A 144,179-nucleotide genomic window follows, 5' to 3' on the forward strand; every position below is an offset into this window, starting at 1 on the left:
AGAACTAATATAAGTAATATATTGGCAAAACATCTTTTGCTCATCAATAGATTCAAATTTTTTTAACGATGACAACTACTCTGTCATGGTATGACACATTTATTGCCATCAAAATAGCCATCAATTTCTAAAATTTTGTATCCATATGTTTTTGTTAATACAATAATACACTTTATTTCCTCAATATTCCTTACAGACACTTTTTATGCCGTAGTATTCTAACTTGGAGCAGCGTCCCAAGTTTGGAGCGTATTTGGAATTTCTCAAAAATTTGAAGTTGGGTGGAAATGAATTTGTCCAAATTAGGCACAAGTACAATAACTGAGATGAGTTTCAAACTAATGCCCAAGTTATTTCCATACTTAAAAACCGCATGTTTTTCCGAACTTTTCAAAATCATAAAAATGACAAATAAAGCTGATAAATCAAAGTTCAACTTACATAGCCTCTGTAACACCATTCATTTCTTACTGATGAAATACCAACAGGTGTACCAGCCCTCAAAACTAAATTCGGCAAAATGTTCCAAGTTAGGGTACTGTCCCAAGTATGGGCACTTGACTGTACTCTACACTAACTAGAGTGAAAGCTGATATTGTAACCAAGTTGAATTATTTGCAACTAACTAGGATTATTAATAATGGTATTAAAAATACATTTAGTTACTTATATTACGTAATGAGTGAACATAATTATTAAAAAATTTATCAATTTGATTTTGAAGCATTTAAGTTTTTAACGGAATTGCAGGCGATTTTGACAGCGTTTTTGTCAGCAGAAGTTCGCTGACGATATTTTAAATTATCGTTTGTCAGACTAGACCTGTATTTATCTGCTTTTGTTTTCAGTCAACCAGGCCCGGACTGGCCAGGTCGGCTAGTCGGCGATCGCCGAGGGCCCCCAAGCTAGGAAGGGCCCTCAAATGAAGCGAAAAAAAATTTGTAGCAAAAAATGATTTTACAATTCTTTGATTTCCTTGTAACTATTTCAATCTGTTTCCTTATACGTTTTGCCAGGATCAGGGCCTGATTACTGAATGTACCAACTAGGCTGTGGTCTAGGGCCCTTGCTTTTTAGGGGCCCTCCAATGGCTAAAGTTATTTTAGCTAATGCCTAAAAGTAAGATTTAACTGCATAGTGGCTCCAAAAAATATTTGCTTAGAACCTTCCTATATCTTAATCAGGCCCTGTCTGGGATGCTTTTGATCTCTAGTTTTATACAAATAGCACACTGGACCTAATTAAAGCCAGGTAGGGCCCCGGGGCAAACATTATTTTTAGGTTAGGGGCCCGTTGGGCTTTAAATTCTCTGAATTTGTCCCGTAAACAGGGCCGGATTAACAAATAGGCAAAACTTAGGAATCGCCTAAGGGTCCCCCAACAGAAATGTTCAGCCTCCCTGCAAAAAATCATCTGGGCCCCTAACCGCCCACTGAACTGCCCTCTCCCCCCCCCCCCCCGCTCAAAAGAAAAAAAAATTAAAAGAGTGGTTGTTGTTTGTGTTTGTATGCTTCAATATTTCTAGGTTCAAGTTTTGGGGAGCCCTGTATTCAAACTCTATACATTGGCTAAAACAATTTTAGCCGCAAACTAAAGTAGTTTCAGCCATTTGAGGGCCCCTAAATATCCAGGGTCCTAGGCTACGGCCTAGTTGGCCTATTCAGTAATCAGATCCTGGAGGTGTTTAGGTGTTCGATTTATTTTTAAAAAGATTCTTTGGTTTCTCGGGCCATGGGCCCCCTAAGAGGTGTGCCCTCCCCCCTCCTCGCATTACAGAGTCTGCGAGTAAGCAGATCTCCAGAGTAATCCTAAAGTTGAAAAAAGTTATCTTTTGCAAATTCCAACAAATAAAATTTAACCAACAACTTTTCTTTCCTTCCTTCTTTCTCCAAGTGTACTACCGAGGCCTCCGGGGGTGTTGGCGGTACTACACGTGAGTTCTGTCTTTGTCAATTTGGTTCCACGCATGGTTAAGTTACTCCGGTGACAGGAGTAAATTAGGACCCCTTGGAGAGTTATGTCAGCTTTTGTGATCCAGGCCGCTAAAGGTGCGTTTCTCCCACGTTTCTGCAAGTTCTTGTAGAATCAAAAAGATGAGATAAGACAAGAACTTAGAATTTGGGTATGGATGATGACCGTGTGAAAAAAACTCAAACAAAAGAGAAATGCAGGTGTAATAAAAATAGGAGTAAATAAAAACTTCATGACTCGTTCAAGACTCAATGGGTTCATGTTGATTGCTTTAATGCCCCATCTCCTTTTGCTTTTAAACCAGTAAATAAATGGGAAAATTGAATGCATATGGAAATCTTTCCGATAGGGTTCGACTGGATATTGGCTATAAAACTATTCCACGTGGGGGTTTGTCTTCTGCAATCTGCATTATAGTAAGATAATTGAAGGTTTGTATTTTACTTGCGTGCAAGCCAACTATAATTTTTATTATGGAAATTAAACGATAGATACATTGGGACAAAATAGTGACAAGATGAAGCAAAAAAGGTATGATAATTTTCTACTATTAAGGCATTGCTTTAAGCTTAAAATAGCGTGTGATAAAAAAAATCTCAGTCCCTTCCAACAGTGGCTCACCCACGGAGAGGATAAGAGGCTCCCTCTTGGTGACTAAGCTACCCCCTCCCCCCCATTAGGCCTAAAAATGGAGAATTTTACATCTGATTTTCAAAAATTGTTTTGAATTTATATTTTTAATAATCAAATCAGTTTTCCCGTGCGGGAAAAACAATAGTATTTCCCAGGACGGTAAATACCGGTTGTGGGAAAAATCTTTCCAACCCTGGCCCTGCATCACAATCCTTCTCCACATAGTCTCCGCTTACAAGGTAAATAAAATTATTAAAAAAAAATAATAATAAAGAAAAAAAAAACGTTCAATTCAGAAATAATGATAAATAAAATAATGCACCTTTAATAGATTTTGTAAAAATGGTATGAAATTTCCTTCTGCTAAAGGGTAAGTCAAGTAAAACTTCAAACACATGTTTTTTATACATAAATTTAACTTTAGTTTTATTATTTAACATGTCCAAAAAGAAAAAGCAATTTTTGAAACAATAGCTTTCTCACATTTTCGCAGAAAACGGCCCCAGGAACCTCCGTACCAGGAGGCTGGGGCCCCTTTCTAGCACCTAGCCGACCACCCCAGAAGGAGCCAGTCCGGGCCTGCAGTCAACCAAATACAGCTTAACGAAAGTGTACTGAATTAATACAACTTAAAATCAAAACACAAGCTGTTAAGTTTAAAACCAAACCAATTTTGAAGTGTTTCAGACGTCATATCTTTATTTTAGCCTTCAAACTATACCTATTCTTCTATTAATGTATTTCGTTAACTATTAGTCTTCTTTTCAATGTTTTTACTATTTTTTTCTTAAGTAGAAAAAACTCGAGTTTAAAATTTGGTTTAATATATATTTTCATTGAAAATTCACATTTTAAGAACTGTCTATAATATCAATTTCGTAAAGGTTTCGTGCGAAATTTGGCAACTGCAGGTCTGACTGATTTTGTAGTTACGTTGGTTTTATCGTTTAAAGAGATTTTCCGTACAAACTACAAAATATACGATTTTTACTTCCTTTTACAAAAAAGGAAGTATTGTATTCGCGAAAAAATTTTCACTCAAAAATCGCCCTTAATTTCCATTTTGCTCACCCCCAAATGAATGTTGAGTTTTTTTTTTCGATTCGACCACATGCGGAAAAGTGCCTAAGAATGTATAGACACGCGAAATATCCATTTTGACCATCACCGAGGTAATTACAACGACTTTTCTCGTGACGTCTGTATGTATGTGCGTATGTGTGTATGTGCGTATGTGCGTATGTATCTCGCATAACTCAAAAATGGTATGTCCTAGAAAGTTGAAATTAGGTACATAGACTCGTAGTGGGGTCTAGTTGTGCACCTCCTATTTTGGTTGCATTCGGGTGTTTCTAAAGGGGTCTTTTGCACCTTTTTGGGGGGAAAATCATTGTTAATTTCGATGCAAACTCAAGTGGTGTTATAATTTGGCGGTCACTTGGCGATATATCGCCAGTCTTTTGGTTGCCAAGTTTTGTCGCCAACTTGGCGAAAAATTTGGCGATTTTTTTTTTTTTTTTTTAAATCTGCTTTCAATGTGGCCATTGCTAGTGATATTTAAAGAGTTAGAGAGAGAATCCCATTAAAATTGCAATAATAGGGAAATAGCATTAAATTGGTGTAAAAGGAAGTCATGTGATGCACACATCAGCTCGTTTAGGATTACAATAGAAATAAAGCATGAAAAAGCATTCAATTTCCAAAAAAAAAAAAAAAAAGAAAGAAAGAAAACGCTATCTTATAAGTCAATATATTAATTTAATTAAAGAAGTACGCAACTTTTTTTCTTTTTCTTTTTTTGCTTAAACAGACGAGATAAATGTAAAAAAATGAAGAATGTAAAAGCATTATTTCATCATACTTTTACATTCTATCGGATTTTTCTAGGTTTTTTTTTTATAAAAAATATCTTCCTCTTTACTAGTACACTTTTAAAATAGATGTATCTTTTAAACATTTGTATATAATTTTATTTCAAATGAATTTAAGTACGTATTAATATTATTTTACACATATGAAAAGACCAATATGAATTAAGTTTTGAATCAGAAAAATTCAATTGAGTGCTAAAGATTTTCCTTGAACGAGTGTTAAGAGTACTTTGAATCAAGATCGATTCATCAATATAAATCTTTGTTTCATGAAGAAAAATATTTATGATTCATCTTGAAGTGTAATTTCAGTTTTAGTTTCTCATTTAAGTTTTGGCAAATGTTTAGATAATATATATATATATATATATATATATATATATATATATATATATATATATATATATAATTATTTGTGAGCACAAAATCAAAAAATAAAAATATATATACAATGTTATTTGCACGAACTTGGGGGGGGGGGATGTAGTCAGATGTTTCGGATTGCTAAGAACTTTTTCTTCAAAAATGTTCAACCATGAGGATGTCCAATAATTTCTCCTGTCAGATACTTTAAAATACATAAGCAAACTTCTTTATGCATTGAAGAGTTTCCTGGTAACCCAGAAACATGTATCTGTAGTTTTTTGATTGTACTTAGTATTCAGAAAACAATGTCAGAACTTTGTGTATTTCCAAGATGGAATTTTTAATCTCCAAGATAACTTCTTCTGAAGAATAAGCGCTGTTGCGTGCTGAGAGTTGAAATCATTCAGAAGAAATAAAATGGAGGGAGTGAAGACTTTCATTCGTGAAACCAAGAGCCCAAGTCACGTGAAATATTTTAAAGCAAAGCATGGGGAAGAAATCGGGTTTCTTTCTCTCGTTTCACGCAAAACGTGCCAACCATTCCTCGTTGTTCACGTGACTTGTGGGACTTTGGGTCAACTTTTGCTAAGCCAATGATTGAACTTGCTCCCTCCATTTTAACTTCTGCTCTAAGGTTGAAATGGAATAAGTTTGAGGTTGATTTCTAAATGGATTTTTTTTTTTTAATTCAGAGGCGGAATTACAGTGGGTGGCCAAATTATTAATGACACTACTCAAATTCTCGTATTTTCCAGCTTAGGCTCACTTTTTGAAGAAGTTAATCACGAACCGCATTTTTTAAATGTTCCAAGATGCTTCTGGTATCATTATTACTGCTTTTTAGGAGTGGCAACATTACCAGTTTACTTCATTTTACAAATAGGGCCGTGGTAGCCTGATCGGTAGGGCATTGGACTCGGGGCCGGAGGGGCTCGGGTTCGATCCCCGCTGGTCGAAGACCCACCGTCGTCATTAAAGGGGACTGGGCGACGTTAAATATGCTCGTGGTCTCAATGTCCTCCAAGTGAAACGATACCTCTGGGGGTGCTAGTACCAGGTAGCTATTAGCTCTTGGACTAGTTATAAATTCTCATTAACTGTTCGATCCGGTGATGGTGCTGCCATCTATCGGTATATAAAATAATGGAGGCAAGGCACTTAGTATGCAGTCCTCGACATAAATACAGTTGTAGTCAGTTGTGACTCTTGAATAGAATAGAATTTTACAAATATGTGAGGTTATTCCTGTTTTCGTCTCTAATGCGAGAAAACTGTTGCTCTTGCCGTGAGGTTATATTAAGTATTCGAGTTTTTTTTTTTTCTTTCTGAAAGTTTCGGTGCCTGCTATAGTTAAGACGTAGGTAACACTTATTAATAAAGCAATATTACTGTAGTTTGCGATTAAATTTCCATATTTGATTTATATTATTGTTTGATATTGTCAAAACGTTTTTTTTTTAAGAATGGGCAAGACTTCAGAGACCTCCCCCCAGAAAATGTACAGAAATAAAATCATTACTACTCTCCTCCTTACATTTCTCGAGACCTATCAAAAATTTAACAGGTGTTTCTAATTCAGTAATAGTTTTACGTATCGAAAACTTAAAATTGAACAAGTCATTAAAAGCAGATCCCGTCGGCAAATGGGGCAGGAAAGGCATCATTACTCCTTGTACTGATCGTAGAATCAAGGATATGTGTCTGGTCAATAAAAACAATGGTACACTGTAAAAAAAAAATCCGTAAAATTTACGGTTTTTTACCGGCAGTTGGGTTGGTTGTGCAAAACCGTAAAAGTTTCGGAGAATACCCGTCAACATAACGGTCTTTTACCATACAAGGACAAAATTACGGTTTTAAACCGTTCATAGCTGAAGCGTAGAACGGGGAAAAACCGTTTATCAACGAAACGGGTGTCAACGAAACAGTCAAATTTACGGGAAAAACCAGTTGAAATTACGGGTATTTTTTACAGTGTAATAGAAGAATAGCGAGAAAATATGTTTATTGTGATATTTACGTTCTTATGAATGATTAATTCATTACTTTTAAGAGTTGCCAGAATTATTCAGAAATTTTAACACTCCAATCCTTTACGAAATAAAATATTACTTTTATAGGATTGATCTGAAGCCAGTTTTTAAATCGCTGACAAGTATCGGATTTTCAACAACCTTTTCACTAGAAATAGAAGTTATTTTCAATGTTACTCTATGAATAAATGGCCAATAAAAGAATTTTCTCTAAATATAAGTTACTAGCAGTAGTAAATAAACAGTGACTCTTTTGAGGCGAGTTTTGATTTTTCGATTTTTCATCGATTTTAGTTTCTTGGGAAAGCAAGTATCGAATGTTCGTCTGCTTTTTATTTATTCGTTTTTCATTAATGTTGAAGCATTTATGTGCCAGGATGTTTACGCCGACTCAGATGCAAGTATTTTTTAATGTATAATGTACGTGTACTTTTTATAATGATTAAGGAATTAATATGAATTTGAAAAATTCATATTAATTCCTTAATAATGCCCTAATATCCCTTAACTGCATGCACATTAGATATTGAACGAATTCAAAATCACGATCAAGCTGTTTTATTTTCATGCAAAATTAATATCACTATTATTTAGGTTATGAAGTAATGATTTTCTGATTATGCACATGAAAGACAATCAAGTGAATAAATTTAAAAACCTTTTTTTTTTTAATTATTTTATTTAATGAAGGATAGTCAATGCCACAATACTCTAGAAAACGTAGCAAAATGATGAATAGGATTACACCTTCATTCGGTGATGCGACGGTTTGTTACGTGACAATAAAACAGAAAACTATTTGATATGAGGGGGTGGACACAGCACTGATCTATCTTCATCAGGTATCTGTTTTAAAGCCCCGTTTACGTGATGTACTTGCAATACGATTGCGCTGCGTTATCGGCATTCCAAATCGCTGCGCGCGCAAAAAAAAAGCGCATTTCAGCGCTTGAGCACTCTGGAGTTTGATAGGTATTTCACCAACTTCGTAACAACTCTAACGCAGTGCAACATCGCATCGTATCATAAGTGAATCGTATGAGTAGGCGTATGGGCAGGCCTAAGTCTCGCGAATGAATCCATAGAATAGGAATTTTAACCCCAATCATTTTTTCCACAAATTCTAGCGATTACAGTGAAGTAGTATATATTCAAACGGAGTGTCACATTTAGTGATAGTTTCCCTTCTTTAGTAGTAACAAAAGTTACATTAATTGACTCATAAGGACGAAATTCTCAAGATATGATCATAACCCGATGGACTTCAGGTGGAACTAAGGGCTTTTTATTAGCTACCGCCTAATGGAAAAATACGAAATTCTGAACAAACATAAGTAGATTCAAGAAATCGCTAATAAGTAATAAATAGTACGAAGTGAAGAATACCGTTTATTAGAGTAGTATGAGTAAAGGAAATGAGTTCGTTAAAATAAGGAATCCTATTGCTTAAGAAAATATGCAGTCGACAAAAATGCAACACCAAGAAGGAGTGGTCAGAAAGAGATTAAATTTGGGAAAAAGACAGGGACAGCAAGGAATAATAAATGATCTTAATTTCAAAATGTTAGGCAGAATACGGAGCGAGAACGGCGTCGGTTCAGTAGGATGTAGGACCACCTCGGACAGCGATACACGAAGAAACACGTCTAGGCATAGAGTCAATAAGGGTGCGGATGGTGTCCAGAGGGATGGCTCTCCATTCCCTTTCAACCATTTGCCACAGTTCGTCTTCTGAACGAGGTAGGGACAGAGTCTGCAAACGGCGTCCAATCACATCCCACACATGTGCGATTGGTGACAGGTCAGGAGAGTATGGTGGCCAGGGAAGCATCTGTGTGCCTTGGAGAGCATGTTGGCAGATGCGAGCGCTGTGTGGTCGGGCGTTATCCTGCTGAAAAATTGCATTAGGTAGCCCTTGAAGGTAAGGAATTGCCACCGGCCGCAGCACATTATCCAAGTATCGTTGGGCCGTCATAGTCCCCTGAATACGAACTAGAGGTGATATGGAATTGTACGAAATTGCGCCCCAAACCATTATGCCACGCTGTCGTGCGGTAAGACGTTCCACAGTTATTGCCGGATTAGATCTGTCTCCACGTCGACGCCACACACATATACGGCGAATATCACTCGATAAACAGAAGCGGGATTCAACTGAGAACACGACATTTCGCCATTCTGTCATCCACGTCGCTCTAGTCCGGCACCATACTAAACGTTGCTGTCTATGTTGTGGGGTCAATGGCAGTCTTCTTAGCGGACGCCGTAATTGCAGACCACGTGCGACCAAACGACGTGAAATGGTTCTGGTTCACACGGGAACATTCAGGGTATCTTGCACCTGCTGCAGAATCGAGGAACAAGTGACTGCTACAGCTTGTCGGTGGATGCGTCGATCCACGCGTTCTGACGTCACTCTGGCTGCCCTTGCACCCCTCAATCTTGCCACATTTCGTTGTTCCAGTCATCTTCGGCACAGCACGGACCAACCTCACCTTCTCAGTCCGATCACCATACCCCTCGTAAAATCATCTATCTGCTGGACTTGCCTTCGTTGACGTCGGCCTGGCATTCTCTCGTGTTACACGTATCCTCCAAGACAAAAACAAAATTTCTTCGATAATTCTCCAGTCAGAAATAAAGATACGAATATTGCCCATTCTGCAAGTTCCTTCTCTTATATCTTACTTCACGGGCGTCGGAGAGCTGCGCATTTCACATCATTTACATAACTCAGTGATGTACGTCTACTCTAAAATTTGCATAAATTTCTGAACACTCCTTCTTTGGTGTTGCATTTTCCATGTCGAGCAGTGTATTTCAATTTCATTCAATGCATTTTAAATTTTGCCAGTTTCGCATATATATATATATATATATATATATATATATATATATATATATATATAGGTTTCTGTACTTTTCTTCTTCACCTTAATATACAATACTTCAGGGTAACATGATACAATGATACAAAAGTTCACTGTTTTCAACGGATCATTTATATTTTAATAGTACTGCTGCATATCATGACATAAAACTATGGAAAAATTCCTTAACATTATAGAGGGCTGCACGTATCTGAGACAACACACTAAGAGATCATTTTGTTTATAGTTTTATGTTAGATAGCGCTACGAGCGTGTGACTTCAGCTATTATCCATCCCCCTCCCCTTAAACCTACTTTTTGTCATATCTAAAACTTTTCTAGAGCCAGTAGGAGTCGACCCATCAGCTGTTTGTATCTGAGAGATACGAGCGGCAAGTTTCTTTTGCATTTGAATTTCAATTTATTTTATTACTATTGGTTTGAATTTTATACGATTTTTAGCGTAACTGGGGCTAGAAATACATTTAAACGGTGCTCCACTATAAAAAAATCCTTCTTATGAAAACATAGAAAATTGAACGAAACAAGTATTTAAACAATTGACGGTGCGAGAAGCAAAGGGATGCTAGTGACAAAATTAAAAATTTGGAGATAACCAGTACAAATGGTAGGTGAACCTCTCATCTGTCTTGGGACAAGATATAAACTGGTGGCAAAAAAAAAAAAAAAAAAAAAATGCATCACTCGCGCCGCAAAAGAGAGGAATATCATCCCGACTGCATTCAACGCACAGTCAAGTATCCCGTATCCCAGATGATTTGAGGACGTATTTCTGATCAAGGAGTTGGTGGGCTTCACTTTGTGCAAGGAACAGTAAACGCTCAGGTGTATATTGGCATTTTGGAGGAGAAATTGCTTCCAACTTTCCGGGATCATTTCTACTTCAGTTCCAAACGTCATTTTACAGGATGATTCTGCTCCGTGCCATAGGGCAAAACTGGTAAGTAACAATTTAAAAACCTTTATCCTGCCATTAGACTTAAATTGACTTGAGGGTTTTTTTTTTTTTTTTTCGCTAAACTCACACGCAGGTTCAAAAATAGAAAAAATGAGTATGGGGTCAGCAGTTTGCTTTGGCCCTCGAACTTGGCTTTTTGAAACAGCCTCGATCTACGTAAACAATTATCGGATTCCTGCTGTTAAATGTTTATTTCATAAGTTTTGCAGAATTTCACATACATTCATCGTTAATCGGTCGACCAAAACTTCTCACAATCCTATTGTTGTGAAAATGCGAGGGTAATGCTATTTTTTTACCAGCACTGTAGTACTATTAACTCTGGTAGGTTCATGCTGTACAGCATGATTTAAAAAAAAAAAAAAAATCCACGAAAGCCTACGTAGAACCTTATCTTTAAAAGCGTTTTATTCAAAACTTGAAAATGTCCCCTTACATCCCTTTGCTTCTCACTGCCTCAATTGTGCATATCTCTTAAATACACTACTTCTATTCTAACACTAAGCTCAACTAATCATAAAAATTATCCTACATCATAGTCCAAAATGACAAAAGCAAAAGACTCATGCAGTTCGGCAACAAGATGTGCCAAAAATATTTATTTATGGAGTAGTGTATCAGAGAGATACGAGTGACCTTTCACAGGTCGCAGCTTTTTCGACACAGGTAGAAAGGCCGCGCCTGTTGGAAGGTTAAGTATTCACCACAGTCAATAGTCGCTTCCAAACGTACACTGTTAAAAAATGAAGAAACTTTTCAGGTAAATATTACAGCAAAATATTTATTTATGGAGTAGTGTATCAGAGAGATACGAGTGACCTTTCCCAGGTCGCAGCTTTTGCGACACAGGTAGAAATGCCGCGCCTGTTGGAAGGTTAAGTATTCACCACAGTCAAGAGTCGCTTCCAAACGTACACTGTTAAAAAATGAAGAAACTTTTCAGGTAAATATTACTGCAAAATATTTATTTATGGAGTAGTGTATCAGAGAGATACGAGTGACCTTTCACAGGTCGCAGCTTTTGCGACACAGGTAGAAAGGTCGCGCCTGTTGGAAGGTTAAGCTGGTTACTGGCAAAATGCAGTGTTTCCAGAGCAGAAAAATATTACCGTAAATTGTACTAGAAGAAATAAGCGATTGTAGCGCCAATTAATACACAACGTGACTTATGTGGTGGGATCATGTCTCCGTGCTCAGCTCACTCACCTGCAGCGATCCATTTGGTATAGAGAATAGCAAAGCGGCCACGAATCTCGACAGCGCGAAACCCAACAGCATCTCCTTCCTTTTTACACTGTAAAAAAAAACTGTAAATTTTGAAGAAGTTATCCGTATTTTTTACAGAAAAAAACTGTTCGTAATAAAATACAGGATTTCTCTGTTTTTTTTTTTTTTTGAATCTGTAACCGGTTATACTTTGTTTTTCTTCGAATCTTCGAAATTTCGCCCGCGTGTTTGGATTTTGGTTCTCGTGCTCGAGTTTTTGATCTTATATTTATTTAAAGCGAGTAAGTCTTAAATCGTTTGCAACTTCCATTTCATTGCATCCTAATCAATATTTTATTATTATGTTTTTTTGTCATCTGTTACTGAGGCATATTCGGAAATTTACCTTTGTATACATGTATTTCGTAGTAGTATAGTAAATATTGAAATGGATTTATGAAAGTATAGTTTCATTTTTTAATCTTCATAAAATAATAAATCAGCTTGAATAAATAATAAAAATACGGAAGATTTCTGTAAAATAAACGGAAGAAAACTGGCGTCCTGGCTGACAGTTTTTTTCCTTAAATTTTACGGATTTTTTTTTACAGTGTACTCATCACAACGTTCTCTTTTTTTTCTACCGTAAAGTATTGCTGTAAAATAGAATTACGGTAAAAAGTACTGGCAACATAGATATCAGTACTTTTTACCGTAATATTTCAGGAAAATTTTTAACAGGGTAAACTTTGGAGTTATTGGATTATACATTTACCCGTGTATAGTGTTGTCAAAATTTATTTTGTAAAATAAACAGCAGAAAAATAATATAAATTTTGCAACAAAATACAGCATTATTCTGTCTGTATTTTCCCCTTTGAAGTCAAGTAAACTAAAAAATGTAAAGTGGTGCAGAGCTACCTTCATTGTTCAAAGATAGCCAAATGTGTCTATTATTTATCCTTTTCCTTTGTAACCTTCTTTTGCTTTTAAAATCATTTTGTTCTTTAAAATGTACGATACGATATTATCGTTCTCTATTTTTAAATAGCTGCAGACTTCAAATTCAAATTTTTAAAAACGGAATCCATGATCAAAGTAACGCGTCGAGAACAAAAAAAAAAGGCACGTCTGTGCCCGACCGGATATTAACAGCTTTCATTCCTTTCTCATATTGGTTCTCTTCGTAAATTAAACAGACTCCTTTTTGAAAGTAGCCAACTTATTAGTGAAAGTTGCGCTGCATTTCTAGACGTTATTTCACCCATCATTGTAGAAAATGACACAGGAAATGAATGTCTTAAGAATATGTTTATTATTTACGAATGGCACCTTTCTTTTTCATACAAAGAAAGAATACTTAACTCATTTGAGAAATCTAGTCTTGTTTAAATGAAAGTTTTTTTTCCCCGATCATCTTTGCAAACAGAGCCGGTCACAAAGACCCAAAAACTAGGAGGTTCGAAGGACCTATACTCCGTTCACGAAAAAAACTGACTAGATATAAACAACGATATGCGGCATCTGGCGACGTTAATCACGTGTTTGGCTTACACATGAACAAATGGGAGCCAAGCAAACGGCGTATGCGAATAGTATTGGTTCACTTTTTTGTTACTCCAGAGGAAAATCCCAAAAGTGTCATGGTGGCAAACGTTCTGGAAACCTATTTTTTAACTTTCGGATTATATTTTAAGTGAACGCAGTATAGTTTCAAAAAAAGTTTTTAAAAAATACTTTTAAAAAATGATGCTAGGGGTTATCTCGCAATTGCGGAAGATTCGCCATCGTACTTACTTGCCAAGGCAACATTTCTTTTGCCATTTTATCGCAACGTACGGTAAAAATGAGTTATAAATCTTTCTAAGCTAGTTGATTGATCAGTAAAGTTTAAATTAAGAAGTGTTTATTTTACTTAAAAGTTATTATTTAATCCCTCTGTTTTCTTATACGGCAACTCACAAGATAGTAAATCTAAATCAGTGTGTAATTTTCTTGAGAAAGTAAACAATAGTGTTTCTGATCTACAGTTAGGTCCCTGGGGTCATGGGTTAGCGTGGTAGAATCTGCTCAACCAGTCGACAAATTAACGTGCAATCCGGAAAAACAGAAAAATTGTGCATCGATTCGACTGCCTGTCGTGTGTTTTTTATTATGCCACTACACGAGATGTTTTTCAGAAAGTCGACAAACCTTTGTACTAAATGCTGGGTTTTCATGCTTATAGTAGTCAAAAGAATAAACAAGATGGCTAAATTAGAATTTTGGTTTTTCCGTAATAACTACAATTATTTATTATAAATCTCGTTTTTAAGTTGGGCAAAAGACTAGTAATGGGCAGCCAACCCTTCTCACAACGTCATATCAAAGATGATCTTCAACTGCGCATTTAGGACCTAAATAGCGAAAATTTCTGAGGGGAGGGGGGGGGGGGTCCTAAACACTAGTTCGCTCCCAAATACCATAGAAGAGAGCAAACAGTTTCGATTATAGGACCTCAATTCTAAACATTTGTGCTGGAGCGTCCTCGAACCCCCCTCCCCCTGTTCCATTTTGAAGATGATCTAAAATTTCGAACCTTTTCCGGGTGAGAATCCCCAAACCCCATTCAGTCACCCAGCATTAGAGGTCATACAAATGCATAGAGTTTTCATTTCGATTTTTTTTAGGGGAAAGATCTCTATAACGCCCCACCATCACATCGTATCAGGTAGTCTAAAACTTTCAGGACAGCCCTCCCGACTCCCACCGTTCCTCTAGCATCATTAGTAGCATTGTTGAAAATTTCGTTTCAAATACTAATTTCTACATTGGATGGGGGGGGGAGAGAGTTTCTGAACTCATCCCTTTCTCTAACATCATCAAAGATAACATACTATTACGTATGTAGGACTTCAGTTACGAAAACTTTCTGGGGCGAGTTATAAATGCCATTACTTCCCACGAAGAAGCTTTAGATGGCCTAAAATTGTATTTCTAACGCTTCAATTTGAAAAAAATGTCGGGGGAGCATCCCCCCTCCCTCCTCTTTTGAATACCATTAAAAGAAAAAAAGAAAGAAAAAAATGAAAAATTAATTTGTATTTTGACATCTTGAATTCAAATTATGTTTTTCGCAATCACGAGTGTGTGTGTGTGTGTGTAAGCGTGTGTGTGTGTGTGTGTAAGCGTGTGTGTGTGGGGAGGGTATGTGTGTTTGTGTGTAGGGGGTATGTGTGTTTGTGTGTAGGGGGTATGTGTATGTGTGTGTAGGCATGTGTGTTTGTGTCTGTGTGCTGGCATAAGTGTGTGGGTAGATGTGTGTGGGAGGGTATGTGTATGTGTGTGTAGGCATATGTGTTTGTGTCTGTGTCCAGGCATGAATGTGTCGGTAGTTGTGTGTATGTGTGTGTAGGCTTCTGTATGTATGCGTGTGTGTTTGTGTTTGTGTGTGTGTGTGTGTAAGCGTGTGTGTTTGTGTGTAGGGGGTATGTGTATGTGTGTGTAGGCATGTGTGTTTGCGTCTGTGTGCTGGCATAAGTGTGTGGGTAGATGTGTGTGGGGGGTTTGTGTATGTGTTTAGGCATATGTGTTTGTGTCTGTGTGCAGGCATGAATGTGTCGATAGTTGTGTGTATATGTGTGTGTGTAGGCTTCTGTATGTATGCGTGTGTGTTTGTGTGTGTGTATGTGTGCGTGTGTAGTTGTGTATGTATGGGCGTGTGTGTAGGACATGGATGCAACCTGGAGACGGCTTTCGCTATAGGAGCAGCATCGTGAGGAGCCGGTCGACGGTGATGGTGCGGAGGGTGGCGGTGGGAAAATAAAATGATAGCACGCCAAAAACAGTCAAATGAAAGCAATAAGCAATCGTGATTGCTTAAAAACGTCCCTCATTTTGTCAAACAGGGGAAGGGGGGGGGGAGCGCGAAACCTTCAACTGTCACTAGACGTAACTAAACCTCTGGTAATAGCTTGGGGGAGAGGGATACGATTTCGTTAGAGTTCGGATATGTGAGGTGGGGGGTAATCTCTTAAGTTTGGCCTAATGCGTAAATAGACGTTAATCCTGCCCTGTCTACAAATGATTTATTGTTTTAATTTCACCTAAAAAATGGATCCGTTCGTTCACCTAAAAAATGAACGACCGTTCTTTTGAACGATGAGCAGTTTGGAATATTGTATTGATGCACTTGTGATAAAATTGCTTTTTTTTTTTTTTTTTTTTTGAAAAATTACATTCATATTTAAATTTAGAACTCTTAAACTCAAATTTCCTTTTTCTCAGTGCAGTATAATATATTTATTTCGAACCTTTTTACTTTCTGCTTTATTCCAATGGTGCATAGGAAATTTTTAGATAAAACTAATTTCAATTTTGTTACCGTATGTTTAATTAATAGGGTCTGGTGGGGTGAAGTGGTCATAAAATACAGCTTTTTCAACTTGGATAAATAATAAATCCAGGAATTTCTTTTAAAATTTCAAATTTTTTGTCGTTATTTTACATTACATTAATAAAGAACACGCTGCACTGAATTTTCGGAAGAAAAATAAATGATTAAAATAGCTTAATGTCATTTTCTTTTTCACAAGTGTTAATGACCTGGGATGGGGTAAAGTGGTCACCTTTACTAATAATAAAGCTCAAAGTCTCTCTGTCTGGATATCTGGATGTCTGTGCCAATCACAGCGCCGAAATCGTTCAGTCGATTTTCATGAAATTTGATACAAAATTAGTTTGTAGCATGGGGGTGTGCACCTCGAAGCGATTTTTCGAAAATTTGATTTTTTTCTTGTGATATTGTAATTTTAAGTACATTTTATCGAGTAAATTATTACAGCGTGGAAGAGTAAATTACGAAATTATCATAACGTGGAACATGGGCGAGCAAATGAACATATCAAATTGGCGAGAAATCATATCATCCATTGTTTGTCTATATACAGGTGAACCAAATGACCTTTTAATTTTTCTACTACGGGCAAAGCCGTGCGAGTACCACTAGTAGTAAAATAAATTGATCTAAAACCATCATAAATAACCGTAATTTTTTTAACTCTCAACACGCTTATTTTTTATGAAGATATTAACTTTATTTAAAGAAATTTTTGATGGTCAACCATGGTCAAAAATTAGTTCACAAATAATTTTAATCATATTTCCCTCCAAGATTTCATCAATATCATCAGGAAAGTTGTGATAATTTGCAATTTTTTATTTTTTTAGGAATATAATAAAGATGGCGTCAGAATAATGTCTCGACTACGTAAATTACATAATAAGAAAATATTACACTTACACTCAAATAGAGTTCTAAAAAAATATTACTTAATTAAAAAACAAGGAAAACAAATGATCAAACTTAATCTTTTTATTCAATGAAAAGAAATACTTCTATTTAGAAGTTTCCACTATTTACTGATATTTCACAAATGATTTTTTTTGAAGAGGGGAAGGAGGGTGGCGTGAATTATTCTACTAGAATAAATTGCAAGCTGTGGTTTCATAAAAATTTTGATGATTCTTTTTTTTTTCAAATATTCTGGGATTACAATCTTGCTTTAATTCAATCGATGTACTATATCAAATTTAAACTCAATTTTATTTAATTCAGTTTGCCTTACAAACAGTAAATGGTTAGTAAACTTAATATTTAACTGATATCTGACTTATAACTGAAGATTAAATGATTTTAAAAGAAGGATATATGTTAAGCTTAACCAATGACCACTTTACCCCATCTTCCTTAAGTTGTTCTAAAATATTATATAGAATGAATCCAGTTTAACTGTTTATGCAGACGTGTTCTAGAGACATCCCGGACTGCCCACCCAATCTGCTAAAGATTTTAATAAACAAAATTTTAATAAATAAAAAAACAGAAGTTAAAAGAGGTGTTCAGATTTCAAAATGTTTCATCTTCGCACGAAGCGAATTTTTTCACGAAATAAAATACTGCTAGTTTCAAAATTTCGAATTCAGAATATAGTTCTTAATAGTTAAAATCTAAAATAAAAAAATACCCTCGTTCTCTCATTTATTTCGACATTCTTTTTTACAAAACACCTAGCGCAATGATTTTTACCATAACCATACACCCAAATAAACATCAAAACCTTTCACATCGAAACACGTTGTAAAAAAATTGTACGCAAAAAAATAATGAATGTGTATTTTTTTTTTTTTTTATTTGGCCCTCACTGTCAATTCTCGGTAACTGTTTCATTTTAGCATTAATAGCTAAAAATAGTGTAACTGTATACTCCCCTGGATAGCCTATTTTCTACTTTTTATACAAATACGTTCGACGTTCTTTTTTTTTAAATAACCTGGCACAATGTTTTTTAAAAATAATCATACACCTAAAGAAGCATCAAAACATATTCTATCATAAAACATTGTAAAAATATTTATTAACAGACAAAGAATTATTTATTTTCACATGATATAATAACTATGTAACCCTCTACTGGCGAAATTAAAAGCGACTAATTTAGCATTAAAATTGCTAAAAGATGTCCTTGACCGCGAATTACCAACGTAATAAAAGCAAGCAGCGCCGTGTCCAAGGGGAGGGTTTTAGGGGTTAAACCCCTCCCTTGGGGAAAAAATATGCAAAATAAAGAAAATGTATATTTGACTTAAATTTACTTTAATGAGAAAGTTTGCGTTCAGCGTTTTCATTTTATTTTAATTTTCTCTCTGAAGTTTTTTGCGATTTACAACTGCTAAAGCCTTACAAACTGATGTAATATTTCGGAAAAAGTATGGCGGACGAACCGCTGAATGATCTACTAATGCAAAGAAAGAATATTGCTTATTGTAAGGAGCTTATGATGAATTTGGCATATGTTACATCTATGAAGATGCATTAGTGATTGTGCTTGGCTATGTAATTTGCATCTGCAAAGAGCTCTTTCTTGTTTAGTTTATTAAGCATTATTTCAGAACATAACAACCTGATATACATTCTACATTTATAAAAGAATTTGTGAAGAGTTTTTAATGCTCATTGCAATATACTACATAGTAAACAGATTTAATTAAAAAGAAGCAAGCAAAGTTTGATAAAAGCGAATCTGTGAAACGAAGGAATACTTTGGTAACTTGTACAGCTAGAGGTATCCTTCAAGAAGACAGCAGTCCTTACATGTGAATAGACGCCATACTGGGATCGGCAATTTGTCGTAAAACTAAAAACTGTAAGGGGGCTGAATTCTCCCCCCCCCTACTGGTAAGATTAAAACCCCTCCCTTTACGAAAATCTGGACACGGGTCTGAAAGCAAGCTAATGCTGTTGAGCAAAATTCAAATAATATTGCATCAATTCTCTTTGCCCTGCTACACAGTGTGCTTGTGCCAGTCGTTTTAGTATTTCCCCTCTTAAGTATATATTTTAAAATTTTATCGCTATCTAAATTTAAGTTTGTTTAATGCAATGTTTATTGTGCGTACGCATCACGGTCTATGTTTAAATTTTGGTGAAAAGAACGCGTATTATGTGTGAATTTGTCATTTTTCTGGCGTCACTCCGCATATTTTTCTCTGGTGCCTATAAAACTAAAAAAAAAAAGCATCATTTGGCCTTCATCTTTGCAAATACAAAAATAACGACGACTAGTGATAGAATGAAAGTTAAACTAAACACAAAATTTTTCTTTTGGAACGCAAAAAAATTCACTTATCGTATATTCACGCTTTTCCATCACCTGAATGAAGTTTTTTTTAATCCATTTTTCATAGGCATATTTTTTTTACTTTTAGATGATTTCAGCAACTGTTTCTTCGAAGAATATTACTGATTTAATGAAACATTTCAAATGTACGCGAGTATATCGTGCAGAGCCGGGCAACAGTTTTAAATGAACGAAGTCGTTCAAATGAACGAGTTGAATGAACGAATCGAAAGAATGAACGATCCTCTGATGAACGGATCATTGAAACAAACGACATTGCCCATTCCTAGGTTTTAGTATGACCATAACTAAGCCAGTAGAGCCAAAACTGATCAAACCAGTGCATTCCAATTTGTTCTACTGTGTATATATATAGATCATAATTGAAAATTAATGAAAACATTACAGCTATAAAAAGGTAATTTCTAACTTCTAACATCGTTTGATTTTTTTTTTAATAAACTGGTACTGCAACATTTGTATCAAAATTTTATAAAAACTTGTAGCATGTCCATTGCTCTTTTTGTTCATTTACCCAATGGCTTTTTTTTTTTGAGCAATCACATTGCTTATTGTTCTCACTTGACCCCCTGTTTTGAATTCCTATGATTTTATTTTCCCCCGCCTCCCTTTGCAGCACCACCGTCGACCGGCCTCACGATACTGCTCATCTTGCGAAAACCGTCTCCAGGTTGCGTCCATATCCTACACACACACACACACACACGCATACATACACACACCTACACACACACACACCTACACGTATACACACACTCATACCCATCACAGACACAAACACACGCGCCTACATACACACACACTCGCGATTGTGAAAAACATAATTTGAATTCCAAATGTCAAAATTCAAATTAATTTTCAATTTTTTTTGTTTTGTTTTGAGAAAGTCAAAAATTGTCACGTTTTTGTAGTAATTCTGTTATACTTGAAGGGTTAAAGCGATTAAACACATTGCTAGTTATTTTATCGCGATTTTATTAAATTATCGAAAGTATCGTTTTCAACGATCAGATAAAAAAAATGGACGCAACATACACATTATAAAAGATTATACATTATATTTTTAATAACATTATTAATGATTTGGATCAAACCTAACCTTTGACAAAGTTTTTTGCAACATAAGCCCATTAGCATATTGAGGAAAACAAGCAAAACACTGCTAAAAATAAAATACAAATTCTCAATGCCAAAACGCAAGCTCAATTAATGAATAGGGATTGTTTAAAGACTTCTTGAAATTTGTTAAAAAAAAGCGATTAACCTAGAAAAATGGCTTGACTTACACAAAAGTAAAGTGTTTTAGAAATAAGTTTCATATATATATATATATATATATATATATATATATATATATATATAGGATAAAATTATGAAAGAAGTTTAAATATTATTGATAAAAACGAAGTTATCCTTAATGTTACCGTACTGCAAACGACAAAAAATTGCTGATAATATATACAGACGAATATTTGAAATCATCTCGGTTTTTTTTTTCAGCGCAGCTCACGTAACTCAAAAGTTTGATATACAGCTTTCAAAAGTGAAACTCTGCAGTATGAATGATATAAACGAAAGATAACAAAAAAAAAGCAATCACATCAAAATAAAAATTCTCAGTTTATGAAACGTGGACCAGAATTCGAATGATAGGCAAAAAAAAAAAAAAAAAAAAAAAAAACGTATGAATTCTGAGCACACAAGCTAAATGATAAAGTCAAGTAATGTACAAAATATAACTACACGCATAAATAGCTATAAAATACGTAATAAATAAAAAGCTTACCTTATTATCTTTGGTTTTCTGTAGGCAGCCATGTTGTCATTCACGTAGCTACAAATCCCGCAGCTGTAAAGATGAAAATCACAAAAATCCCTCTTCCATCCTTTGGGAAAATTTACATGCTTACCGATATTAATTATAACTGTTATCTATTTTTATTACACCATATGAAAGGGATTTTGAAATCACTGAATGAGATACGAAATACAATTCAGGTGCAAAATAAAGCAATGTTAAAACGTCGGCAACAAAAAAAATCCCTACAAAGGGAAGAAAACATTTTTCTTTCTCAAGTTAAACTTAGTCAAAAGTGCCCATGGAACAATGTCCTAACTTTCAGCATTTTGATGAATTTTGCTTTGAAAGATTAAACGCCATCTGTACTCTACCAGTAAGAAGGAATGATGATGTGGGATAAAGGAATTCTTATATTTTGAGGTACGTAATTAAACTTTAATGCTTTAACTTTATGGGTAAATTTAATTATTTTGAAAAATGTCGACAAGATATATTTTTGAGCATGGAAATAAATTGAGCAGCATTAGTTTGAACATTCGTCATACTTGTTGTCGGTTCTGAAATTGTGCTTGATGTTTGCACGGGATTTCCACTTAACTAAGTCAGTTTACTTATTTGTACAGACATTTGAGAAATTGCAATTACGCCCCTAACTAGAGACACTGTTTCAAGTCTGGGAACAAAGACATAAAAAGTGCTATTGAGAAATACAATCAACTATCGATAACTCGAAATCCCAGGGAACCGGCTAAAACGTTTGAGCTATTGTTAGTTCGAGCTATGGGAAGTTTAAACAACAGTCTCTAGGGTTTGGGACCTGATAAAAACTTCGAGATAAAGAAATATTCGAGTTATAAACTTCGAGTTATCGATATTCGACTGTATTACGTAAATAAATTGTATAATTGGTACTGAGAAAAAAAAACAAAGTTATTTTTATAAAAAAACTAATGACTTCTTAGGGCCGAAATTTACGCCGCCCTAAGCTATATCAGGTGTAGGGCCCCTTTCGTTGTCGGGACAACTTTTGTGTCGGTGGTGAATTAGGTCATTTTGGGAGGGTTTTTTTCCCACTATGTTTGTCTTTTCCTCTAATACATAAAGCCATGCTTTATTTATTTATTTATTTATTTTTACGTTTTTTAATGCTTCCTGCTGTCTTTTTTGGATTGAACTTAGAGGGGAAGGGTATCAAGAGAGTGACGCGTGGCTCTCCTTTAAGTGGGGTACAAAATATCCTCAATTTTCTCCCCTGGAGCAAATTTTCATAGATAGATATAAAATTCTGCATTTTGATACTTTTTTTTTCAAACTCCGATAATGCACAGTAAAAATTGCTTTTGGTTCGACAAATCAATAACTGCAGTCTACAAAGAGAGAGAGAGAGAGGGAGAAAGGAGAAAAGACAATTCATTGTCACTTGCTCAAGTCGGCTTTTGATCAACCCACCGACAAATACAAAAATGAATTCGATATGAAATGCTCAATAATAAAAAATGCTTGAATAGAAATGGTGTGCAGAGTTAGAAAATATATAACAAGAAAGTAATATTGTGCCTGTTAGGACAATTCATAATTCATACACCTGATAAGACAAGGCCGTAGCCAGGATTTTTTTCGGGGGGAGGGGTCATAAATTTCGACAAAAAGACGAAAAAGTCACCTGTTGCTATGATTTTTGAAGCATATTGCACATTGGTAAACATATGATAATGGGGGGGGGGGAGGCAAAACAGAATTTTTTTTTAAAAATTAGAAGAAGACAGGGGAAAAGGCAAGCGGTATTATTATTATTATTATTATTATTATTATTTTTTTTTTTGAAATTTTTCTTTTAAACATTAATTTTACTGAATTACAAATAGTTAAAGTTACTTTATCAAAATGTTTTCTCGGATAATTTAAATTTATTATTACAATATCATTTAGTCAAAATTCGGTAATGTAAAAGTTTTGTTGGTTCAGTAAAAGATGTGTGGTGGTGGGGGGGGGGGGGGTCGTAAATGTTGCAATCGCGAATGATAACAATGAGATAAGAACTTCTAATGGACTCTCAAGTTGAAACTGCAATATGTACCACCAATCACTTTGCATGATCTCTGATAGTCAGGAGCGCCAAATGATGGTTTGTAAGGGCGGTTGCAGATCTAGGAGTATTTTTAATATTTTGAAATACATGCAAACTGACATTGGGTTCGGTGTCTCATTTTAGGCGCAATTTCAAAAGACATTTTTTTAAAGACGCAATTTCAGGCTATATTTGGTAGTAACAAGGTTTGACTTGCAGACGCTCCCCCCAGAATTTTTTGATGTCATTAAAACGCATTTGGGACCGTCCCCGCAACTTTTTGTTGTTGAAGTTTTAAAAACACAATTTTGGGACACATGTTGGCATGTTAGGAGAGGAGGTGGTTGCTCTAACTCGGAAATTTTTTGAAGTTATAAGGCCTACGCTTGATGAAGCTGAGAGGAAAAGAGAAAGTATGGGGGTTCTCAATTTTTTGACAATAACACTTTATAAACGCCATCACAAATTGTCTTTTGGGTGATGTTACGGGAAGAAGATGGACATTTAGGAGCTTGGCCTTCTTAAAACATATTCTAAATTTCTCTTTGGCTATGTTAGACAAAGGAACCAGGTTAACCAGGTAAAAATTGTCTGCAATTTAAGTTCAAGAAATATCATTTTAAACTATGTTTGGTACGACGGCATAAGGGGCGTTTCAGCGGCTACGGTCCTCCCGTAAATTTTCGAAATCAAAATTCTAAAAATGCAACTTTTAGTTCCTTTTAGTGATATTAATGATGATAGCAGGCATTGAGGACTCTTACCCGAAAAATTTCCAAAATTAAAGTGCTAAAAAAGCAATTTTGGACTATCTTTGGTCTTGTCATAGGGGTTAAAACCATCTTTTGGATCAGCGAAGTGGAAATGTTTTTATCGCAACACTTCAACCTGCTGCCCGTAGTCAGAAGTTATTGCCGCGGTATGATCTGACTCTCAAAGCCATTATGAGGTAGAAAAATGAATGGGTGATGCATGAAATTGAAGGCCCTTTTTAACCGACTTCAAAAAAGGAGGTTATGATTTCGTATTGCGGTTTTTGTATGTGTTTTCGAATTATTCCAACACTACTGGACCGATTTGAAATTTTTTTTTGTTTGGAAGGGTATACTTCCCAGATGGTCCCATTGTAATTTGGTCTAGATCTGATTTCGCATATAGTTAAATTAGTGTTTAATTCAGGATTCAGTGGGTTGTCAGTTACGTTATTTAGTTGTTTATAGGAGGCCCCGACTTCAAAAGGTTATTAAAAATTAAGAGATCGTATATAATTAGTTAGGTATTTAAAGTAATTCATCGTATAGTAATTTAAATCAGTGTTTATTTTATAATTCGGTGTTTAGTTTAGTTGATTTTTGTACTGGAATCGTAAAATAAATTTCATTTCTATGTTTGGGTACGAAATAGAATGTAAGTGTAATCAGTTACTTTTTACTTTTTAGCTCTTGGGTATTTTTTGAAGGCGGTTTTTTTTATTTAAAAGTAATTTATTTTATATCGCATCTGTCTTAAATACAGGGGCTTCTCCTCAAGAAAGGTTAAGGATTTGCAGTCTTGAAAATGTATTTTTCACGATCTTTGGTAATGTTAGAGAGGAAAAAGAGGTTTGAGGATGTTTCTCCGTCCATTTTTTGGACCTGCAATTGTTATAAATTAAATAAACAGCTTTGTTTTAAAAAGTAAAATAAGAAACCATAACGCCAAAAAGCAAAATTTTGACGTTCTTATTTTGCAATTGTTATGTCTCTAATTATATTAATAAAAGGGTGGTTCGGGAGCTTGCCAATGATTTTTTTTTGTAGCACTAAAAATGTAGTTTTAGACGTTTTTTGGTGATGTTAAGGAGAGGAGAGATTTAAAGACCCAACCACGGAAAAGTTCTTAATTTAGTCTTAAAAATGCATTTTAGACAATTTTTGGTAGGGAGAAGGGGGGAGGCATTTCCCCAGTCCGGTTTTAAAATTGAATCTTTTAAAATGCAATTGTTGATTATCACCAATAATACTGTGGAGGGGGGAGGGCTGGTTCAGGACTCTCCTTCGAAATTATACTTGCAAAAACGTAGTTTTAGATAATCCTTGGTAATGTTAACGGAAGACAAAGATTCGGGGCCAATCCCTAGAAATTTTTTGAAATTGAAATCTTCAGAATGCGGTTGTAAGACCATCTATCGTGACATTCAGGGGACCGGTAATTCTTCCCAATTGAAGCTCCAAAACCGTATTTTTGGTTGACGTTTAATAATATCAGTGGGAGGAAATTTCGGAACCTTTCCTCTGGAAAGTTTTCGAAATTCAAGCCCTGAAAACTAAATTTAAGACAGTCTTTAATATTGGTAAGAGGGGGGGGGGGGTTGGCGGAGATATATTCCTACAACAAATTTTGGATGTGAGCTTTTTAAACGCAGGCTTTAGAAGATCTTCGGTAATACTAGTGGGAGGAGAAGTTTGAGGGCCCTCCTTCTGTAATTTTCGAAGTGCTCAAACGGAATTTTTTTCAAAATTAAAGCCCCAAAAACGGAAGTTTGGAAGATCTTGGTGATATTGGGGGAAGGGGGCCTCTTGAACTTTTCCCGAATTGAAGTCCGAAAAACGAAATTTTAGATGGCTTTTTCACAGCATGTAAAATTTCGAGGGAGGGTTCCTTTCGTTTTCTAGACTACTTGTAATTGTAAAAAAAAAAAAAAAAAAATTGTTGTAATGAGAAATCTAAAGTTTATTTTTTCTTTTAAATTTCAAATAGCTGTTTCTTACAATGATTTCTAACTTTGAAGAAACAGCTATTTTAAGTTACAATACTGTAAAACTGTGCAATCTAGTACTAAATTTTAGAGACTGGAAACTGTGAATGAGAGGCCTCAAATAATTTTTATTGTTCTAGAATTACCAAAATTGACCAAGTGATTCAGCCCCTAGAACGCCACATAGGAACAGACATACACACATAGACTGTTAACACATTAACCTCCTTTGCGTCGCGCACGCGCAGTCGTGTAAAAAGGAATATAGGTAAGAATGTAAGTTTTCCAAAAGACGGAATAGGGATAATTGTTCATTTTATCAACTACTGCTGCGGTATTTGTAGCGATGAGAACAACTACATGACAGCCTAAGGAGAACTAAAGACTGTAAGGTAAAGTCTGTATTTATTTAATTTGTAGTTATTTCTGAGTGTATTCTCTGTTTGGGATTCCCTAACGTTGTACTTTAAAATGCAGATATTTTACGTCTCCGGTATGGTATGTGACACAACTCAAGAAAAAAAAAACAGCATTGGAGAAAATGGTTTTAGGCAGTACAGTAAAACCTGTAAAGTTGACCACTCTTGTAAGTTGACCGCCTTTTTCAGGCTCGGAGTTAGCCTTTATCGTATTGTAAGTTGACCACCTGTCTATGTTGACTGCCTTTTTCAGGAACGGAGTTAGCCTTTATCCTATAAATCAACCTCTGTAAGTTGACCACCTGTTTAAGTTGACCAATAAAGTAGTGCACCGCAAGTGGTCAACTTACACAGGTTTCACTGTAATAGTTTTAAGCGATTTAGTTTCAAATATTACAATACGTGCAAAAAAATAAGGTTAAAATTTGATTTTTTCTGGTTAGTTTGTGATGTCTAAGTTAATGATGCTTACTTAAAGTTTGAAAGAATTCTTCTAAATTATGATATTTTAATGATGTGTCACTATTGATTCTATCGTGTTTATACCAGTACGCACCCGATCTGCGTAAGCTAACGTTGTGCAAATTTCGTGGCAAGAAAGAGCAATAAATTTCGATTTTAAATCAATAGCTAATAGGTTTTCCCCAAGTTTCGAATCGTCACTTTGATTGGCGTTGAGTGATATGGCTTGACTGTATCATTTAGCTTGTGGGCTCAGAAGTTGTACGCTTCTTTGCCTGTCATTCGGTTTCTGGTACGCATTCTATAGCTTGAGAATTCTTACTGTATATGAAAAAGGTTTTTGAGCAATCACGATTACTTATTCTTCTCATTTGACTGTTTTTGAGGTCCTATCATTTTATTTTCCCACCAGGACCCACTACAGCACCACCGTCGACCGGCCTCACGATGCTGCTCCTCTGCTGCGAAAACCTTCTCCAGATTGTGTCCATATCCTACACGCATACATACACACACGCATTCCTACACGCACACACTCACACACATACCCACACACTCACACACATACCCACACATTCACACACATACCCACACACTCACACACATACCCACACACTCACACATACACATATATACACACACACATGCCTGCACACAAGCAAAAAAACACGTGATTTCGAAAAACATAATTTGAATTCAAGATGTCAAAATTCAAATAATTTTTTTTTTTTTTTTTGCCTTTGGTAAAATTTTACTTTTGAAAAAAAATTGAAAGAAAGTTTTACATCTGTCGAGTCTTTCCATGCTGAAAAAAAAAACTGACTTCAACGATCCCTTTGAAAATATTGATAGTATGTTGTCTTGAGCTAAGATAATATTAATGACAAATTTGTTTATCAATAATACTTGAATTTCTTTTATAATTTATCCTATGTAATCATGGAACTTATATTTCTAAAACATATTTATTTTTCGTAAATCAAGCCATTTTCCCCCAAGTCAATCGCTTTATTTTTTAAAACACAATTTCAAGACATCTTTGAACATTTCACACTCATTCATTGAGCTTGCGTTGTGATAGTGAAAATTCATGTATGAAAAATTTCAGATTTGGTTGGTTCTTGAGTAAAAATCCATTGCCGACTCCCAATGAAGGCTAATAGCAATTTGGAAAGCAAATCTAGATCAAGTAATCTAGATGTGTATCAAATTTTGTTGGAGCGGTTCGTGAAATTCGTAGATACGGAACTGTAGTGATATAGGAATTTCATTAGAGCCAGAGCAGCTTTGATGATGAAGGCTTCTCCCAACTAGATCAACAGGTTTTTATGTAAATGAAGTATTGAATTAATTTAATCATATGGTGATGTGTCTTTCCAGGATAAGGAATATTCAAAACTAAAATAGACCTTGATCTTTATTTATATACAGGATCAAGAAATTGTCCTTTTCTTATGCATTAAATACTTTAAAAAATAAAGCAATACCTAGCACAACTTCACAGTGCTTTTGTCCACTATCTCTTTCCTCCATAAACTCTTGCATTGAAAGAAGTTCCTTGTAAGCCCGAAACATGTGTCTGCAGTTCTCGAATTTGCGAGATTTAACTTTGTAATGTTTTGCTTTTTATTTTGTTAAATCTTTTGTCATATCTAACTTAATCCAATAGCATGTAAAGTTATATTAAAAAATAACTTATCTCTTTAATAATCAACCTTACACAACATTGCTCTTAAGTTTTTCTCCATTTTATCGAACTATAAAGTAGTGGTGAATGTTTCTTTAACTGAGTATTGATTATAGTCATTTTACTGCAATATGTATTAACTTCTATTCTGCAGTGGGAAGGTAAGAGGTAGTAACTGCAAATTTTCATTTTTTGTGATCTTTTGTACGTTAGCTTTATTGTACAAGCTTACTTATTTGGTTTCCGCTGACAAAAGCCCCTTAAGAAAAAAAAGAAACTGTCAAATCCCAACATTTGCCAACTGTTAGTATTGAATACAAAACGAGTTTCTTCAAATATCTCGAAAACTCATTTCGACCATTTACCGGCCCATGGCAGTATGAGGGTGACGCAATTTACTTTTTCCCCTTTTTTTTTGGGGGGGGGGGGGGTGTTTTCAAGTTGGGAGAAACGTTCCGAATTTCTTATTCTGGACGGGAAGGGGGGGGGCGCTCCCAATTGATTTGGTTAACTGAAGTTCTGCTGTAGTAATTTTAATGTTAAATATTAAAAATCGTGTAAAAATTCTATGCCAAATATTAGAACGAAACTGGAATGCTACTTGTAGTGTTCAACCATTTTAAAAAATCTTAAGAGAAGCAGAAATATATGAAATACACCGCCAGCTCTGTCATTCCAGCCGAGGACTGCAGTTTCGTGCTTATTAGCACTCATCAGCCCGGCGTAGGAAATGGCTGAGCTGGAGGTGGAAAAACTCTTAAGAAAGCTTAGAGTGCCAAACAAACTGGTAGCTAATACAGAATTAGCACACACCAAACGAGTGATCGAAGCAATGGTTCGGTTCAACTCGAAGATTGAAGGCAAGGTATGGTATTTTTTAGTAAGTTACCGCCCTATAGCCAGGGCTATATTTCATGTATTTCTGCCTTAGCCCTGGCATTTTGGATATTAGCAAATCAGCTGTTTTACTTAAAAACAAGCCATATTTAGTAAGTTACCGCCCTATAGCCAGGGCTAAGGCAGACATACATGAAATACACCGCCAGTTCAGTCATTCCAGCCGAGAACTGCAGTTTCGTGCTTATTAGCACTCAACACAAACTTACTAAAAATACTATGCCTTGCATTCAATCTTCGAGTTGAACCGAATCATTGCTTCGATAACTCGTTTGGTGTGTGCTAATTCTGTCTTAGCTACCAGTCTGTTTGGAGCTCTTGGCTTCCTTAAGAGGTTTTCCACCTCCAGCTCAGTAACTTCTTATGCCGGCCCATTGAGTGCTAATAAGCACGAAACTGCAGTCCTCGGATGGAATGAAAGAGCTGGCGGTGTATTTCATGTACACAACTTTGTATTTTTCGGATCAAAATGAACACTTACGTTTACCCTGTATTTTTAAATAATAATGGAATACAAATTTCCTTAGGTTAAGGTAGAAGGATTTTTGTCGTTAAAACTTTGGAACGTAAATCTTTGACGATTCTATAAATCTGAATTAACCGAAAAGAAACGAATCTTATCCCCTTTGTTAATACAATCGGGGATCGTAAGAGATGAAAATAGTAAGAATGAGGTTTTTCCAATTCAGGATAATTCTTTTTCTTTCAACTGAATTTATTAGGTATGTCATCCAAATTAACAGTCTCACTACAATCAGGGAAAAGAAAAGATTAATTTTCTATTCTTAATCGATTTTTGTTCTAAATCAATTATTTTCTAATCCGCATAAGCTATAATACAGAAGGGAGAAAAGTGCATCATTGCACGGGTGGTCTGTTTATCACTCCTTGGTCGATATATTTTACACTTGATTAATGATAACTGATCCAAAATAATTGATCCGAGAAAATATTTTTCACTGCGCTCTGATATTTTACGTAAACTTTCTTGCAGAATGCATTTAATCAAAAAAATAAATAAAAAGGAAAAGGAAAAGCAGATTGATAAAATATAGTTTCTAAAACTGATAAAAGAAACAATTTTTAAAACTTGTTGAAAATGCTTATTGCATTAAATATAACTCAGAAATTATTAGTTTTTAGAATTTTTTCTAGTACTTCTGAACTTTAGCCTTAAAATTGCATTGATAGACCAATTATAATAACCTTTTAATAGGTATACAGCGTGTGCCTGTTTAGCATGCAACATGCAAGATCCCTATTTTCGCAACCGCTAGTGCTAGATGCGTACTTCAAATTGCAGAAACGGTGCAATTATTACGGAAAATTATTTATATGGTCCCCAAGTCAGCTACAATGCATTTCAGGAAATAATCTCTATTGAAAAATAATACCAACAAAAAGAATTTTGACACATATCGCGGCAAAAACTCAAGGAGATATTAGAATTCCAAGTAAGTAGGAACAGTACAGAAGATGGGATTTGGACATATCGCATTACCGGAATAAGCACAGATTATGGTAGTTATTGAAGCAAAAAACAGTATATCCCTTTCGTTGCTATTGAAAAACAGCAAATGTTACATTTCGTTATGTAAAAACGCTCTACAAAATCTCTTAGAATTGGAGAAAAATATATACATATACGTGAAGCACCTTTTATATGTTTTTAAAGGGACTGCATGAAAAAAGCGTATAAATAAAAAAAAAGCGTGTAATAGGTCGACGTTAATATGTATTGGACTCTGCAGTGACTAATTTTTAAAACGTATAAATGATTAAAACGTATAAAAGAGAAATGTATAAACGGTTATTCACTCTTAAGTCGCTATATCGCATCTGGAAAAGAAGAGTGTTAAGTGGTATGTGTCACAAAACACAGTTTCATATCTCAGTGAATGTTGGTATCAAAAATGTCGAACTCTTCATGCTTGCAATTTCACAAAATATCACTTTAGGTATCCCGGGGGCATATAAAAGTTAATTTCGTATTTATTTATTTATTTATTTATTTTTTTTTTTAGTATATTTTTTTTTTCTATCGCTTCACACTTTCATTATCTTAACTTGACAGAATTACTTCGTTGCCGACAGAGTGCGGCATTGAAATGTCTACAGTTTCTTTGGAAGTGAAACATACTGAAAAATACGAAGAGATGTACAGTTGAACCCTGTGGTAACTCTAAATAACTTAGACCAATTCATAACACTGACAAGCAGAGAGGTTATAATTACGGACAGTAACGTTTTGGAAAAGCACTGAATAAGTTTTGTTGATCTTATTAGTGACTTTGATATTTTTCTTTTCATTGTTTAGCTTAAATTTCTTTTTTCTGTTCTTTAAATTAAAACAGTCCACATTTTATAACAGCATTTAACATGAACTCCAACTAAAAAAATATTTTATTATCCATTTTCGTATCCAAAAAAAGTTCTACCAGTCCTACCAACTAAAAACCCATACTTTTTAAGAACCAAATGCACAAGAGATATAATGGATGAATAATGTTAAATGGAAAACTTCTAAAAGAAAACTTTAAGTTTTACACATAAACAAAACATTTGAATTTAGATTTAAAAGTTCGTCTTTCGTTTCATCTTTTAGTTGTCTTCGTCTCTTGCATTGTTGTAATCATGGACTTTCTCCAGAATTTCTTGTAGAAGTTGGTTCTGTAATTAAAAAGTTTATAATAAATTATGCATTGCAAATGATGGATTTTCTATAGTACGTAGTTTGTCGAATAAATACGTGAACTGAGGCCATGAAAAATTTATTTTGCAAAATTTAGTCCACACCGATATTGTCCCCTTCAAAGTACTCTCCATTCGTTGATATGCATACCATCTTATACCATCTTCTTTTCCACTCTATAAAGCCCTTTGGAAGTCCTTAGCAGTTAGGCTCTTTAGTTTTCTCGTCGTTTCTCGCTTTATTGAGTCCAAATCTTCTCAGTGATGTCCCCTCCTCACATTTTTGCGTTTCGAAAATAGGAAAAAGTCGCAAGGTGTGAGATCTGGCGAATAAGGAGGATGATCAAGGATGGTGGTTGATTTTTTTTTGCCAGAAATTGGCGAACAATCAATGCTGAAATAGCTAGTGCATTGTCATGGTGAAGGATCCATCCATCGCCTTGAGTCAAATTTGGTCGCACACGACGCTTAAGAACTACATTTCGTCAATTTCCGTAATTTCATCAATTTCCATTTTCGACGAACAATAAGAACAAGGACAACAGAAACGAACATAACGTGCAACCTACGCGCAGTTTGGCGATCTGCCAAGCACTGACAGCTCATTGGGTGTCAGGCAACTATCGCCGACACTTAGTCCGCGTCATGGCCGCTAGATGGCACGAGTTCGCGTATTTATTGAACAGAATACGTATAACAACTAAATAAAGTATTTTTTAAATTTAATTTCTTGAGAATACGAACTTTACCTAGACTTTACCTTTGTTTAAAATTACTTTTATTAATAGAGTCATTTTACCGTGCTCCTCGGTGACACGGCACATATTGAACAAGTCACAAAGACAGTGGAATTCACATAACAAAGACAAGGAAATAACAATTTGGGCAGCAATGGGATCCAAACCCATGACCTGCCTCATACGAAACAAGTTCTTACACTGCTTGGCCATGAATGCTCCTATGCTTCATTTTCTCCATTATTTACGCATCTAGGCATAAGGAGGTGCACTACTGATAAATTTGCAGGAGGGATGGTATTAGGTACAGCATTGCAGAAAGATAACCTCAAAATGAATAAAACATTTTTTTTCAGAAATAAAAATACGAATACATACACACGAAAATTTTATGCCACCGGTTCTTGGCTCAGCGTTACCTTCGCTTAGAATTTAGAAGTTGTGAATTGTAGCGACCACATGAGACGCTTCTATTTTATAAGCATTGCAGTACTTTTTAGATGTTTAACAGTCCAGCAGATTTTCAAATAATTCACTTAACCCTTTTTTCCTTATATGTATTAGTAACTTTTTTCAAAACAAAAATGCATGTTTCATTTATTTCATGCAAAAAAAAAAAAAAAAAAAAAAATTATTTTACAAGATGGAAAGTAATGAAATATTGTAATACTTAGATTTTAAGTAAAATCATCAAAACTGGAAAACAGACCACAAAAATAAACATGCACCAACCTAAAACTAAGTAAACCTTCAGAAATGAATATGACGTTGGCAAACGGCAGATATATAACATGGTCTCTCCTGTAGGAAGAAGTTTACAAATCGCTATTACATTATAGGTGAGCTATTTGTTATCTTTGCCAAAAGTAATTGTTTTTCACTTTCTTATTAACTCGGAAACTCTGAGTGAATATGCTTAAAAATTCAAGCGTTCAAATCGCATAAAATTATAAGAATATGCTAGAATTTGGCTTCATAACAGACAGTTAATAATGAAAAGCGTTTTCTTAAAATTAGAATGACAAAAGAACCAAATCGAACTTTACAAGAAAAAGTTTCGAACAGCTGAACGTTCTCTCCCCATACTTCGAACTACTAATTATCCGGATTTTATCAAAATAAGTCGAATGGTTTTGGTCCTCTTCGAAAAAAAAATTAACACTAGTCCTTACCTTTTATCACCAGTAATGAAAACAAAAAACGCTCTTGTTTACTGACATTGAGTAGTATTTTGCATCTAATTCAAAAAATTGTAAATTTACCACAGCAAGCTGTTTTACTGTAAGCATATTTTCCTTCGTATTAACAATATTCGTTTTAAAATGAAACAGTCGTCTCGAGCATCATAAAAGTAAACTTCTATGCGTACTGCATCTCTTTTGCTTTGAATTTAGTCCGGTTTGAAAATGACCCAAAAAAAATCTGTAAGAAGGGCTAAATTCACATTGACTTTTGAATCGCAGTTAATCACTCACCGATCGCATCCTATTTCTGCGACTTTCTTCTTGAGCTGATGGAGGCCAGTCCATGGAAGCGTCCATATCACTCAAATCTCTAAAGAAAAAATCACAATACAGCGTCAACACAAAAAAGGGCCAAATTTTTATTTAAAAATATGTTTTCAAGACAATAGCACTTATTCAAACAATTGATACACTAAAGTAAACAAAAAATATTGGGTCAGTTTTGGTAAAAGGAAACAATGTTTCAAGTTTAGATACTTCCTTTTCTTCTGGATGAATTAATTGAGAGCTAAAATTTTGGACATTGTGTCCAAGACGACGTTCTCTGAGAGCAACTGGGTTGGAAAAATTTAACTTTATGACAATCAATTGACGAATGAAATCATGTTTCCTTTTACCCCAGCGTGTTTTCTTTTGTTCCAGAGACCAGGGAGTAAATAAAAAACCCGAATTTGTTTCTCCATGAGGTCGATGTAGGTAGATAATCACGATATACACTATCAACTTAGGAGCTTAAGAAATTTTAACAATTGATACACTAAAGTAAACAAAAAATATTGGGTCAGTTTTGGTAAAAGGAAACAATGTTTCAAGTTTAGATACTTCCTTTTCTTCTGGATGAATTCATTGAGAGCTAAAATTTTGGGCATTGTGTCCAAGACGACGTTCTCTGAGAGCAACTGGGTTGGAAAAATTTAACTTTATGACAATCAATTGGCGAATGAAATCATATTTCCTTTTACCCCAGCGTTTTTTCTTTTGCCCCAGAGACCAGGGAGTAAATGAAAAACTCTAATTTGTTTCCCCATGAGGTCGATGTAGGTAGATAATCACGATATACACTATCAACTTAGAAGCTTAAGAAATTTTACTCCGACAATAATCCAACTCCGGCCCGTTGGTCGCATGCGACCTGCTGAATCATCCAAGCGTAATCTGACATCACTTAAAAAGAAAAATCATTCAAAAAACTCAACTGTACGCTAAATTTATGCGAAATACTCACAAAGGTGTCATTTGTATCAAAATTTAATTTTCAAAAAATGGAAGAATGAAAAACTCAGCTGTTTCTACTTACCCAGGAGCACGAGATTTATGGGTTGGATGGAAACACCTAACCTGCACATCAAAAATGACTGGGAGGGTAAAATTTATAACTAAATGTTTTCAGTAACCTTTCACATGACAATTAAAACTAGTTGAAGCCAGTTACTTCGCATTTATCGACCAGACGGGAAGGAAAATGCAACATCACTAAGCTTTAAAAGCATTTTTCATAGTGTCATCTTCAAACAATGATGGTACCTATAAATCTGTTTGGATGCATACGGAAGTCTCAGAATGTCCTCTATGTCATTCAGTCTTCAGTCACCCAAAGCTTAGTTCCAAAAATTGCAACAGATGCGGTAATACAGTACGTGTCTGTATGCCCCATATTTCCTTTTAGCTCAACTGGTCCCATGGTAAAGTCTCCAGGAGCGGTCATTCCAAGCTCGTCAGCTTGCGAGATCGAGATTCTCGCTTACGTGATCGGTTGTGACGTAGAAATGTCGCAAAGTAGTATTCTAATCTACTCGAACCTATTCGCAAGCTACGTTCGAGTAGATTAAAATGCTACTTTGCGACATTTCTACGTCACAACCGATCACGTGAACGAAAATCTCGATCTCGCGAGCTGGCGAGCTTGGAATGACCGCCCAGTAATGGACAAGGGTCCAGTAGAAGATAGTCATAAGTTTGGATTTAAATAATAAGCTTTTTACGCGGGTAAAACTGATGTTCCTGTGGCCCATGAATACGGTGCAACCATCTATCGTCATCAGAGTGAATTTCATGAGCCAGCTGGTATTTATACAAGGCAGAGGTGGAAGGTTATGAACAGCTACCACGTGGTCAGCTGGTGTTTCTTGTTCATTTGAATTTATTGAGGCCTTAGATCTAAAAATAAAGAAAGTTTGCTCATTTTGTCGAGGAAAAGGGAATTTTGTCTATTACTCATCGTTTCCTCATCCTGTTTGTTATTGTGTATCATCAGATCGGTGTATGATCTCCATCTGATTTTTCGGTATCTGTTATTTCGAGTCGAATCTTTCTTCGAAACTGTGCAAATAAAAATGGAATTAACTCATTCAGAGTGTCCAGAAGCAGTCAAACGTCTGATGAAGTGTAGTTGCATGAGAAAAAAATAGTTTAAAAAGTCGAAATAGATTAAAAGGCTCAGAAAACTGAGTTAACGTGAGAGCAATGTCTTGAGCATGTCTGTGAGCGGTTCCGTTACCCTATGTCATATTTTATTTTCTAACCATAAAGTGAGGAAAGTCTAGTTTGACAGCTTTGCTCTGAGCCTCTATAGGAAAATTTCTAAAAATATCACATTTGTGTTTGTATAAATGTAATAATATTGAATTCTAATGGTTTTACAAGTTGTCGACGAAAAATAACGTTTCTACTGAAACATTACTTATTCAAATGAATCCAGCTTTAAAATCCCTTAATAACTATTTCAGTAAGTTTCCATAAATTTACTGAATTCCAGCTTATATCCCTTACATTTTTCCATAGTTGAAAGAAAGTCTGTAAAAATCATTGAAATTGTCAATGCAAAATAGTTTAGTCAATAAAATGGGCCAGTTTACTGCAGCAAATAATACACACAAAAAAGCGAAACTTTCACGTTTGTTTTAAATTGCAGCATTGTTAAGTCACTTTCAAAAGAAAAACACGAGATTCAAAAAAGGAAAACAAACTCGGAATGTATTTGCCTTGTGCTTAATCTTTTCTTAGTATAATAAGGATTCATTCAACTACCGACATAAAAAGTCATCAGAATTGTTTCTAACTTTAATTCCTTTTTAGCTGCTCAAAAAGAAAATTCGAAAACTTCGTGTGGTTAAAGAATTCATAACAAAAGTTTGTTTTCAAGATTTGGAAAACGAAGGGAATCTTTTGTTCAGTGTCTATGTGCGCTGGAATGAACAAATGCTAGATCGACAAAGAGCACGAGTTTCAATTATTCAAGGAAACCTTCATTTAAAATGCTGAAATAAACTGATTTCTTCAGAGGAATATGGTAAGAAAATGCTCTAATTGAAGATTGTCTTAATCAGCTTAAATGAGAAACCGACGGATAGAAATTAAGCTTTTTTGCACGAAAACTTTGTTCAATTTCATGTTATTTTATGTCGATCAAATATGGAATGGTGTGAATTAAATAGTTAAAATCCCCTTTTTGAAAATAAGTAGTATGGTATGGGGTCAAACTCTAGTTATGAAAAGACAAAAGATTCGAGCAGTGCTTGATTAAACTATTAAAAAAAAAAAATTGAGCTGATGTGTGCACCGCATGACTTCCTTTTTACTCCAATTTACTATCGTTTCCCCATTATTGGCAATTTTAATGTGATTCAATTGTTTACTTTCTAAATATCACCAACAGTGGCCAATATGAAACCAAATTTTAAAAAATCGCCAAATTTGCCGCCAAGTTGGCAAAAGACACCCTTAGAAACATCCGAATGCAACCAAAAGAGAAGGTGCACAACTAGACCCCACTAGGAGTCTACGTACCAAATTTCAACTTTCTAGGACATACCGTTTTTGAGTTATGCAAGGTACATACGTACATACGGACGTCACGAGAAAATTCGTTGTAATTAACTCGGGGGTCGTCAAATGGATATTTCGGGTGTCTGTACGTTCCTAGGCATATATCCACGTGTGGTCGGGTGGAAAAAGAAAAAAAAACCATTCATTCGGGGGTGAGAAAAATGGAAATTAAGCCCGATTTTTGAGTGAAATTTTTTTCGCGAATAGAATACTTCCTTTTTTGTAACAAGAAGTAAAAACTTTGACTGTATGGACTACAGTCGGACACCGCTACAACGCGATCTGACTTGCGCGAAATGGCTATAACGCAAGTTTTTCATGAGTAATGAATTTTTTATTGCTGACGCAAATTGCTCGCTTGCAACATGAAATTTTTTGGAAAGGAGCGGCGGAGCTTTAGAATGTGCTTCACTGACACTAAGTATTGATTTCTTGAATGGACTTTCATTAATTTAACATCAGTGAAAGCGGAAGTTCACACACTGTATTAGTTTAAACAACGCTTTGCTTTAGTTTATAGAAATAACCGCTCCGATTCTTAACGTGTTCTCTTTTTTTACCATTCTACGTACGAACGTTGATAAAACAGAATGGCTCCCAAACGAACTCTTTCATCTTAATAGTGAAGCTCGCAGAGTAGTGTCTGAGCAAAATACAAACATCATGAAAATAGAAGCAAGGCCAGAAATAGGGGTGTTCCCACACTGCACAAACCATCATCTTCATAATTTTAAAAATTATAATTAAAATTACGATATCTACTGTTCAGTACTATTACAATGCAGTAATGTACTTAATGTAAGTGCCCTACAGTTTAAGTACATGTATCTTATTGATCATAGATTTTGTGCTTTATAACAGTAATCATGTTAAATAGTAACGCTTTTTCTAAAATACAGTAAAAAGTCAGTTCTTTATAAAAGATACGGTAATATATAGTTAAGAAATGGTTTGAGACAATTTGAGGGGGGTTAACACATGTCTGAAATAATTAGGTATGCTTATAAAAAATTTCTAAACATACGTTGTTCCACAACGCGAAATTCCGACTTGCGCGAGGGGTCTTGGAACGCATCCTTCGTGTAAGTCGGGATCCGACTGTACTTTAACAAATTTACCACATGATAACAATGAAAAACATACATTTTAATGTGTATCCCGAAATCAAACTGATTTTCACGAAGCAATATTTTGTTTTTTTTTTCCTCTTTTCTCGAAAACTGATTTTAAAAAGCTACAAAACTTGGCGACCAAAAGACTGGTGATATATCGCCAAGTGTCTGACAAATTATAATACCACTTGAGTTTGCATGGAAATTAACAGTGAATTCCCCCCCAAAAAGAGGCAAAAGACCCCCTTTGGAGCATACGAATGCAAACCAAAAAAGAAAGTGCCGAACTAGACCTCGCTAGGAGTCTACGTACCAAATTTCAACTTTCTAGGACATACCGTTCTTGAGTTATGCGACATCCATACGTACATACAGACGTCACGAGAAAACTTGTTGTAATTAACTCGGGAAACGTCAAAATGGATATTTCGGGTGTCTATACGTTCTCAGGTGCATATGTACGTGTGGTCGGGTCGAAAAAAACACTCAATATTCATTTCGGGGTGAGCAAAATGGAAATTAAGGCCGATTTTTGAGTGAAATTTTTTTCGCGAATACAATACTTCCTTTTTTGTAAAAGGAAGTTAAAAAAAATCCTTTTTATAACAAGTTCTCTTTGATAGAAACACAAGCAATGCATAATTAGAAATTTTGAGGAGTACTTGCTTGTTACCTGACTAAAACCAATAGCCTATTGGTGCTAGAAGAGTAATACTTACTCTGTAGTCTTATCCAATCGTGTTACAGCGGCTGTCCGCGAAGCAAAATCGACTCAAAACTTGACTGGTTAAGTTATTTGCAAGTTAAAACCTTGCAGATTGCTGTTGCCGTTTACCAAGTGAGCATTAACTACATGTAACACTTGAGAATTTTCTGTAAAGCATATTAGAAGCCTGTAGATGTTGTTTGCATTGATTTTCAAAAAGCTTTCGATAAGGTACCACATGTTGCTCTACTTAGCAAATTAGCTGATATAGGAATAGGAGGGAAAACTTTCATTTGAGTAAAAAACTAGCTGACCGGAAAGAACCAAAGGGTAGTTGTAAGGGAAAATTATTCTAATTGGAGTGAGGTTTTAAGCGGGGTTCCTCAAGAATCAGTGTTAGGGCCTGTTTTGTTCATTGTTTTTATGAACGATATATTTATAAAAATATTTCTGGGAACATGAATTGTTTTGCTGATGATGTCAAAGTTATGGGGACTGTAGAAAATGAAGAACAAGCAAATCAGCTGCAAGAGGATCTAGATCATATTACGGATTGAGCTGATAAATGGGGTATGGCTAATGTGGGAAATGTCAAGTGCTATTAGGACATGGAAATAAGTGTACAAGTTATTATTTGTAAGGTTCAGTCATCAGTCAGGCAGAAAAAGTTATTGATCTAGGAGTCTTAATAATTCAGGATTTAAAGTTTAGCCAACACAGTGCAGCATAGCTAGTATCAAAGCCAATAAGATGCTTGGGTTTATCAGTAGATCTATTTCAAACAAATCTAAAGAAGTTCTTCTGCCCTTATATAGAAGTTTGGTAAGACCTCATTTGGAGTATGCTGTTCAGTTTTGGTCTCCTTATCCTAAGAAAGATATTAATGTATTGGAAAGGGTTCAAAGGCGGGCTACAAGGCTAATAAATGGACTTTCCCATTTAGACTATGATTCCAGGTTTAGAAGGCTAAAAATGTACAGTCTTGAGCAAAGAAGAAACCGAGGGGAAATGATTCAAATGTTTAAATTTATTAAAATGAAAGATGTTACGGGCTGAAGTTCAGCACTGAAAACAGGACAAGGGGTCATTGTTTTAAGCTATTTAAATCTCAGGCTAACATGGATATTAGGAAAAATTATTATTTTAGCAGGGTAGTGGAACCTTGGAACAACTTACAGGAAGAGGTGGTAATGAGCAAGGGAGTAGATAGTTTTAAGAGGGCCATTGGATCTTCACTGGGGATTGTAAATTGACTAGGAACCAGTCTAGCTGGGCCCAGAGCCTGTTGCTGGTTGTCACTTTTGTATTTGTATTAAGTGAACTGTTTCCATATAGTTTTGGTACTTTATCACATCATTCGGTAAAGTTTCCAGCTTTGAACCGACCATATAACCTAGCTCAAATTGAGTTTATTTACTATTAGTTTAGTTTTACTATCTACAGCTAAAAGTTTTTAAGCAGCTAAAATTCAATAAATTTTATGATTTACGTATGACTCATACTACATCAAATTATTAATTGAAAACAAGCCAAATGAAACTCATTTGTTGAAAAAAAGGGGACCGTGAACTATTAGTATTCCAAGCTGTTTTCAAACCTTTACTACCGCAAAGAAGCATTAATGGAGCACTATTTACAACGAGAAGGGGGTAGTTTCATCTTATTTTATTGAATTACACTTTTCACCAAGTATTACCGACAGCCTTGTTACGGCAACCTGAAACTGCAATTTCGTCCTCGTTTTGAACTCATCAGTCTAAAACTGTCATACTCGAGTTGGAGGCAAATGTCCTCTCATTGAAACTGAAATGACCTACAAACTGGTAGCCAAAATTAATTTAGCACACCAACGAGAAATCCGGCTTGAAGGCAGTAACTTACACCTTTTTGCCTGAAGTTTTAACCTTCATTTTACGAGTTGAGCAGCACCGTTGCTCGTCAGCTCTCTCTGGTGTGCAAAGCAATTTTAGCTACCAGTTTGAAGGTAATCTCAACTTCAATGAGAGGACGTCTACCTTCTCCTCGGTTATGACCATTCCAGACTGTTGAATCCATAACAAGGTGAATCTGCTGTCTCGCGATGTCGTAACCGAGCTTTCGGTATATGCTTGTAGTTCTGCCGCAGCCCCGACTTGAGGCCGGTAACTTACAGCTTATTATGCTTTTCCCCACAGCTTGTTTCAAATGGTTTCTTCTGTAACTATATTGCCTCTTTTTACTTCCTATTACAAAAAAGGAAATATTGTTTTTGCGAAAACATTTTCACTCAAAAATAGGCCATAATTTCCATTTTTCTCACCCCCGAATGAATGTTGAGTATTTTTTTTCGACCCGATCACACGTGGATATATGCCTAAGAACGTATAGACATGCGAAATATCCATAATGATGATTCCCGAGTTAATTACAACGAATTTTCTAGTGAATTTTCTGTATGTATGTGCGGTATGTGTGTATGTATATCGCATAACTCAAAAACGGTATGTCCTAGAAAGTTGAAATTTGGTACGTAGACTCCTAGTGGGGTCTAGTTTTGCACCTCCCCTTTTGGTTGCATTCGGATGTTCCTAAGGGGGTCTTTTGCCTCCTTTTTGGGGGAAATCATTGTTAATTTCGATGTAAACTCAAGTTGTGTTATAATTTGTCGGACACTAGGCGATATATCGCCAGTCTTTTGGCCGCCAAGTTTTATCGCCAACTTGGCGACAAATTTGTCGATTTTTTTTTTAAAATCAGATTTCAATTTGTCCACTGTTGGTGATATTTAGAGAGTAAACAATTGAATCACATTAAAATTGCCAATAATGGGGAAATGACATTAAATTGGAGTAAAAGGAAGTCATATGATGCACATATCAGCTCTTTTATTTTACGTTTTTGTTTTCATTATCATTGTCATCTTAGCTTTAGTCTTTATGTACTGCGCTTTTTTAAAAAAAACACCTGTCACTATCAAATTTTTTAAAAAGGAATCATTTTTCATGTTTTAGTTTCTCAACTTCCCACCCAGTTTTACTGATTTCAATCCTAAGTTTCATTCGTTTCACAGGAACAAACATCAATAAAATATTTAAATAAGTGTCAAAAGCTGAGCACGCTGAATGCGAAACGAATATGACAACATTCTCTTCGATCGAATTCATGTTTTCGAAAGAGCAAACTCATACAAAGAGATACTATTTTGCTGAACTTTCGAAATACTGAATACTTCGCAATATTATACGAACCGTAGTTTCAACCTCTCCAAAATCCTAATTTTTGGGCGACTTCAAGACACTCCTATTTGAATAGTTTCAATTCTGATTAGCTACTGGGAAAGATGTCGAAAAAAGGAATTGGGCTATTAGGAAGTCTACTCTACTAATTGAAGGAATAATGCACCGCAACACAACTATTTTTCTGTTCCTTCACACAGATTTTTTATGACTGTTAGAAGTTGTTGTTTTTACATCCTTTTATAAAAAAGGAAGTATTGTATTCGGAAAAAATTTTCACTCAAAAATCGACCTTAATTTTCATTTTACTCACCCCCGAATGAATATTGAGTTTTTTTTTTCGACTCGACAACACGTGGATAAGTGCCTAAGAACGTATCGACACGCGAAATATCCGTAATGATGACTCCCGAGTTAATTACAGCGAATTTTCTTGTGACGTTCGTATGTAGGTATGTATGTGTGTATGTATCTCGCATAACTCAAAAACGGTATGTCCTAGAAAGTTGAAATTTGGTACGTAGACTCCTAGTGCGGTCTAGTTGTGCAACTTCTCTTTTGGTTGCATTTGGATGTTCCTAAGGGGGTCTTTTGCCCCTTTTTGGGGGGAAATCGTTGTTAATTTCGATGTAAACTCAAGTAGTGATACAATTTGTCGGACACTTGGCGTTATATCGCCAGTCTTTTGGTCGCCAAGTTTTGTCGGAAACTTGGCGACAAATTCGGCGATTTTTTTTTTTTTAAATCTGTTTCAATTTGGCCATTGTTGGTGATATTTAGAGAGTAAACCATTTTAATCACATTAAAATTGCCAGTAACGGGGAAATGACATTAAATTGAAGTAAAAGGAAGTCATGTGATGCACAAAAAGTTTTATGTTTTGGGGGGGAAAAACTTTTTTTTGGGGTGATATATGCTGTGCATCAGTGAAATAATGATATCAGAAAAGAATTGTCTGATTTATAAGTTAACTAAGAAAAATCATATAATTAACGTTCCGTTACATTTTAAAATGTTAGTAGCTCACAAAGAACTAGAAGAAGGTATTATTTTCCTAAGTTATCTGGTGAGTGAAAGTCTAGAAATATCGTCGGCAGCATGCTAAACAAATGCGAAAAATCGCGAATCGCGGTTTTCAAATTCGATGGTTTGCTGTAGTTATAGTTACTTCAAAGGCTACCTACTGGTTAGAACTACTTCAAACGATAGTTTTACACTTAAAGTTATCTACAAAAACGAGCTGATGTGTGCATCACATGACTTCCTTTTACTCCAATTTAATGTCATTTCCCCATTATTGGCAATTTTAACGTGATTCAATTGTTTACTCTCTAAATATCACCAACAGTGGCCAATCTGAAACCAGATTAAAAAAAGAATTTTTATTTAATCGCCCAAATTTGTGGCCAAGTTGGCGACAAAACTTGGCGACCAAAAGACTGGCGATCTATCGCCAAGTGTCCGACAAATTATAACATCACTTGAGTTTAAACCCAAATTAACAATGATTTCCCCCTAAAATGGGGCAAAAGACCCCTTTCGGAACATCCGAATGCAACCAAAAGGAGAGGTGAACAACTAGACCCCACTAGGAGTCTACGTACCAAATTTTAACTTTCTAGGTCTTACCATTCTTGAGTTAAGCGACATACATACGCACATACATGCATACCTACATACAGACGTCACGAGAAAATTCGTTGTAATTTATTCGGGAATCGTCATTATGGATATTTCGCGTGTCTATACGTTCTTAGGCACTTATCCACGTGTGGTCGAGTCGAAAAAAGACACTCAATATTCATTCGGGGGTGAGTAAAATGGAAATTAAGGTCGAGTTTTGACTGAAAATTTTTTTTCGAATACAATACTTTTTTTTTTTTTTTGTAAAAGGAAGTAATTAAAACATTGAAAATACCTAACGCGTCAGGTGAAAAAAAAATGTTTGTTTTGACTCTCCTGAAAAGTGTCAATTTCACATTCGTTAGCTTAGCATGGTGCCGACGACAAATTCGCTCATTTTTTAATTTTATTCTAAACTAGTGGTACCCGTACGGCTTTGCCCGTAGTAGAAAATTAAAAGGTCATTTGGTTCACCAATATATTTACAAATAATGTATGATGAATTTCTCGCCGATTTGCTATGTTCACTTGCTCGCCCATGTTACGGTTCCACGTTATGATAATTTCATAATTTGCGCTTCCACGCTGTGATAATTTGCTCGGTAAAATGTTCTGAAAATTAGAATATAAAAAGAACAAAGAAGAATTTTCGAAAAATCGCTTCGAGGTGCACACCCCATGCTAGAAACTAAATTTATACCAAATTTCATGAAAATCGGCCGAACGGCTTAGTCGCTGTGCGCGTCACAGAGATCCAGACATCCAAACTTACAGACTTTGAGCTTCATTATTAGTAAAGATTTCTGGCATTTCCGTGCCTCATAAAAACAGTGATGAGATGCTGCCTAAACGATGCTGTTTTTCTGTGCTGGCATACACAAAGTAAATAAATATTTTTATACAAATATTTATTTATTAACATTTACATAGGAATACTTATTTATTTCTTCTGTTTTAGATTCCATAACTGATTGTTTTTAATTCTTCGGTACAGGGCCATTTCGTTCCATTTTTTCCTGCACGTGACCGCTACTATATTTAACTTGAAAATATAATCTATGAAACTAATGAGTAAACTTTGTTGCTTTCGAAATCACAGATGCATGTATGTATGATTTCTTTAGCAAAATAATTAGTTCATGACTATTAAATAATATTACTTTATGATGAAATATATAAGCTGTTACGTGCAGATCTAAATGGCCACACTGTTAAAAATTTTCCGGAAAATTTACGGTAATTGTTACTGGCATCCATGTTGCGAGTAACTATTACCGTAAAAATCAAATGTTACTGTAAAATTTTACGGTATCCTCGGTAGACCACAGCAACCAATTGGCGCTGGGATCGCTTATTTCTCCGGTATAAATTACCGTAAAAATCAGCTATGCGTTAGTCCGCCATTTTACAGTAACAATTACCAGAAAATCTTCCTGAATTTTTAACAGTGCACTGTTTTATGGGATGACCCTACATCAGTAGATATATCCACTAATTGATGATCTACCGAGGAAAATATATGGTGATTCAGAAACTATGCAGAGAAAATATATATAATGCAAAACAATACACGTTATTTTTTCATGAAATCTAACCGAAATGCTTTGTGAGAAGTTATTGAAAACTTACGTACTATAATGAGAAACATTTATGTATTTTTAATCAAAAATTTCTCGGTACCGTTTTCTTTTATAAACTTCTAGCATTTAAGTAGAATATTAAATACTAATGGCATCGTACCCCAACTAACCCCGTTCGCTTCGCTCGCCAACCCCCGTTCGCCACATGTGGTGGTTGTCTCATTCAGTAGCGCACCCACGAAGGGAACTAAGGGGCTTAAATTCCTCCCAGAAACATGATGATGACACCCCTTGACCAAAGAGAACCTAAAATTGCATTTTTCGAATTTGAATTTTGAAAAATTTCCAGTAGAGAGCACTAGCACTCACAATCTCAAAAAAGCGCTCAGGTCACTGTTATTAGGTAGATGTTATAATGTTGGCATGCGATTGCCAAGTCACTATATTTAATTTTAAAAATAAAGATGTCTAATATTGATACTGTCCCTATAAATTAAGGCTGTGTCGTTCATGAACGAATGTATCTAAAAGACATACTACTTAAAATGAACGGTGCAGTATGATCTCTTAAAAAATGAATGGCCGTTCTTTTGAACGATGATATTTTTTTTTACATTGTTTTGTCTCATTTAATTTCTTGATTTATTATTTTTTACATATCTTTGGACATTATTTTTATTTCACACATTCAACCCCCCCCCCCCTTTTTTTGGCTCTATTTTTCCTCTTAAAATTTTTATATGACGATATTCATAGATTTTTTAATTTTTTATTTTTAAAATCAATTTTACAAATTGTTTGACGTCATGTCAGTTTATTTATTTTTTATTAAGTAAAACTTAACTATTTAATCTTATACCATGCAGGAATTGAACCTGCAACTTTTGAAATAACATGTCTTAGCACTCGGTTACCAAAAACTGCTTACAAAGGGAACTACAATTGCTTTATACATATAAACTTAATTAAATATTTCTTGCTTAAACTTTTATTCGTTTATTTTCCAAGCGTTAAGAGTCGCTGTTCCTTAAAAGTATATAAACTATTTTTACAGGAATATAATATCAATGAAACATTTTTAATGTACATGAGTAAGTTTCTTAGAGATATAACCTGCAATTTTTTTAAATGAACGACGTCATTCAAACGGACGAGTTCAGTGTACGGGTCAAACTCATGACCCGTCCCGAGACTCATGAACAATCCTTTAAAAAAATCATAAAAAAGAACGACGTTGCTCATCTCTACAGGAAAGTATTTAAGACAAAAATGTTAAATAGTTGCTTCCATAGATACTAACTAAAGCAACTGACTTGGTTGAACGTGAAATCTTACAATTTTGTACGGTGGAAGCGCGATTTATATTTTGTACCTTTTATGTAGGATTATAAATTTGCATAGCAACTATTTCATAGCTCGAAAATTTCCGCTTGAAAATTGTATTACAGCCCTCGTAACTCCTTATTTTTCCGACGCTTGTTTTCTGATCTTTTTTACTTCCTTTTACAAAAAAAGGAAGTATTGTATTCGCGAAAAAAATTTCACTCCAAAATCGGCTTAATTTCCATTTTTCTCACCCCCCGAATGAATGTTGAGTTTTTTTTTCGACCCAACCACACGTGGATATATGCCTAGGAACCTACAGACACCCGAAATGTCCATTTTGACGACCCCCGAGTTAATTACAACGAATTTTCTCGTGACGTCTGTATGTACGTATGTATGTGCGTATGTGTGTATGTATCTCGCATAACTCAAAAACGGTATGTCCTAGAAAGTTGAAACTTGGTACGAAGACTCCTAGTGGGGCCTAGTTGTGCACCTTCCGTTTTGGTTGCATTCGGATGTTCCTAAGGGGGTCTTTTGCCCCTTTTTGGGGGCAAATCATTGTTAATTTCGATTTAAACTCAAGTGGTGTTATAATTTGTCGGACACTTGGCGATGCATCGCCAGTCTTTTGGTCGCCAAGTTTTGTCGCCAACTTGGCGACAAATTTGCCGATGTTTTTTTTTAAATTCTAAATTTGGTTTCAATTTGGCCACTGTTGGTGATATTTAGAGAGTAAACAATTGAATCACATTAAAATTGCCAATAATGGGGAAATGACATTAAATTGGAGTAAAAGGAAGTCATGTGATGCACACATCAGCTCGTTTTTTTTAATAAATCGGTAAATTTAAAAACCGATTTTAATTTTAGCTAAGGGAAACAAACTTTAGTTCGCTGATTTCATATAAACTAAGTTAAAAATGCAATATTTTTTTTTTTTTTGTATATTTGTATAGTGCGGTCAAAGTTATAAATACAGTCCCTGCCCAATTTATTAGACGCACCATTGTTTTTTAAGAAAAACAATGTTTTCGACGAGTTCATATGCAATATTGTTACATTTAAATCTTCAAACGGCAGTACCACTTCCACTTAATGTTAAACTCCCGTTGACTCTCACGAGTTTACTCGGTCTTGCCGCTAGGACGGTTAAACTTAGAACTGAAAACGTGTGGGAGCTGATAAAAAGAGAAGTGGCTAAAGATGGGATTACAAACAAAAATTAACTTATTGAAAATATCATTCATGTGTGGAATCATCATCTTCAAATGCATGAGACAGTGATAGCATGAATACATAAAAAGTAGTCGAAAACTTTGTACTGCATAGTGAATAAAATATGACAACGTATATAAAGTACAAATTGAGAATGAAAAAAGGTTAAAAAACCAGCAAACAGCTGTTTCGGCACTCTAAAATACAAGTGCCATCATCAGTGCATTAAAAACGAAGACAGGTTCAACCCGACTAAAACACAGTCGAGGCGAACAATGGAATGAGAGACGAGTTGTACAAAGATATGAGAGCAGTACTGGAAACGATGACGTCAAGGTTACGTCAGAAATACAGAGGACAGTTGCACTCAGGAGAAAAACGTCACGGACAAAAAATAAATCAAATAACAGACTTCCAAACATTAGGAAAAGGGGGAGTGCTAGACAAATCATTGACGATTAAATTAGTATTTTTCCATATGTAATATGACTCCCAAAAATCTAAATCATGAATGGACGAACACTCGTGAATAACTTTGGCGGAAGAAAAAATAAAATTATGACCGCAAGACCAACAATGTTGAGCAATAGAGGAGCGTTTGAGATCCTATTTTTTGACGTAATTTTCGTGTTCTTTCATCAGGAATTTGAGGGATCGTCGAGTCTGCCCAATGTAGGCCAATTTGCACTGGCAAGGAAACACTATGCCCCATTTGTCAAGGTTCTGAACAGGGTGTTTAAGCTGTGAAAATTTTAATTTATTAACAGGAGAAAAAGTGACGGAAAAATGAAACTTTTTAAAGATTTTGGCAATTTGTAGACTAATTTTAGGAAAAAAGGGTAAGACAACGGAACTCGAATAGTTCACAGGAGCAAGTGCTTGATTTTTGTTAGTTGAGCTACATAGCTTCTTATAAATGGTATCAAGCGGCATTGATAGCATGCCGCACAGAATTAAAGCTCTCATAGCGGCTAAAGGTGGCTCAACAAAATATTAACTTTTCATGACATTTTCTTCAAGCTTTAATGAATACGTCTTTTCCCTATAATTTCGATATTTAATTGGTGTCACCTGTAGGTACTTACGTGGTGAATACTATGAAAATACATTGTCTATCGTAAAAAACCATATAGCTGTACAGTATTACCTGATAATTAACGTTTTCCATAAAATCTTATGGTGCGTCTAATAATTTGGCCACACTGTTAAAAATTCAGGAAGATTTTCTGGTAATTGTTACTGTAAAATGGCGGACTAACGCATAGCTGATTTTTACGGTAATTTATACCGGAGAAATAAGCGATCCCAGCGCCAATTGCTTGCTGCGGCCTACCGAGGATAGCGTAAAATTTTACAGTAACATTTGATTTTTACGGTAATAGTTACTGGCAACATGGATGCCAGTAACAATTACCGTAAATTTTCCGGAAAATTTTTAACAGTGCAGGGACTGTAAATAAGTAAACTTACATAATTGCAATTATATGAGCTTTTCAACACTTATAACTGGTTATAAAGTAACATAACCGCTAAGAATTCTACATATTAGCCGGTTATTTTCCATACTATCTACTTGATCTGCATTGAAACTTTACATTAAGCTGATTTATATGAGAGAGAAACTACTTACTTCAACTCGTCTTTGTTAATTTTTGACGAAGACCTTTTAGCGCTGACACCTCTGCATAGTGGGGCAAACACAAACTTCCTGAAACATATAAAATAAAGACAGATGTTTTACTGTAATGAATGGAAGAATTAAATTGGTTAACCTCTAGTTTTTAACTCCGTGTTACGGGGGTATTTTTCATTTCACAAGGAGACTTTTTAATACGGTTCGGAAAATATTTTGGTTGATTTCTAGTTTAGTAAATGATAAAAATATTTGTTACTGAACCGTGAATCACACCGCAAGATCAATATTTCTGAAAAACTGCAACATTTTTGGAGGGAAGGAATCATCCGAAACGTTGACACGGTTTTACACGGAAGACTTTGCACTGAATACATATAGAGTTTGTCTTAGTCGTAGCATTTGATTTGAGAAACGCGACTTCGTCCTGGAAGGCATATATCCCTTAGGTCCAGGATTCTCAACCGTTGGTCTAGAAGACCAGCAACGGTCCGTGAAAAAAAACTAGTCCTCGGAGACTTTTACCCGTCCACGTTAAAAAAAAATGTCCATATTCAGTAGTAACAATAACAAGAATAACTACTGGCACGATACAAGGGCGTGTCCAGCTCAAAATGGAAGGTGGAACACGCAAATCATTAGATCGACTCGGATATTATAAATGTGGGTGGTGCCTTGAAAAATATGTTGGATGAATTAGCTGAGCAATCTGCAATATTTGGCAAAGAGGCGACAGAAACTTGGATGAAACACAGGATGACTCGCATTACGTTACGCGGCTCTAGTTTTTGAATGTCTCTTTAAGTGAGAAGTAAAATTAGCGAAGTGATATAAAAACTTTTACTGAGACTGTGACTTGGTGAAACCAATTAGCGTTCACTCCCTGCTGTAATGAATCAAGTACAGTGATACAATGACCAACGTTAATGTCATTAAATTGGATACAGCAGTACATAAATCGAAGACATCGTATTTGTTTAAAATTTGCCGTTCTTGAGCAAAGGCCAAGCACGACTCCCAAATAAGAAAAGAAAAATGATAGAAAATTATTATAAAGTCATGAAGTTTGTGGAGATCTTTTGCTAAATGTCCACAATTATTTAAACTTCGTAAAACTAACTGCTGTAGAACCATAGTTTTCATCAATCGCATCACTTTTGGTGCCTTCCCATCCCATACGAAGCGAAGGGCACACTTTTACGCACCAAACGATAGTTGCTTATTATTACGTGACTTGTGACTTTGCACTTCTCCAGACGCAGGTCTGCCTTAAGGCTTACAGCTTAATACCAATTACGTTCCCTTTTCAATTTGATCCCAAAGAATACATTTTTCAAATTAGAAGCCAAGTTTCAGAGCCGAATTCGTCGATAAGTTAAGAAATTGAAGCAACCGTCTAGTAATCTTTTTTTAAACGAACACATATGAGGTAGTGAGAAGCAAAGGGATGCAAGTGGCAAAATTAAAAATTTGGTGATAACCCGTACAAATGGTAGGTGAATCTCTCCTCTGTCTTGGGGCCAGAGATGATACTAGTAGCCCTGGTAGGTGCTGCTGTAAAGCATGATTTAGAAAAAAAATTCAATGAAAGTCTACATAGGATCTGATCTTAAAACGCGTTTTATTTGAAACTTAAAATATAGTCCACTTGTGTATCACTTTGCTTCTCACTGCCTCATATGGATTTTTGGTTTACTTTGAAATATTTTCTATTTTGGATGGGATGTGCCCTTGCCTCCATCTGGATATGCCCATGGTACGATATTTTAAAGTTTCTTTTGTGATAACATTTCAAAAATTTCGGTGATTTTTCTATTACAAAAAAAATTATAATAATTACATAACTTTACATTTAAAGAATACTGCAAGTATATCATGATAAAAATCTTGCAACAAAACTCATGCGACAGTTCTTTAGCACCTAGTTAAGTTCTCACGGGACCACGTTGAAGAAAGTCCGTGAAATTTTTTCATCTTTCTTCCGGTCCGTGGGACAAAAAAGTGGTGACGTTAAGTGTTTTACATTAAAATACAATTGGAAATAAACCTATTATGTGAAATAGGACGAAAAAATGTAGTTTTCAAAATGCTCATCACTCCACTCTGCCGCAAAACATATTCAAGGTGTTTATTAACTGCTACAGATTTAACATCATTGTTTTAATTTTGATCCATAACTAACAAAGCGTTTTGACAGCAGTAATACACTTCTATGTGTACACCTTTGTAATTCTGAGAAGATTTAGACGATTTTGAACTTCGCGCCACACACTGACGCAGCCAGAATGTACTACCTAGAGGTGAGGATTTGATCATAAACCCAGCAGAGCAACAGTTCATGAAGGCCAAGGCCTATTCTGATCATATCAATTTTTGTGACGGGGGGCTTTGGGGTGCAAGGCAGATGTTTCGCTAGGTGGTCGGCCGAACGTGTAACCCCCATTGTTAAGTTCCCAAGCACGCCTGTTGCTCGTTTTAACAACCCACACTGTAAAAAAATCCGTAAAATTTACGGAAGAAAACTGTCAGCCAGGACGCCAGTTTTCTTCCGTTTATTTTACAGAAATCTTCCGTATTTTTATTATTTATTCAAGCTGATTTATTATTTTACGAAGATTAAAAAATGAAACTATACTTTCATAAATACATTTCAATATTTACTATACTACTACGAAATACATGTATACAAAGGTAAATTTCCGAATATGCCTCTGTAACAGATGACAAAAAAAAAAACATAATAATAAAATATTGATTAGGATGCAATGAAATGGAAGTTGCAAACGATTTAAGACTTACTCGCTTTTTATAAATAAATATAAGATCAAAAATTCGAGCACGAGAACCAAAATCCAAACACGCGGGCGAAATTTCGAAGATTCGAAGAAAAACAAAGTACGCGGTGAGGCAATGGTAACAGTTAACGCTTATAACCGGTTACAGATTCAAAAAAACAGAGAAATCCTGTATTTTATTACGAACAGTTTTTTTCTGTAAAAAATACGGATAACTTCTTCAAATTTTACAGTTTTTTTTTACAGTGCACTAAAAGAATAGAACGCTTAGTCGATCGTTCCCAGTCGTGGAATCGAACCCGGGTCTGCGGTGTGGAAGCGAAGAGCATTAACAGTTCTCATATGGATATTAACTGACAGAAGGACAGCCAATATCTATTAAAACCGAAGGCTCGGGGGGGGGGGGGGGGGGGGGGGGGGGGGGGGGTTGTGCCGCCCCTGTGAGTTTTTCTTTCGTAGACGGTTTTTCTTGTTTTCGACTTTATCACCGCTGAAATGCCTAAAAGAGTTTTTTTTTTGAGCAATCACGATTGCTTATTGTTCTCATTTGACTGTTTTGATGTCCTTTGATTTTATTTTCCCACCGCCACCGTCTGCAGCATCACCGTCGACCGGCTCCTCACGATGCTGCTCCTCTAGCGAAAGCCGTCTCCAGGTTGCATCCATGTCCTATACACACGCGCATACATACACAACTACACACAGACGCACGCACACACAAACACATACCCACAACTACCCACACATTCATGCCTGCACAGACACAAACACACATGCCTACACACACATACCCCCCACACACAAACACGCATACCCCCCCCCCCCCCCACACACACACTCGTGATTGCGAAAAGCATAATTTGAATTCAAGATGTCAAAATTCAAAATAATTTTTTAATTATTTTTTTTTAAGGAAGAGAAGGATTAAGGATAGATCTTAAAGTTATTTTAAATGAATTTTCTTCATTGATGCAAACATACCGTACTTGCCTTTAGTTTACCTGACACTTCTACGGAGCGATTAAAAATGAAATCACTTAGTAAAAATATCGACAAAAAAAAAAACCATTGCTTTTCTATTAAAGCGAAGAACAAATCGATACGAAATGGGCAAAAACGTTTAATCATGTGTTCAACCCCCCGGAAAGGAAATAAAAGACAAACTAACTCTTACTGTGCAGTAATCTTTGATTCCATTTTTTGTGTTTCCTGACTTAACTTATCGTTATCTAAGCTACTACGTGCTTTGATTTAACCCCCATTTCTCATCATTCCTTTGAAAGCCTAGTTAGTTCTGTTTTTAGTGCTGTATGGTGGTTTGTCACGCAGTCTCTTGCGTTCCAAGTGGTAACATAGTTTCTAACGCATATTTGTCTGTATTGCTGCCCTGCCAGCTTGTTATTTTTACATCAAGATTTGATGAAAGAAAGGGGAAAAAAAACATAGTATGACCAATAAGTTGAAAAATGCAGAAAAATTTGCGAAAACATTACGAAAATTGACAAAAAAAATGCTGGTATTTTATTTTAAATTAGTGTACCCGCACGGCTTTGCCCGTAATAGAATTGGTTCGCCTTTTATTTACAAATAATGTATGGTGAATCTTCTTGCCAATTGGCTTGTACCCATGTTGCGGTTCCACGTTATGATAATTTCGCAATTTACTCATCCATCTTATATTTTTGTTCTTAAAATTGGAATAGAAAAAGAATCACATCGAATTTTCGAAAAACCGCTTAGAGGTGCACACCCCCATGCTACAAACTAACTTTGTGCCAAATTTCATGAAAATCGGCCGAACGGTCTAGGCGTTATGCGCGTCAGAGATCCAGACATCCTACAGACATCCTCCGGACAGTGAGACTTTCAGCTTTATTATTAGTAAGTAAAGATTCATTACGGTGCCTTTTTTTCCCAACACCAAGGAAAAATACTTGCTGATGAAGATTTTTCTTTCTTCTAGGAGCTTATTGCTTAGGTTTATTTAATGACGACTACAATCTCAACGTTTCTAGAACTACGGCGTTTTAAAGAATCATACTAAGTTAACGATATGAGATAGGCAAGGTCAGTTAAGTGTGAAGAAATCAGTCGTCCGTCACATTTCATACATATGTTTCAGTTAATTCTTTCAATAGCTGGTAGAGAAGAAGCATTGGATGCTCGATCCAGCATCAAGTATTTTGGAAGCTTAGGGCCTACTTCTTAACGTCAAAGAAGGCCTTATTTGCCAACATAAGAATTTTTTCTGGATGAATATCAAAAATAATGTTTACGATACGAAAATTCAGGATGTAAAATATCTCTGGTAAAGGATAATCCCCTGAGTGACAAGCAACACTGGACATGCAGGCTATGACGAGGAAAGGGTTTGAGTCAATTGGACGTGTACCGTGGGAATTCAGGATGTAAAATATCTCTGGTAAAGGATAATCCCCTGAGTGACAAGCAACCCTGAACATGCAGGCTATGACGAGGAAAGGGTTTGAGTCAATTGGACGTGTACCGTGGGAATTCAGGATGTAAAATATCTCTGGTCAAGGATAATCCCCTGAGTGACAAGCAACACTGGACATGCAGGCTATGACGAGGAAAGGGTTTGAGTCAATTGGACGTGTACCGTGGGAATTCAGGATGTAAAATATCTCTGGTAAAGGATAATCCCCTGAGTGACAAGCAACCCTGAACATGCAGGCTATGACGAGGAAAGGGTTTGAGTCAATTGGACGTGTACCGTGGGAATTCAGGATGTAAAATATCTCTGGTCAAGGATAATCCCCTGAGTGACAAGCAACACTGGACATGCAGGCTATGACGAGGAAAGGGTTTGAGTCAATTGGACGTGTACCGTGGGAATTCAGGATGTAAAATATCTCTGGTCAAGGATAATCCCCTAAGTGACAAGCAACACTGGACATGCAGGCTATGACGAGGAAAGGGTTTGAGTCAATTGGACGTGTACCGTGGGAATTCAGGATGTAAAATATCTCTGGTAAAGGATAATCCCCTGAGTGACAAGCAACACTGGACATGCAGGCTATGAGGAGGAAAGGGTTTGAGTCAATTGGACGAATACCGTGCCACAAACTGGTCATACATTAAAATCTACGAAATATTTAAGGTTACAATAGAGTCTTAAAATGCGAAAAATCGACCAAAATTTTTTCCCTTATACTATTAATCTTTAAACTTTGGGCAATTCATAGCAAAAATTTTTTTTTCAATTTGGACTATTTTTACTGAAGTTATAAGCTGTTCTATCAGTGCCATATTATACATTTTGTGAACGAATGTTTCATTTAAATACAAATATCTCGTAATCGTAAAATTTCAATTCATGTGTATCTTTCAAATTCTCCCTGCAAATCAGGATTTGTTCAATTACTTTGAGTTTTTTTCAGATTGATAATGAGATACAAATTGAGACACATTAGGGAGCAAATTTTCAAAACCATCATTTTTTTACTTCCTTTTAGAAAAACGGAAGTATTGTATTCCCGAAAAAATTTTCACTCAAAAAAATCGACCTTATTTTCCATTTTACTCACCCCCGAATGAATATTGAGTTTTTTTTTTCGACTCGACCACACGTGGATAAGTGCCTAAGAACGTATAGACACGCGAAATATCCACAATGACGATTCCCGAGTTAATTACAACGAATTTTCTCGTGACGTCTGTATCTACGTATATGTATGCCGCATAACTCAAGAACGGTAAGTCCTAGAAAGTTGAAATTTGGTACGTAGACTCCTAGTGGGGTCTAGTTGTGCACCTCTCCTTTTGGTTGCATTCGTGTGTTTCTAAAGGGGTCTTTTGCCCCCTTTTTGGGGGGGAAATCATTGTTAATTTTGATGTAAACTCAAATGGTGTTATTATTTGACGGGCACTTGTCGATATATTACCAGTCTTTTGGTCGCCAAGTTTTGTCGCCAACTTGGCGACAAATTTGACGGATATTTTTTTTTTTTTTTTTTTTTGAATCTGTTTCAATTTGACCACTGTTGGTGATATTTAGAGAGTAAACAATTGAATCACATTAAAATTGCCAATAATGGGGAAATGACATTAAATTGGAGTAAAAGGAAGTCATGTGATGCACACATCAGCTCGTTTAATCAGGCTTAAATCCAAATTTTATCGACTTCTTTCAGAAAAATCCGAAATTTTGACCAAACCAGTATGTAACAAAATGTAGTGGTTAGTGAATTTTTGCTCCCCAAGTTTTCTTTAAATATGAAATATGCATCTAGAAAAATAGAAAAAATGAAGTAAACAAAAAAATTGTTGCTCATGGAGTGATTTTTGTCTTTCAAATAGTTACGATTAAAAAATATAATATTCACTGTATTTTAAAAAACTATTCAGAAGTTTTTCAACAAAACTACTTATATCAAACTGCCAATATTAGTTCCCTTCATAAAGGTCTATAACTCATAAAAATTTCAGAACTATATCTTCAAAATTAAAAGAAATGATTTTCTTACTCCATTGTAGCCATAAAATATTGATAAATGAGAATTTAAGTACATATATAAAATCTTTACCCATGTTTTTGATTGTATTAAAAATTCTTGCTTCAAAGCCCCGTAGTTCTTTAACGAACATCTTATATTTTCAGTTAATATGATACAGAACACATGCGAACAATGCAGAGAAAAGCGAGCTGATTTTTGCATCACATGACTTACATCAATTTAATGTTATTTCATCATTATTGCAAATTTAATGTGATTCGATAGTTAACTCTTTAAATATCCTCAACAGTGGCCAAATTGAAACCAGATTTAAAAAAAAATCGCCAAATTTTTCGCCTAGTTGGCGACAAAACTTGGCGACCAAAAGACTGGCGATATATCGCCAAGTGTCCGCCAAATTATATTACCACTTGAGTTTGCATCGAAATTAACAATGACTCTCCCCCCCCCCCCCACCAAAAAGGGGCAAAAGACCCATTCAGAAACACCCGAATGACACCAAAAGGGGAGTGCACAACTAGACCCCACTAGGAGTCTACGCACCGAACTTCAACTTTCTAGGACATACCGTTCCTGAGTTATGCGACATACATACGCATACGTACATACAGACATCAAGAGAAAAATCGTTGTAATTAACTCGGGAATCGTCAAAATGGATATTTCGGGCATCTATATGTTCTTAGGTAAATATGTAACAAATTTCAACTTTCTAGGCCATACCGTTCTTGAGTTATGCGACAGACATACAGACGTCACGAGAAAACGCGTTGTAATAAACTCGGGAAACTTCAAAATGGATATTTCGTGCGTCTATACGTTCTTAGGTTTATATGTACGTGTGGTCGGGTCGAAAAAAAACCTCACCATTCTTTCGGGGGTGAGCAACATGGAAATCAAGGTCGAATTTTGAGTGAAAAATTTTTCGCGAATACAATACTTCCTTTTTTGTAAAAGGAAGTAAAAAAGCATCGCAGAAAGGAAAGTACACCCGAAACGAAGGGAGGAGTCGAACCCACCACCTCAAGTGTGTCGAGCAATCATTCAGGCCCTGAGACTCCAGTAAAAAATTTGCCACGAGAGAGGAAAGCAATGACCAACAGCCAAACTTTTACAGGATAAAAGCTGTACACATCGGTAAACTAGCGAACTTTTATTGAAGTTAACGCTTAATTCTTAAATGCTTCGTGTTGCCATTTGGCAACATACCCAAGTCAGTCGTCTAAAATACTATAGGAACAAATTAAAATGCTGTAGTTGCCTATGACCAAGAAAATACTCCATAAAGATGCTGTGAAATTAATTTTTAACTTGCAAATGCACCAATCTAATAGAAATCAAAAATAGATTTTGTTTTTTTGGCATTCGTAAATGTAGGACTTTTTTAGTTTAGTGCGCTTGAAAATGTCTACTTTTAATTCTATACCGAATACAGTTTTACTATTACTTCAATAGTATGGCATTTTTACAATTTTTATCAGTGTTTTGGGATATTTTGAAGGTTATTTGATGTTTTTTCAGTTAACTACCCAAAGTTTCAATGTGGTTGTTTAACCATAAACCATACCTAAATTAAACTGTGATTTCTTAATTATTTTTTCTCAAGGTTTGAACAGAAGAGGAAAGACAACAAACGTATTTTAAAAAATTCATGCAGCTAAGGGAATTCATGCAGCTAAGACATTTTTGAACAATACTTTCGGAGAATGTGAAGAAAATATGAAACATACGAAAAATGAACTGCATTTATATATGCGCGAAATATATTCGATTTTATTAAACTTATCGCATCAAAATTAAATAAACATGTCAAAAAAATTGAGTATTTAAGAAGTCGCATACCTTTTCTCGTAAAACGAATGTATGTCTGAAAAAAGATATTTTTGAACAATACTTTCAGAGAATGTGAAGAAAATATGAAGTATACGAAATGAACTGCATTTATTATATGCGCGAAATATTCGATTTTATCCAAAAAATATTTGTGAACTATAATTGAAGAGTGTAATTGGTAACAATTTATTGCTACAATTAATTGTGTTCAGAATTGGTGCTTTATCCATTTGAGTTTCAAATATATTAAAAACCAGCTGATGTGTGCATCACATGACTTCCTTTTACACCAATTTAATGTTATTTCTCTATTATTGCAATTTTAATGTGTGTTTCTCTCTAACTCTCTAAATATCACCAACAATGGCCACTTTGAAACCAGATTTAAAAAAATAATAATAATAAAAAATTGTCAAATTTGTCGCCAAGTTGGCGACAAAACATGGCGACCAAAAGACTGGCGATATTTCGCCAAGTGTCCGCCACATTATAACACCACTTGAGTTTGCATCGAAATTAACAATGAATTCCCCCCAAAAAGGTGCAAAAGACCCCTTTAGAAACACCCGAATGCAACCAAAAAAGGAGGTGCACAACTAGATCCCACTAGGAGTCTACGTACCAAATTTCAACTTTCTAGGACATACCGTTCTTGAGTTATGCGACACACATACACACATACGCACATACATACGTACATACAAACGTCACGAGAAAACTCGTTGTAATTAACTCGGGAAACTTGAAAATGGATATTTCGGACGTCTATACGTTCTTAGGTACATATGTAAGTGTGGTCGGGTCGAAAAAAAAACTCAACATTCATTTGGTGGTGAGCAAAATGGAAATTAAGGCCGATTTTTGAAAATTTTTTCGCGAATACAATACTTCCTTTTTTGTAAAAGGAAGTAAAAAGAAGCGTTTACAACATTTATACGCTTCGAATCAAATTCTTCCTAACAATTTTGCAATGGCGTCTTTCTTTATACAAGTGTTAATTTCTAGTAATCGTGAGTGTACTACTTACTGCATTCAATGTCCCTTAGAATAATCTTTAACTTTGACAACAACTAATAAATTTTTACAGAAAAGGATGTTTTTAATTCATTAAGAGAGGAATCCATATCTCTAAAAAAATGTAAACTTTCAATAATTTGTCCTTCCTGAAGAGCTCTATAAAGCAAGGGTGCCCATAAAAGGGGTCAAGGGGGTTCCAGCCCCTCCCCCCTTGGAAATTATTACTTTCTTGCTTTTAGTACTTTTTCTTTGCAAAAATATAAAAATATTTCCTCTCCAGCCATTAATGAATAAATAATTAAAAATGTCAAATTTTAATGACCCGAAATCTGCTTCTATGGGGAAAATATCCTGATAAACCATGGTTAAAATTTTTGAGCCCCCTCTTACAATTTTGCATATGGGCGCCCATGCTATAAAGATGTAATTATTTGATTTTACAAAGAACCAGCTTCTATAGCATTTCTCGAGCACTCCAAATCTTCTATACACTGAACTCTTCGAGAAAAGTATTGACCAGTAGCAGTCGTAGGTGTTTCTGAAAGTAAGCTTACGCGAAGTAAGGGTGCGAGAGGCGAAAGCGCTCTGAGCAACAGGCTGTTAAGCATGAAATGCATATTTAGGCAGCTATCCGTGTCCGTCTAGAGCGATTTTCCATGTTTTGAGTACCATCATCAGTTCCAAGACATTGATCGAGTTCTAAAGGGAATTCCCGGAGCTACGAGCATTGCGGAGTCTTGGTCATGTTGTTATTAGTCTTTCAATTTGAGCAGATTTTCGTTAGAAACCAAATTCCTTCCCATCTTCCTTCATCAAGTATATTCATGAAACAATTGGACGGTATAACATAAATTTACTAATACGAGGCAAGCAATTAAAAACTTATTCGCACAAATTAAAATTGCAAAAAAGTGTCTCGGGGGATACAAGGAACCTTTTTTCCCCAGACGTTCTTATCCGGGAGGGGAAGGATCATCGCTCAAACTACGCCACTGAAATTTTTAGGGGGGTGTTTTTACTTGATTTTTTTTATTTTTTTTTATTTTGGGGGCTTCTCTTTATTACAGAATGGAAACCTCTACCTTTCTAATTAAAAGCGATCAGCTTATGGAGGAAAAGACATCTGAGAAAAGTTGCGCAGTTTTTAAATCGTTGTTTACCAGCTTACCATTCTAAGGTTAAAAAAAAAAATTGTGATGCAAGCAATGTTTTACTAAAAGAACTGCACAAAATCCAACGTGTTTGAAAGATACATAAAAATAATGTATTGTCAACTGAAGAATTTATTTAAACAAATTTACTGTAGAGAATATAATATTTCAATTTCTTTACTTTCAAGTTACCAAGCCTTAAAATAAAACATGGAAATCAGTACTTTGTGCTTTTACATCAAAAGGGATCTGTCATTTATGTTGCATTACATAGTTTCTTTTTTTTTCTGTATTAGTGCCTTTGTAATAAGTACAAATACAGAGGTGCTCTCTCTATTCTAAGTGAAAGAGGTTTTGTCTGGAACATCACTGTATTTTTTACCCCTAAGCAATTTAATGCAAAGACAAAATGTTAAAGTATGTTGAAAGTACAAGAAGCCTTGGGTCCCTTGAAGGATATTCTTCTTTTTCTCCGCGCAGCCACAGGATGTAGTTCCACATCAACAAATTTCAGAAAGGGGAAATCTAGAACTTTCAAGTTGCTACAGGAAAATCTCAAATTGCTTTCTCGGATCTCACAGTTTAGTAGTCCAGCTTGTAGTAGCTACAGTTTAGTAGTTTCCAGTCTTCCCCCCAAGAGTGCAGCAACTTCACAGCATTAACTTTGTGTTTATCCAGGGACGTAACTAGGTCATTTTCGAACAGGGGCAAGACCTCGTTTCGGCGCCCCCTCCCCCATACAAAACAAGCAAAGCAAAAAAAAAAAAAAAAAAAATTTCCCGAGAGACTTCATAATGTCAACACTAGGGCAAAATTAAAAATTTGGAGATAACCAGTGCAAATGGTAGGGGAACCCCCTCTTCTGTCTTGGGGCAAGAGATAGTACTAGTAGCCCTGGTTGGTGCTGCTGTACAGCATGATTTAGAAAAAAAATCAATGAAAGCCTACGTAGGCTATACGCGTTTTACTCTAAACTTGAAAATGTTTTGAGTGAAAATTAAAAATGAAAATTAAAAATTTGGAGATAACCAGTGCGAATGATAGGGGAACCCTCTTCTGTCTTGGGGCAAGAGATAGTACTAGTAGTCCTGGTTGGTGCTGCTGTATAGCATGATTTAGAAAAAAAATCAATGAAAGCCTACCTAGGCTATACGCGCTTTACTCAAAACTTGAAAATGTCCACTTGCATCCCTTTGCTTCTCACTGAGTCATATGAGCCAAGGACGAATTTTACACAAATTGCATTTGCAATTTATACATGTCTTGTAATGTAACTTTTCGTTACACCGTGATGGAGTACTCTTTAACCAGTAGAACAAATAGATAAATAACATTCCATTTGGTATCATTTTTGAACCGTTTCACCACTGAAAGTCATATTTGAATTAAGCAGTGATAAAGGAGTCCACTGCCAGTAATGATATGAGCCTTATAAATGCGACATCTGAGAAACAGTTAATAGAGAAACAGAAACCTAATGTGCTTCAGATCAAAACTCTTATATGTGTTCAGTGCGCTTCCGTTCAAGTTATTTTCATTTACAGTGCAACTTCATTTTTCCGAACTAGCGCGGACAAAGGCGATTCGGATAACGAAAATCCGGGTAATTTGTAAAACAAATTCGTAAATAAGCAGACTTATCTTTTATAACTGCAAAAAACGCTGTAGCAAAATTACGGGAACTAAAATTACATAGGATTGTTACTCGCAAACACTTAATCATTTATAGTTCAGCTGCTGTGGGCTGTGATGGTGTAGGAATGACACTCCAAATATGCCATGTTGTTTATAAGATGACTATAATTTATTGCACGTCCTATGCAGGAGTTGTGTATTTAATCAAAATAAAGAGCAAATATTTGGTACATTGACAGTTTCGTTCCGGCTATCATAATTTAGAATTATATCATTTCAGTGAATATATTTTTTAACTTTAAAAATTCGATCTGGATAAGCCTGAAATCTGGATAAACGGGAGCAAGATAAACGAGGTTCTACTGTAAACTGTAATTATACTACTGTAATTATAACTTACTGTGTCTACTGTAATTATAACTATGCATCAAAGTTCAATAAGTTTAGAGTCGTAAAAAATAGCTAATTTCTGACACATTGATTGACGTTGATGATTTAAGCATTGTTTAAAACATTGTGTGGGTAGAAAAAATGTATTGAAACTAAGTCGAAAATTTATCGTTTTAGTTCAAAATAACCCTAGTATTTTCTAAAGGAAAATTGGCAGCCTCCCGAACTTTAAATTGAATCTCCATTATTATAGTGCGAAATTTTTTTCCAAGAATGAGAAAAATTATAAAATTCAACAAATTTGTATTACATCATTCAAATTATATAAACAATGCCTTACCTACTCTCCTAACGTCTTTAGCAGTTAACCACGATGATAAATAAGATGAAGATTGTTAGGGGCCTCTTTTTCGTGGTCTTTCGTTCTTTCTGAATTCAGCTTCAAATAGTTTTTTCGACATATCTTAAAATTGATTTGAAACTATACAAGATGAGTAAAAAATATCCTGAAAACGGAGTAAAAAGCAGAAAAAAGGTTCGTGGTACGAGCTAGAGAAGATACTCTTTAGAGAATGGTTCTGGTGGACAAAGATAGTGGCTCCAATTCCTAAGCCATGGGCTACGGCCAAGGGAACAGTGTAACTATTTTCCCTCAGGCCCTTGGGGTGGGGTAGACAAGTTCTCGTCATAGTAAAAGCTGAGAGAAAGACATCATGTTGACAGCCAGGGCCGTATCCAGAGGGGGGGCCTGACGGGCCCGGCATTAGTCAGTTTAGCGCCCCTAAAATCTGGCGCCCGGGGCACGAGCCCCGTCTGCCCCCCTCTAGTTACGTCCCTGTGTTTATCCCCAAGTATAACAGTGGCTGAAGAAAAACATGAATCCAATTAAATGGGGATGTGTTTATGAAAGAAGGTGGATTGTACACAACGCTTTCGTCACTTCCCGAAACTTCTGAAGGAATTCTGCAGTTAATGTTTTGTGACTACAAAATAACAGTAATTATGTGAGACTGATCTCAGATTCCAATGAAAACGCAGATCTTCAGTTGTTCCAAGTTTTGCATGCATTGTTTAGGTGAAATATGTAAAAAATTCAGTTTCTGCGCAGTTTCGAAGGTGAGGATGATGATGTTGAATGGCGTTCAAACTATCATTTACTTTCTAAGATTTTACAGGGTATGACTCAGATATACCCTCAGACCCCTGTAGAATAACTCAGATTTTACACATGGTTGAATTCAGGTGAAACGAAATGAGCTAACCCGCATGTTCACATTGATACACCTAAAACTCAACAGAAAAGTAAAAAAAACTTGAACTTTATTTTTTTAAGAGGTTAAACGTTCCGAAATTATGAATTACGTATTTGTTTAAAAATGTTTTCTTTGCGGCTATCAGATTTAACGCAGTTGAAACGAATCTATGTTTAGATAGCTGAAGTTGATCAAGTTCTACAACTCTCTACCATTTTTAATACGACTCATGCAGTAGACTTTACTTAAAAAATGAGAGCACCCACAAGCTATCCCTCAAGCTCAATAATACAGGGGGAGTACAAATGATGGACCCAATTTTTAAAAAAAATCATATTTTCGAAACGACGGCAAATATTACAATAAGTGATACATGAATGTAAAGAGAAATATACCAATTTTTTTCAATTACAAAAGTTCGATGCTTGAGCCTTTTGATCTAGACAAACTTCAAATCTGTGTTGAAAGTAATCCATACCCGTGTGGTTTCTTTTTATGGGGTTGCGTCAAAGACATTGTTTATCAATCCCTGATGCCAAAAGCACTCCAAAATCTTCAAATTTCTATTAAAAGTAATCCATGCCCGTGTGGTTTCTTTTTATGGGGTTGCGTCAAAGACATTGTTTACCAATCCCTGATGCCAAGAACACTTCAAAATCTTCAAGAATTCATTTTGGGTAGCATTCTGAAACATTCACAGCGGTCAATGGTTCACATAGCGTGACCACGGAGAGGTGGAGAATGAACAGGAAGCGGAAACAGAACAATTCATTTTGTAATAAGTAGAATCAGCGAGAACGCACAAGCAGTAACGTTTTCACAACTATCGCGATCTCGCTGATCATATCTACTACAAAATTAAGTGTTCCGTTTCCGCTTCCAATTCATTTGCTATCTCTCCGTAGTCCAGCTATATTCTAAAATGTGTGGAACGAACTGGATTAGATTAGATGTTTCCGACAGTGAGCGTTTGAATTTGAACATTTTGCACAATGTGCTCACACATTGCACATTTGCGTAATTGAACTTTATTGAAAAAAATATCCGGTATATTTATCCTTTTATTCATGTATCACTTATCGTAATATGTGCAGTAGTTCCGAAAATGTGTGTGTTTGAAATGAAATCCATCATTTGTGTTCACCCAGTATATTTGATCCCATTTTTGGACAATCTTTAGAAAAGAAATGCTTCTTCCAATTACAAAACAGCAAAGTAATTACATCTGAATATCAACCTTTATCGAATGAAAATGATAAACAAGTCTCTTTGAAAAATCAATCCAATACTTAGTACTAAAATACGACTAGTAAGAGGAGACAACAGAAGCAAAATTTCTGATATAATTAATAATTTGAGAGTTAAAAACTCGGCAGACAAGCAATTTCTAGGCAAACGGAGTGAGCCTCACCTTAAAACATATCTTTAGTAGCGATACGTTCACCATGTTGGGACTAAACACCGCTCTCTTCCTATGACTACTATGCTGAAGTAACGTGCTTTGCTTCTTGATTGATGTTTCTTATTAAGGGGGTCCGGGACACATTTTGAAAAAATTTTTATTATGTACTTTAGAGTTTTGAAATTTTTTGAACTGATTCATCATTTATTTAATAAGCAAAATCATAACATAAATATGAAAAAAAATTATTTTTTTATTTAAATTTAATTAGTTTTTTTCAAAAAAATGGGGTTGCTTTAAATTGCTATAACTCAAAATATTGTTGGTCAATTTTCAATTTTTTTTCAAAAAAGTATGCACAAATATCTAAGCTTTAATTTTTATTCGGCGATTTTAAAAATATTGATAAAATAAAAAATATTTGAAGAAAAATTTCGAAAAATTCGAAGATACTTTTATTTAAAAAAATCATAATTTTTGCAGTAAACGTTTTTTTCAAATTCGCCGAATAAAAGTTAAAGTAAATTGCTTGAAAAAGATATGCTCCAAGTTTCATTACTTTATCTCTATCGGTTCCTGACTTATAAGAGTTTGAATGCAAGAAATCGGGAAAAATTGCATCATGGAGAAAAACGCGTTTCAAGTTTTAAAGTTATGTACATATTCGTTAGATGCATGCAACAAAAATAACTATAACTTTCGTTCTATTTAAGGTAGAAACAAGATTCAAACGTCCTCTTAAGCAGAAAAAAACGGAGCAATTTTTCAAATTATAAAAAAAAAATTGCAAAATTTGTGGATTTTTGTGTCCCGGACCCCCTTAACTCTCTGTTAATATACAATCAAGAAGTAAAGCAGGCTAGTTCATCATAGAAACATAGGAAGAAAGCGAGGTTAGTCCCAAAATGGCGAACGTGTCGCTACTTAACCTGCAATTTAGGGCTTTATACGCCACTTCATAAAAAAAGGGTTACACCCAAAAACAAAGGAGGAAAAAGGTTCACTTTCTTGTTTTAGGGTAACCCTTAATCTCTCTTTTTGTGCAGCTTCTTCCTCATTGCATAAAAGTAAGAGTTGAACCCAAAAACAAGCGATCAAAAAGGTTCACTTTCTTGTTTTGCGGTAACCCTTAATCTCTCTTTTTGTGCAGCTTCTTCGTCATTGCATAAAAGTAAGAGTTGAACCCAAAAACAGGCGATCAAAAAGGTTCACTTTCTTGTTTTGCGGTAACCCTTAATCTCTCCTTTTGTGCAACTTCTTCGTCATTGCATAAAAGAAAGAGTTGAACCCAAAAACAAGCTAGAAAAAAATGTTCACACTTACTTATTTGGTTCACTAGCTCGTTCTAATGGTGAGCTTGTTTATATGCTTACATTTATTATTTACGCTATCTCATTTTACTACTTAATAAGCAATTCATCGTTGTTTAATGAGATGAAACTATTCTTATTTTCTTCCTTTTCTTTTGCTGAGAACAGCTGAAGTTTATTTTTTTCCTCCGAAAAATAAAAACATGATGAATTTCGATTTTACTTATTTTCTGTATAAAAGTAAAAGTATATATATATATATATATATTTTTAAAGCACTCCTAAAAAGACAATAAAATCATACTGAACTATAAAAGAAAACTTCTTTCGCTGGTGGAAATAAAAAGTTCTCAATAGATGCGGAACAATCAGAAATTGCATGTGTTTAATTTATCTTTGAAATATTTTTTTCAAATTTGAGTTAGGAAATATTATTTAGTAATACTGTAACGGATCCGGTGCGACTTCGAACTTTCTTGAAAGGACGACACAGTTCTTGAGAAAAGCACAGGAAATTTAGTTACACTATGTACAGGAAAGATCGTTAACAACTGCTAAATTAATCATCAGCAATTAAGCAAATATCACTCAACACCGTAAACTCAACGGTTACACACGTATTTACTTCCAAATACGAAAAACACAGCGAAATGCCTCGCAATAAACAGAGCTAATACACTCTCAATACAAATTCTCAATCGAAACTGCCTTTTTATCATGCGTAACGGCCTTTTATACACACCGAAAGAGAGCTCTCAAATATTCCACAAGATTCCCGAAAATCGTAGACCGTTATTTTATTAACCGACTTCAAAAAGGAGGCGGTTATCAGTTCATACCGTATGTATGTTTTTTTGTTTGTTTGTTTGTCCACTCACAGCATCTCACCTAGTGGACCGATTTTGATGATTCTTCTTTTAATGGATAGGGGATGGCTCAACTTAGGTTCCATTACTTTGTTTGACCATATTTGTTCGTTAGAAAAAAAGTTGTGGTCAAAAAACAGTAAATTTCATGCAATTTCCCTATTAATTGATTAAACATAAAACCCATTGTTTCAACAATTTGGTGCCATACAACAATAATATTAATAGTAATTGTGGTGATAATTTTGAATGGAGGCTTCTCTGAAGCAAGCATCAAGTTTCTTCAGTGTTATTGCTCTATAGTGGGGGTAAACCTAACGTGGAAGCGAGGTTTATGCAGTGATTAGGATCTGATTAGCCTTCACAATGCTACTAGGTTAGGTTTGCTTCAACTATACTAGTATTTTTATCGTTATCATGTATGCCAATAACAGATGATTTGGGCTGAGTAAGGCGTGTTTTTATTTTTTTAGCATGGAGCATTTTTGCGAAAAAAATAAGGTAAAGTTTCGTTATAGTAACTTCTTAATATTTCTGAAATACATTTACACTAAAAAGAATGAAATAAAAAAATTTTGAAAAAAAAATAGAACCGACTTCAAAAGTGCTCTAAAAAGTGAAAAATAATTTTATTCTTTAAACAACATCGATAATACTTTTAAACATAGTTTTTGAAGTTGGCGCAAAAACGATCGATAAAATCATTCACAGCCATAACTCAACTACAACTATAAATTAAACCAGGCCCAGTTTCTTCACTGCCACATGCATTACGCATTGATGACAGCATATTTGAGTAACGATATAAATGTTTCGTTCCTAACTTTGGATGATTTTTTGATAAAAATATGAACGAAGCATGGTTACAATGGATTTTACTTTTTGTTTTTGCGCCAACTTCAAAAATTATGTTTAAAAGTATTATCGATGGTGTTTAAAGAATAAAATTATTTTTCACTTTTTAGAGCAATTTTGAAGTCGGTTCTATTTTTTTTTTTTTCAAAATTTTTTTATTTATTTTCCATTCATAAATTTTGTCATTCAGAAATGAGGGGACGTATACTTCAGCCGAATGTACGGGGGCTGTTATTCATTACAAGAAACTATTTACAGGTTACGTTACTACAACTATTTTAGATGAAAGATAATTTAATAAACGCCAAATTTAGACAAATTAATCACAAAAATAATTACTATCCACAGAATTTGCAACAATACGAACTTATTGTTGTTACTTAAACCACTCGGATGTATGAGCCCGAGTAGACAATGCTACCCGATTTTAGGTAGATACGTACGACTTTCTTTGACAGAGCACTACTAATGGGCCATTCATTAATTACGTAAGGATGATTTTGGCAATTTTCGAACCCTCCTCCCCCCATGTAAGAGTAAGTAAGATTTTCACCCCTCCCCAATCTTACGTAAGATTCCATTTCGTTTTTTCAAAAAAATAAAATTACGAATCGTTCTTAAATTCACTATTATTGAATTTTCTTTAAAAACCTTTTTGTGTGAAGAAATATTTACTAAAAAGAATCTAGACAAAGTTTTTCGACAAAATTGTTTCTATGTAACGCGATACTAATTAAAAATAAGACACACCATGCAGATACACAGCGCGATTCTTTTATTATATTTTACACTATTCATTCTTGGGAAAAAAAGTGAAAAACAGCTCATCCTAATGCGTTTTTTACCTTCCAGAAGCAAATAAAATACGATCTCTGCCAAGCCACCTGTCCAAGTGATTTCTAATTTAAAATTTCGACTTAAAATATTACGTAAGAATCGGTCGAACCTCCCTCCCCCCCCCCTCCCCAAGTAAGGGCAGGAAGAGATTTTTCCACCCCCCTCGGGACCCTTACGTAATTAATGAATGGCCCCTAAGGTGGAAGTCTGATGTAACTCATACAACGTACGATACATGGAAGCAGCATCTATCAACATTTCAGGAATTTTGATCCAAATCAGAAAAAAAAACCAACTACTCTTTCACCACCATCGTAGGCATTGATTTGGAATGGAGACTTGGAGGACTTTTTGACTGTGACATAGTTAACATGTCACCATTAATAATGGTAACAAGTCACCATTAGCGAGCACGGAGGATCGACTGACTGGCATCGAACCCGGAACCCTCAAGTTAAGAGTCCAACAACTTACCGACCAGCCCACTGCGGCCAAACGAACTTGTAAATTTAGCAGGCAAGAGAAACATTGAGAGGCCGTGGTAGCCCGATCGGTAGAGTGTCGGATTCGGGGCCGGAGGGTCCTGGGTTCGAACCTCGATGGTCGAAGACCCACCGTCGTCATTAAAGGGGACTGGTCGACGTTAAAATATGCTCGTGGTCTCAATGTCCTCCAAGTGAAACGATACCTCTGGGGGTGCTAGTGCCAGGTAGCTATTAACTCCTGGACTAGTTCTAAATTCTCATTAACTGTTCGATCCGGTGATGGTGCTGCCATCTATCGGTATATAAAATAATGGAGGCAAGGCACTTAGTATGCAGTCCTCGACACAAATATAGTTGTAGTCAGTTGTGACTCTGAATAGGAGAAACATTGAAATTAACGATAAGAACAATTTAAATGAAAATACGCACCTACAGTCTATGGCATCTGCAACGAGACACAAGCAGCAAATGCAGCAGAATAGAATTAAAATTTGTCGAGTCATCGTAGGAATCTGAAATTAAAGGAAAGAATTTGATTACTAAAACACAGGTGGCATCAATGAGGTAAAACATTACGCTCGTATAATCCTCCGAAAGGAGGCAAGGCACTTTGTATGCAGTCCTCGACATAAATACAGTTGTAGTCAGTTGTGACTCTTGAATTGAATTGAATAATCCTCCGAATCGACGTCGAAATTATTACATTATTTTTGTGACTTTTACTTACTCAGCGTGACTTGCGATTGGATGTGATTTCTTATTTGCCTCACTTATTACTATCCCACTCGTAAATCATTTAGAAGAAAGAAAAGACAAGCACAAAATTTTGATGACTTGTTGCACATCATAGCACGTGATCTTATACACTGCCGTGAGCAGGTAAGCTGCAGTATCTGCAGAAATAAGTTTTCGAGACATTTGGAAAAAGTGCGTTTTGGGATTAATACCACAGCAGGGAAAAGTTGGAATGAGACTTTTTTCGCGCTTGTTTTTTGAGCGGAAGCCAAATAAGCAAGCTAGTACAATAAAGCGAATGTACAATAGATGATAAAAATGCGAAAAAATGAAAAATTTGCAGTTATTGCACTTTACTTGCCCACGGCAGTACATACCTGTCTCTGTTTTTCATACACTAACGTCTGAAGGGTGTGAACAAATTAAATTCTTTATTGAATTCCTGGATCAATTTCGGAAGTTTTAACTTTCCCATTGACAGCGATCTTAACGATTATTTCTCATCGTGAAATGAAAATAACTTTTCCTTGCGATTAAAGGTCCTCGTATTTTAAAGAAACGATTAAGAAATCATTTGTCACAAACACTTCCAGAGAATCGAACTTCCAATAACCTCAGACATTCTGCTCTTCGAGAATGGTAGAACATTATAGCCTCATTTCCAGCGGTAGAAACAAAAGAAACGATTTATTTAATTGAGGGAACTCAAACCCATTTTATATAGCGAAGCGAACTAAAAGAAAGAGTTGTAGCTTCTAAGAAACAGAGCTTTTATATACTGGCGATTCTCCAAAAAGTGATTTTCTAATCACATATTCTTTAAACATAATAATGCTTTAACTTTTGTTGAAAATGTATACTGAGCCCTTACATTTTCAGTATACATTTATAGTTAAATGTATACCGAGTAGCGTTATACACGATTTGACATGGAATGCTCCAATTTTTTGCAATCTTTTACAGGGGTGATTGTGTTTCGGTATTTTACCAAATTTCCGGTATTTTCAGACATATTTCCGGTATTTTTATGTCCGAAAATACCGGAATTATGTTTTTTTTGTTATGTTTTTATATCCCCACCTCCGCATTTTTTAAAATTATATAATACTCATCAATTATACCTGCAAGAGCCTTAAGATGGACACCTATCCCTTAAGATGGACAAATAAATGTCAAGATAATTTGTATAACACCAGCTCAAAAGTAACTTTGTAACCCATTAAAAATTTAATCACATGTACACACAATATTTTGACTCAGAACTATTTAATACTATGGCAAAGGTGCACTTAAGTAATAAGGGTCAAAGATTCCCCCCCCCCCCCGGTCTCGCTTTGAAACTTTCAGGTATTTTTTGATGAACTCACAATCACCCCTGCTTTTATAATATTTCTGTCCTTGTACCCGACATGAATTAGCGCGAGCTTCTCCATAGTCGAGCAGTCCTTATGCAATAGACGATTCTTGCATATAGCCCAAAGATTCTCGATTGGGTTGATGTCAGAAGAGTTCCTTGGCCATTTTAATGTCTCAATTTGAGTCTTAGACATGAATTTGTTGACAATTTTGGACAAACACTAAGGGGTTAAATCTTCCTGGAAAACCCTCATTCCATCTGGGTATCGTTTTTTCAGCTCTGGTAAAATATTTTTTCCAGAATAGCAATATATTGCTCAGAATGCATCATACCCTCAGCAGGCTGCAAAAACCCAACCCCAATGTAACCGAAACAACCCCAAAACATCTTTTAAGGGTGTTTTACAAATTGGATCTTGTGGCTATCCCGAATTCTATTGTGAATTCTTGAGATTGAGTGTGTGTACTCTTGAGATCTCCGCAAAGGGAAGTTGCAACCTATTAAATGTTCATATTTTGGCTATTGGATATTGTTAACTGACCCTCAAAACTAAAAAATTCACCATCGCCGAATTTTAAAACACCGTGGTTCATTTTTAATGAATTTTTAAAAATCCACGCGCAAAAGTGCGCTCTTCTGAAACGTCACGAGCCTACGTCACAGGGCGCGAATGGGCAGCCTTCCGCCGAAGATCCCTTGTTTTCGCTAGGAGCATTTTGAGCGCGCTGATATTTTTATTTTTTAGAAATTCAATAATCCTTTTGAACACACTATGGAAGCCGGATTCGTTAAAGCACAATCTAAATAATCTTCCTCAAGTAACACCAATGAGATATTCGAATATTTTCGAGAGGATGAGAGGTTTAATGTTCCAGAAACGCGAGGAGTTAAATGCGAGGAGAAAGCCTTTTACGTTTCGTCTTCGAAGTCGAATGCGTGACCTTCGCTTCTCCCCTATCGGAAGAGGGGATGACGTCACTTCCTATGCCATTTGACGTCACAAGAGCTTGAACTTTAAAAATTAATTAAAAAAAACTACTTATCGTATCGCAAAAATTTTTTCACCTATGATGTTCATACATGTTACTCTATCATATAAAAATAAAATTGAAAAATCGAAAACTTCCCTATTAAATGACTTTCATCGCTACATAATATATTCTTTCAAAACTCAGCAGTCCAATTATTTTATTTTAACGCTACAAGTAGCCGTTTTTTTTCATTCGTTGAGTCGGAATCGGTTTCTTCATAGGCCCCTCCGAACAATAGATGAGCCAGTATTTATTCCATGCTCTTTTAAATCTCTATTAAGGGCTGCACTAGTCTTTCGAGGGTCTCTTTTATTTTGCATAAGGAGAAAAAGTCATCTTTTGGTGTTATTTTTGATTTTCGGCCACATCTCCCTCTCCGATTTAGAGATATGGATCCTGTTTCTTTATTATTTTAAAATACGGCTCACAGTTGCAATACTAACGCCAACTATCTTAGAAATCTCTCTAAAAGTCTTTGGCCTATGTTAGAAAGAACAACAATCTTTGTACGCTTTCGCGGATTCACATTCATAGCTGACGACAGTGAAATCTCAACTGACGTGACCATAGCTGCGCTTTCATTTACGTAAATCCCGCAAATGAGCTCACAAACCCCTCTGATTCGTAAAAATTGATGATAGGCGAATGATTTATTCATTCCATCTATATTTTTACAAATTTTAATATGATTGGTAAAGAATACTAGGAACGAGATTTTAAAATTAATGAAAAAAGTATTTTGTTTCAATTAATTTGCACAAGGGTGTAGACTAGATTTTAATTATACTCTTCTGGAACATAAAATAGGATAATGACATTTTTGTGTACTGGAGGGTGAAATTTTGCTTGGTAAGAGCCTAATATCTAGGCTCAGAGTTATATTTAAGGTTAAAAGTCTTATTTTTTTTAATTCTAATCTCGTAATTAAATTACACAAAACAGGAGTAATAAAAAAAGCCTTTTATATAAAGCAGAAATGCTGTGATAGCAAAAATGTACATCCACATCTTAGTTTTGAACTCCAAAATTATAAAAGGACCGTGAGGCAAACAAAATACTCAGAGTTGCTGTACAGCAGATGCAAAATTTCTTCTTTTTAGCTGTAATACGAGTAATTGAGCTCATTCCCAGTAGAACCCCTTAAAAGGGACAGGCAGACTTATCCGACATTTTGGTTCCAAAACGGCATTGGAACCAGCCCTATTTCTAGTATTTATAATTAAGTTGTAATATTTGCTGGTTGGTATGTCGTAAAAAAATGATGATTAGATGAGTAAAATGTCCCTTAAGGTAAATCTAAAATGATATCTTAGTTAACAAATTCAACAAAAATGTATTGGAAAATGTTTACTGTAATGAACCTCCTTTTCACACCTCATTTGTTGAGCAAACACGATTGCTTATTGTTCTCACTTGACTGTTTTGATGTCCTTTCATTTTATTTTCTCACCGCCACCCTCTGCACCATCACCGTCGACCGGCTCCTCACGATGCTGCTCCTATAGCGAAAGCCGTCTCCAAGTTGCATCCATGTCCTACACACACGCGCATACATACACAACTACACAAACACATACACACACATACGCATATATACACAAACACAAATACATACAGACACCTACACATGCACACACACAAACAGACACACATACAAACAACTACCCACACATTCATGCCTGCACACAGACACAAACACATATGCCTACACACACATACACATACCCCCCCCCCACATACACACACGTTCATACACACAACTACTCACACACGTATGCCTGCACACAGACACAAACACGCATGCCTACACACGCATATACATACCCCTGCACACAACACACATACCCCCACACACAACACACATACCTACACACGCATACACAAACCCCTACACACAACACACATACCCCCACACACAACACACATACCCCCACACACAACACACATACCCCCACACACAACACACATACCCCCACACACAACACACATACCCCCCACACACACAAACACAGACGCCTACATACACACACTCGTGATTGCGAAAAACATAATTTGTATTCAAGATGTCAAAATTCAAATTAATTTTCTTTTTTTTTTTTCATTTATATTATTTAACTCTTCTTTACTTACAGAATTAAAAATTCAAACATCCATCAGGCAACACATCTATTGCTTGGTTACCTGTTTTCTGCAACGAGGCTTTTGTACAAATTCTGATTTTGCCACCCAACAATTTGTGGAACCAAAATGTCGAACGAGTCAGCTCACCATATATAGTGGCCTTAATTCCAAACAGGAAAGGGACAAAAAAAAAACCTTAAGACAAACTTTAAAATGATGTACTTTCATTATTTAAATTATTAAATCAATCTTCAATGAGCATAAAAATTAAGTGGAAAAGCAACAGTTGAACAAGTCTAGTATTCCTCAACACTGTTGGGAATCAAATCACTCCTTTGATTTTAATTCTTATGATATGGTTCAAAAATGCCCACATTCTTCAGATCTTTATTTTTGCTAATCTTTCCACATTATGATGAATCGTTATTACCAAAAAAATGATCTTAAAGCAATTCCGTACTTTTCTATTTGCCTTCCCTTCTTATAATTACCCCCCTCCCCCCACCACCTTTTTCTTGAAATACTATGGTTTTTCGTCCTATAAGTGTAATTGTTCTGCCCTTTTTTACTTTTACTTGTCTTTACGTTTCCATTTCTCGTTTTATTTCTTGGTCTTTCCAACATTTTTAGATTTTTCAGGCTTTTCCTGTATTACGTTGGTTCTGCTTTTCGCTAAATGTTGCAATTAAATCTTAACGTAATTAATCTAACATAACAATTTTTCCAACATAAATTTATTGCTAATTCATTCATTAGCGGCTTCATTTGTCATCAAAATTTATTATTATGGGATTTTTGATGAAATTTATTGCTTAACGGTTTTTCCTCGAAGGAAATCATGTATTAAATTTTGACTCTCAGTTCCATTTTGTCTTGTTTATTTTGTTAATTTGCTATTTTTGCTATTTAAAATGTCTAATGTTCATTCTCGTTGCTTTTATGGATGTCTTAACTTCTAAAAGCTCACTATTTGCTAATTTTGTGTATCTAAACGTTTTGATTACTATTTACTTCTCTTCACAAAGGTATTTATTTATTTTCTAGATCTAAGTGTTAGCAATATGGACCTAATAGTAAGTTAGGCCTTCACTCAGAAATATGGGCGTATGGAGAAATTGAAGTTTTAAAAACGCAGTTTTAGACGATCATTTAATAGTGTTAGGTGTGGAGGGAGGAGAGATTTAAGACCGTTTTCCAGTAATTTTTCGAAATTGTACTCTAAAAACACAATTGTAAATTAGTTGATAATCTTCAATCGTTCTAGGGCGAGGGGGCTACGAAGGGCACTGGAAGTGTTTCAAAACTATAGTTCGAAAAACGAAAATTTAGACGATTACAGTGGAACCTAGGAGTAGGAGAGACTCGAGGCCCTCTACGGAAAACTATCGAAATTGAACCTCCAAAACCGTAATTTTTTAGCCGATTTTCTATGATGTTAGGGGGTGGATCTTTAAGGGACTCTCCTTCGGAAAATTTTCGAAATTAAAGCCGAAACCCAGCAATTTGTAATGTTGTTCGTGACAGGAACGGAGGGGGGGGGGGGGCTGGAGACGCTCCCTGGAAAATTTTTGAAATCTTCTCTTCGCAAACGCAATTTTAAACGATCTTGATATTGTTGGTAGGAGGAGTTTTCTCCCGTTTTAAATTGCAATAGACAATGCCTCGTAAATATTTATATAAGTACAGTAACAAAATTTCAAAACCATAAATTTCTTTTTTTCTCTCGAGAATATTCACTTGTCTTTATTAGCCCCACGTCCCATTAGCCCCTAGTCTCCCCTTACACAAACGCAATTGCAATATTTATTGTTCTGAAGCAAGTTTAGAGTAGAATGATTCATCGCGCGTGATACCAAATATTTTTATAATTATAATACTTAAAGCGACAGCACAAAAATATTTTTTGCTCATATTGGAAAGGATTACGTAATAAAAGTTAAAATAGACTTGTTAAAAATAAGCGTCACTGTTACGCCCACCAATAACAGGCTTTTAAAATAGCCAGATATGATGTTTGATGATCTTTAAAAAGACGAAAAAAAAAGTCTAGCAATATTTTGTCGGGCAGCAAAAAGAGGTAGCCAATATATTTGGAATGGGGCGGTGAAAAATGTGCTGTCAGGTAGCAAAGATGCAAGATCAGGCTTTACATTGTCCGCGAGGGAAGGGCTTACCGGGAAATTGACAATTACGCAGAGAAGAGTTCGCCTGGCTGGAAATTAATCCGTCTTGAGTGACTGGACCTTTTTTGAGTGGCTTACAACCGAAAATCTATAGAACAGCCAAACATAGGTGCTTAAGAAACGCGCTTAGCACACAATGTGTGAAATTTCGGTTCCACTATCTTCGTTTTGTCACTTCCGTTATTTTTATGATTCTAATCCTCAAAAAGTAGCTTTGTCCTGTAAAGAGTGCAACAGTTTGAATATTAGGGCAAAATATTTTCAGTATTATTTCCATCGATTTATTGCTTTCATCGTTAGCAGTCAAGTTTGAATTTAGGTATAGTCAAGGGTGATTGTGAGTTCATCAAAAAATACCTGAAAGTTTCCAAGCGAGAACGGGGGGGGGGGGGGCAATCTTTGGCCCCTATTACTTAAGTGCACCTTTGCCATAGTTTTAAATAGTTCTGAGTCGAAATATTGTGTGCGCAATTAATTAAATTTTTAATGGATTACAAAGTTACTTTTGAGCTGGTACAAGTTATACAAATTATCTTGACATTTGTCCGTCTTAAGGAATAGTTGTCCATCTTAAGGCTCTTGCAGGTATATTTGATGAGTATTATATCATTTAAAATAAATTGCGGAGGTAGGGAGACAAAAGCATAGCGGAAAAGAACATAATTCCGGTATTTTCAGACATGAAAATACCGGAATTACGTCCGAAAATACCGGAAATTCGGTAAAATACCGGACCACAATCACCCCTGGGTATAGTATAGCAAAATTGGAATGAAAAAGCTAAAAGTAATGCGACGATTATCCTGGCACCGATCTAGATATTCAATTTACGGTATTAACAGAAATACAATTAACGGCTATGGTCAAGGAAAATCCTGGTTTTCTTTTTCCTGTAAGCTTCTCCAAAAAAAATGTATTTGTGAAAACATGCATTTTATGTATTGTACAAATTTTTTTATGTATTATAAAAAATAAATTATGCTACAGGGTTCTACCCCCTGCTCGTTTCGCTTGCCAAAGTCCCGTTCGCCACCTGCAGTGGTTCAGTGCCTCTTGCAGCAGGTGCCAATTTATAAATTAAGGGGTGTCAAAATATCCCTGGATATCCTAAGGGCTGTATGTCTGGCCCCACATTTCCTTTCTCTTAAGATTTAGAGGAGTGAGACATTGAAAAGAGATAAAATGGAGGGAGTGAAGACCTTCCTTCATGAAACTAAGACCCCAAATCACGTGATGGATTTTAAAGCAAAGCAGTGGAAGAAATCGGATTGTCAATACGGATTGTCAAAATGGATATTTCGGGGGTCTATACGTTCTTAGGCACTTATCCGCATGTGGTCGGATTCAAAAAAAAAACTCAACATTCATTCAGGGGTGAACAAAATGGAAATTAAGGCGGATTTTTGAGTGAAATTTTTTTTCGAGCATACAATACTTCCTTTTTTGTAAAAGGAAGTAATAAATTTTTAGAGTGTCATGACCCCCAAAAACCGGCTAACGACTCATCATACGCAGTTTCGAAAACATTCCAACATTGTTTTCTACTCTTCATACGACCGCATTAAGACTGCTCATTTTAAAAAGAATGAATGAAACCTGTTATTTATATCGCGATTCGATGCGTGGTAAATATAACTATACCCACGCGTACAAACAAGATGTGAGAGATGTTACTTAATCACCACTACTTTTCAAAATACCGATTCCCTGACATTTCGAGAAGTCTTCAAGTGCTAAGTATTGGCTATGGCCAAAGCATGGACTTCATAGTCCCACTCTCATAAGGAAATGAATCAATTGAATACCGTTTGAAACGTGGTGAACGTGAATGAGACCTAAAGTGCATTTCGTTAATGGAAGTAAATGGACCATCACCATCCATCTTTTGCGATTCAAATAAATACTTTTATTCCACAATTTCAGATGTTCTACACCCTCACAGCTAGATTTTGAAACCTGCATGAGTTGCGATTTGCATTTATCCATTCAAACCGCTCGTACGATTTAAAAAGCTCTCGATGCACCTTGAATTCAATATCTTATTATTCAATACAGACCCCATTGTATGTACTGGCTGAGAAACCTACTAACATTTCTGAGAGAAGTATGACGTGCGGTCGGTTTCTATTCTATCCGTTATGTGAATTCTTTATCAAAGACCGCTAAAAGATGCGACTAGAATTTCAAAATCGAACTATTTACTTACTAGCATAAAAAATGCTTTCTCTTTTGCTGAAAGAGTTCATCCGATATTGTTATTTTCATGACTACTAAAGGCAAAATTTAAACGATTTTCAGTATTTGTACTGTCCTTTAAAAAATCTTTCAAGTATGGAGCATTTTATCGACTTTGGTTCAATATGGTTCTGTGTTTAAGAAAATTCTGCTCAGGAACAAGTCGGTAATACCTTACCTTCAAGCTTTTGAAAATATAGGATAATTAAAAAAATTACTTATTTCCGGCTGCAACCGGATTGTGGGCGTAGCATAATTTGCTGAGAAACCTACTGGTTATACAGGCTATAAAACGCCTCAGGTTAAAACAGTCAAACGTCGATTGCGTGAAAAACTCGTAACAAAGCTTTCAATATTAAGTTAAGGGGTCTAAGGACCCTTAACCTTCAAAATTTTTCACTTTCTGAAAAAAAATAAATGTTATGCATAATTTAATTCTGAACACTTTGATACCTTATTTATTACCATACGCAAAAAACTTTTCAAGTTATCGAAAAAATGTATAATTCCCCGTAGAGATTTATGTTAACAGCAGCTGTTTAAACCTCTTTTTCTCAGGTTGCGTTTTCTCAGGTTTCTCATTTTGCGTGGGTGATATCTCAGAAAGTTTCTAATATGTTTCCGTAAAACATTTAAGGTATGTTTGTCTAGTTTATTTTTATGGTCTGAACCTAATTTTATTTTTTATTTATTTTTTTTTTAATTTTATTAGTTAATGTTAATTTTCCAAAATTTTGGGTGAAAATATTTTTAAAAAAAATATTAACTTTAATTTTTTAGTTAAAATTTAGGTTTAGATCATAATAATAAATCATACAAATAGGCAGGAAAAGTTTTACGGAAATACATAAGAAACTTTATGAGATATCATGCACAGAAAACAAGAAACCGGGAAAAGTGGGGGTAATGACGCTCAACGGGCAATCCTGTTCATTCAAATGTGCCCTAACAAAAGTGCATTGAAAATCTGAGATCGGTAACTTGCTCCGCTATCTGGTGCATTACCCTCCATAATTGGAATGTTGGAAGAAAACATTTTAAAAATTGGAGTTATACTTATTTTTTAAAAAATACTGATTTTGGGGCCAATTTGCTCCCTTTAATGAGTATCACTCTACCCTACTTTCCCTCAGTCACTTTCTCGCTTAAAATCTTATCAAAAACACAAAATCTGCCTTTCTCTACCGGCATCATTCAAACAGAATTTAAACTTAAAATTCAACAAATAAATCGTAAAAGTAAACCCCCGCAAATAAATCATATTTAGTTGAAGTTTTCTGTCTAAATTTTCATATTTTCAACTTCTATCTTAATGAGAAGGTTCATGAGTTCCGTAACAATAAAAAGTGAATTTACTAGTAACAAAAATTAATTGTAATGTTGAAAAAGAACATTTCATACATAAACAAAAACATGCTTGTTCATTGCTCACTGCTCCCATGGTACTTTTATATTAAAAGTTTAGATATTATACATTGAATTAAATTTAATTACAACCAGCTGATTAAAATTATAATAAAATAAGTTTGAATGCCGTGCATCAATTAAATAAGAATGCTTAAATGAAATTATGATTTTTATAGCGATGTAAGATCACAAAAATGTTTCCATTTCGGTCTTATTCTACTTACATTATTTTTTTCCATTGTTTCATTGCAATATGTTAAATGTAATAATATTTTTCCACATTTAAAATTTTCAACATGCCTAAAAAAAGGGAAGTTAGATAAGCTCTTTTGGAGATTTTCTGAAACAGATCGGAAAAAAGCTATTCTACAGCCATGGAAAAACTTATAAGGACACATTGAAAAAGGAGTGTTATGTTTGAAAGTAATCATCAATTGCAAACAAAATCAAACATAATTTACTTCTTGTAAGTAGGAAACATAAGAAACCTGTTTGTATGAAATTAAATTACAATATAGCTGTTAAATCACAAATTTAATCAATCGTCCAGTCTTTGATTCAGAAAGTTCAGTTAAAGTTTATTTACAGTGGTGGTAAAAAAATTGCATCACCCGCGCCGCAAAGGAGAGGAATATCATCCCGACTGCATTCAACACACAGTCAAGCATCCCATATCCCAGATGATTCGGGGATGTATTTCTGATCAAGGAGTTGGTGGGCTTCACTTTGTGCAAGGAACAGTAGGTGTATATTGGCATTTTGGAGGATAAATTGCTTCCTACTATCCGGGATCACTTTACTTCAGTTCCAAACATCATTTCCATGATTGATTCAGCTCCGTACCACAGGGCAAAACTGTTAAGTACCATTTTAAAAACCTTCATCCTGCCATTAGAATTTAATTGACATGGGGTTAAGTAATTTTTTTCTCTAAACTCACCACGCAGGTTAAGAAATGGAAAAAATGAGCATGGGGTCAGCAGTTTGCCTTGACCCGGAAACAGCCCCGATCTACGTAAACAATTATCGGATTCCTGCTGTTAAATGTTTATTTCATAAGTTTTGCAGAATTTCACATAGATTCATCGTTAATCGGTCGACCAAAACTTCTCACATAATCCCATTATTGTGAAAATGCGAGGATGATGCAATTTTTTTTAATAGCACTGTAGAAATGTTTTTACACGCCCCTTCAATGGATGACGTCCGTTCGTCTTTATTTGCATATGGTATCCCATCCTTAGACACTTTTCTAGTTAAAATGCCCTACAGATTCTCTATGGGGTTTAAATAAAGATTTCTTGTGGGCCAGTCCAGAATTTTCATTGAATTGACTTCAAATCATGAATGTGATCCACAAGACACATAGCAACTTGAATTATATTGTTGAAACAAATAAGCATAACCTATGATAAGGGGTGCTTCAGGTCATAAAATTTCAGCTAGCATAACAGCATAAGATTCTGAATTCAAGAGATCTCGAATGGATACAATTGGTAATGCTCCAGTAGCTGCAAAACATGCCCTGACCCATCCCAAATCCGGCTCCAAATTGTAGTTTAGAAAAAAAGGTGTAATTTTGCAAATCATGCCAGCAATGGTGAAAATCACCTGGCCCATCCAAATAAGTTTTTTTTATCTAAAAATAAGACATATTTGCATTGAGCCCCCCCCCCCCCAAAAAAAAAAAAAATAATACGAAAGACGTGTTTCAGAGCGAATTTCAATCAAAGCTTCATTTGAAGCTTTGTAAATGATGAATGGGACCATAGTTTAACATATGTAACTTTGGAATTCTTTTGAAAAGTATTACGTACTGTTCAGTTAGTGCAAGGTGCAATTCATTTATCTTTTAATATGAGTAGAACTTTGTTTTTTTAAGCAAGCTCCGTGAACCATTGCTTGTTTCTGGCGCTTCGTAAGAGTGGAAAGCTTGCCTGTAGGCTTTTTCTTGCCATGCTTATTTCGATTCTTCGAAAAGACCAGAATTTTCACTGAATTGGCATCAAACCATGAGTGTGATCCACAAGAAAAAAGCCAACTTTCATTGTCTTGTTGAAACAAATAGTCACCACCTGTGATAAGGGGTGCTTCAGGTAATACATTTTCAACTAGCATATAAACATTCGATTCTGAAATCAAGGGATCTCGAATGGACGCAATTGGTGGTGCTCCATTAGTTGAAAAACCTTCCCACATCCATCACAAAACCGCCTCCGAATTGTCGTTTAGAAAAAAAAGGTTTACTGCTGCAAATCATGCCAGTAAAGATGAAAATCGTCAGGTCAGTCACTCCAAATAATAGATTTTTTCATCAGAAAATACGACATGTTTCCATCGAGACCAAAAATAAACGTGTTTCTTAGCGAATTCCAATCAAAGCTTTTTTTGAAGCTTTGTAAATGGTGAATGTGACCGTAGTTTAGCATGTGCAATATTGGAATTCTTTTGAAAAGTATTACGCACTGCTCAGCTAGTGCAAGGTGCATTCATTTATCTTTTAATATGAGTAGAATTCTGTTTTTTTTAAGCAAACTGCGTGAACAATTGCTTGCTTCTGGAGCTTCGTAAGAGTGGGAAGCTTGCCTGTAGGCTTTTTCTTGCCATGCTCTTTTCGATTCTTCGAAAAAACCAGAATTTTTACTGAATTGGCCTCAAACCATGAGTGTGATCCACAAGACACATGGCAACTTGCATTGTTTTTCTGAAACAAATAAACTAATAACTATAAGTTACGGTTTTAGATCTGTTTACCTTCCTTACAATTTTACGTCCACTCATTCTACATTTTTTGTAAACAACAATTTGTCACTTTTCCCATTCAGAGAGTTGTGTGCTGTTCAGCCTGATGAAGAACGAGATAAAGTGAACAATCTTACTGCGTAACAGTTTTAGGTTATTGTAAATAATCACATGATACAACTAAATACTCAAATTTTAGTTCCCTGTCTCAAAATAAGTGTGTGCCCTTATAATTTTTTTTTTTTCTAGTGGCAAACTGGTATAACCTCAAAAATTCATGCACTTTAAAATTTTTCAAATTTTTTAAAGCTAAGTTTGTTTGAAAATGTTATGTTTCATGTATTTTTATCATGAAAATATTTGCATACTTTTCCAACCAAGTGGCTCCTAGAAATGGCAACTTTTTGAATGTCCTTAAACTTTTTTTCCATGGCTGTACTAGTAATAGACAAATACTACACGGAAAGAATTCCATCCTTATCAAATGCTACATCACAAGATGACACTTTAAACCAATTTATTGATCCAGAATCATCTAACTCATTCTATCTTCAGTCCCAAACAAATACCTGATAGATGCCACTACCATGCGTCAAGACGACATGAAATTTACCTTGCAAAGACAATACTATCTCATACCAAAATCAAACAGCAACAATCCCACAGTTTTTCAGTTAAATTGTGTCAAAGTTCTCTAATGCAAAAAAAAAAAAAAAATGCGTCTCACTGTTCCCACTCACTGGCATAAGGTGAGACAAAATTGCATTTTTTTTTTCGTTTGAGTGGATTCGTCGTTTTTTTTTTTTTTTTATTATTTTTATTTTTAGTTCCGCCTTCATAGTACCTATTTCTTTGACAAATATTTTACCATTTGAAATAATTTAATTTCCGTCTTTTCAATAATAAAAAATGTAATTTAAAAATTTCGTGTCTCACTGTTTCCACTCTTCCCCTATATAATGCAATGCCATTAGTTTTATATGTAGATGTATGCAATTTTACGAAATGACGTTGAAATTTTGAAACATACTACATAGAGGAAAGGGGGGGGGGGCACATAAGAACAATTTTTTTTTCACTTCTTTATTCTTCAAAAAATATTACCAATTTTTCATAGGAAATATGACCCCATAATTGAATAGTCTTTTCTTCGCCCCATGGATTTTTTTCAGATTTTTTTTTTTAAATATTTCTTTACTTTATGGAACTTTTAAAAAATGTCTTCAATTGTTCACATTAGGGTTTCCAATCCCGTGCCGAATTCAGTCCCGCGGGATTGCAAAGAGCCAATCTCGCGGGATTGACTTTATTCTTCTAAAAATTAAATTTTTATGACAAAGAGAAAACGTTGTGCTTTTTAGGAAGCACTGCTTTTATTACTTGAATTAATAGTCTTCTTGAATTCCGTACAGCAATTGTAAAGCACTACAAAGTCAGATCCAAATTAGCAATTATAGTTTGGTAAGCAAAAGTGTGCCGTTCGTATGGGATGGTAAAGGATTTGTATTCTAAAATTAATGCGCTTGATGAAAACACTTTCCTGTGGATCCACTACAATTGGTTTTACTAAAATTAAATAATAGGGAAGTTGCAACCTATTAAATGTTCATATTTTGACTATTGAATATTATTAATTGACCCTCAAAACTAAAAACTTCACTATCGCCGAATTTTAAAACACCGTGATTGATTATAAATGAATTTTTAAAAATCCACGTGCAAAAGTGCGCTCTTCTGAAACGTCATGAGCTTACGTCACAGGGCACTAATGGGCAGCCTTCCGCCGAAGATCCCTTGTTTTCGCTACGGACATTATGAGGCGCGCTGATATTTTTATTTTTTAGAAATTCAAAAATCCTTTTGAACACACTATGGAGACCGGATTCGTTAAAGCACAATCTAATAATCTACCTCAAGTAACATCAATGATGGAATTCGAATATTTCCGAGATGGGATGAGAGGTTTAATGTTCCAGAAACGCGCGGAGTTAAATGCGAGGAGGTAAGCCTTACGTTTCGTCTTCGAAGTCAACTGCACGTCCTTCGGCTTCTCCCGCGGCGGAAGAGCGCATCACGTCACTTCCTGTGCCATTTGACGTCACAAGCGCTTGAACTTTAAAAATTAATTAAAAAAAACTACTTATCGTATCGCAAAATTTTTTTCACCTATGATGTTCATACATGTTACTCTATCATATGAAAATAAAATTGAAAAATCGAAAACTTCCCTATTGTGGACATTTAGAAAAAGATTCGCATCAACTTCATAACCTTCTGAAATGGATATTTCTTTTTTTATGCGGGGTTTTTGCTCAAGAACTGCAAATTTCGGACCAAAACGATGTCTGTTGGATATGTGTTTTGCTGTATCCAATTTAACTTGCATTGATAATACCTTTGTTGCTTCATTAACATTGTTCATTGTATCGGTGAATTTTATTGATTACAGCAAGGGGTTAAATAGTGCTTGATTTCCCCATTTCACCAAGTCGCAGTCTCTGCAAATGTGTTTGGATAACTTCGCTAATTTTGCCTCTCACTTCAAAGAGGAATTCAAAAACACGAGCAGAGCTTAACTTACTGCACTATCATGAGAGTCATCCTGTGTTTCATACAAGTTTCTGTTACTCCTTTTAAAGTCGTGCTAAATATATAAATAATGTCAGAATTTTCATTGCTTTCTTCTTTGGTAACTTAACTTTTTGTAACTTAAAGGTTTTGAGTGCATTATTAAAGCTTACAAAAGTACTACAACATTGCATTCAGGCTACTCAGCGGGTTTTAGAATATGTATACTTGCTCTTCTTGCAGATATACGAGGAAGAAGATTCAAACTGCAGATGATGCTTTTGAAAATAATCGTTTTATGGGCGGTAAAAAACTGGAAAACGCTTGAATGAAAAAAAAAAAAATTGCGGGATTGAGAGCGAAATCCTGCGGGATCAATCCCGATAAATATCCTGCGAGATCCTTCGGGATCGGGATTTTGGGGTTGGAAACCCTAGTTCACATGTGCCTCCAAAAGGGGCACATGTGAACAACCCGGGGGCACATATGAACACGATTGAAAAAAGCAAGTCAAGCATTATATTTCAACGAAAAACTCTTTAATATAAAACATATACGTATACACCAATGATATTGAAGGATTTATATCCTATATTGTGTCAGATTATTGTACAGAAAGTGCGTCATTACGAAAATTTTTCCTGACAGCAAAACTCTGCTCGCTGTGAAATTTTAAAGTTTCGCAGCAGATTGTATAGACTAAAAACAACGTATACGACCACATAGTACAAATAATATTTTATTGTGTAAAGATTATAATAGCTATAATTATTGCTAAATATCGCGTTTACGCTTCACATAAAATATGATAATGAATTTTAAAATTATTTTAAACTTCACTTTGTAATTAAATCAAAATATTTTTCCTTTTTATTTAATGTAAGTGTTACATAACACTTAAACACTTGACCAACTATTAAGTTAAAAAAGAAATGTAAAAAAAATAATAATAATAAAAATAAATAAATAATTATTCAACAATAATAATAACAATTAACAATAAATTTACAAACTGATTTTAGAAAAATAATAATTATGAAGATTTACACATTTTTTTCAACAATTATAACGCCCTACACTAATATTAATATAATGGAGAGGGTATGGGAACTCTTTACATGTACTCCTAGAACTTATCCTCAGTGTCCCATCATTGTTTTAGAACATTCTTGCAAAACTAAAGAATCATTAATTAAATTGAAAAATAAACATTGTCATAAATTTACTTGAATGTTATATAATCGTTTGCAATAACTAAGTTTAACTTAGTGGATAGCTTAAAATACATTTTTATGTGAAGAAGAATGATAAAATTACATTAGCATCTGCTAAAACAAAGAAGCTGTCACCACACTAACATAAACTGGCTTCTTGTTCTAAAAGCTTGGCCAAGAAAGTAGGACTAGTACTGCCATTGCTTGAGAATTTTTCAAGATTTTTTGCTTGACGTAATCTTAGTGAAACATACCATGCTCACATGTGCCCCACTTTGCCCTACATGTATTCTTTTTATAACTAAGAGCAAAAAAAAAAAAAAAGGAATTTTTTTCTTGGAAAATTAAAATTTACACTGCAAAAGTTAACCTAAAGCCCAAACCTTAAAACCTAATTTTTATTGAAGACCGAACCCCCCCCCCCCCACCTTTTTTTTTTTGAGATACGATAACTTATTTGTTGGCTTAATTATTAAATACCCATGGGGGATTTTAAAATGTACGTCGCTGTGTATTTTAGTTGTTACTTTTTATGAATAAAAATGACTGAACTTAGGAAGTTCATACCGCTGGAATTTGTTTTGAAAATTATAGTAATAAAGAATGAACAACACATTTTATAATAATAATTGCATCTAAATATTATTATTTTATTTTTAGCAGTAAATTCGTACCTTTAAAAGGGGGGCGGGGTTGCATTTTTTTTTTTTTTTCTCATATGCAGAATGAAAAATAAAACATTTTTCTGATGAACATTTTTAATTTGCTTATTAAAAATATTTTTCAGCAAATGAATGAATGAATGAGTGAATAAATGAATAAATAAATAATCAGGAGCAATCCTAGGAGGTGTGCAGCGCGTGCACACCGAAACAAGGGGCGTCGCATGTCACACATAGTTCTATCAATCAAGTCAACTTTCTTTTTTCTGCGAATTTCTCAAAATAAACTTTTACTGAGGAGAAATAATTAGCCGAATTTTAAATAGACAATGAGCAATCAAAATTCTTTCCGATTTCCCGATTTTATAGAATTGTTTAAGAAAAAAAGTGCGTCTGTGATAAGTTAAGCTATGACCTTGACAATGTTTAGCTATTTTTGGGAAAAGGGACGCATTATTGGCGCTAATTTGAGTTGGGATACTTTTGCAAACTACGAAAGTAACTTTACTCCTACCAACTTCAGCACTAATTACCCTTTCCTATCATCTCAAAAGCCCAAAAAGAGGTTACAATGATCAAGAGCAAGGGTTTTAGTCGGTTATTTTTACCTCTATAAGGTTCTATTTTCTTATAAGCTTATCGATGCAGAGACGTGTCTTGAACCCCGAAACACTTGTATACAGTATTTCCCCAAATTTTGAGCCTTTTTAACGCGGTTGTCTACATTTTACACAATCATATGCTGAAGTCCGTTGAATTAATTAATGTCTAGCCAGTGGGAAAGATTAATGGTTACACGTTCATTTAACATCATTAAAATACAGAAATGTATGAAAGATACCAGTAAAAAAAATCTACTTTTCAGGGAAAGGCATTTCTTTGAGTCATTAGTAAGGTGACCATGCGTACTGTTTTGAACAGGATAGTCCCGTTTTCAGATATTCCGTGGTCTCCGCACATGCTGAAATGTTTGGCCGGAACACTGAATAATGCTTCAACCAAAAGTCACTGGTTGGAGTTGTTTAAGTATTTTTAAACCAATAAATTAAGTCATGCATTATTATTTGATATGCTATATTTTTATGGCATGTAAAGGTTATTTTTGCTTATGACTAACATGTGTGAGAGCGCAGTTCTAAAAGCATTGCTGGTGTTAAAAGAAAATTGTAAATTTGATTCTTATTTAAAATCAACACGACATTTATGCAAATATATGTTACATTTTAAAAAAATCAATTATCATCTTTTAAGTGTTTATTTCTGTTTTATCGACCATAAACTATGCAAACAGAGCTGCGTTTTTTAAATACTCTATGCAGAAGTTAAACATTGCTAAATGTTCCACTTTGAGAAAAAAAAATGCTCACCTTAATCATTAGGCAGGATACTTTCTACAGCAGAACCCTTTTTCAACCAATTCGGTTCAAGGTTAAAATAGATACGCTACTGTTTTAACGTTTAATCAATTTTTTTCTCTCTCTCACTCTGCAAATCTGCGGCAGAAAACTAATAAAAAAAAACTAATTTAAATTCTGAAATTTTGAATTCAAATTAGGTTTTTCGCAATCACAAGTTGCGACAGGACCCTACTCATTTGGGACTATTTTAATAGAAACGGCCCCTGTCCCCCCAAGCCTGTCTTTCCTCCTATGCGGCTACGTGTATATCGTTGTGTGTGTGTGTGTGTGTGTGTGTAGGCGCGCGTGCGTGCATGTGTAGACGTGTGTGTGTAGGCGCGCGTGCGTGCATGTGTAGACTTGTGTGTGTGTGTAGGCGCGCGTGCGTGCATGTGTAGACTTGTGTGTGTGTGTGTAGGTGCGCGTGCGTGCATGTGTAGACTTGTGTGTGTGTAGGCGCGCGTGCGTGCATGTGTAGACTTGTGTATGTGTGTGTAGGCGTGAGTGCATGTGTAGGCATGTGTGTGCGTAGCCCTGTGTGTATGCACGTAGGAGTGTGTGTATATGTGGGAAGGCGTGTGTGAGTGTGTATCACCCCGTTTGCACTGCGAGCTAAGCGCGCTCAACCCATCAATGCACTTACGAGCTAAGCGCACTTACTTTAAAAGTCGTTTGCACTAGAGAACGCACTTAAAGTTTTGAGCGGCTTCCCAGTGTCGCTCAACTGAAGCGGCTTTGAGATGCGCTAAGTGAATGCGCAGTAGGTTAGCTGAAAACTAAGCGGCTTAATTCCGCCAGTGCAAACGGGGTGTATGAGCATGCGTGTGTGTAAGAAATGGTCGCTACCGCCCTGGAGAAGCGGATTTCGGGGGAAAGTGCTCGGGACCGGAGGAGACGTGAGTGCATGTGTAGGCATGTGTGTGCGTTGCCCTGTGTGTATGCACGTAGGCGTGTGTGTATGTGTGGGAAGCGTGTGTGAGTGTGTATGAGCATGCGTGTGTGTAAGAAATGGTCGCTACCGCCCTGGAGAAGCGGATTTCGGGGGAAAGTGCTCGGGACCGGAGGAGCCGTGACTGCAGATGACGGTGGGCGGTGGTGCCCCGGTCCAAAGCCCCAACCTCAAAGGCGGTCAATGGAGAACAAAAAGCAATCGTGATTGCTCAATAAACACCAGGTGCACACCAAAAACACATTATTATTATTTATTTATTTTTCCGTTTGAGAAGTTTCCGAAAATTATTCATCAGAAACTTCCATTAGCTTTGTGGAAGGTCTCAAAAGCTGCGTTTTTTCTTCACTTCTGATGTTAGGCAGGTCCTAACTCAGGTGTGGTTCCTTCATTTGGTAGCGAAATTTGTGGCAGAGCGGTCAATACCGCAACAAAAAAGGTTTTTTTGTTTTTTGCTCATTAGCTGCACCGCACGCTAGCTGCACCGGTGCGCAGTGCGGCGCTCTTACGGTCGACGTGGACAAAAGTCGTTCTTGACGAGATTTTGTAATATATATTATAGGGATGCACCGATAAGCAAATTAGCCGATTACCGATTATTTGGCTGTTAATAATCGGCCGATTAATCGGCTCTGGCCGATTAATGATCCTAATGATTATTATTAATGCTACTAATTAATCCGTGGCTTTTTCTTTTCTTTTTCCTTTTATTTATTTATTTATTTTTTTTTTTTTTTGACTTTAGAAATAGTTAACAGTTTATTTCTGAAAGACAATTTTCCTCCTCTTTCCTAATTTTCCAAAAATAATTTCAAAATTTCGTGCGATTTCTTTCAGCCAATTTTCATAGTAACGTTAATAAAATCACAAAATGTTAACTAGACATGAAATTTTAAAAATATTAGGGAACAGCCTGTGGTCATTTAGGCAAATTTAGGAGCATTTTTAATTTAAATTTATTTTTACATTATTAGTAGTCATTTAATCCACGTTTCTTATTCATTATAAAAAATATAAGGTTATCTAAAAGCACTATTCTAAAGGGGAAAAGTATTGACTCATGAAATAGGATGCGACATTGTATATATAAGCATATTTATTCAAAATAAAAAATATATAAATTTAAAAAAAAATTACGTCAGCCATCAGTTTGTAAAAAAAATAAAAAAGTAAAGTATGTACATTTTTTTCTACAAATTTTGTACACATTTTTCTTAATCAAAGAGTAAGTATAAATTTTTTCAGATTTTTTTCAGCATTTTTATTTTTAAGAAAATTGAGACTGGTAATTGTGAGGTTTTTTTGAAAATCACCCAGAACTTTTCAAAGCAGTTTAAAGCAGGAAATATTTGTATATATATATATGATGTATGATAGTTGTTAAATCAAAAGATTTCAAAACCTCAGAATGTTTTGGGTCGAAATTGAAAAATATTGATTTGAAGTTTTTTTTAACAATATTTAAAGATATTAACGAAAACGTTTTATTCAACGATATTAACAAAAAAAATGGATCTTAGTCACCTTATTTGATGCTTTACATACTAAATGGAATATACACATATTAAAATTTATGAAAATTACTGATGTGTCCTCAACACGAAAGAAGAACGCACTAAATTAAACTTGTTTCACTTATAGAGAAATGCGATCTGTCACTTGTTCAAACATGATTTCTATCCTTCATTTTTATGATATCGGATAAAAAGCTCCAATTCCATTTCACTAAGGTCACTATGAAGAGATGAATAAGATAAAACAAGTTGGAAAAAGAAGTCGCATTTTCCACTTTTGCCCATAGGCTGCCGCACTGTGTGGCGGTGCACTGTGATTAATTACAGTGGCGGTGCAGTATGGTTTATACTTTAAAAAGGTGTTTCAGAAGAGATTTTTGCGAAAGTTGTTTTTGCAAAACTATAATATGTTCAAAATTACTTAGGACATATGAGGCAGTGAGAAGCAAAGGGTGCAAGTGGACATTTTCAAGTTTTGAGTAAAAAGCGTTTAAAGATTATCTCCTGGTTAGGCTTTCATTGATTTTTTTTTTCTAAATCACGCTGTATAGCAGCAACTACCAGGGCTACTATAGTACTAAATTGCCACCAAGACAGAAGAGAGGTTCACCGTGTACTGGTTATCTCCATATTTTTAATTTTGCCACTTACATCCCTTTGCTTCTCACTGCCTCATATGAGTGCTTGAATTCAATAAGCATTTGAGGTAATTAAATGACTTCAATTCAAGAATACAATTTAAAAAAAATAGAGGAAAGAAACAATTTTTATCTGTTGCTTTTACTACGCTGATGCCCTCATTCCCTGTTTTCCAAATTTTGCTCTAGCAATAAGACCGTTAATCTTACCTGTTGATGTTACTTCAGGTTTAAGGAGTTTCAGTAAATTATTTCATAGAGATATTATTCAGTAGATTCAGAAATAACATGACACAATTTCGCCTCTATCGGATTTGGCCATTATCTGAACTGGATCCGAAATCTCTTTAAAAAATAGATTTCACTAAAATTACTGACAAATATGCTTCTCAAAAAGCCAAAGAAGGATAACTATTAAGCAGTATTTGTGAAAGGACTGGTTTTCATACTTTTCGTTTTATGATATTTATAGTCTGGTACTTTATTTTTTCATTATTTTATATTTTCTTAGTTAATACTATTGTTTTGCATTTCTTATTATAAAATTTCTATTTTGTAACTCAAAGGCAATGTTTTCTTCTAAGTATTTTGAAACTCTTATTAATTATTAGCTGGCTGAGCTTAGCTCTTCAAGTTTTATTTGAATTTTTGTTAAAGTTTTACTTTCTACTCGTATACAATGAATTTATAACGCTAAGTATTAGTCAAAATACGAATAATTCTCCAGAGTGGTGGCAGATCATGTCTTTGCACACGCCCCCTTAGGATCGGGCCTGTATATAATGAAACGATAAACGAATAAATGAAATAACTAATTAATCAATGTTTGAGAAAAAAAAATGAGTGAACAAAAAACAATGAATAAGAAAATAAGAGAGTGAATAAATTGAAACTTGGATTTGTAAAGGTTAACCTATACCACGTTTTTTAATAACCGAATTTTCCCCCCGCTTTTTTTTTTTTTTTTTTTTTTTTTTTTAAGCATACGATAAGTGATTTATTCACTCAATTATTTAGCCCTCATGTATGATTTTCAGATATAGTTTAGCTGTGTATTTTAGGTGTCACATTTATGAATAAAAATGATTGAACTCAAAAATTTCGCAGCGCTGTAGAATTCATTTTCGCACTTACCTTCTTCTCTTAGATCTCGGATGGAATTCACCGTTTGCCTCCGCTAACTAGAATCGTTATGCGAGGCGACAAGACTTTTCGGAGTGCAGGCCCGCTCATTGGTCGGGCGACCACGTGACTTCGGCCCATTCTGCGCAAAAGGGTACTCGACAGACATAGGGGCAGATCCCTTTTTGAAAGTATCGAAGTATTCAATTATTGCACTTTTGCTCAATTATTTTATATTCAATTTTTAACGGAAGTAATTGTGTACGAATGGCACAAAAAAACAATAAACGTGATTAAAAAGCAATAGCTGTGGGATATAGATCTCATTATTGTAGATATTGTAACATTATTGTAACAGAAATGTGGAAGCAAGACGTAATAAGTGCAGTCCTGGTGGTCTCATCGCTTCGATCTTCAAACCTTTCATTTGATTAGATTCAAAATGTCTGTAAATTAAAAAAAAAAAAAAAAAAAAAAAGTTTTTTTTTTTTTTTTTGAAATTTGCGGTTTAAAAATTTTGGTTTAAGGGGAAGAAAATGCAGATCACTTCTGGATTCAGTGCTAAAAATTACATGAGAGAGATCAAAGTTAAAAAAAATTTTAGCACAGTCCAATTTTTGAAGGTTTGTGTAATTGTCGATTCGTAAAAGTAATTTACATTTTTATCCTCTTTTCTTTTTCAATGTATCAAATTTTTGTGTTTGTAAAATTGTAATATTGTGTAAGGTTTTAGTCGCTTGACACAGGGCCTGTTTTAAGTGTAAGCTCGTGAGGCTTACATGACGGCTCACATGTCATTCCATGTTAGTACGGAGATCACTATTACTGCTTTTATTTTGTTTCAGTTAATTTACAATATTTCAAGATGTTTGAATCTTGTGTTACTGTTTTTTTAAGTGAACTTCAAACTACAAATATATTGATACAGGAATCAAGAAGCTTCAGAACTTCCTTTTAAGATTGGAGCCAAGGGTGTAACAGGGGGGGGGGGTCAATGGGGTCAACCCCTCAAAAAATTAGTGATGAAGACTAGACCAGATTATTGGGGGGGGGGGGGTTGGTTTTGTAGGGTACGACACTGCTCTTGGGGGATGGAAACCTCTGCAATGACGAAAATATGTGTGATTGAGCTCGTTCTTTGATTGCTCAATTTAAGGGGGCCCAGGTTTGTTGTGCTTACAGTCCTAAAGTTTCTAAATCGGTCCCTGGCTGGACAAACAATTTTTCAGCGTTTATAGAAAATTCAGTGTATAGTGGTGGTCTGACTTAAGCGAGGGTTGCCCCTTGCGTACGTCAAAACTTCGTGTAGTGAATACATACGACATTTTAAAATACATACAAAACTATTTCACACACTTATAAACGAGTGTCATGAATAGAAAGGGTAAGAATGAAGAAAATCGTAAGAATTAGTTAGGCAATGTTAAACCATCTCCTGACCAAATATTGCCATTTGCCTCACAAAATAATGATAAAACTATGAAAACAGCAGTATTATTACAGCAGCAACGTAATACTGCGCATTACTGTAAATGGAATAAATTAATGATCAGTAGGATCTAGGACAGAAAAAAGAGAAGAACAATGCAGAACTTTTGTAATAATACTATACTGTACAGTAATAATAAATAATCATTACTGAAAGATTAGGATAGAGACCGCGATCGAAAAAAGAAGAACTAAACTGCTTTTTGTGGAGTGTCTTGGTACATTAGATTTCTTTATCATGAAGGATGACATTTTTGCCACCATAGGGTGTTTCAGGGATAAAAGTCAGCTCCGGCAGCTAATCAGATGCTGATCCTCGCCCCAATCCAGATCTATTTTCGAAGAAAAACTATATATTCAGTAAAATTTCTGATCCAAGGAACCCCGTAAAATTTGAATGAGCCCCGACTGTTGATCCTTCTATTCTGCTTTTGAATTTATGATTTGTCTTATCTGTGTACGGTTATAAAACTATTTCGAATTTATGATTTGTCTTATCTGTGTACGGTTATAAAACTGTTTCGAATTTATGATTTGTCTTATCTGTGTACGGTTAGAAAACTATTTCAACGGTGTAGTCAGGGCCGCGCCGTCCCTATGTGCAAGGTCGTGCGGGCCAAGACGACGCCAGAGCCAAAAAGGCGCCGAGCTCTACCGATCAAAATTGCTCCAAATGAAAGAAAAAAAACTCTAACCAAAAAAGTAAAATTGAATTCTTCATTATATTTAATGGTGGTGTTCATATTATACTGCTCATTCAAACATTTAATCCGTCTCGCTGAAGATCTTAAAGGAGAAATTATTGACTTGTGTCTAACGTGCTATTCAAAAGCGCAATCTTTTACACTGAAAACAAGTGACTTTGATTAACGCATACATTAGCATTTTCCTTCTTAATGTAGAGCCATGATGCTATTTCGGTATGTCTATTGTACACAAGGTTAAGCATACGAGGCAGGCGCAAGAAATTTGCTAACACCCATTTTGGTTCTTGTGGTGAAATACTTTGTATTATAAATTGCAATCGGTAGTGTTTTTGTAATTTTTTATTCGTGGTAATTCTACTGCTCCGTGTTATCATAAATAAAAAATACGGTACGCACATTTGCATATTATTTAGATGCGGGTAATATTTATGTATTGTAGACAATAATTCAGGTTAACTTTTTAGTTCCGAAAAGTAACGAATTGACCATAATTAATCGATTCTTCCCCCTCCCTTTATTTCTTTAACTATTTGTGCATTAAAGTTTTTAAAAATGCTTTGGGGAGTATATGTATTTGTTTTTAATATTAAACTCAATGTCTTTTTAATGGTTCCGTATTTTAGAAATTTTGATTTTGTTGGAGATGATTTCTTTTTCAGGTTTTTAGGGGGAATATCCTTTACTTCAATTTAGAAATCTATTCAGTACTCTGCTGTCATGATTTGATAAGCATAAAACTTTGAATCTATTTATCAATTAGATATTGCAGAGATATTTAGAGTGGCGTTAACTTTAATAGTTAAAATATTTTCTTTTTCCAAAAATGCATTAGCATATCAAAGGCAGAGTTTGTGAAACTGGCCTGGTTTTCTTTTTCTTTCAGGCAGGCATACGTGAAAAAACCCAGTATCTCGGTAAAGTTTTTTTTTTTTTTTTTTTTTTTTTTTTTTTTTTAGCGATTTTCAACATTTTGAAACATTTACTTCAGAAACAAACTAAATATTGATCAATACGAAGTCTAGAAATAGACATCTTGCTTTCTGGACAGTATATTAAATATTAGAAATTTAAGTTGCGTAATAATCGTCACCACCCCTCCTTTTTTTGAAAGACTTATTAGACTAAAACGAACAATAATTATTTCGATCAAACTACAAAATTTCTTTTCTTTTAATTTTGGGGGCAAAACGCTTTGATTAACTGAAACTGGCCTCCTCTTTTTCAACAGCAGTTCAATGCAAACTTTTCAAGAGAAAGAGTCAGATTTCAAAAGTTAATTTCAATTGCCCCTCCCTTACACCCGCCCTTACTTGAAATAACTTCGAGTCATGAAGTAAAAACGTACACTGCGTTCCAAAATTAAAAATTTAAACTGTTTTTCTTTTGTTAAATTAACTGCCAAACATATTTTTTCCCATATTACATTTGTCTATAAATCGTAATCCCAGGTGTTAACTATATTTTTCACAAACGTTACTGCATAAAGGCGCTCATAAGACATTTGCACGACGGCGCCAATCAGGCTTGGCGCGGGCCTGGGTGTAGTCATTCAGTAGTACTTAATAACATTCTAAACTACTGGGCTTATACATTTTTCTTTTTAGTTTTTTTGGTTTTTACGCAGTCGGTTTTTTTTGTTTTTATTTAATAACTTTTAATTTGACACCTTTCAGTTAATTTTCATTGACTTAGTTATTATGATTATGATACGGTACATTTCGCAATCTTGTCATTTCATTGAGAGAGTTTGTTTGTATCGTGAGGACTATTAAGTAACTTGCGGTGTTCTAAACTACTAATAATTAGTCCCTCTAGGGACCTAACTCCGCTTAAAGCTACATGTGCTTGACCTTCCGTAAAAATGCACGAACTTAAGTCAACCACAGTAAAGCTATATAAACAGCCTGTATGACTCATGATGACGTGAAATCGGAAACGTCGTCAGTCAAATCTTTCTCGCAAAACTAAAAAAGCCTGTCAGAAAAGTACACGTCGCGAAACTCAGTCCCTTGAATCAAGGCAAAGACAAATGCAACATGTCAGAGATGAAAATCGAATTAGTAGACTTTCTTTCTTTTGATGCTTATTGCACGGGTTTATTTTGATAAGGACTACAATCTGAGTGTCTTGCCTTCGGTACGCATAATATACTTTTACTACAGTACAGAGTACAAATAAAGAACTCATGAAAGAGTTTGCATCAGAAGGAGGGGAAACTACATCCAAAGCGAGGGTGTCTTGACCCACCGCCTTAAGTGGGAGAAGCAATCGCTTAGACCACTCGGCCACTGAGATCCCAATTAGTGGACTTAGTAAACAAAAAAATTCAGGCAGCGAAAACTACCAGCATTTGCTGCACGCAGGTAGCATGCGACACAGTGTGCAACACCAAACGTGCGCCGATCCCGAACTGACAAAATATGGCAACTGGGTGTTGATATGGTGAATTTTGATTACCGTCATGTGTTTAGTGACACTCCCAAAGTTAAGACAAATCGATTGACGTAAGAATTACCAAAATTGACCAAGGAGTTCAGCCCCTAGAACGCCACATAGGAACAGACATACATACATAGACTGATAAACACATTACCCTCCTTTGTGTCACGCACGCAGTCGGGTGAAAACTGACACAAACAGAATTGTTTTGACTCGTTACCGATTAATTGACAGAAGATAATCGGCCGATTACCTGATAAACGGCTCCAGGTTAATTATAATAATTTTTAATGTTACATTTTCTCTCCATCACTTTTTTTTCTTTCTTTCTCTTTAAAATTATAATTTCGACATTTCAGAATTCATTAATAGTTTGCTCATTTCTGTGACTAAGGATTTATTTTTGTCTCTTTTCATGTTTTTTTTTTTTTTTTTTTTTTTTTTAAGAAATAATATTTAAAGCTTTGTTCAAATTCTGTTGGCCAGGTTTTTTTTATTATTTTTAATTAAATTACATTTTGTTAATTAATTTTTGGATATTTTTTTTTTCTTTTGAACCTGACCTTGAAATTAATGTGTGGTTATCGTGCATCTTTCTCCAGTGTGCTTTTGTGTATCTTGAAAACAAAAGCTAATAAAAAAAATCTAATACCATATTCGTTTTCTCGACCCAAAATTAGTAGAGATTAAAACCGGGATACACACTTTTTTTTTTTTTTTTTTTTTTGCGTAGTGATAATTGAAAGCAAAAAAGAGAAAATAACAGGAAAAATGTTTATCGATAAGCTCAGGATAGATGAAGTTTAACATAAAATTAAGTGGAAAAAATGGTCCTAGGTACCATTTCAGTTTAAAACGTTAAAAGTGTTGTTACTTTGGCTACAGACGCTTGTATTTCAAACACATTAAAATACTAAATTCGAAACCAAATGTTGCCTTGTGAAAAAACAAATATTTTTCTTTAAAAAAAGGTAAGGGAAGTATGGCCGTCATTTCTAGGAGATAAGGGGGTAAGGGTATATATTCAATACATTTTATAGGGAAAAAACAACAGATTACAAGCACACTTCTAAAATTCAACTTTGGAAAAAATCTGGGGGACCTCCCTCTCCTTAAGATCACCAAATTCAATTTAGAAAAAAATTCTGCGAGAAGCCCCCTGACCATCCCATTTCTGTACAAATGTTGAATTTACAAGTAATTTCATACTGTTAACTTTTTTTCCTCATATGCAAGCAGAACCGCCATTTAGCGTGATCGGGGAGGTGAGGGTCAATTAAAACCCCTAGCTTTGAAAATTCAATGTTTTTACAGTCGGTTGCAGAAACAGTATGTCCTGCGACACACGCTGATTCTTGAGAAAGTCTGCAGACTATTTCTTAGATAGCGCAAAAAAATAAAGTATTTAAATGACAAATAATCTAACATTTCAGCCAGTGAAGATTTGTACTTTTTTTCTGGGTAGCACGTTCTATTAGTCAATCACTGGTAGCATGTTCTAGTAGTTCTTATTTTTAACTTCTTATTTTTAAGCATCATTCGGTGCTGAATTAGATTTTACAATTCATCTAATGTCGGTTCATTTTGCAGATTATTTTTGGGTTTTTTAATCTACGACTGCAGAAAGAAATTCTGCTGCCGGTTTTATCAATTCATTTTGGGGTGGCGATCACCTCTCCTTCTTTTAATCCGTGATATCCCCCAATAGCTGATAGGAAATTCAAGACGACGCTAAGGAAACACCACATCAACTTAGATTTTAGATAAACATTTATTTTTCAATCCTTCTATTATAGCTTAAAAGCTATTAACTTCCTATATTCAGTAAGTTACCGCCCTGTAGCCAGGGCTAAGGCAGAAATACATGAAATCCACTGCCAGCTCAGTCACAAAAGCATGCAAGTGCAGTCTTCGGCTGGATTTGACTGAACTGGCGGTGGATTTCATGTATTTCTGCCTTAGCCCTGGCTACAGGGCGGTAACTTACTGAATATACCTGCCTTGCCTTCAATATTCGAGTTAAACCGAACCATTGTTTCGATCACTCGTCTGGTAAGTGCTAATTCTGTATTGGCTACCAGTTTGTTTGGCACTCTTGGCTTCCTTAAGAGGTTTTCCGCCTCCAGCTCAGTCACTCCTATGCCGGGCTGATGAGTGCTAATAAGCACGAAACTGCAGTCCTCGGCTGGATTTGACTGAGCTGGAGGTGGATTTCATGTATATTAACTTCCTAGCAAAATCAAAATGTAAAAAATTGCTTACGTGATGGCGTTTTAATTTTTGCTGCAGCTTCAAGAGTTGCGAAGGTATTTACATTCATAGTTGATGAGTTTCTGAGTAACAATTTCCCTTCACCTCCTTTTATTTTTTAGGATTCCTGGAAAAGTCGACACTTCTTTTTGATAAAAGATAAAATAACGTCATTAGAATGATTTGATTTCTTGGAATTAGAGAACAGGATAACGTGGGCGTAGAGCAACCAGAATAACCAGTAACGCTCTATTATCATTGTTCTGCTGAAACGTAGGGTAGCAACTGTAGAAACCGAGGCCAGAGTAGTATTCCCTCCTCTCCCCCCCCCCTTTTTTTATCCACGACCAACAAAGATTTGAAATCCCATTTCGCCGCCTAGAGACCGGTGAGTGGAAGACTATAATTATGAGACGCCAACTGGGATTTTTATTTTTATCGTGTCTGAAACGTATTTCTCTTCCCCGCCGCTCCAATGAAAATCAGAAAAACGAGCTGATGTGTGCATCACATGACTTCCTTTTACTCCAGTTTAATGTCATTTTCTCATTATTGGCAGTTTTAATATGATTCAATACTTTACTCTCTAAATATCACCAACAGTGGCCAAATTGAAACCAAATAAAAAAAAAAAATTAAAAATCGCCAAATTTGTTGCCAAGTTGGCGACAAAACTTGGCGACCAAAAGACTAGCGATATATCGCCAAGTGTCCGCCAAATTATAACACCACTTGAGTTTAAATCGAAATTAACAATGATTTCTCCCCAAAAAGGGGCAAAAGACCCCCTTTGGAGCATACGAATGGAACCAAAAAAGAAGGTGCACAACTAGACCCCACTAGGAGTATACGCACCAAATTTCAACTTTCTAGGACATTCCGTTCTTGAGTTATGCGACATACATACACACATACACACATACATACGTACATACAGACGTCACGAGAAAACTCGTTGTAATTAACTCGGGGATCGTCAAAATGGATATTTCGGGTGTCTGTACGTTCCTAGGCACATATCCACGTGTGGTCGGGTTGAAAAAAAAAACTCAACATTCATTTGGGGGTGAGCAAAATTGAAATTAAGGCCGATTTTTGGGTGAAAATGTTTTTGCGAATACAATACTTCCTTTTTTGTAAAAGGAAGTAAAAATACTCAAAAATTTTATCAATCGTACTTTCTTCTTTGTATTTACAACAAACATTCAGCGTCGTGGGATATGGGATACACTAGAAACTGTGCCAAGCATTTTCACGCCTTGAAAAACTAGAGCTACTCTTATCATTACCTGCAGTTGCAGTTTTTGATAAAGCTTTTACATATTACATTCAAGGCAAATGACTTTTTTCCCCCCCCCACATGAGCTCGTGTCCCCCTCCCCCCCCCCCCCAAGTTTAGCAACTTATTTTAAAACATTTCTCGGTGCTCGATAAGTTTAACGATTAAACCAATATCAGTTTATCTTGCAGACAATTTTTGGGATTTTAAATTTGCATCGCAAAAACTGCTGAAAGAAATTCTGCAGGCGGATTTTTACATAAAAATGGCAGTGTTTTTTCTTTTGTTTTCCGATAAAAATATATACGCCCTTTGGCCCCTCGCCACCTCAAGAAAAAATTTGAAATGACAACCCTGTATATGACGAATTCTCTTGATTTCTGTGCTCATATTCAAGTATTCCCCTTTCTAAACCAGAAACCGAACCCGCTTCTTTTCTCTACATCTATATTATCTCTCTTGCGGTGCAAAAATTTAAGCACAACCGAAATCTTTTGACAAAAAGAGAAGTATACACCGAAATGCTTTGAAATTTTTACTGTCGCTAAACAATCAGCTTACAGATTCATGTTTCGAACTTGGGAACAATTCATAGAAATTAAAATAAGATTTCATAAAAAAAAAATCAAAATTTTGCTGTCGCAAAAGTTTATGCACCAAAACGAAATATTTACATTTAAGGAAGCATAAAAGTCTTTTACCATTGCATCTGATGAGCTCAAATATGCGATTTTTCATTGATGGAACGAGATATTGGAATGTTTCGGAAGTGAGTCTGTACCAGGCTTCCTCGATTGCTGATTTGAGCTCTTATACAGAGGAATACTGCTTCCCGTTCTGATATACGTCACGTGAGAGAAGTCCCCAGAATCTATGGGATTGAGATCTGGGCCAAGTGCTGGCCATTTCATTACACTAATTTTTTGAGACGCAAGCCATTCTTTTGTACAATGGGAAGTGTGTATTGATGCATTGTCTTGCTGGAAAATCCAATTAGTACCCCGTAGGACTTCACCACACGGCAATAAATGCTTGCTTAGAGTATTTTGATACGTTTCTGAGTTTTGTCTGCCGTTTAGAAAGGTAAGGGAAGTTTTTCCGATGAAGCAAAAAGCACCCCATACCATGAGCGAGCCACCACCTTGTTGCCTACTGGATATGAACTTCAGATCTTTCCTCAAGGTACGCCAATAGTATGCGGACCCATCTGGACCGTCTAAATTCCATTTTTTTTCATCTGGAAATATAACACTAATCCATTCGTCACTACAAAGCATGTGCTGTTTTGCCCACAGCAGTCTTGCTAGTTTGTGTCACTGTTTCAGAAAAGGTTTACGAGCTAACTTTTGTTTTTTGATAAATCCTAATTCGGTTATTCATCTGCGTATGGCATCACGTGATATTTTTGATCCAAGTCGAATTTTTATCTAATTAAGAGACAAATTTATAGTAAGAGTCCACTCTTTTCCTTCTTCTATCCTCACGAAAGGTCGTTTTTCTCGGTCTTCAAGAGCGATACGCAAGTTTGAAATTTTTCCACATTTCAGAGCATTATAAATACCCCGTTCAGAGCAATTTAAAATCACTGAAATTTCCGTAACGGATTTACCTTCAGCTTTCAGCTACCAGAGTTTCGCAACTGCTTCAGGCGAGAACTGCAGAGACTTCGGCATCTTGATAACACGTTAAGCCATTGTTACACTTAATAATTCGTTGAAAAGAACCGCACTGAGTGGTCATTCCAAGCTTGCGAGATCGAGATTTTCGCTCACGTGATCGGTTGTGACGTAGAAATGTCACAAAGCAGTATTCTAATCTACTCGAACCTATCCGCAAGCTAAGTTCGAGTAGATTAGAATACTATACTGGTGTGCAAAAATTAAGGACGAGACGATTTTTTCAATATAACTTCGTACAAAAGGTTTCCAAATCAACACATTTAATACCGCAAGATCCCCAATACGTAAGGACATGTGTAATGTAAGCAACACTTACTAAAAGAGAGATCAGAGGGATAAAAAGAAGCTTTATTGAAAAAGTAGCATGGAGCGCAATGCGACTTAAGGCCGAAACATCCCTATGATGGGTGTCCAGCAAGAAACATCCGGTCTTTAGTAGGAGATATGATCTCTCCTGACTGCTAGGCAGGTTTCACAGCGTCTGTCCATGCTGAGAATGAGGGTGTCAATGAGGTGTGAGGCATTCGTCTTGCAGCGCCAATCGAAGCTCCCGAATCGTTACTGGTGGTAAGGTACGAGCTGCCAATCGTCTGCCTAGAAAATCCCATACATGCTCGATGGGATTGAGATCCGGAGATCGTGCCGGCCAATCCATACGTTCAATATCCTCACTCTCTAAGAGCTGTTCGGCAGCTACTGTGCGATGACATGGTGCATTGTCGTCCATGAAAAGGAACTGCGGACCCATAGCGATTCTAAAAAGACGCACATATGGAAGAAGAATCTCGTTACAATAACGGGTCCCGTTGACTGAACCTGCGTCGAAGATGTGAAGGTCTGTACGACTACCAAGTATGATGACTCCCCAAACGAGAACACCGCGACCTCCATACCTGTCCCTTTCAATGATGTTCGAGAGTTGATTGCGGCTTCCCCGCTCTCTCCAGATGAGTATGCGATGAGAATCGCTACTCAGACTGAATCTGCTCTCATCTGTAAAGAGTACTCGTCCCCATTCATTGTCTCTCCAATTCCGGTGTTCCCGGCACCACAGACAACGCCTTCTAAGATGGGCAGGCGTTAGAGGTACACACCGTATAGTGCGTCGTGCAAACAGACCACCACCGTGCAGTCTTCTGGCCACGGTAAAACGCGAAATCGGTCGTCCAGTCGCCTGTGTCGTGTGTCTAGCGATTTCTCCCGCTGTCTGCCGCCTGTTTCTTCTGGCCTGTAAGACAATACACCGGTCATCTGCGGGTGTGGTTCCTCGTGGACGACCACTACTGAACCCCCGGATAGCTGTTCCGGTAGTTTGAAACTGTCTCCTAAGGCGTGAAACGATGCTGTGAGCAATTCCGAACTCTGCAGCCACACTTGTCACACTGCGGCCTTCCTTCAACTTCCCAATGATTCGACCTCGGGTAAAAGCATCCAGATGTCGTCTAACAGATTGATTATTTGCCATTTCTCGCTGAGGCAGCAACTCGATGTGATTTTAACTGCTATACGGCGTGCAATCTCTTTACCAGAAATACTGATCTTACACCGACAACATGCTTCACACTACTCAGACACTCCCCAATTACGTCTGCCTGCATATCTGCGCATGTGCTACCGTACATCACCTTACTTAATCTCCTGATTGGTCTTTCTGTCCTCTCTGCCTCTTCGTTCAGCTGATATGCTAATTTTTCGACTTCGTCCTTAATTTTTGCACACCAGTGTAGTTTGTGGCATTTCTACATCACAACCAATCACGTAAGCGAGAATCTCGATCTCGCAAGCTGACGAGCTTGGATTGTCCGCCCTGGTCCTTCACGCATCACGTTTCAAGACATATTTGCATAAATGATGATTTGTGCATAAACTTTAGCGACAGCCAAAAAAAAAATGTCATTTGTACTTTCTGATTTTCATTACGGTTACAATTTTCAAAATTTCAGACACATGTTTAGGATTATACTAGCCATCTACAGTAGAACGTTGAAAGCATTCCGTTGAATAGTTTTCTTTTTATTAAAAAAATTTGTATTGTGCTTAAACTTTTGCGCCGCACTGTACATATATATATATATATATATATATATATATATATATATATATATATATATATATATATATATATATATATGTGTGTGTGTATATATATATATATATATATATATATATATATATATATATATATATACAAGATTCAAAAAATCGGAGTCTACCAAACCCGTGACCACCTCCCCCCCCCCCTTCCCCAGTGTTTTGACCTCACGATGACTAAATGGATTTCACGAATGTATCAAAGAGTCATTCCACGAAATTGTCAACCTGTAGGCCAAAATTTTAAACACAACCAATATTAATGTGTTATACATAATTTTACACAAAAAATTCATAAGTTTTGAAAAGGTTTTTCAAGGTGGATGCCGGAGTGCGTAGAGTAATTACTGATTGAAAGTATACAACAACAACATGTAAATTTTAACTAGAAACCATTCAAGAAACGAGATCTTTACTTTTTTAAGCATACATTTCATGTGATTTTTTTTTTTTTTTTTTCAGTTATTGCTTAGATTTTGAGATATCATTTTCTTTAACTTCTTTCATTGAATTTTCATTTTTTTTTCTTTTTTTTCGTTGAGCCTAATTTGAATTCTGTGTTAAACGTTCGTAACAAAACGTCGTATTTTCCCTTCAATACTTTTTATAGGACTGTAAAAAGACAATTCTTTATTCTCTTCTCAAGAGCTATCTAGAATAGATTTAAAATGTTGAATTTTTATTAAATTATCTGAACAATTAGTTATCAGCGTGAGGAACGTAACAAAGTGATTATGACGAACTTAATCGCTTGAAACACGTTTGAAAGTTTAGTTTAATAAGAAATAAATAAAACGTAAGTTTTGAAATAAGTTTTTTAAGTGTCACTGTATGAAATTTTCTTTAATTTTTACAACAATTAACTCGATTTTTAACACATATTTGTGGAATTTACTTTGTTTGTATTTTATGGATAAAACGGCAGCTCAAAAAAAAAGAGTTAAAGCAGAGCAATAATGGCAGGTAAACAAAGAGAAAAGGACAGGAATAAAACAGCTGAGCGTTTGCGAATATTACGGCAAAATGGACCACACACACATACAATGATTGAAAAAAAAAATGAATCAAGGAGACTGAGGAATCAAAAATGAGAAGTCAAGAGTTAAGAATCAATTGCAGGGAAGCTAGTAAGATAACTTTGTATAGAATTGTAAACCAATGCAACTTCACCTTTCTCAACATGCCAAGTTTACGGAAAGATTCAAAAAGCATGCTCTTCCAAGTAGTCCCGGAAAAAATACTCTTATAACATTATCTTGCTAAATAATAATAATTTACTGCAAAAAAAAAAAAATAATAATAAATAAATAAATGCATATTTCATTATGAAATGCACTGTTCTTTATGTACTGTAATTTTCATATTCGCCCACTATGAAAAAGATAAATTATCTTAAACATTTCATTTTGCCCCACATTTCCCTACTCTGCTCGAGAAGCTGACTACTCTAGAGGTTCATTTGAATACGAAATCACTCGAGTTTAAGATGTTATTATCGAGTTTTAGAATAACCGAGTGGTTCGGTTATAATCATTTGATGTAATGTCACTTTAAATTAGAGAGTAGCGAGAAGGATTGACTAGTTAACACAGCTACATAATTTTAAGTTAGGCAACAAGGCTGATTAAAAATAAAATTGTGCGAAGGGAAGAACAAAAATTGTAATTGACGCCATAAAATAAAGGCAATAGCATTTTAATTTTACTTATATCTATAAATAGGATAGTCATAAAGATATTAGTTTCCAGCTTTTGAAATTATGTTGTAAATGGTGCATTTGGTTTGTTTTCTTTTCTTTTATTATTTTCTTATAATCCACGATTTTTATACACGTTATTGTTACAACTGTTAAGTAACCTATTGTGGGTGTTAAAAACAATTTTATATATAAAATTTACGTTTAGAAAATAGTAAAAAAAAACATTTTTTTACGTTTTATTAGGGGAGGGTGGCCCAAAGCGGGTAGGTCGCCCAAAGCTGGTAGGCCTTCGTATGCGGCAATGCATACGTATGTCGTGTTTTCGTGAACACCCCCGAGTTTTAATCAATCCCAGCGAAGCAGCAGTGAAGCAGCATGGTGCAATCTGGCTTAAAGTAAAAAAAAATTGTACATTTCTAAAAAGAAATGATGTTTTGTAACTTGTGATTAGTCGAAGACCAGCTTTTCTTTTTGTTTTTATGGTTGTCAGTAATATTACGTTATTCTGACACCATCCACCTACAAACTACGATAGTCATTTCATTTGTTTCTTTTTTTTTTAACTTAAGGTTACAATTATTGAGATAAAAAACGTTCCTTCGGGCAAAGCGGGTATAGGATTTAATCATGTATTTATTTATAATTTCTTGACTCGAGTGCTGACTTAGATTTTCTATTTCAATAGGATAAGTATATCTTTAAAAATTTATTTCTTAGGATGACAATTTATTAATCTACTAATTTAATCAGTTATTTATTTATGTTTTACAAACAAATGTGCTGACTTGAAACTGAATAAGTACATTTTTTTATATATATTTTTTTATAATTGGAGGTAGCTAGTCAATTATTTTAATCATTTATAACGTCATATTTGACTGGCAAATATACCAAATCACAATTAGTTAAGCTTACCCGCTTTGGGCTCCATCGTAGGGCAAAGCGGGTTTTTCAAATGTTTGAAAAGTTTGATAATAAATAAATATTTGGTTTTAAATAATACAAAAATCACTTTTTATTTTGAAGTTTAAGAACCTTGCTAGGAAATGAAACCGAAGTAATTGCGATAAAAATCCAAAATTTACAATTCTCGAGCGTTCTTCGAAAACCTATCCGCTTTGATACACGCTTCTAACTCTTTCAAAAACGGAAAATTGGAAAACTTCATTGTTTTCTTCCTCCTGGAGTTAACTTCTACGGTCAAAAAAAATTCCTATGACTGTCCACTGTCCCCCCCCCCCCCAATGAAAAAACGAGCTGATGGCATCACATTATTTCCTTTTAGTCCCATTTAATGTCATTTCCCCATTATTGGCAATTTTAATGTGATTCAATAGTTTACTCTCTAAATATCACCAACAGTGGCCAATTTAAAACCAAATTTAAAAAAAACACACGCCAAATTTGTCGCCAAGCTGGCGACAAAACTTGGCGATCAAAAAACTGGCGATATATCGCCAAGTGTCCGCCAAATTATAACACCACTTGAGTTTACATCGAAATTTACAATGATTCTCCCCCGCCCCAAAAAGGGGCAAAAGACCCCTTTAAAAACACTCGAATACAACCAAAAGGGGAGGTTAACAACTAGACTCCACTGGGAGTCTACGTACCAAATTTCAACTTTCTAGGACATACCGTTATTGAGTTATGCGACATACGTACGCACATACGTACATAAAGACGCCACGAGAAAACTCGTTGTAATTAACTCGGGAATCGTCAAAATGGATATTTCGCGTGTCTATACGTTCTTGGGCACTTATCCAAGAATGGTCGAGTCGAAAAAAACACTCAACATTCATTCGGGGGTAAGCAAAATGGAAATTATGGTCGATTAGTGAGTGAAAATTTTTTCGCGAATGCAATACTTCCTTTTTTGTAAAAGGAAGTAACGAGGAATACATTTCGAAGACTCAAGGGCTACTTTGGCTCTAGGGTTCTTCTTTGGCCTAAATGGTGAAAAAGATACAGGTCCTTTGTCAACCTTCAGGATACAATTTTTAAATATATTTTGAGTGAAACCACTAGAAAGCATCCCCAAGTATTGGAAGCTTACTTTAACCACGGACAAAATTTACTTTTTTATTTTCGCTGATCTCTGGGAATTGATAATCGCTCGGAAAATTTTTCTGGCAGAATCTACAACTTATCATCTAATTTGGCAATTTTTGTTAGGTGAAAATCTCAAAGCTTTCAACTTCAATAAAAATTTCTTAAAAACCATCTATTTTGTCCGTGGGTACAATACCCCGTTCACCCCACGGACAGGTGGTGCCTTTGTACCCATCGACACGTAAAAAAATAACATATAAATGGGGCTGAGGAACTCAATTATACTCAATAAAGTTTTCATAAGCCATTTTATATTGAAATACATCAAACATCCATTGAAAATAACATTAAATAAAATATTCAACAGAAATTAAAATCGAAGTTTTTTTTCCCTTTTTTTAAAATTTTCCTTAATTTTTGACATCAGTGAACTCTTTAAAAAAATTATTTCTCTTAAGAGAGTTAATAATGTTATGAATAATTAATATGTTTTTAAACAAAAAAATATCTGGATCCATGATAGTACGGCTCTCTTTGTATACATAATTACAAATTGAAGTTATTATGTACATAATAACTTCAATTTACATGCAAATTGAAACCTTTTACCAAAATTGAAATCGATTACGAAAAACTCAGTTTAGATTTAACCAACAAAAATTTAGAAAAGTCGACTTCAAATGGAAACAGGTAGGATTGACGGTTTGTAGATCCTACAACAGGTGGGTGTTACTTCAACACTATATCTTTAAGCCTTACTTCAAATTCATCATCATTGTTGAAAGCAACTTTCGGACGTTGATGACAAGGCACCATTTTGAGGTACTTCCCATTGTAAGAAGACTCAAGTGTGACCCAAGGAGACTAAAAATTGGGTACACATAGTTATGTGTCCTTGGATACAAAGGTACGTCATTTTGATTTTGCAAGCTAGTCACATCGACAGGACCACAGTTTTACAACATTAAAAATCAGAAACAAAACCTTCAAAATACAGGAAATCATGATATCTACAACAAAAATGAATAATACAATCCACGACGGACGAAAAAAAAAAAGAAATTGCTCATGTTTATTTTTGATTCGATCTTACTAAAACCGAAAAAATGTGATAGAATCTTAAGTGTGCATTTGATGGCGTTGAAACTTCCTGGGGTACTGGAGAGAGGTCCTAGTACCCCAGGTCCTCTTGTTAGGAGATCCTGGTACACACTCGTTGAACCCCAATCGGGATCTCTTTCAACAGTACCCGGAATTTCCCGACCAACGTCCGTAGGTACAACCGTCGGCGGGTACAGCAGCTTCCCCTACTCAGTAATGTGTTGTAAGAAATTATGTGCTCCACGTGGTTACATTGCGTAAAACTTGACAGGGATCCCAAGATTAATAACTCGGGATCTCCATAATTGCGCAATGTTGCTTTACGCGATTGACTTCTGCGCAAATGCATGAGAGCGCCTGAGTTCATATGGCTATAGGCAGCTATGAAGGCATGACTGCCAAAAAAATCTCCTGACCGAATAGCGGGATAAATTATGGATATCTCTTGACCGCTATTCGGGATAAAGGGCAAATTGGCTGCCCATCATGTATACTGTTTCCGTATATAGAAAATAAATTAGTTTGTGTGTGTTGTGAATGAACGTAGTCTCTTCAGTTCTCTCCCTCTCCAAAGTTGAAACATGGGAAATGTGACAAAGAAGAAGGGGCGAAAATCCTCTACATGTGTACCAAGCAATTCCATTGCTCTGTTTAAGAAGCGACACTAGTGGTTCTGTGTTCCTTGTGCTAACATGTATTTTTATAACCTCTCAAACTTTCCCATGTAGAAGCAGTTCCACATCAGCTAAAAGTTTTTAAAGTACCTATTAATGAGCTATATTTAATACTCTATGCCGTAGTATAGTTGTACTTCTCCTTTCTGTTCAGGTTTTTTTCTTTTTTTTTTAAATTGAAAAGGATAACATATCTCTTAACCTAAAAATTACGACCTACTTTGGCCAAGCATAAAAACTTGAAAAAAAAAAAAAGAAAATTAATTTGAATTCTTAAATTTTGAATCCAAATTATGTTTTTCGCAATCACGAACTGAGACAGGACCCTACTCATTGGAGTTATTGTTTCTAGAAACGGCTCCTATCCCCCCCCCCCCCCCCAAGCCTGCCTCTCCTCCTGGGCGGTTACGTGTGCATAGCTGTGTGTGTGCGTAGATCTGTGTGTATGTACGTAGACGTGTGTGAGTGTATGTGTGTGAAATCGTGTGTGTATGTGTGTGAAATCGTGTGTGTGTATGTGTGTGAAATCGTGTGTGTGTATGTGTGTGAACGTGCGTGTGTGTAGGACATGGACGCTTCCGACCAGGAGATCGGATAGCTCAAAACCGGAGCAGCCGCGCCGCGCCGCCAGCAGATGACGGTGGGCGGTGGTGCTGCAAAGGCTTCTGGTCCAAGTTGAAAAAGGCACGGACACCAAAAACGGTCAAATGAAAACAATAAGCAATCGTGATTGCTCAAAAAAAAACGCCAGATAGATTTGGAAAAAGTGAAAAATAGCTAAAGTTAAGACTCTAACAGGAAAAACACAAGAAAAAGCCTGAAATTCTCGCTAATGGATAAAGAGAGAGATTGCACACTCAATTAATCAGGGCTCAGTTACATGGCTTTCATTATGGGAGATAAAGAGGAATTTAAAGTTGCAGGGGAGTTAGAAAAAGGTTTACCAAGCTGCATCTACTTCTTACAAATACTGTTAAATTTGTCGGAAAGTTTACGGAATTTTATTATTTTAGAATGGAATAAGCTCAGGTTTCCAAAGATAGCTATTCAGTCGAAAGAAGAAGGAGCAAATTTTGATAGCATGGAACGCACCAAAAAGTTTTGGAAGTGACCGTTCTCCGTTGGTAATTTCTGAGACAATAACAGGGTTTGCACACAGATTTAAAAAAAAATCATTTTTCCTTAAAACAAATATGTGCGACTCTAACTTCTTGTAAAATGTATGTTTCTTTCAAATAAATATTTTTCTCTATGAGCACACATCTTTGTTTGGCTCTAGTTAGTTTTACAATGATTTTAAATAATAAAAATCACTTTGGACCAAATTAACCCAAACGCAAGCGTACCACTGGCCCAAATAAAAAAACAATAATAAAGGGTAAAAATACTTGAAAATAAACTGATCACTATTCAAAAATTAAATTAAGAAATCTTTAGATGCGGAAAATAAGTCTCCACAGCTTGGAAATTCGAATAATTACAAAATTATTGAGAAAAGTTCCAAAATCTAGGTCAAAGTAGCCCGCGTTTAAGGTGCTTCATCTACGTTTAAACGTTACTTCATCTATATTAAGGACCACTCATTAATTACGTATGGATGATTTTGGCAATTTTTGACCAGCCCCTTCCCCCATGTAAGGGTACGTATAATTGTTCAAACCCCTCCCCCTATTCTTACGTAAGTTTCCATTTCATTTTTAAAAATCACAGTACCTTTCAAGCAATTTTTTTTTTAATTTAAGTAAATTCTATTGTTGTAATTTTGTTGAAACCATAACATGCTTAGTAAAGTAAGACAAAACAACGTTACAAGAAGCACAAATTTGTAAATGCTTCTTCTAACGTTGTTTTGTCTTACTTTACTGTTCAGCACAAAGGTATTTATTTTCTCATAACATGCTTACTTGCTTTGTAATCAATAATTTTTTTGAAAATTTTTAAATATTGCTTACTTTTTTAAAAAATTCAAAACATTTAGGAAAATTTCAATTTTTTAAAATCCCTAAGGCTTTGTTTTTAAACTAATAAAAAAAAGTCTTTTGCTAAACGATCACAATCATCATCTCTAAAAATCTGTGCATTCATTTGCTTTTGTGCTTACTAGAAAATTTTCTGTGATCAATTACGGAAAAAATCATAATTTTTTTCAAAAAAATTGGTTTTTAAAGGTATAACATGCTCTAAACGTTTGAGTAATTTATAAAATGCCTATCCCATGCACACAGTGGCGGATTGGTTAAAGAAATCGGCCCTGGCATAAAGGGATGTCGCGGCCCCATAGCTTCTATAGATACTAATTTTTACAAAAATGATTGGGAAACGATATCACTTAAATATGAGGAAATTATTCAAAAAAATTAAATACTTTCTTTTAAACAAAATTTAACAAATGGGATTCTTTTCTGTGTTTTAATGATGAACAATCGATACAAGATAAGCTAAACCTTTGTTCGCAAAAAAAAAAAAAAAAAAATGACTGTAATAATCTATTTTAAGTATTTTTAAGTGCCTGGTGCTGTATTGATTCTTTCCGTAATGATATCTTCTAAAATTACTTCAGCTAGAATAGGGAGGTTATTAGGGAGGCGAGGGGTGTGTGCGACCCCATAATTTTTTCAAACACATGTATCAATACAGAGAGAGATAGGGAGTAGATTGATTTTCTTGCATATGGGAGTTATTAAATATTAGCATTAGAAACCTAATTGTAAGTTTAATATTGAGTCAGAAAAATAAGGTCCTGGGGTCTCTTCCCCCGGAAAAATTTTCAAATTGTAGTCCTAAAAACGCAATTTTAGATGATCTCTGGTGATGTTAGGGAGAGCGGAGGTTCGAGAGTTCTTCTTCCGGCAATTTTTTTGGAAGTGAAACTATGAACTTGCATTTATATATTATCTTCAATTATGTTAGGAAGATGGGGTCCGTGAAAATTTCAGAACATTAGCTTTGAAAACGCAGTTTTAAAATATTTTGGGTGATGCTAGGGAAAGGAGAGATTCGAGCAACATCTATACCAAGAATTTTTTTGAAATTGAAATCTTAAAAAGGTTATTGTAAGCTTTTTTTTTTTTTTTGATAAAAACTAGGACATCGACAGTCATTCTAAAGTTAAGTTCCAAAAATGAAACTTTTACCGACCTTCGATGATTTTAGGAGGGGGGTTATGGCGAGGCTTTCCTTGGAATTTTTTCGAAATTGAAGCATTAAAAACGAGATTTCTGACGTGCTTTACTGATAATGACGAAGGGGAAGGGATGGGGGAGGGAGGGGCATTCTTTTAAATTTTTCGATGCTGTAGATTCGAAAACGGAGTTATAAACGATCTTTCATAGTTTTACTAAGAAGAGAGGATCGACGGCTTTCACCCGGTAAATAATCGAAACTTCGGAAAGAGAAATTAGAGGAGTAATATTTAATGCGGAAAGATGAGGTTAGTGGACAATGGAAGATGTAAAGGTCTGGTGTACCTGTGAGTCCATGACCCCATGACGTGGACTTTTACATGATACAGAATCTGAAAGTGAGAAACGGAGTAGATCGACAGGGAAAGGACTATGGCCAGTTTACAAAAATTGCTTGGTGTGTAGTGTTTAGATTTAAATTTGAGATTTTAATTTACTTTTTGGGAATAGGTCAAAAAATCTCGTATCAGGATGTTATGGAAAAAGTGGGGATTTTGGAATTTCCTCCCCCCCCCCCCCTTTTTTTTTTAAATTGAAGCCCAAAAAAGACAATTTTAGACGATTTTCGATGATATTATAGAAAGGAGATGCTTAAGGTGCCCCCGAAATTTTTTCGACACTGATTTCTGACGCTCTTTAATGATGGGGTGGAGAAGTTTCTAAGTCGATTGCGGCGGAAATACTCTCCTCGAAGTTTTTCGAAGCTGGAATCCCAAATATGCTGGTGTAGGCCATCTTTAATGAGGTTAAACTAAGGAATGGAGTTCGGGAGTTTTTCACAAGAATTCCTTAAAAAGCTATAAGTTTCAAAAACGAACTTTAGGCAAGCTTTGGTGACTAAAAAGGAATATTTTGGGTACATAAGCTTTTGGATTCTCTCTTCCCCCTTTTGGCTACGTCCCAATCTTCTTTTATTTATTTTATTGATAAAAAATATGAAACACCCTCCAACAGTGTTCTCCTTCCAAACCATTTACATTTAGATTTTTCATAATAAAATTTTCAATTTGCAGCCTAGTATTTTTATTTACTTGAAATGCAAGCTATCTGAGGCCCCAGGTAAAAAAAAAAAACTTTTCTTGAACTGATATGGTGCTTTGGTGACCTTAAATAACTTTAATGTGGTCTTTGGTCTTTTTTTTTTTTTTTTTCACTCTATTTTATTTTAAATGTCATTCCTTCTTCACCTCTTGGTAAAGTTTTGTTTCAATTTTCAATTCATACACGAGTTTTACATTCAAACACTTAGAACTACTAGTGTGATTATTATTTTCAATCTCTCCCGCTTTATTTCAATTTTTCTCGTAGTGAAACCATATTTCTGGGGCCTGTACATTTTTCTATATACATTACTCTGATTTTCAGGATGATATTTTTCATTTTAAAAAATATGAAAGGTAAATGGTAGAAAAAGTCGGTGTGTTCGCAGCCCCTGAGAATCAAAGTTTTTGATATAATCATTTTTAAACTTAAGGGTCTTCAACCGTGGGTTTGAACCTTTCGAGAGATATTGAGTGAGAGAAACTAAATATTTTATTTTTCGCAAAAAAAAAAAAAAAAAAAAAAAAAAAAAAAAGATGTTAGAAACGCACATTTAGAAGGTCTTTACTTAAATAATCTTTATAATACAGAATTTTGGATGCTCTAAATTGTGTTTTAAGATTGTACTTTCTGTTATTGAAAAAATACTTTTTGTCACTTTTATTGCAATTGTTATGAACTACAATTCACAACAATTGTGAATTGTCATTCATAAGTGAAGTAAATGTGAATTGCAATTCATAGATGAGACTGAAAAATCGACAAAAGTATTTTAACTTTTAAATACTGCCCTTGTTTTTCTGTTTTTTATTGCATTACTAAAATGAAATTGGCGGCCCCATTTCTGAAAAACTGGGCTGGTGTAGCACCCCCACGGCCCCCTTAGCGACGGCCTTGCACCCTCCATTCACGGGCTTGAGCCTATGCGCAAAGAGGGATTGAGGCTAGAGAATTTACGTAGCGGTATTTACATTTTACTGTTTGTAGACAGGGCAACTGATCGGCCCGAAACATGACCGGCCCACCGGGCAAATGCCCGGTTGCCCGCCGGGTGTATCCGCCACTGCATGCACAGTTTCGTTAAATATATTATCTTAATTGTAAAAAGTATTCCTTTAAAGCTGTATCTTTAATAGAAAAAAATCCTTAGGGATTCTTATGACACGAAAACACAAAAAAAAAAACGATCATCGAGAAAAAATCTTAAGTTTTCTTTTTGCATAAGAACACATAGCGAGCATGACCTGAAACCATTCATAATTTTTTAAATATTTGAACTAAAGCAGTGAAACTTTTCCCCTGTGTTTGGCATAGTGTTTAGTTTCAAAATAAGCAATACAATTTTTTTGATAGTTTGGTCATTTTTGAGGCACTGTAACCTCTTAAAATAATAAAATAACAAATCTTACATGACTGGAATCGTTATTAAATTCACAAAAATTAAATTATTTTTAAAAACATTTTTGCGTTAAGAATTACTAAAAAGTTGAAATTTAGACTGAATGTTTTTTTTTTACATGGTGCGATACAAATAAAAAAATAAAACATGCTATACATAGTGCGATTCTTTTATTATATTTTACACTATTCATTCTTTGTAAAACAAGTGAACAACAGCTCATCCTAATACGTTTTTTTACCTTCCAGTCGAAAATAAAATATGATCCCTGCCAAACCACTTGCCCGCGCGATTTCTAATATAAAATATCGACTTGAAAAATATTACGCAAAAATGGGTTTGACCCCTTCCCCCAAAGTAAGGACATGTGAATATTTTTTCAACCCCTCCTCCTCTAGAGACCCTTTGTAGTTTATGAATGGCCCCTTATCACTTGTTTCGTTAACCCTACATTAAAAGTTAAGTGCTTCTTTTACATTTCGTAAGCAATTTCTTAAGAACAATCAAAAACCATAATTGTAAAGATTTATTTATTTTGAAATTCAAGATAACACCACTTACTAAAATTTTATTTTATTTTATACTAGTGGCACCCGCACGGATTTGCCCGTAGTAGAAAATTAAATGGTCTTTTGGTTCGCTTGTGTATTTACAAATAATGTATGATGAATTTCCATTTTGCGAGAAAATGGCATCCCATTTTCTCGCCAGTTGGTTTGCCCATGTTACGGTTCCATGTTAGGATAACTTGTTAATTTACTCGTCCATCTTATAATACTTTTGCTCAGGAAAATGTTCTTAAAATTGGAATAGAAAAAGAACAAAATCGAATTTTCGAAAAATCGCTTTGAGGTGCACACCTCCCTTCTATAAACTAATTCTGTGCCAAATTTCATGAAAATTGGCCGAACGGTCTAGGCGCTATGCGCGTCACAGAGATCCGGACAGAGAGACTTTCAGCTTTATCATTAGTAAAGCTTAACCCTTGATGCTTGCTATTTTTAGCATGACGGGATGAAGGGCCAGTGGCTGTTAAAAAACAGAAATCGCGCTGGCTACTCCAGCGAAATGCTACAACGAGGCTTCGAGACTGTAGAAATAAGAGTGAAGACGCTGTTACTAAACAAAGTTAAAATAAACAAAATGATAAAAGGTATTTCTTTTTAAAAAGGAAATATAGGCCATTAATAGCTAATACCATCGGGCCAGTGAATCAGGCCTACAGAAATTTTCTAACTAATAAATAAGCCAAAGCCTAAAGTAGTTCTCACATCTGCTTTCATTCAGTTTTAATTCTCAACATTTGTATTGTATTTAAAAATTTATAAAATATTTCTTTTTGTTGCATGCTTACATCTATCTATATACTCGTATATTGAAATATGCAGTGAAATTTTGTTTCTTGTTTTTGTAGAGTATCATAAACTTTTTATTTGCTGTTCATATTACTAGCAGCGAATAGGTAATACTTTATTTTTGGCGCTGCGTGCATACTTTTTTAAAAAAATGTGACTACTATTTTTTTTTCTGTGACTTAAGTAACCAGTGGCTATTTCTCAAAATTCCTGGACTGGAGCTTTGTTAACCAGTACAGAAATGGAAGTAATTGTGTTTTTATTAGGTTTTTAATGAACCTTGTTAGGACATACGGAACGACATCCCATTTGTCTGAAAACTTGCTCATTTTTATTTGATATACTTATTCAGTGGCGTAGCCATGGGGGGAGGGGGGTTAGAACCCCCATGAGCCCCAAAAAATTATATATATATATATATATATATATATATATATATATATATATATATATATATATATATATATATATATATATATATATATATATATATATGCAGTGAAGCATCGTTTATACGTTTCTCTTTTGTACGATTTTATCAATTATATATTCATACAGTCCCTCCAAAAACGTATAAACGGTGCAGCTTCACTGTATATATATACATACATATATATATATATATATATATATATATATATATATATATATATATATATATGTGTGTGTGTGTGTGTATAAACTTGAGGGCATAGCTGTACTTTAAACTTCAGAAAAAATTAACCCCCCCCCCCCCAAGGATTTTTTCTCGCTACGCCACTGTACTAAGAAGCCTTTAGAAATTCCTAGGGCTCTACTCCTAAGCAAGAAAAACTTCCTTCTCAAATTTATCAGCCAACTGTCGAATGTTTTCTCAGCGCCGTGTCCAAGGGGAGGGTTTTAGGGGTTAAACCCCTCCCTTGGGGAAAAAATAAGCAAAATGAAGAAAATGTATATTTGACTTAAATTTACTTTAATGAGAAAGTTTGCGTTCAGCGTTTTTATTTTATTTTAATTTTCTCTCTGAAGTTTTTTGCGATTTACAACTGCTAAAGCCTTACAAACTGATGTAATATTTCGGAAAAAGTATGGCGGACGAACCGCTGAATGATCTACCAATGCAAAGAAAGAATATTGCTTATTGTAAGGAGCTTATGGTGAATTTGGCATATGTTACATCTATGAAGATGCATTAGTGATTGTGCTTGGCTATGTAATTTGCATCTGCAAAGAGCTCTTTCTTGTTTAGTTTATTAAGCATTATTTTAGAACATAACAACCTGATATACATTCTACATTATAAAAGAATTTGTGAAGAGTTTTTAATACTCATAGCAATATTCAACAGTAAACAGATTTAATTAAAAAGAAGCAAAGTTTGATTAAAGCGAATCTGTGAAACGAAGGAATACTTTGGTAACTTGTACAGCTAGCGGTATCCTTCAAGAATACAGCAGTCCCTACATGTGAATAAACGCCATACTGGGATCGGCAATTTGTCGTAAAACTAAAAGCTGTAAGGGGGTTGAATTCTCCCCCCCCCCTACTGGTAAGATTAAAACCCCTCCCTTTATGAAAATCTGGACACGGGCCTGTGTTTTCTATTAGTATAAGTTTTCTTTTCAACCATAATTATTCCATTTACCTGCATATCTTTCACTCTAAAATTATCACTCCCAGTAATGCATTTCTTTCACGCAATCCCAATGTATTAATTTCATATTTATCGTCTTATCAAACTCCCCACCTTAAAAACTTAAGGAGTTACAATACCTTAAAACTAATGAAACGATCAAAAAAAAATTTTATTGCTTATTTCAAAACAAAAAACTACTCTGAACACAGGGGAAATGCTTTAGTTCAAATATTTAAAAAGTTATGAGTGGTTTTAGGCCATGTTCCCTGTGTGTTCTTATGCAAAAGAAAAACTTCAAATTGCTTTTTTCTCGATGATGGTTTTTTTGTGTTTTCATGTCATTAAAATACAGCTACTAAAGATACAGCTTTAAAGTAATACTTTTTGCAATTGGGATAACATATTTGACAAAACTGTGCATTGGATAAGCATTTTATAAATTACTCTAATGTTTAGAGCATGTTAAACTTTTAAAAACCAAATTTTTTTCAAAAAACTTTGATTTTTTACATAATTAATCACAGAAAATTTTCAAATGAAGCAAATGAATGTACAGATTTTTAGATATGATTATAGTGATCATTTTGCAAAAAAACGTTTTTTAAATTAGTGCAAAAATAAAAAAGCCTTAGGGATTTTAAAAAGTTGAAATTTTCCTCAATTTTTTGAATTTTCAAAAAAAGTAGGCAATATTTTTAAATTTTGAAAATAAATTATTGATTACGAAATAAATATGCATTTTATTGTTTCAAAGAAATATAAAATTTATATAAATTAAAAGAAATTGCTTGAAAGGTACTGTGACACCTAAAACTTCAAGCCAGAAAAGTTAAATTTCTTTTTCTTTTTTAATACATTTTACTTTGCTCGCGCCTTGATTATGGCATTTTTCTTTATGAAAGCAAATCGCTGTTGTCACAAAGAAAGTAAAGCTGCTTTTTTCATGAATTGCTCGGTTGTTTTCCTACATTGGGCAACGGCAACTCATTGATTGCGTTGGCTGCTTTCTTACCGATTGATTCGTTGCAAAGGATTCTTGGCGATTGTATGGCGAAGCAAACAGCGCCAATGTCGGTCGGCATGCAGCTTGCAATGGCTTTTAATGAATCAGATCATGAACTCTCTCGGAAGTGGCTGTCGGCATCTCCCCCACCGCCCCCTTTAGCTTTTCATATAACTTGCTCAGAAAAAACGGTCCGAACTCCGACTGAAAAGGAAATCTGGGCCTATTGTGGATTTTACAAGAAGTACGAACACAATCCCGATCAAAATATAAAAGGTAAAAAGCTTTATTTTTAAAGTATTAAAACAATACACATGGTACAATAGGGACGTATTTTCAGAGTATCATAACCGTTCGGTGATATTATTATTTTTTTTTAAATAACTCTTCCACATTTCATTTTGTTTTCGTAACAGTGCTCATGATGAAGTTAGAGCTGAAGAAGAAACGACGGAATGTGAAATAAAATAAAATTTCGTGTATCACTTTGTTGTCTACCTCGAATATTGTTCAGAAAGTCAACCAGAGGTGAAATTTACGAAGCACAAACAAAAGCAATGCGGCGAAGCTTAACTTTTATGCATTTTAAAACAAATTTCCCTAGAAAATTAATTGTAATAATGAAACGGAACATTTCAAAGACAAGTATTTATTCTCTAGCTGATTTTATTTTTGATGCTGGAATCCAGCAAAGAATTCAATTTAATATGTTGTCGCTTTTTTTTTTCTTCTGAAATTACACTTTTAATTTAGAATTAATTTATTCATTCAATACGAAAATAATATTTTTCTTCCCAAATTCCAGTGCTGCATGTATTCACACAAACTTCGAATTATTTTTCAAAAAGCAGTAAACCTGATGACTATGCGCGTTTTAAGACACTCGTTAAAATGTTTATCAAACATTTATTTAAAAAATAACTTACACGAAAATTAAAGCTTTCAGTAATATTCTTCTACATGTTACTAAAATAAACACTTCAATCTGCGAAGAGTCTAGTCATTTAGTTCTGCAATAAACTACCAATATTCTAGATATTTTGTAAATCTGTGACTGCATGTGTCACCACATTGTCTTAAGCATGCTTCAAAGAGTAGCAAATGTCATAGTTAAGTACTAAATAAAGATATCGTCGTCTCAGAGTAAGTAAGATATATAATCCCAGGAATAACAGTACGAAGCAAGTTTGAGAAACTTAAAAGTTTTTCAAGAATGAGACCCTCCAAAAAATGAATAGTTATTTTTAATTTAGCTGATACTTTTTAATATTAAACTCGATTTTAAGACAAAATAGGATTAAGTTATTGAACAAAAAAAAATTATTAATTTTAATTTAAAAAAATGCAAGTTCTCAAAAATTTGAGTCTGTTTTGGCTCCCTGGAGTAAAACGATAGAAAGCAACTATTTCAAGTTCTTCTGAGCATAAAAGAGAATAAATAAGAGCAGCAAACTGACCCGCGCGAAACATTGCACGGATTATTATTGAAAATGCCGGACTCAATTACTTACGAACTAATTGAAATTATGACGTAAATTGCATAATCTTTCCTAGTTCTGTGAGCTTAATAAGCGTATGAAGTTTCAAGAAACTACCTGTATCCTTTAAACCATTAAATGCTTCATTTTCGTTAATCAAGCGTGAAATAAGAAAAGGTTAATACAGAAGGTATTAAATGAATAAAAATTAACGAATGAAGATATTAAGGCTGACATGAGTAAAACTATTTTTATATTTGAAAATTCATAAACTTTCCTTCAGCGATATTACTTTTATTGTTATTGCTTCTCCCAAGATGGCAGCACAGGTCAATCTTTAAGCATAGCAAGCGGAAGTTTTTACTTAAACCGAGCGATCAAAGTTAATTCTAAATCGGTTAAACTAAATCCGGTTTTAATTTTACGAAAAACGGTCAATATATGAATTGTTTATTTTTTTCCTGATAGCGGTGAAAGCAATCTTCATAATAACAGGTTCCCGTTATTTATGAGGATCAGGAGAGCAATTGCCCCCGGCTAATGCATTCACCTATTTTTGGGCCGGCCATGGTTTTGATCACAGCCACCATTTAGGGTTGTCGGAAGGGCAGAGGTCAATTGTTCGTTATCCCCTAACTTTGAGACATTAATGTATTTATAAATATGTGGGAGTGATTTTTGTTGTTTTTTGATATAATTTTCACTGAATATACCCCCCCCCCCCCCTCCGTCTGGAAAAACTCGAAATGATGGGCCTGATCACTGCAGTCTATCTTTTAAACATTTGCTCCACAATGTTTTACTACACATCTTTCTGAATTTCATGCAGCCAAACTTTACTCATTGTTTTCTACTACATACGCACATACATACATATGTACATACAGAAATCACGAGAAAACTCGTTGTAATTATTTCGGGAATCGTTAAAATGGATATTTCGCGTGTCTATGCGTTCTTAGGCGCTTATCCAGGTGTGGTCGAGTCGAAAAAAAAAAAAAAAAAACTCAGCATTCATTCGGTGGTAAGCAAAATGGAAATTCAGGCCAATTTTTGAGTGAAAATTTTTTCGCGAATACAATACTTGCTTTTTTGTAAAAGGAAGTAAAACGTTAATATCAGGAAATGAAAAGTGACTCTTACATCAATTTCAGTCTGAAGAAAACAATAAGCAAAACTTGATTTCTCAATGAAAAGAGATATTTATTTATTTTATTTTATTCTATACTATGTTATTCTGTTTTACTTTATTTTTTTGTGTTTCATATTTTATATTTTATTTTATTTTTCTCTATTCCATTCCATTTCATTTTATTTCTTTCTATTGACTGAAAATTCACTATTAACTCAATATATATTTCAGAGGTGAAGTGTTGTGAAGGGAAAATATTGATTACAAGCTCGATGATAAGTACTCTTCTGAAATGTTTTCACTTTAGGTTGCCTAAAACTGTTAATGAGCAATATATACGATGTTTACACGTAGCGCATGTTATAAAACATAGTTGCGACTATTTTACCTTTGGGCCACAAAAATTTTGAAATTCAGTGTGGATGGAGGTTCGATCAAACGAATCTTAAATCGATGATACTAGAGGATGCACTGCTTAAGGTGATATCTCTGATGAAACAGTAAATTAATTCATTGTCGAAAAAACATCCAGTGTTTCGAAACACATCTATGTGGTGGATGATATAGCTGCTTTGGAGTAATTGCAAAGAAATTCAAAAAATATGACGAAAAGGATTTCAAAAATGTATGTTCTTCAAAAAACGCTCTTGATGAGTTGTCAGCTGGAATCTCATTGTATACTAACTTTTGATGTAAATGAACATCATAAAAAATATCTTAAAACAGTTTAAAGATGTTTAAGGGAAACTTGAGGCAAGATCTTAAAATGGAATAGTGAGAACTAAATGTTTTGCTTCACGTGCAGTGTGCTGTTTCACTGCAGAAACACTATCATTGCAAGGAAGAAACTTTTACGCGTACTGGAAACTGATATTTGACGCATCGAAACACAAACGTGAGTAAAAAAACTTCCAATTCCAGAGTTTAATATTTTTCTTAAATATGCGACAAATGACACGAGCCTTTCGGGTTTAGAAGAGCGATTGTTCATAACTTAGAGATTTCAGTAATTACATTTATCCCGACGGTTACTTCAAAAATATATGATCATGCGTAAAAGGCTCCCATGCCCCAGCTCCGGAAATACTGATGAACGCGACTATTTTCTCAATTTCACTCTCTTTACTTAATTAATTATTCAGGTATTTATTTTATTTCATTTTTATTTTTTATTACTTATTTTATTTTATTTTTTAGTCAGGTTGTTTATTTATATACAGTAGAACCTCTCAATAAGGGATGCTAAGGGGACCAGACATTGTGTCCCTTATTCGGAGGTGGATGAATTGATGCATGCTGTGTACTCAGTAGTATACTATCGCAATAAACATTAACTATTAACACTTAAGATTAAATGCTGAAAATGTCTCACTATGTTAAATAAAATTCATAATTATTCAAGTTTCTAAGTTTGTATTATTTTATTAATTAAAATTTAATAAGAAATTGTAATGGCAAAGTTTTGTAGCATACAGAAGTAATTTTGAAGTAATTCATTGCATGTATTTGCTTTATGTTATGTAATTTACAATGTAATACTATGTAAATTACAATTAATGTTCAATTTTTTTTAAGTTTTATATACAAAGCTAATTAGTTGCTGTGCACTCTTCGTCGGCCCTCAACCTATTTGAATAAATTGTTGAGAGGGCAAATTATGCATCTTAATTTCAGCAAGTTTTTTTTACAATACCTTACTTTTTCCCTTCACATATGTTTATGTCAAACTTACCTCTGTTAATTTTTAGAGGAAAAGTTAAACTTGAATTCCAGTAAATTCACTCTTTATTACGTGCTTATACATCATTCCTTGCAATTTTTTTTTTTTTTTTGTGACTCCCTTAAACAGAGTGTCCCTTTTCGGAGGTCGGAGGTAGATGAATTGATGCATGCTGTGTAATTAGTAGTATAATATCCCAATTAATATTAACTATTAACACTTAAGATTAAATACTGAAAATGTTTCATATATGACAAATAAAAAACACAATTATTCAAATTTCTAAGTTTTTATTATTTTATTAATTAAAATTTCATCAAAAAGTTTGTAATGGCAAAGTTTTGTGGCATACAGAAAGAATTTTGAAGTAATTTATTACATGTATTTGCTTTAGCTTATAGAATTTACAATGTAATACAATGTGAATCACAATTAATGTTCAAAAAAGTTTAAGTTTGATATACCAAGCTAATTAGTTGCTGTGCACCCTCCGTCGGCCCTGAACCTACTTGAATAAATTGTTGAGAGGACAAATCATGCATGTTAATTTCAGAAAGATTTTTTACAATACATTACTTGTTTCCTTCATATAAATTTATGTCAAACTTACCTGATTAATTTTTACAGGAAACGTGAATCTTGAATTTCAGTAAATTCACTATTTCTTATACATTATTTTTTGCTTCGTGTGACTGTCCCTTAAACAGAGTGTCCCTTAATTAGACGTAAATACATGGAAGTCCCTATTCAAAGGGACTGGGACCAGGAAAAATGTCCCTTAAATAAATGTGTCCCTTAACGGAGGTTCTACTGTATTCTCTATTTTCATGAAAATGTATAGTAAAAATAATGTTTTAATTAGTGTTACCAATCCCGAATCCCTCGGGATCCTGCATGATATTTAGCGGGATTGATCCTGTGGGATTGAGAGCAAAATCCCGCAAGATTTCCAACTTCGCAAACATTTTCCATGCAATCGTTTTCAAACTTTTGCAGTCGTAAAACGAATGTTTTCACAAGCGTCGTCTGAAATTGGAATCACCTTCCTCGAATACTTGCAAGAAGAGCAAGAAAAGCTATTTTATCTCACACGATTAACCGTGTATTTACCTGTTAAGAACATAATATAAATAGAGTATATTTTTCTGAGAAATAATTGACATTCTCATTAGAGATTTCAGTTTTCATATGTTCAGCAATTGAGAAAATGCGTAAAAATTATAAACGTTCTGGAAAACCATGTCTCAGAAAATTGCGTATCAGAAAAAAAAGAAAGAGAAAGTGTATTATAGAATGCAAAACGCAATGGAGAAACTTGAATATTCCATTCAGGCACCACCACGCAGAACGCTTCTGTAACCATTAAGAGGAATACATTCAAAATCTTTAACTTACTAAAAGTGCACAATGTTTTTTTCCGAAGAAGAAAGCAGTGGAAAACGTAACATTATTTATGCTCCCTAATCTTTAAAAATCGCCCGCCGATGTCTTCGCCCCGGACGCAAATATTAAAAATGTGGATGGTACCATGAGTATCATATTAGATATAGCTGAGCAATCTGCAGTATTCGGCACCACTCTAAAAGATACGACAGAAACTTGGATAAAACACAGCTCACATGACAAATGCAGTACTTAAACTGCTCAAGTTTTCGAATGTCTCTTTAAAGTGAATTAGCAAAGTTATTCAAAAACTTGACCCGGTGAAAGTCATCAATGCATCAAATGCACTGATACATTGACCAATGTTACTGAAGAAACAAGGGAATTCTCAAAGCAAGTTAAATTGGATATTGCAATACACAAATCAAATGAACATCGTTTTCGTCAGAAACTTGCAGTGCTTGAGTAAAAATCTTACCTTCATAAGAAAAGAAAAAACTCTTTTAGAAGGTGATGAAGTTTTTTGGGATATTTTGCTTACTGCCCATAATTTAATCTTATGAAACCAACTGCAGTGGAGCGGCAGCTCGCGTTTTCATCAAACACATTATTATTTGAGCAAAAATCTCTTCCCATCCTGTACGAGCAATGGTTCGTTAAGACGCATTGGACATTTTGAGGACATACTTTTGCATACCAATCAATAGTATTTAATAAGGAAGTGACTTTATAGTACTCAACAATTTGTGCGGAATTAGGAAAAAAAATTTTAATTCAAGAAACAAAATCAGTCTTTATTAAAGGGCATAACTTTTTTATTTCACATTGAAATCGAACTTTTAGAAGAATAAAGTCAATTCCATGGGATTGGATCCTTACAATCCCGAAATCCCGCGAGAACAATTCGGTGCGAGATTGAGAACCCTAGTTTTAATTCAAAATTGTGTTTTTTTTTCCATATTGCGTATATATATATGTTACGGCCAAAGCCCGAAATCGGCCAGTTCGCGAATTGGCCAGCCAATTCGCGAACTGGCCAACATTGCTGAAAACTTACCGGCCAAAGCCCGAAATTTTCTTCATTTCGGGCTTTGGCCGGCCAATTCGCGAAGTGGCTATGGACGATCGGCCAAAGTACGAAAAAAGAAATGAGGAGCAGACTGTTTTACACAATTTAAAAAATGAAGTATTTTGAAATGAGTACTTCGATGTACTATTTTTTTCTAAAGTACACTTGCTTCAAAAACGAGTTCAAATATATGTGATACCTCTTTGTTGAAAAGCTTGAAATGCATAAAAATATCTCGTGTTATTCTTTTCGTATTTAAGCCATAATAGATATTATTCAGTGAAAGTACATGATGTAACAACGTGATAGCGTAAAGAAGTACATTTGCGCCCTTCAAGTGAGCGAATTATATCTTAAATAAATGCGTTGTGTAAAGTGTGCGAATGCAAAGGTAAATGAAATTAAGGACGATCGACAGTCTTTTTCTGCTCCGTAGACTTAATTTTAAAGATCCTGGATCACATTGTACCAAAAAATTTTGCTTCAAAAAATTTTAAATTATTTTGGAAAGCCTCCATAATAAGGGCTCATTAAAACAAATAAAAAGCGAAAACAGTTGTGTTGTTAATATTATTTAAAGACATTTCTTTAATGCCGCTTTTTGTCAAACTTCCCCTACAACATGTCCTTATTAATACTTTATACATAAATGTCATTATATTTATTTTAATTTTCTCTTAGCATTGTTTTTTCCTTTGTAAAACAGTCCAAATTTTGTTGAATCAATATTTCGGAAGAGAAAGCAATCTAGAAAATTAAGCATATTTTCCTTACATTTAGGAAAGGTTGTTCTTACTGTCATAGTATTTATTTTAATTCTTTTTTTTTTCGCACGTTTTCACGCATGTTTTACTGCATTTATTTTAAGGCTGAATTGATTGCGTGTATTTTAGTTGGTTTTCTCTTCGTCTTGCTGTATTTGCAATGCGAAGTTTTAATTCAAAACTTTTTCTTCTTGAGGATGCGGAATTCATTTATATAATTTACGTTGCGTATATTTGAGCTAAATTCTTTTTTCTTCTACGGGGGATGGATAAGCGAGATTTTCCTTTGGTTCTAGATACAATGTGTTTTTATTTACCTTCTCTGCGAGGAAGGCGAGAGAGCGGGATTATCCTTTAAACGCTTTCGTAAGAAAGGTTATATCGCTAATCGACCGGAGTTCGCTTCGCTCGCAAATCGATTGGATAACGAAGCGTGGTAACTTGGCGAGTTTGGAGAAAAAACTACAGAGTTCTATTAATTATTTTACATTTTAAAGCAACTTTTTATGTACTTTAATGTCTTTTTCATGTAGCAAAATATTTTACAATTGCAGATTTTTTTTTTAAATAGATTTTCTTAAAGAGTATACGCATTTCAGTATAAGAAAATGATTATTTTGCATCAGAGATGGGAGGGTGGGGGGATTTTGATTTATTCAAGAACCTTCCTTTAAATTCTTAGCACGGGAATCGTCATGCGGGTATAGCTTGTAATTAATAAAAGTACTCTCATACTTTTCGAAATGGCTTGTCGCACCAACGCAACGGTGTGAATAGACTGTGAGTACAGACTAATCGCATGGACTCAGCGCAAAACATGCTAAATTTCCCATCTTTGCTATCTCGTTTTTTAATTGTCAATTCTACACAAATGAAAGCAGAAAGAAAAAAAAAACATTTGCAGCTTCTCAAATTTTAAACTTTCTGCTTCCAATAAAGCATATTTCAAGAAAAAAAATCAGACATGATTATTTAATTAATTTCTAAATGGAAACAAGTTCATATTATTCGTGCAATAAGTCCTTTCCAAAACGTGTGTTGCCGAAGATTAAGTTGCTATATTTGGATTTTCATCACTACTTTATAGCTAATTTTTTAGTCATGACTGATTTTGGCTTGGAGATTTTCTCTGAGATGTGGTTTTGTAGAAATTCGGGATTCAGAGGGATTTTAAATAGAACCGATTTTAAATGGAATTCTGGGGAGGGGAGCACACGCTAAATTCCTTACTTGTGATTAGGTTTGGTTTCAAAATGAAAATTATATTTAAAATTTGTGTCACACACACTGAAAGGTTGAGAAACACAGCCTTAAGCTTAACCTTAGCTGGGACCGGTCAAGTATTATGTAGGCAGAAAGGGGAGACTAAGGGCTGCTTATTTTCTCTGACAAGGGAAGTGGGTCACAAAAATTTTTGGGTAAGCATTAAATAATGAACAACAAAAAATGTGGGAAAAGAGCATCCTGTGACGCACAATATGGCATAAAATCTTATATGAGCAAAAAGAGAAGGGGTATAGCGCATGCTTATTTTTTCTCACAAGGTGGGGGGGGGAGGTACAAAATGAATAAAAAAATGCCTACACAATACTTGAATGACACTTTATTAGCGATCGCATGTAATTTCAACTGAAAGTATTCACATATAGAAGTGAAAATATCAGAAATACATACTCATAGCTCAGTCGAAGAACTAACGCCAAGAAAAACGAGGTCGAAGTTTAGAATATCTATTGTCACGACCTTCACAGGGACATGGTTGCACCCTCCAAGCCCAACGAGATGACATCATATCAGCCTAGTGGGAAACTAGGGATCCGACTCTGTATTAAAGTACTATAAATTTGACTGGTTTTATAGAGGGAGGCGGGCCTGGTGGCGAAACTGACAAGGGACTCGATTTGGCTCTCGACGGCCCTGAACCAACCCTTATTTTCTAGTTTCTACCACTTGCACGCCGCGCCGTCACACTGGAAGCGACACATGCGTCGTTTACCTGTTAATCTAAAATATTTCGTAATCATTTCGGACTTTGGCCAAGAATTTCTGGCCACTTCGCGAAATGGCTAGCCAAAGTAGAAAATGCAATATTAATTGCAAGTATTTCGGGCTTTGGCCAAACCTCTTGGCCAATTCGCGAATTGGCCAGCCAGTTCGGGAACTGGCCGGACTTCGGGCTTTGGCCGTAACATATATATATATATATATACACAACTTGTCCCCTAAATAGAGGTGTCCCTTCTTCGGAGGAAGATGAATTCATTCATGCTGTGTAAGCTTATTCTAGTTTCATAGCAAACCTTAATCGATGATTAAGATTAATTATTTAAAATGTTTCATTTCTGTATATTAAAAAAAAATCAGAACTATTCAAACTGGAAAAAAAATTTAATATTGAACTTGCATAAAATATTTCATAGAGTCAAAGTTTTGTAACTGATTTTCATTAATTACAATTTTTAACTAATGTGTTACATAGATTTGTTGAATTTCATTTATTTTACAATGCAAAAACAGAGAACAGTGTGATCATATTTCAAGTTTTCGATACAAATCTTGTCATGGGCATACAGTATGAAAAAATAGATGAGAGAGAAAGGCATGAATGTAGGTCTCAGCAAGGATTTTAGGATACTTATTTTTATTTTTATTTCTTTTTATTTTTTGCTTTTTATTTAATTATTTATTTATTTATTTATTTACTTTTTTTTTTTGCTTTTTTTTTCATGCTTATGTCAAGACAAACTTTTACCAGATATTTTTTGGACAAAAAGGAAACCTTGAATTCCAATAAATTCGATATTTCAAATGCAATTATACATATTTTTTTTGTAATTTTTCTCTGACTGTCCCTTAAATAGGGTGTCCCTTAATGAGAGGCAAGTACATGGAGGTTCCTATTCAAAGGGACTGGGACCAGAAAAAATGGCCCTTTTTCAGAGGCGGTCCTTAAAGGAGGTACTACTGTATATACAGGGTGTTCCGTTTTAACTTGCAAGACCTTTATTTTCTCAACCGTTACTCCTAGATGTATTCTTCCAATTGCAAAAATGTTCGAAATCAGATGCAGAGTTAAGATATTGAAAGTTTGATGTAAAAATTAAAATGAGCCAAAAAATACAAAATTTCACTTTTTATACGGGCCTCAAGTCCCCTAACTTATATGTAGGAAAATAATCTCCATTGAAAAGTAATTCCAACGCAAAAAGTTTGAAATTAGTGCGACCAATGTTCACCGAGATATGAAACCCAGCCTTTTGTGACTTACACAACTTTTCACTCGTTGTCAATAACACTTTTTGGGGGAAAATATAGCTGTTAACAAGGGTTTAAAATTATATGTGTGCATAATGTGTGGTTTTTCAAATTGTTCGAAGTGTTGTAGTGTATTTTTGCGCATCTTGGCATAACATTTGCATTTATTTTTGAATAGCTATGAAAAATGTAAGTACCTTGTTTTCTTACTTTGACGACCTGTCATTTTTCTGAAAGGGCGATAAGTTTGAATCTCATTTTCAGTATGGTCCCTTAAAACTTTGAAATGGAATATCTCCTTGAGTTTTGGTCGCACAACTGTCGAGTTTTTTGTCAGTAAAAGTTTTCAATGGAGATTATTTCCCTAAATGTAAGTTGGGGGACCTGGGGCCCGTAAAAAAGTTAAAGTTTGTATTTTCTTTTTGACCTTTTTTTTTTTTTACTTCAAACTTTCTCTATTTTAGCTCTGCATCTGATTTTGAACATTTTTGCAATTGGAAGTATACATCTAAGACTAACGGTTGCGAAAATAAAGGTCTTGCAGGTTAAAACGGAACACCCTGTATATATATATATATATATATATATATATATATATATATATATATATATATATATATATATATATTAGGGTGTCCCAAGATATAATGGCGAAAAACAAATTTGTGAAATCGAATACGCATACCCTCCAAATTTTTTCCATTTCACCTCAGAAACATGAGAAAAAAGTTTCATTGCAATAAAATAAGGGGAACCCGTGCCGACTTGAGGTCAAAGTTGGACCTGAAATCCTGTACGGCGACTACAGTGGAAAGATAGCTAACTGCATAATTCCTTACTACACGCGACATCAATTTATTTAAAGCAGATATTTACAACAATATTAGACTAAAAGAAACAGTACTGTACATATTTTTAATTCAATGTTTGCTTTTTGCAGTCAAGATAGAGCTTCAGCTGCTCTTGAACGCAACGTAACACAGATTGCTTTTGTTCCTCATCAGCTGTTAGCAAACCATGAAAGTCCTGCATCATTTTTACAGCTCCTTCAGCTGAATCATTTACTGCTCTAATGAAATATTGTTGACCATACCATAAAAGCTGGATGAATTTTTGCAGAGCAGCTTTTGAGATAATTGGGTCCACATTTTCATACACTTTTATCAAAAAGCACTTTTTTTGGATGCTTTGACTGCCAAAATTCATTGAAGCCATGGTTTCACGTATATTGTCACTACAAACAAACTGACATCAAACAATGCTTCATTTTCTTTCGTATCTAATTTTAGTTGTGAACTAAATAAAAAAGTAATAGTTTTAGGGAGTGAATCGCTCGAGCCATCCATCGAGCTTTGTGCATGGCTCCCGGTGGTCTTATTTTAAATTCATGCAACTCCACCTAAATAATATTCGATCCATAATCTGGTTTGGGGGTAAGGTGAGTCTGTGAGTCCTTCCCCCGAAAAATTTTCGAATTTGTAGTCTTAGAAATGGATTTTAGGTTTGTATTTTTCAAAAACTTATAATTCCCCTAAGAGTAACACCCCCCCCCCCGGTAGTGACGCCACTGATCGTATATACACACAAATATGTAACATAATTTTTTTAAGAACCCCACGGGCAGGGGCTGACTGGGTCCCCCAAAAGGGCACCAACTTTGACTCCCAAAGGGTGCAGCAAAAAAAAAAAAAATAAAGCAAAAAATACATGAATAATAATTAAAAAAAACTTTAATAAAAATGCCGAAGGCACACATGCTTGAGGGCGCATAAAAAGGGGAAAAAAATCAGAGGCGCACTCGTTCGACGACGCAAATAAAGTAAAATAAAATAGAATTATAAGAAAAAAAAAGGCTCCAGAGCAAGGGGGGGAACAAGATGCACACGGTCGAGGGGCAAAAGAAAAACCGAAGGAGCTCAGGTTTAAAGGTGCAAAAGAGAAAAAGATTGCAAAGGTGTGCAGGGTACAGAAAGAAAAAGAAAACGCTCAAATTCAAAGGTTAAAAAAATAAAGAAAAAAACTGAAGTCGCACAGGTTTGAAGGAACAGAAAAAAAAAATAATAATAAAATAAATAAATAAACGAAGGCGCACAGGTTTGACAGCGCAAAAAGACACAAAGGTGCATACGTTCTAGGGCACAATGGAAACAAAATAAAAATGAAAATTTTCAAGGGAACAAAAAAAAAAAAAAAGTGCTCAGGTCTGAGAGCGCAGGAAAAAACAAAAGTCATATTGGCTTGATGGCACAAAAATAAATAAATAAACAAACAAAACGACGGAGCATAGGTTTGAGGGCATTAAAAAAAAGCAGACAGGTTGGAGGGCTTAAAGAAAAGCACTCAGGTTAAAAGCGCAAAAAAAGAAAAAGCGGATGTGCAAAAAAATCTATATATATAAAAATGGATGTATGTTTGTGGGTGTGTGGGTATGTGTGTATGTTCCTTATACAAATCCACAGTTTTCGTCGGATTTCTTCCAAATTTGGCACAAAGGTAAATTGTTGCTCAGGAATTCATATAGGCGGGTTTTTGGAATTTTAAAAACACCCAAAGAGGTCTAATTTCATATTTTGAGTCATAAAATTGCTCTTTTCTGCACGATCGAATTTTTGTATAGTTATGAATTATGTCTACATGAAAAGCCCGTAAAAAACTGCCCTAGATGAAGTTTCTTCAAAGTTTAACTGTAATCGTTAAATTTGTGAACCTTGGTTCAAAGCAAATGAAAATGGTTAGCAACATATAACCACCAGGAGATATTTTAAATGCAATCAACACAAAAAGTATCCTCAACCATGGCCGTTAATGTCGATTAGCGACAAGCGTAAAGCATGTTTGGAAAGAAAGCCGAACGAAAAAGAAATGCTGTTTTTCAGTAGTTCTTAAATTGCACCCGGAAAAGACATAGGGATGCATTGAAACACCGTCGGTTCTTCATCAATTTGCTTGCGCATTTTGCTAATAAGTTTTCAAGTAATAATACCGTAACAATAAACGAAATTTTGATCTGTATTTTCTGCATAACCAGCACAGAAAATACCAAAATGAGATAGGTATTAAAAATGCATTCAATTATCGAAGTACAATCTTCAACAGTTTTAGCATTAGAATACTTAAACTTATATTAAAATGACATCCTTGCAACGGAAATTTAATTTAATATTGTATTATCCGTAAACAAATCAATATGTATATGTTATTTATACTATTCCATGATTTACCTAATTTGGTTCACCTAAGTTTCACCGAAATCGCTCCAGGTTATCAAAGAAAAAGGGGTAAAAGTACTAATAGGGCTAATGGATTGCAAAATAATCATTTTTGTGCATAGTAGTGAAGATTGAATTTATCTTTCAAGGGGGAGGGGGATAGTCATGGGGTTCCATGGGGTTCATTACATGTACATAAACTACCATACTAGGATTGCTAATGTGTGGTGAAATAAAAGACTGTACACCTTTAGACCCAAAACCACACGGAAATGTAATACGGCGGAATTAAAAGTTTTGGAAGGGTTAAAAGTTTAAAGTTTGAAAAAATGCAAAGAAATATTAATTTAAATTTAAACTTTTAAAATGCATAAACTGTCTCTATTTTTATGTAAACAAATTTCTTAATCGTTTAAAATTTTATGTTACTTTAACGCTCGAAGCAATAGTACACCTGATGGAGCATCTTCGCTGACTAGCAATAATTTTAAACCAGTTAGCGGGTATGATGCAACTTTTGACACTAAGAGATTGCTACTGAAATGGGCATGATGAAATATTACACCACATTATAAAGTTTTTTCTTTTTAGTCTTCATCGTGAAATTAGTTGAGCAAAGCTCCATTTCCAATTCCAAGACTCTCAGTTCGGTAACTTTTATTGTAAACAATCGAAAAATATTAGTGTTTGTAACTACTACTAAATAATTCAACCGTCATTGAAAAAATGGTGTAAGATAAAAATGGATACGTATCAGTGTTATAGAAGCAACTCTGTTTACAGTGGAGGGATAAGGTGAAACAATTTGTATCTCACGTATAACCACTAATCGCAATACATCATTCTTAAAACTTCAAGAAATTAAAATCTCCAGTAAGACTTAAGTTCTGTATCACGATCAATAAGTCAGAAGGGCAGGCGATCAAGTACTTTAAATGCATGTGAAAATTACCTATTTCCCATATAGATAGCTTTATGTTGCATGCTTAAGGTTGGGTTCACTCAAAAATGTATTTCATTTTGCTGCTGGAACGGGGACTAAGAATTGTATTTAAGAGCAAGATTTGAGTTAAATTTACAAATTAAAAAATTTTGAATAATTTAACTTTTTAATGTTTGGATTACGTTTCTAAACGTGGAAATACATTTCCTTCGTTTTGAAGCTGCGGATATGGGGAACAGAATGTGCAACAAGCTTTTGTAAAACATGAACAAAAAATTGTCTAATATACAGTTGTAAGTAGAAACAAGACGGTTTTTTTTTTCTTTCTTTTAATTTCATGACCTGCAAATAATTTTTAAAAAAATCGCAGATAGTGACCAAAATGTGTACGCCTATTTCTTTATAAGGCAGTCCAATTGACGGGTTTTATATAGTTCGTTTCATAAGTTCGTGTTCACGTACTCCATTTTTAATGCTTAATGTAACTTAAAATAATAACTGTAACTATATCTATGGCAACTATTATTCAGTGGAACCATTCCTACCCCTCATGACGACTTTGCCTATGTAAATTAAAATTTCGATATTCTCAAAGGAATACATTAGAGCAGCAAACTTAAATAAGTGCTCTTACTACCTGCATCAGTTTGAGTTACCATGTACAACATTTACGACAAAAGTGTGAGGTTTTAAAAATTGGAAATAAAATTTTAATCAAGACAAATTTTGAATCGTTGCAAGACACCAATAGTAATTTCTATCTCATTTTCGCCTACGAAAAGAGAAATTTGACATAAATATAAGAAAATAAAATGTAGTTGACGTACGTCTTTTTATGCAACTTACACTTATCCAATTTTACTACATGGCATGCTACTAAATCTACACGGAAAGGGCAAACAGACACATTTTGTGAAATTATTTATACTAAGTGACAGTTTCCTACGGAATGTGCTTGCATACCTGAACACACTTACAAAAACTTATAAAATGAGTCTACCTAACACGTGAAACCGTGAAAGTAAAAACACCGCCAGAAAATCCGTGAAATGGAACGTTAACGATTACTAATAACAATGACCGGGTTCCTTATTTTCTGTACAGTGGACTATCTGTTTAGCTTTTGGGCTATTAAGGATGATATTTATGTTTGAAAATATTGTAACTGTGTCATATTTTGCATATATTTATAACTGATAAAAGCCATTGAATTTTACTCACGACTCTTTCTAGGAAGACATTCCATGATTTTTTTTTTCCAGAATAAAATGTATGAGAAGAGTACTACAACATGCTTTAATGTCTTGAGGTATACAAAACCTTCAAACACAGCACAACGGTTTTCGTATTCGAAGCACCACGCAAAAGGTTGTCCCACAAGATATGCAAGACAATCATTTGTCTCTGCATTAAGACAATGGATGTACCGCTCGTCTGTTTCAACCGCAGACAACGTGCCAGTGGACACGACAGAACCAAAGAACATTGTTGGCATAACCCCGATAACATGCCTCATGCTTTTTCGTTTTTACTTGATGCTATTTTTTCTGCAAATGCTCAACTTTCTGTGCTATTTACAGTCTTGAAAATTTGAACCTAGAGTGGTGTGAATGCAGGTTTTTACTGTCATTTAGATAGAATTCCTCCATTTAATTATCTAAAAGATATGTTGCATTGAGAAGCACCCGGGCAACGCCGGGTATTAAGCTACTCTATATATATATAAATGGATGTATGTTTGTGGGTGTGTGGGTATGTGTGTATGTTCCTTATACAAATCCACAGTTTTCGTCGGATTTCTTCCAAATTTGGCACAAAGGTAAATTGTTGCTCCGGAATTAATATAGGCCGGTTTCTGGAATTTTAAAAAGACCCAAAGAGGTCTAATTTCATATTTTGAGTCATAAAATTGCTCTTTTCTGCACGAACGAATTTTTGTATAGTTATGAATTTAGTGTAAATGAAAAGCCCGTAAAGAATTGCTCTGGATGAAGTTTCTTTAAAGATTAACTTTAATTTTAAATTTATGAACTTGGTTCAATGCAAATGAAAATGGTTATCAACATATAACCACCAGGAGCTATTTTAAATGCAATCAACACAAATTGCATCCTGAACGATGGTCGTCAATGCCGTTTAGCGATGAGCGTTAATGCATGTTTGGCGAGAAAGCCGTAGATATAAGAAATGGTGCTGTACATCGTTTTTAAGCTGCGACGTACGAAGCCTCAGGGGTCCATTGATGCTACTCATGGTTCTACTTCATTTGAATGCTACCGTTAAATTATAATTATTAAATATTGTTTAATTATGAAATCCGCAACAGTAAGGGTTGTGTGTAATTTTTGATCAGTGTTTTTCCCGTTAATAGCAGAGAAAATACAAACATGAGTAAGGTAATAATATTGCATTCAATATTGACGTACAATCTTCGACTGTTTCAGCATTAGACTACTTTTATTAAAACCACATCTATTTCATCTTTACAACAGAAATTTAATTTAATGTTCTATGATCCTTATAAAATCAATTTGCAATATATAAATTTTATTTATACTATTCCTTGATTCACGTCGAATCTTTAAGTAATTCGGTTCAACTATAACCGATAACCTAATTTGGTTTATTAGAAGTCGCTCCAGGCTGTCAAAGAACAGGGGTAAAAGTACTAATAAAGCACACAAATTGCAAAATAATCATAGAAATGCACAATAGCGCATTCGGAATTTATCTTTCAAAGGGGAGGGATGTGATTAAGGCTTTCCTTACATGTATCTATATGTATAAACATGGAATTGTATGTTTGTGGGTGAGTGTGTGTATGTTTCTTATACAAATCCACAGTTTTAGTCGGATTTCTTCCAAATTTAGCACACAGGGTAATTGTTAATCAGGAATTCATATAGGCGGGTTTTTGGAATTTTAAAAAGACCGAGGTGGTCTAAATTCATATTTTGAGTCATAAAATTGCTCTTTTCTACACAAATGAATTTGTGTTTAGTTATCAATTTAGTCTAAATGAAAAGCCCGTAAAAAACTATCCTAGATGAAGTTTCTTCAAAGATTAACTACTATCGTTAAATTTAGAAACTTTGATTCCAAGCTAATAAAAATTGTTTGCAATGTATAACCACCAGGAAATATTTTAAATGCAATCAAAACTAAAGGTATTCTCAAAGTTAGCCGTTAACGTCGATTTGCGACTAGCGCAAAGCATGTTTGTGAAGAAAACCGAACGAAATCAAAATGCTACTGTTAAGCGGTTTATGAATAGCTTCCTGCAAAGCAGGAATGCATTGCGGTCTCCGACAGTTCTACTTACTTTGCATGCTTTCTTTTGGTATTTCCGTTGCAGTAGTGGTAAAACGAAATTATAGATCATTTCCCACATGAACAGCCCAGAAAATACCAAAATCAGCTCGGTATTAATAATTCATTCATTATCCATGTGCAAGCTTCAACTATTTAATGTTGAATGGTCCTTAAAATCAATATGCTTATGTTCTTTATACTATTCTATGATTTACGTTTGGTCTTTACCTAATTCGGTTCAACTAAGTTTAATCGCTGAAGGCTAACAAAGAGCGAGTAAAAAATACTAATTTCGCGAATAAATTGCAAAAATAATCATATTTGTGCGTAGGAATTTGTAGCGTATCTGGAATTTGTTTTTCAAGGGAGAGGGGAGATGGTCATGACAATGTGCTAAAATTAAAGTTTGTGCACCTTTTTTTATCCTTTAAAACCACACGGAAATATAATTCGGCGGAATTCATACAGTTTCGAAGGGCTGGAGTTTTAAGTTTGGAGAAAATGCAAATAAATATTAATTTAAATCTAAACTGTTTTAAACTGCAAAAAATTGCTAATATGAATGGAAAATTATCACTGTTATAACTTAAACTCTCTTTAACAGTATAGGGATAAGGTGAAACACTTTGTATCGCACGTGTAACCACAATGGACGATTAAGTGTTGTAAATGTATTTGAGATGTAACTATTTTCGATATAGATAGCTTTATGTTACTTCCTCAAGGTTGGTTTCACTCGCAAATGAAATTCTTCTTGCTGCTGGGAGGGGGACTAAGAATTAGGAGAAAGTTTTGAATTAAATTTATGGATTAGAAAAATTTGAATCATTTAAGTTTTAAATTTTTAGACTACGTTTCGAAACGTGAAATACATTTCGTTTGCTTTTAAGCTGTGGATAAGGGGAACAAAATATGCAACAAGATTCTGTAAAATAAAACAAAAGATTTGCCTATTATTATACAGTTGTAAATACAAACAAGACGCATTTTTTTAATTTTCCAGCCAGCAGATTATTAAAAAACAAAATCTAATACGGATTGTGACCAAAATGCGCACGCTTACTTCTTTCTCTGCAACGCAGTTTAATTGACGGTTTTTAAATAGTGCGTTCAATAAGTTCACGTGCACCTATTTCTATTTTTAATGTTTTACATAACTTAAAATAATGACTGTAATGTAGTCACGGGACCCATTCCCACCTCTCACAATGACTATGTCTCTATAAATTAAAATTTTGATGTTCTCCAAAGAATACTTTGTCTAAAGCAACAAACTTAAATATGTGCTCTCTCTACCTGGAACAGTGTGAGATATCATGTGTAACATTTACGGCAAGTATTACGTTTTAAAATTTTGAACTAGAACTTAAATCTTGACAAATTTCAAATCGTTAAAAGACATTAATATTACTGTCTAACTGTCATTTTTACTTACGAAAATAGAAATTTGACGTCAATATAAGGAAATAAAATGTAGCTGACGTGCGACTTTTTAGGCAAATTATACTTATCCAATTTTACTCTATGTCATGTTACTAAATAACCTTTTAAAGAGCGAGCAGACACATCATGTAAAGTTTTTTTTTTTTTTTTAGTAAGCAAACTTTTTCTGCGAAATGTGCTTGCCTGAAAACATACAAAATAACCCATCACTTGATACCTTCATTCGAAAAACACCGCCAAAAAATCCGTAAAATGGAGTGTTATCGTCTATTAACAACACTGACTGAATTCTCTATTTTCTGTACGGTGGACTGTCTGTTTAGCTTTTGGACATTGAGGATGATTTTAAATTAATCTGAAAACATTATGATTGTGTCTAAGAAGACTATTTTGTATATATTTCTGTCTGATAATAGGGATTGGCTTTTTTTTTGGTAAGCTTACGACTCTTTATAAGGAAACATTCAATAATTTTTTTCCGAATAAAATGTACGTGAAAAGTACTATTGCATTTTTTTTAAGTCTTGGGGAAAGCAAAATCTACAAAGGCGGCACAACGCTTTTCTTTCGAAGCATCACGTAAAAGGTTGTCCCACAAGATGTGCAATAGACAATCATTTGTCTTTGCATTAAGACAATTTATGTACCGCCCGTCTGATTTAACCTCGGACAACGTACCAGTGGACACTACAGAGCCCAAACAATATTCCTCATACTTTTTTGCTTTTAAGTTTATGTTACTTTTTCGGCAAATGCTTGATTTCCTGTGTTATTTAAATTATTTTTAAGATTCGAGCCTAGAAAGCGGTGTGAATGAATTTTTTTACGCTCATTTAGATAGAATTCATTCATTTGATAATCCAAAAGATATGTTGCATTGAAAAGCCCCCGGGCAACGCCGGGTAGTAAGCTAGTAAATAAATAAAAAACGGACAAACAAAAGCGCACAAATGGTGTTCGATGGCACCCCGAAATTAAGTTTTTGAGAGGGGGGGAAATTCTCAATTATTCCGAAAGGAATTCCAAATTTTTCCAAATGATAATAATTTTGCCAAAATGAAACTCCAAATTTCGCCGAAAATTTGGCAAATGGAACTCCAAATTTTGCCGAATGATGACAGTTTTGCCGAATAGAACTCCAAATGATGATAATTTTGAGGAGAAAGAAAATTTTTGGAAGGGCACAGTGACCACCCACTGGAGCGCCCCTGAGCGCATGATGCTGCCCGAGAGGTCAAAATGCTCATTGTGCTTCGATACGGACAGGAAGCATTTCGAAGGCGGGATTCGGGTTTGGCAGATTGCCAGAGAACCACCAGTTTATGCAGTCTTCGATGTCTAAAAATAGTATCCGTCGGTTCCGCACAGACATAACGAATTTCGCTTCCCTGATTTATTCACGGGAATTCTTTATTTTCATAATCAGCGATTCCCAAATCCGACAAAAATGCGGATTTAAAAAGGTGAGGTTCCAACTGGCCCAAACTGTCAAACACATAAAGAAAATCTTGTCAGTCAAAACCACGAGAAATTTTTGGACCAAATGGGAAAACACCCTTCTTTTTTGGACCAAATGGGAAAACACCCGATAGAGCAGTTAAAAATATTGATCCCATGTTTTTTTTTATCGGCAACAAACACTTTTAACGGGGTGAAATTTACCCCTAAATATTGAATAATTGGGATATTAGAGGATATAATATAGTCTTTTATTTGAAATTTTAATAACAAAAATTAAAATAATGATTGAAAATTTTGAAAAAACTAAACAAACTTAAATTCACATGTTCAAAGATTTTTCTGAAAATACTATTTATAGGGGTAAACCATCCCTTGTAATCTTACCCCGTCGCACGGTTAGTTGCCTTATGAGCAACTAATTGTCAGATAAATCATCTTCTTGTCCTCACCATTTCCGATTTAAATAAAGTTTAGCATGAAGGACACATATGAAAAAACATGTAATCTTGCCGATTTTTAGATTTCTATTTTTGAAAATTGTTCGAAACATAGGCCTGTAAAAAAACTCAAAATGAGAGAAAAAAAATTAAAAGTGTGTTCTTACAAATGACTGTCACTACTCTCCTAATTATAGTAGAATGAAAATTCAAAAAGTATTGTAAAGCTAAAAAATAGAGCATTCTATTGATATGTAACATGACTTTCTTACGATAGATTAAAGTTTTTGGGTCATTCACCATGACGGGGTAATATTGCAAAATATGGTTTACCCCGATAAATAGTATTTTCAGAATAATCTTGAGACACATCAACTTGAAATTATTTAGTATTTTCAAATTTTCAATCATTACTTGAATTTTTGTAGTTAAAATTGAAAATAAAAGAATATACAGTACCCTCTAATATCCCAATTATCTAATATTTAAGGGTAAATTTCACACCGTTAAAGGTGTTTGTTGGCAAAAATATTTTATAAATAATAATTAATAATAATTGTAAATATTCAATATTTTTAAATTTTCAATCATTATTTGAATTTTTGTAGTTAAAATTGAAAATAAAAGAATATACAGTACCCTCTAATATCCCAATTATCTAATATTTAAGGGTAAATTTCCCCCCGTTAAAAGTGTTTGTTGGCGAAAATATTTTATAAATAATAATTAGTAATAATTGTAAATA

General features: G+C 34.9%; 1 protein-coding gene across 1 annotated transcript; it reads right to left on the reverse strand.

Annotated features, from left to right (window-relative positions):
* Positions 1–32,071: 32,071 nt before the first annotated feature.
* LOC129219263 (elevenin-Vc1-like) lies at positions 32,072–94,843 on the reverse strand. The gene is made up of 5 exons (XM_054853591.1): positions 94,784–94,843; positions 71,326–71,408; positions 50,587–50,664; positions 34,583–34,661; positions 32,072–32,349 (listed from the first exon to the last, which is right to left on the reverse strand). Exons 2-5 carry the CDS (start codon positions 71,397–71,399, stop codon positions 32,281–32,283), a joined length of 300 nt encoding a protein of 99 aa, XP_054709566.1. The 5' UTR covers positions 71,400–71,408; positions 94,784–94,843; the 3' UTR covers positions 32,072–32,280.
* Between the last annotated feature and the right edge of the window lie 49,336 nt (positions 94,844–144,179).

The sequence above is a fragment of the Uloborus diversus genome, chromosome 3 (genome assembly GCF_026930045.1).
Source record: "Uloborus diversus isolate 005 chromosome 3, Udiv.v.3.1, whole genome shotgun sequence".
In the NCBI taxonomy this organism is placed as follows: domain Eukaryota; kingdom Metazoa; phylum Arthropoda; class Arachnida; order Araneae; family Uloboridae; genus Uloborus; species Uloborus diversus.

Coding starts and splice junctions, on each gene's coding strand:
- LOC129219263 (XM_054853591.1), bottom strand. CDS start 71,399: ATGACTCGACAAATTTTAATTCTATTCTGCTGCATTTGCTGCTTGTGT. Junction 34,662..50,586: donor ATTAACAAAGACGAGTTGAA/GTAAGTAGTTTC, acceptor TTTTTTCTTTAG/AGATTTGAGTGATATGGACG. Junction 32,350..34,582: donor GCAGAAATAGGATGCGATCG/GTGAGTGATTAA, acceptor TTTTAATTACAG/AACCAACTTCTACAAGAAAT.